Source organism: Phyllostomus discolor, chromosome X, assembly GCF_004126475.2.
Source record: "Phyllostomus discolor isolate MPI-MPIP mPhyDis1 chromosome X, mPhyDis1.pri.v3, whole genome shotgun sequence".
NCBI classification, from domain to species: Eukaryota; Metazoa; Chordata; class Mammalia; order Chiroptera; family Phyllostomidae; genus Phyllostomus; species Phyllostomus discolor.
In genome coordinates this window covers 77,135,361-77,279,539 of record NC_050198.1, presented here as the reverse complement: position 1 = coordinate 77,279,539, position 144,179 = coordinate 77,135,361, and the positions used below count along the sequence as shown (strand labels likewise).

Here is a 144,179-nt window from a genome sequence, read left to right as displayed (position 1 = left end):
AATTTCTAAACTCCCCCTCATGAGATAGCATGAGACTCAGAAATATGTTAGTAATGAGAAAATATATAATAACAATTTACAAATAGAATACATTTTAGTTCTCAAGCATAAATTGATAATAATTTCAAAATTATTGAAATCTATTCTAAATTTGAATTATTTGCAGTCTCTTTTTCCCCTACATATACTGTTACTCTTAAATAGATAACTTTCCCTTTTAATTCTACATCTTTAATAACTTTCCTTGTTATTCTACTTAATGCAATATAGAGTGTTCCTAACATTTTTAGAGACACCAGTTTACCTTGCACTCTGTGTTATAGTTTCAATGTGATTTAGTTTTAACAAAAAATGTGAAAATAAACCTTCATTATTTAATAATCTGGAATACTAATTAGGCCAACATTTATTTGTTCAGTTTGCCAAGTATAAATGCTATGATACATGGCATCAAGATATGTTGTTATTTCAAATGATACAATAATATTAACTTTTACAATATTGAAAATAATATTTAAAACTTGCCCAGCTTTTTAGTGGACTAACATATATTTTTAATCAGTTTTTATATCCTATGCAGACAATCAGATATTTCAAGCTTTATTTTAATTTTGTATTCATTAGGTCTCCTTAATATATGTAAATTGGAAAAAATAATAAGTCAACATTCTACCAAATCATCTCTGCAAAAATCTGTGTGTATATATATATATATATAATTTATTCTTATAAAGGTTTTTAAAAATGCTAATACTTATGTAATAAAACTATAGTAATAAGCATGGTAAAATTATTAATACTTAGAATTTTTTTATTTACCAGGTACTCTATTATGTCAAATTATGACATGCATTTAGACAGACTTAGTTTTAGTCTGTTTGTTCCCTTTAGAATTTTATCAGTGTCTCTAAGCCTCAGTATCCTTATCTGTAAAATAGGCATAATGACAACTGCCTCAAAAGATGGTGATAAATAAATGTAGAAATGAATGCAAAGTGCATGTAGTAAAATTTCAGGTCAAGATGGAGGCATAGGTAAACATACTTCACCTTCTCATGCAACCACAAAAAGAATTACAACTAAATCTCAAAACAAATAACACCCATAACTGTCAGAAAATTTAACTGTATGGAAGTCCAACAATCAAGGATTTAAAGAAACCACATTCATCCAGACAGGTAGGTGGGACAGAGAAACAGAGACATGGCAGAGAGGTGAGGAGACACAGTGTGGCATAGAGTAGTGATAGTGACAGAATGGGCACAAGCAGTCCCACATTCATGTATGGTAGATGAAAATCAGGAGGGACACCTTGGAAGCGAGCAATCCTAGCACCAGGCCAGATAGCACAACCCAGGTTTCCAGAGCTGGGAATATAAATCCCCATAACTTCTGGCTGTAAAAACCAGTGGGGGTTGCAGTGGCAAAAGAAACTCCTGGATTTTCAGGAAACTCAGTTTAGCTCCACATCATCTTAAAACATACACAAAGTCACCCACTCTGGAATTCACCACCAGGGCAACAACTGGAAGGGCACCAGTCACATATGGGGGATGGGTGAAGTGGCTGAAAACAGAAAGAGTGTCGAGCAAAACCCCAGAAGCCTGGCAGCAGCACAGTCCCCTCTCCAAGACCTCCCTTACACAGAGCCAAAAAGCAGTGAAGCAGGTTGCCCTACCCTAGCAATTACCTAAGGCTCTGCCCTACACAATTTACAGGTACATTTTACAAGGATTCAAAGCAACTCTACCTAATACATAGAAACAAACACAGGGAGGCTGCCAAATGGAGAAAACAAAGAAATATGGCCAAATGAAAGAACAGAACAAAAACCCAGAAAAAGAAATAAATGAAATGGAGATAGCTAATCTGTGAGATGCAAAGTTCAAAACACTATTCATCAGGATGCTCAAAGAATTCATTGAGTATGGCAACAACATAAAGGAGGAAATGAAGTTTACACTAAATGAAATAAAGAAAAATCTACAGGGAACCAGCAGTAAAGAATAGAAAGCCAGGATTCAAATCAATGATTTGAAACATAAGAAAGAAGAAAAAAAATACATTGAACCAGAACAGAAAGAAGAAACAAGAATTTTTTAAAAATTGGGATAGTATAAGACTCTGGTACATCTCCAAACGTGCAAACATCTAAATCATAGGGTTGCCTGAAAGAGAAGAGGGAGAGTAAGAAATGGAAAATTTATTTGAAAAAATAATAAAAGCTTCCCTAATTTGGAGAAGGAAATAGACATACAAGTCCAGAAAGCACTGAGAATTCCACACAAGTTGGACACACAGAGGATCACACCAAGACACAACATAATTAAAATGCCAAAAGTAAAAGACAAAGAGAAGATTTTAAAAGCAGCAAGAAAAAAGCAGAGAGTTATCTACAAAGGAGTTCCCATAAGACTATCAAGCTGATTTCTCAAAAGAACCCTTGCAGGCAAGAAGGGGCTGGCAAGAAGTATTCAAGTGATGAAAAGCAAGGACCTACAACCTATATTCCTCTATCCAGCAAAGCTATCATTTAGAATGGAAGAACAGATAAAGTGCTTCCCAGACAAGGTAAAGTGAAAGGAGTTCATCATTGCCAAGCCCTTATTATATGAAATGTAAAGGGACTTATCTAAGACAAAGATGACGACTACATAGATCAAAACTATGAACAGTAAAATGACAACAAACTCACAACTATCAACAACCAAACCTAAAAAAGAAAAAGAAAAAAGAAACTAAGCAAACAGCTAGAACAGGAACAGATTCACAGAAATAGAGATCACATGGAGGGTTATCAGAGGGCAGGAGGGGGGAGGAGAATGGGGGAAAAGGTACAGGAAATAATAAGCATATGGTAGGTATAAAATACATAGGGGGATGTTAAGAATAGTATAGGAAGTGGAGAAGTCAAAGAACTTATATGTATGACCCATGGGCATGAACTAAGGGAGGATTGCTGAAATGAAGGGGGTATTGGATAGAGGGGGACAAACTGGGAAAAATTGGGACAAGTGTAATACCATAATCAATAAAATAGACTTCCAAAAAGTTAATGTACTAGAAGCTCATTATATGACAGATCATACCATTTTCAAAGTGATAGTGGTAATCAGCCAACTCTTCTTCCTTCTCTTTAATATTTTACCGTTTAATTAATCTTTCTGTCTTTTTTATCTAACACTCAACATGTAATCTTTATAATTATTCAAAAACATTATTAAAATAAACAGATATTATATCAACATATGATCAGAGTGGCTGTGAATAGATTTTTCCATTTAATAAGAAGCCAATGAGAACATGGTGGTAAAGTAGGTGAAAGTTACACTCCCTTCCAAGACCAAACTGGAATTACAACTAAAATATTTTTAAAAATCAACCTGAATAACCAACTGAAGACTAGCTGAACAGAAGTCTTGTAACCAAGGATTAACAAAAGAAGCTACATCAAGACAGACAGGAAGGAAGGAAATGCAAAAAGAGCAGGCCCCTACCCCCACAGACAGCATCTGAGATTCCAGAGAGGCATCTCAGCTGCAAAGTTTTCCCCTGAAGAGTGTGGAGTCTCAACCCCACATTGGGACCCCAGCCAGGAGCACCCAAGCTGAGAAGAAGCACCCAAAATAACATCTGCTTGTAAAAATCAATGGGGGTTCTCTATACTAAGGAGAGATGGGAGTCTGCTAGAAACCCAAGCAAACTCTTAAAAGGTTAACACACAAAATCCCATTTGTAGCCTATTACCTTGAGCTCTGGTAGAAGGAAGGCAGAACAGATAAAGGTGGTGTGAGGGAAGACTGAGTTTTGTGGTTCAGTGGAGAGAGTTTAAGGAAGAGCTGCTAGGATCCCTGTGTTGAGTCCTATCCCACATCACAGACACCATCTTTCTTTAAAGAAGCAATTCCTCCAGAGAGCATCAGCCTGAGAGAATTCAATACCTCCACCCTGCTGACTTTCTATCCCTCATTGTGCTGAGCTCATGCCCTGTGGAGGAGTCAGCTGTCTGGGCCCAAGGTGTAAAAGTCTGGGCAGGCTCAGAGGATGTCAGTGACTGAGTTGTGTAGCTCTGGGGCAGTGTCATTTTCCCCAACTTCTTGCTAGCTTGAGCAGAGCCTTGTCCTCATGGGAGATCCACTAGCCCCACACTCCTAACTCAAAGAAGCCCACCCTGCCAAGCCTGAACTCTCCACAAAATCCAGGAAGAATCCAAGACAGACTGAACTATGTGGCTCAGGGAGAGAGGACATCTTCCCCTTGCATGCCCAATCAGTGCAAAACCTTCTCTTCACATAGACAAATCTTGGTCCATTTGGGCCTGATAACTGTGCTAGCCTTACCCTGATGTCTCTCTAAGACCCTGCCACACCACAAAGGTCTGAAGGCATCCTGCAGTTGGCAGCTCACCTTGGTGTACCATTGGACTTTTGCTGAGTGCCCTAAGACCCAGCACCAATACTAGCTTGAATCTGTATCTACTTGTGAACAACACTTGCCCGTCTCTGATGACTCACTGAGAACCTACCCTACACAACTTGCCCACCAATAGAGGCTCTTTTAGTGACTGAGTCTAAGAGGTAGCTAGCAGACAAAGGCAGGAGAAAGTAAATCCCAGTGAACTTGGCAACTTTGCTGACTTGTCCCCTGGCTTGGGGCTGGTGGAGGCCAGCCTTAGTGTGTACTTGGTCCTTCCAAGCACACGCAAGTAGAGCAGAGGGAACCACAAACTGTGGATCACTTTGTGCCTCCAAACAAGTTCCCTAGGGGCAATCACAGGCAGCATCTGACATTGACCTGTAACAGGGGACCTGCCTAAAGGCCCCAGAACCAGCATACCCAGTGGCAAGCTTCAGACAACATCAGAGCAGGATCCAATAAGATCCACAAGCAACACATCAATAGTCAATAATATTGTAATAACTATATATGGTATCAGTTGGGTACTGGAAATATGAGAAAGAACACTTTGAAATCTATGGTTGTCTAACAATTATGCTGTATACTTCAAACCAATACAAAACAATATTAAATATAAATTATACTTAAAATAATAAATTAATTAATAATTAAATACAAAGCCAATGAGTCTGGAGCCACAAAGTTACATATAGACACCCAAATAAAAACTTGCCACATTTCTGTTTTCTAATAATTATTCCATATCTTAATTTATTTTTTGCCAATTTAGGTGTTAACTTCTTTGATTTTTGCTTTATTGTACCAGCCCTCTATACCATACTTTTTACTGTTTTAATACTTATTTTAATTAATCTGTGAAATACATTAATACTCATTTTTGTACACTTTCAACACGTTTCCCCCTTATAATTGATTTTATTGACAGAAGGATTGTAAATATATAATATATTCAAATGAAGCATATACTCTATTAATGAATAGTGGAAACATAGTAACACAAATAAAAAATTTTATTTTGTGTGTATATGTATGTTTTGATGCTTATTGGAGGAGTCGTCAAGAGCATATGACCACTGGTTGACCCATACAAGGACCAAGGCCATGGGAAACTCCCCATCACTCTCCCTATCTTTTGAATGCACATCTCGCCCGCCATTCTCATAGCTGGAGCTGTTTCAAGGACATAGCCTTGGTAGATAAAGATTTTGTTGAGATCATCAAAAGAGTATATGTGACTGAATCCAGTTAAGGCTCCTATTGAAATTTAAGATTCTGACTGGTCAGTGTGGAGATTAACTCATCTTGTGGCCACTCAAGATTAGCCTCATACATAAGTTCTCCTGCTTATTAAAACTGACACTTACCAATCTGGAGTGGTCTTGCCTCTTTTTTTTTTTTTTTGGTCTCTTTTTTCTCTTCAAATACAGGGTCCAGTTTCAGATTTCACCAAGGAACTCCTAAGGGTGTGAACCAACAATGTTATAGTTTGTTATTATTTTAGGATATATTGGAAAATAATACCATTCAAAGAAGATTAAATGCTAGGTGGTAATTGGTGTAATAGAGCAAAGGTTTTGTTTTGAAATCTGAAGTTAGGTAAGATTCTAACAGTTCTTTTATAATAAAAATTTGATATTGTCTTGAGAGAGAGAGAAGAAACTGATAAATCTGGGTGGAAAGATGGCATAAAGTATGGACCAATGTTAAAGCTAGAAGAGAAATCAGAGTTTGATGCTCTGTACACTTACCATTTAGGTTTAGATTATTGAAATTACATAATTAAGACAGAATTTTCTTTCTGTCTTAAAACAGTTAATACTAAATGGAGAGTAATGTAAATACTAAGGCTAAATAAACAAAAATACTTTTTAAAGGCAGTGTAGATAGCTGGTGGGAATTGTAATTTATCATAAGTTATTTTGAATGTAACAGTAAGTCATGGTATTGTAGAAAGGTTAAAACTATATGATGATAAGTTATAAATAGAATCACTGCTATTCTTAGTAGATACATATCTAAAGTTATTATTATTTATGCCATAGGCTAACAAGCACGGTGTGAGATTCATATCAAATCTTGTTCATTTCTTAAAGGCTTGATAGTAATAATCATTTGGAAGCCTATAAGGTTTCTTTTCTTTTTTAGAAAATAGTTTTCTTTTTCCTATTCATTTTGTTTTCTGTCTCCTGGTTTAAATAATCAAACAAGTCACTTAAAGGTAGGGGATGTTTTGGGAACCCTAGCATGCTCAGGCAACTTGAAAAAATTAATGTAAACCTAACTGAAATCCCAAGGCATCACACTATCCCTTTAAAAAAATTTCAGGGGACAGGAGCTCCATATCATGGGCTCGCTATATAAACAAACTCAATAAAGGGAATAAAAAAGTGTCTGGTGGGAAAAAATTAAATGAAAGAAGAGTAAACCTATCAAAACAAATTTATTTTCTCTAAATTGACATGGAAATGTTGTTTCTTCCTCCGTTCTAGCCCACGAGGATCAGGTATTCAGATCAATGTCTATTTATTAGAATATTAAGGATTTGGGGCTATAGAATGTCTTGAGAATTTGTCTGGTCAATCCATTGTCTTTGGGTGAGACTATCTCTAAACAAGTTTAGACAGATGAATATTGTAATTTTAATGACTTCTAGTGAAAGCAATCCTATGACCTTCCTTTATTTCTTTATTGAACTCTCATTATTTGTATATTTATTTACAGTTAAACATTAATATGAGCACTTCGGCCCAGATATTGCAGAGTACCTAGACATAGTGCAACCAGTTAGGAAGAGTTAAATACTTAAAGTGGGTGAGAAGCCTTGTGACTTTTTGTCATAGTTTCCTAGTCTTTTAGTCCTCTATTTTCAAAGTATGAAAAAATAATAGAACTTCAGATGTCCCCACAATTCTCTTGAAGTTCTCAAACTAAACTGCAAACTTTAATAATACACTAAAGGACAATAGCAGCAACAGCAAAAACACATCAGCTTATGGAAAGTGTGATAGAACAAGGAAAATGTATGGAAAGGAAAAGAATACCAAATGAGGGTGAAATGGGAGTATCACTTACAAATATAAATGTCCTTTACAAACAATAATTTCTACTTGGTTTTCAGAGCTTCTCCCAGGTCTGCTCCTCCTTAAAATTAACTAGCCTTAAAAAATCAATATCCCAAAGAGGCATATTTTGGGGTGGCAAAAACTCTGCTCCTCTTCACCTGTACTGAAATTGCCAAGAACAAGAATAGTGTTAGAGAACATGTCGATAAGCCCCGGAAGCTAAACCCTTCAAAATAACACACAGAAAAGAGGGAGTAGTGGCAAGTGATTCAATTATCTGTAGCTGATGAGGACACGAAGTTCACAAACTGAGTCATTTTAGGAATAAAGAGAGAAGAATGGTCTGAAACTAGCAATGAAGAGTGAGTATGGCATTTACCTTACTCTCAATCCTCAATAATATTAGTGACATGGGCAGGTGGGGGTGAGGGCAGCCAGCACTTGAATGGGCTGCCTGCGGGAGAGACAAAGTGCTGAAAGGGGAGTCAGGATTAAATCCCAGCAAAAATTAGAGGTTGGTCAGGGTTTCTCAGTCTCAGCACTATGGACATTTTGGGCTGTATGCTTTTTTTTTTTTTCTTGTGGGGAGGTCTGCCCCAAACTTTGACCTCTATCAACTAAATCCTTGAAGCTGTACCCTCACCTCTCCTGTTGTGATAACCAAAATTTGGGTAGATCATGGAAAAGTTAATGATATTGGGGACTTCCTCCCAGAATTCACCTACTTTAGTCCTCACAGTGTTACAGGATCACTTACCCACTGGGGGCTGACTCTGCCCCAGCATGTTTCTAGAATTTTTGCATGTCAGTTGACTTTCAGGCCCTTGCTCACCCAGGAAAAATTTCAAGGACAAACCAGAGTGAGAACAAAGCAAGTTTTATTCAAGGAAAACTGAACAATAAAGAGGCCAGGGCATGGGATAAGAGGCCACTGTGAAAGAAGTAAAAAGCATGTCTCTGAGTGGATGGGACCAGGGATCTAGAGAGTGACTTATGCACATTTCAGTTAGTTCTTGGGATTTGGTGGGTACCAGTTTCTGAATGTTGTGATGCTAAGTCTGTCTCTGCTTACTGTTTGGGATGGGGCCTTGTTCCTAGTATGGTTCATTCCAGAAATGTCACAGTGTTGGGCCCCCACTACCCCTTCTACTTATGGTGTCAGTTTTCATTATAATGATGGTATGATAAGCTTTGGGCCTGGTCTCTGGTCATTTTTTCCTCCATCTCAGAATCTAGGAATGCTCTGGTTCTAGCCAGTCCTTGTAATTATTGATCTCTATGAATGCTTACAGTGGTCTGTAGGCACTACATGATTTGACCCTGCCTGTCCCACACATCTGAGACCACTCTCTTATCCTTGAGCCAGAAACTCCAACCATAATCTCTATTTTATTCACAAACATCTCACTAGTGCATTGTCTGTTCTTTCTGTCAGGAATGCTCTTCCCTCACAGTGACTCCCATTATGAAGATCATAGTCAAGCATCACCACCTCAGAGAGTCCTTCCCACATCACTCAATGTGAAGTAGACACCACCACAACCTGAGCAAGTGACTGCCAGTCACTATCACATCACCCTGTTTTAATTCCTTTATTACATTTGCCACTACCTGAAGTTATATTATGGCTTCATTTATGTATTTACTTGTATAAAATGCACAAACTCTATGAGATCAGCAAACATATCTACCTTGTTTACCAGTATATTCCCAACATGCTTCACAGTAGGTACTTTGTAAATACTTGATAAATGAATGAATAAATAAAGGAATTTCTAAAGTGCAGTTTGTAATGTTTCCCCTGTCTCTTCTTTGTTGAATTCACATTGTAACTTAAGTTTGGTTTAATTTTTCAGCTTTAATCTCACTATTAATTTACACATAGAAATCCATTTTGGGGGTAATTCCAAATGTAATTTTGTGAAAAATTGTGCTAAGTCGAGAGAGAAAACTATTCTAATTTAATCCACTTTGAAATCATTTTGTTTACCTGTTGCGTAAAGAGAATCAAGAGGATTAAATTGGCTCTGAACAAATACCAAATTAATTAGAGGTGATAGAAAAAATGTAAGCTATCCTTTTATAGTGATACTTTTAAGACATTGTATTATACACAAACTCGACTAACATGGCAATGTATGTTTTGGTACTGTGATAATAACATGAAATTTGAGCATTACTTTCCTTAAATTCTTTTTTAATTTATTACTTAATCTGAAGGGATTGGAATGGCTTTTACATGATGTTGACTTTTATTTCCTTATTTACACAGAAGAGTTGGGGCATACACAGCAATTAAGTTTAATTTATTCTCTGCTTTCATCTCATTAAGTGATGTTTCCCAGGCCTAAGTCAAATTATTGTTGCAAGATAAGCAGGTTGAGGTTCAGTAACAGCAAGTCAGACAAGTTTCCCCTCTCCCTTCCTACCTCCTCCAATTCTAAAAACACAGTCAATAAATTTTCTTTATTTTACAAATTATTTTCAGAAGGAAGCATTGTCTCAGGCTCATGTGAGTGCAAATATTATGCCAATATATGTTAGTAGGCCTACTTATAACTATTATTTTTGTAGTCTATAAACTTGCTAAAAAATAAGCTCTCTACAGATCTTTTCTGTCAGGTATCCAAGTATTAGGATTATCCATGACTGTTATAACTTTTTGTGTTTTCCAGTAGTGGATGTCATATTCATAATCATTATGTTTGAGAAATACAGGCTTTTGTGTTTTTTTTTTCTTTTATGTCTATTCCTTTGATCCATTTCTGTGCCCCAATAAAGTAAACAGGATTTGTCTATGAAAACTAACCTAAATTTGACAAATCCCAGTCTACAGCTAGTTCCCAGTTAACTTTAATCAAAGAACTTCATGAAAGTAACTGAAATCTATTTTTATATTTAATTGTCCCTAGATCCCACAACTGGCATTACAGTCTTGTTTGGCATCTTTTCACTGCAAACAAATGTCAAAAACAATAGCCACTTTTCAGTATTTGACACAGAATTCAATGAAAAGAAACAGGTAAAACCAAGAACTCATCTTTTCATTGAGTAAGTATATTTATTTTCTACTATGAACAAGAAACTCTGCTCAGTACTGGAGATTCAGTGGTAGACAAGATAGACATAGTTCATGCACATTCAGTTCTTTCAAAGCCACCTGTGTAAGAGATTAACTATTTAAGGTAAAGTTACATTACTACTTATGCTAACTTTCATGTGACAACAAAATTGGAAAAAATATTTGCTTACCAAAAAATTAGTTGTGTACTTAATGGTGTATATTCTATCCTCTCTATAAAGGCTTGCACTTAGGTTAAGTAGTGATTACATCTGCTTATTTATTTGAAAAATTCTCTAATGATGCCTTCTAATACAACCACTTCAATAGGATCTCTCAAAATGTGTATTTGTGCTTATAACTACTGTGTACTCATGCATCATTTTAAGATATGGAATTCATCCACTCTCAACATTTTCCTCAGTATACAACATCTTTCTACAGAGTTTGTGACTCCATATAAATGTTTTATCATATTTTGTTTGCCTTTTGACCTACATAATATGGCATAATATACTGATAGAAAACCTGAAAATCCTATGTATTTTTAAGGTATCTAGTTGTTATAGAAGGATTGAAAAATATAATTTGTCAGGTAAAGTACAAAAAATGTACAAAATGAATGGATAGAAACACAGCAGTTGCAATGAAAACTGGAGGAAAAAAAAGATACCTTCTGTATATAGATGTATTGCAAAATATTCCTGTTCTACCTGAAATGCACATTATTGACTAAATAAACAATAATTTGTGTTTTGAATCATAAGCCTGGAAAACAAATATCCTAATACAGAATAAACTAAAATAATTGGAATTTAAACATCCTGAACTCTCAGTTAACCATCCCCCCAAGTCTTCATATTTTTTTTCAGAAATTGACAACTTTTAAAATATGTTGATTACAGAAGCTTATCCAGCAAACATTTCCAAAAGAATGGTATGGAATAATAGTGATGTGTATGCTCTGTAGCCCAATCAATAGTTTACACTAAGATAATTTACATTTGCATGGCTTCTCAGGGATATTCAATCACATCATTACAAGTGCCCCCCCTGGGGAAAATTAAAGGTAATAATTTTGATGGCCAGCTTTATGTAAAAGTAAATTAGGTAAGTAGTGTTATTTATCATACCAACATTTATTTTATTATTGAAGTTTTAATTTTCCACTTTTAGCTTCATCTTTACTTAAAACGCAATTAAGAGTTAGGGTAGTTAACAATTTAAAAAACATATTGCTTGGTGTGAGCTTCCTAAAGATAGCTTTTAATAATCAGAGATAAGGTTGAAGAACTATAAGCAGTTAAAGAATAAAAAAAAAAAGCATGCTCCATCAAGGAGAGCTCAGAGCTCAGATTTTAAAAGCACTATATTGGGATCTGAGGCCTGAATCCCAGCTAAGTATTTTAATATATATCATAAGAATAATACAACTACTCAATTATCTACATAAGGCCTTTAAATAACATTAAGAATCAATAATATTTATGCAAGGCTACTACTAAGATTCTTTCTAGCTATCCATGTAGTTTAAATAGTGTTTTATATTATAAAAGAAATACATGTTTACTTTTTTCTTTGTTTTATTGTTGTTCAAGTAAAATTGCCTCCATTTCCCCCATTCTACTCCCCCCTACCCCAGCCATACCCACCTCCTACTGTCGATCCTACCACTTTTGGCTTTGTACATGTGTCCTTTATACATTTTCCTGATATCCCTTCCCCCATAAATTAAATACATGCTTATTATTAAAATATTTGCAACAACAGAAAAAATAAAGCAATCACCTACCATTCCATCATCCAAATTAGTTACCTTCTGTATATTCTTCATATAATTCATTTAATATTTTCTAAGTATATTTTTGTTTACAAGCAACAAAAACTGACTCTAAACAACATGAGTAAAAAATTAATGTATGAAAACATGTTGTGTACCTGAAAAAATTCATTGGAAAGCCAGAGACTCTGATTCAGAAGATAGGCAGAAACCAGTCTCCATTTTCCATTAATGATAATCTACATATATTATACCAATTTACTCACTGAGGCTGAAATACACATGCTTCTTAAAACATTTTAGAGTTAACAAGATAGTGAGGGGTTACTGAGAAAAGAGACAAAATAAAAGATTCTAGAAGTGTACATGGGAAAGAAGGAGAGGGGTCATCAAGAAACATGTATAAAGGACACATGGACAAAACCAGTCAGGTAGGATTAAGGGTGGGAAGTGGGGATAGGCAGGGAGGGTGACAGTGGTGGTGGGGAAATGGAGACAACTGTACTTGAACAATCATAAAAAAAGTTCAAAATAAAAAAGATTCCAGAAGTGTAAACATAAGTAAAGTACTAAGTGCTGCTTTTATTTAGGGATGCTTGCAGGTCTGAAAGAAACAGTTTGAGGTGAGTTGAAGTGCATTGAAAGTGGCCTCAAAGGACTTGAGAGAAAACTACGACCATAAAAAAGTCAAAAACCCCATTGTGTTACTTTTGTGTTGGTACACATCAAATTACCACAAACATAGCTGCTTACAATAATCCACATTTATTATCACATAGTTTCTATAGGTCAGAATCCTGTGCATAGCTTAGATGAGTATCCCTTCTCAGGATTTCTAAAGGCTGAAATTGAGGTGTTACCTGAGCTACATCCTAATTTGGAGGCTCAACTAGGGAAGGAACAACTTTCAGACTCCATTGGATTGTTGACTGAATTTGTTTCCTTCCACCTGTAGAATTCATGTAAGTTCATTTCTTCAAAGCCAGCAATGGAGTGACTCTCTGGTACTTTGAGTCTCTGATTTCAAAAGGAAAAGGCACAAAATGATATGTAGATTCTAGTATCATATTTTAAAGTTTCTAAACAATTTAAGCAATACTGTTAAGGATTTATATACAATGATAACACCATTGTAGAGTAAAGCAAGTTAACTGCTTATGATAAAAGACAGAATAGTCTTATTTCTTCAGAGTGTAGGATATTTAAAGGAATGTGAAAAGGGATACATTGGCAGCTTCTGGGTTGCTGTCAATATTTTATTCATTGATTTATGTGGCTTTTATATTGGTGCTTGCTTTATAATCAGTCACTGTATTGTACAGTTGTGTTTTATGCACTTTATCATGTTATATCTTACAATAAAAGTAAAAAAGAGAGAGTGAAAAACATAGAAAATAAATGTATAGGAACCAAAGGAGGCTACTCAATAAGTAACATAACCAAGTTCTCTGCATCAGTGCTTTTTGAAAAGCTATGTAGTTGATTTTATCATACATCCAAAGTTGAGAATCCATGTTGAGAAAAAAAATACCTGAACACAGTGCCCGACATATAAATGAAAATGTCAATTAACATCTGTCCTCCCCTGAAGATGATTAACAATAATTTTAGTTCAGCTCTGCACATGTAGGCCTTTGAAAAAATTAACAAAAAAATGCCCTGGCTGGTGTGGCTCAGTGGATTGAGCACGGGCCTGTGAACCAAAGGGTCACTGGTTTGATTCCTAGTCAGGGCACATGCCTGGGTTGTGGGCCAGGTCTCCAGTAGAGGGTGTACGAGAAGGAATCACATATTGATGTTTCTCTTTCTCTCTTTTTCCCTTCCCTTCTGTCTAAAACTAAAATAAATAAAATAAAAATTGTTATAATTAGTCTGTGTCTGTACTTAAATTTAATAGAGAATTAGATATATTTATACTTTCTCTTTTTTTATCCTCACCTGAGAGCATGCTTATTGATTTTTTACAGAGAGTGGAAAGTAGGGAGGAAGAGAGAGGGAGAGAAACATCAATGTGAGAGAGAAACATTGACCAGTTGCCTCTCTTATGCACCCAAAACAGGGACTGAACCCACAATTTAGGTATGTGCCCTGAAAGGGAATCAAACCCATGACCTTTTGGTTTATAAGACAATACTATAACCAACTGAGCCCCACCAGCCAGGGTAAAAGATGTATTTAAATATGTTGTAGATGAGATATGGTTATAGGAAATGAAATATTATTTTCTAATATGTGTATTTTATAAAGGCTGCAGCAATAAATAAAAATAAATGGATATATTCTAACACAAAAATTTGCACTTTGTGGTATGACTTGAGATTTTTTGACTTGTTACAAATTATGATTCCTAAGGCAAATACAAGTTTGTAAATTAATCTTTGAAATACAGGCTGAAATGGTACTAAACTTTTAAAAAGTGTGGAAGTTTTTTTGTCATGGTGAAGCATATTCCATAATTAACATGTGATTATTTTCCTTAGAAAACTATTTTATACTGTTATTTTTTAAGAAAACAAAAAAAAATGACAAAGATAAAAAATGAAAATAGGAATAAAAGCCACAGAGAGGCTGTTAGAACTATGAGGACTTCTCCCCTTCAATTTGATTTCAATAATTGTTTAAATATAGGAAGGTATGCCCAACTGTGGCAAAGTTGAAAAAAAAAGATACAGAGGAAAATAAAAGACTTCTAGAGAGCTTCATGAAGGAAAGCAAGTGGTTGAATCATGGGAGGTGTTGATTCAGTGCCACACGATTTTTCTCAGGCTAAAATGACTTTTATTCAATGAGGCCAGTAGCTTCCAACTAATTGGGCTGATGAGGCAGGTGTGGAAGATGTGGACCCAGAGAGAGAAGGACTGGCAATGACTGGAGGATCAGTGGTGGTATTTCTGCAACCAGTACAGGAGCTGGGTCATGCAGTGAATATTGCAGTGTAAATTGCTCCCCAGAGAGAAAAATAGCTATTGAAAATGATACCTCTGTTGCAGCTGTCACAGAGACTGACACCTTAGTAACACATGCTTTACTTAAAGGGTGTTTGTATGCAGACAAAAGAAAACAAAAAGAAAGCCATTTTTAGGGGGGAACTCTACAGTTTGTATACACACAGTGGGAAACTCACTATAGGGAATTTTAGGACATTTGTATTGCAATATAAATATTCATTTTGTGGGTATAATCATCTTAATTTTTTCAAAATACAAAATTTCCATCAATTTTTTATTATTAAACATATTTCTCTTATATAATGATAAATTGCTTTCTGTCTCCTTTTATAGATTAAAATTATTTACTAATATATCATTTTTATCTGAACAAAGCTGGCTGTACTATTGAAAACATCTACATATAAATATTTCTTATCAAGTCTACAATATAAATCTGAGAAATGTCTATTATATTTGCTATGCTACAAATTCTAAACAATTAAAATAATACTTTAATGCTTAAAGACTCCTTAAGAAATACAATAATTTGCTGTCCAAGCAACTGTGCACAAAAATTTACACTGCAGTATTTTTTATTCTAAAAAAATGACTAAAACTACAAATTAATAAATAAATTGATACAGTCATACTGTGGAATCTTATGCTATTTAATATTGTGAAAAATGAATGAACTACAGTTAGTTTCATTTGTGAACATGATTCAGCTGATAAAAGAAAACATTGTGTGAGACAAATAAGTTCAAGAATTCACAGACTATATTTTTCTAGTTTTTATCAAGTACCACTGTATACCTGAGACTATGTTAAGGACTTTTAAATATAATATTTCACTTGATTATCAGTTCTATTATCCCCATTTACAAATGATGAAACTGAGGTTCAGCAACTTGCCCAAGGTTACACAGCTACTAAGTTGTGGAGACAGAACATCAACCCAGATCAGCATGATTCCAAAATCTGAACATTTAATCACAATAAAAACAAAGCAGTAACTAAAAACTATTGCTCCTAGCATTCATGACAAACTTTCTTGTCTGGGCCACCTGAGGTGTCTTCTGGAGTTGAATAGATCCAGTAACTATATTCACATTGATGTGATACATACAAATTAAACTTACAAAAGTTAGCCACAGACAACTTCTAAACTAGCTATTCTAGGTTCAGGAATAAATGGTTATGGCACCTGTAGTCCACCCATACCTGCAAAACAACCAAATGTGATGCACTACTCCAGGATGAACGATTGTCACAGAATGTAGTGTGAATGGTGGCAATGGTGTGGGACACTGCAGAGGTCCTTCTTGCACACAATCTTTAGTTAGTACTGAATCAAGCACACCAGCATCGGGATACACAGTCTACAGAATACCACATGTAACATCTTCTTTGGCTCTCAATCCAAGATGGCAGAGGAGTAAGTAGAGGCTACATTAACCTCTTCCCAGAACCAATCTGGAATTACAACTAAATTGCAGAGAAATCATACAGAATAACTAACTGAACACTAGTTGTAAAGAAGCCTTATAACCAAGGGTGTGGAAGGCCATTCTGCATGGTGTGGGCCCAGCCCCCACTCATAGATACACAGGGCCCACGCCCATGGATAGGTTCTGCTGTGGGGAATCAGGCCTGCAATGTACCTAGTCCACTATGAGTCTTGCTTTTTGCTAAAACTCCCTCACCCTGAATTGAGGACATTTACTGAAAAGCAACTTCCTAAAAACCATGTTAAACCTTCCAAGGATAAGTTTAACCAGTTCAACTACTTTTGCCTTTTATTTGCAAATACCCATCTTCTGTGATGTGATTAGCAGCATTGGCTCCTTTGTTTTCTATAAAAGGTAACCACCTAAAGTGAGCCTGTGCATAGTTAATGAGGACCTTCTTGTAATGTGCCCAGTAAGTCAATAAAAGCTCAATGGAGCAAGGGCTGAGGATTTTGCTCCCCTGGAGAGAAGAAAAGTTATGCTGTCCCTTTTCCTCCACTGGAGGAAAACAAAGTAATTGGTGTGAATTTGGTAATCCATGTGAATGTCGCATTTCATCCATAATGGCACGGACACTGCAAGCCGATGTCTGCATCAAAGGGCAGATAGGACAAATAGTTTCAACACAATGTGATTGGTATGGAGTGCAGAGGAGACTCAAGAGGGGTGGATAGGCTCCTGAAGGTGGCAGCTGAGGTGCCAAAGGGAAATCTTGGTTATTGGAGGAGTTCCCCTGATAAGTGTGAGGTCTAAACCCCAAGTTGCGCTCCCCAGCCTATAGCACCAGAGCCAGAAATAGCCCCAGATAATATCTAGCTGTGAAAAGCAGCGGGGTTTCTCTCTGCTAGGGAGAGACTGCTGGAGCAACAAAAAACCTCTTAAAGGGCCAATGCATAAAATTTTATTTATAGCCACTTACCCTGGACTCTGGCAAAGGAGAAGCAGAGTAGAATAGAGACACTTGAGGAGAGTCTGTGGCTGGTGGCTCTGGTGAAAGAACTGAGGAATAGCAGCCAGGATCCCTATGTTAAGTCATTTCTCATATTGAAAATCCATCTCTCCCAGGGAGAGCACGGCCCTTCAAGTACATCAGCCTGATGGGAAGCAATAGCACCACCCACAGGAATTACTCTGCCCCACCCCACAGTGCTTGAGCCTGACTGCTGATTACAGGTCGACTAGATTAATAATTTGCAGGAGAGAGCCACGTACTGGGGATCACTATAATCTCAAACAGATTGCCTGGGGCCAGCCTGGGATGCCATCTGATATCACCAGGGACAGATCCAGAAAGAGTAGACAGTGGTAAATAGTAGACACTACCAAGATGAAAACCACCAAGGTCTTATTCATGATTTGCTTTATCTTTTCTCTTGCATAGCTGTTTAATGTTCATATCTTGTCCTTAAAGTCTGTGCATCTTAAGTCACTAGTTTTTATATTGCTTATTTCAAATCTCACATTTTGTTCCTCCCTTCTCTTACTCCATTTTACCTTCTCCTTTCCTCTTCCTATTTTCATTTTAAATTTTATTTTCTCTCTTGCTAAGACTTGCTTACATTTCATATTCTTACAATTTCAACCCCTCCAGCCTCTCAAAACCATTTTTCTTTTTCTTTAAAAACATTCTTCTTGTCATTAGTCATCTCATATTCTTTTTCTTATTCTTAAAATACCCTTATCCCTCCCCAACTTTTATCAATTTTCTTGTTGGCTGTGGATATGGTAGTTGTTGCATTTCTTTAATTTTATTTCTAGATCCTCACTATTTTTGTAATATCAAATTTTACCATTCCCCTCCTCTACTCCATTTTGCCTTTCTCCTGACCTTTTTTTCTCATTTAAATTTTTTTCCTATCTTAGACTGGTTTTCATTCCTTATTCTCAGTATTCCTTCTCCATTGTCTCAAAATCACTTCTCTTTCTTCTAGAATATCTTAAGCTATTTTTTTTGCTTCTTATTCCCATTCCACTTATATTAATCTTTGTTCATTTGTTGTTGATAGTGCCATGGTGGATCTTTTTCTCTAATTGGGTTCCTATTTTTCTTTTTCTTTCTCTCTCTTTTTTTTCTCTCACACTATATTTGTCTTTTTTAAAAAAAATCTGTTTGAACCTAATATAATATGCTTCCTTTCTCTTACTCCATTCTGCCTTCTTCATTTCCTTTTTTATTTACAATGTAAATTTTACTGTATTTCTCTCTTTGCCTTGTCCTTATTTCCTATGTTATTACTTCCTCCCCCTACCCTCTCAAAATTATTTTTCTTAAAATTATTTCTTATATTTGATTTTCCTTTCTTATAATAGTCTTGATCTCTTTACACCTTTAATACTGGATCACTTGTTGTTGATAGTGTGATTGTGAGTGGATGTTATATTTGTGGGTATGAGTTTGTTTCCATGCTCTTTGGTTTTGTTCTGGAAGCACCCATACAACAGCATACAAGATGTGGTGGGAAGAGTGAAGCTCAGTCATCCAGCCAGAGGGAAGGACTCACGAAAGAATGACCAGGCAACAATTAAAACACAATTACAACCAGAGAGCCTACACAATCACCCTAAAGGGTGCTCCAAGAACATCAAGTTAAGAAAATCAAAGAAACTGCAGCACTCAAGCCCAAAGCTCCCCTAAAACAGAAGGTCAAGCCACAAAGACCAGGATTCAAACCAGAGCAATCTAAGAAGCAAAACCAAACAAGAAGAGTCACCTAAAATGAGGAAACAAAGAAACAACTCCCAATTGAATGGAAAGGAGGAATCCCCAGAAAGAATACTAAGTGAATTAGAGGCAAGCAAACTATCAGATATTGAATTTAAAATAAGGATTATAAGGAAGCACAATGAGCTCAGTGAGAACTACAAAGAACTCCAGGAGAGCTATAAGAAACTTACTGTGAACTGCACCAGCATGAAAAAAAGACATACAAACTATCAATAAGAGCAAAGAGGAAATGGAGAATACAGCATCTGAAATGAAGAACACAGTAGAAGGAATTAAAAGTGGGCTACATGAAGCAGAAGATCAAATCAATGGCCTGGAGGACAAGGCAGAAAAAATCCCAGACAGCAACAAAACAAAACAATCTCTAAAAGAATGAAGATGGCTTAAGGGAGCTTCAGGACAACAAGAAATGTAAAAATTTCCATATCATAAGGATATGAGCAGCAGAAGAGGAGCAAATGCTAGAAAACCTGTTTGAACAAGTAATGACAGAAACCTTCCCTAACTTGATGACAAAAAAATATCATGCAAGTCCAAAAAGAACAGAGGGTCCCAAACAAGGTGACTCCAAAGAGGCCCACTCTAAGATACATAATAATTGAAGTGAAAAAAAAACCAAAAACTTAAAGACAAAGAGAGAATCTTAAAGCCAGCAAGGGAGAAACAGCTAGTAATATACAAGAGAGATCTAATAAGTCTGTCAACTGATTTCTCAACAGAAACACTACAAGCCAGAAAGGAATAGCAAGAAATATTCCAAGTAGTGAAAAGCAAAGGCCTGAAACCAAGACTACTCTATCTAACAAAGCTCCCATTTAAAAATAGAAGACAAAATAAGGAGCTTCCAAGAAAAAAAAAAGCCTAAACGAATACATCTCCATCAAACCATCTCTTACAAGAGATGCTAAAGGGGCTTCTTTAAGAAGATGAAGAAAAAAGATAGAGAGGAACACAGGTACAAAGGGAAAAATGGCAATGAATAAGTACTTCTCAGTAATAACCTTAAATGTAAATGGATTAAATGCTCCAATCAAAAGACATAGATTAGCTGAAAGAATAAGAAAACATGACCCAAATATATTCTGTCTACAAGAGACCCACATCAGAACAAAAGATCTATACAGACTGACTGAAAGTGAAAGAATGCAAAAAATTATTCCAAGCAAACAGACATGAAAAAAGGAGAGATAGTAATACTTATATCAGACAAAATGGATTTCTAAACAAAGGCCATAAAAAGAGACAATGAACACTACATAAAACAAGGTCTGGCACAAATAACACCCCTTTTTATTACAGAAACTTTTATAATAAAATCATAAGCATGTAATTCTGTACCATAACAATATCATACTCAAACACACCATAAGATATTTTAGGTGAAATGTTCAAACTAAAACTAAATTATTACACCCGTATTATAACCCTGCTAACCACACTCATGCAGACCTAATTTCTACTGGACCCTGTACTTAGGGGAACAATCCATCAAGAAGATATAACCCTTGAAAACATATATGCACCCAAAATAGGACAACCAAAATATATAAGAAAATCTTGGAAGGCTTCGAGAAAGATATGAACATCAACACATTCATAATAGGAGATTTAACACCACAGTGTTAACAATGAATAGATTTTCCAAGCAAAGAGTCAATAAGGATATTGTGACATTGAACAATACTGTATCAAGTGAAGTTAATTAATATATACAGAAACATTCACACCACAGAAGCAAAATGTACATTCTGCTCATATGTAATATTATCAAAGATATACTACACTGTAGGACACAATAGAAGGCTCAACAAATTCAAGAAAATTGAAATTATATCAAGCATCTTCTTAGATCACAGTGGCTTGAAACTAGAAACCAACTTCAAGGAAAAAACCCAAAACATTCAAATTCATGCAGACTGAATGAAATTCTATTAAGTACAGAATGGGTTAACAATGAGATCAAGAAAGAAATCAAAAAGTTTCTGGAAACAAAAGATAATAAATACGAAACAGCCCAAAAACCTATGGGACACAGTGAAGGCAATCCTGAGAAGGAAGTTCAAAGCAATACATCCCTACCTAAAGAAGAAAAAAAATCTCAGATAAACAACCTAACCCTACATCTACAAGAAATAGAAGAACAACAACAATCAAAGCCTAATCAAGTACAAGGGAAGAAATAAGAGATCAGAGTATAATTAAATGACACAGAGACTAAAAGAACAATTCAAAGAATCAATAAATCCAGGAGCTAGTTATTTGAAAAGATAAACAAAATTAACAAGCCTTTAACCAGATTCATCAAAAAAGGAGAAGTCCCAAGTAAATAAAATCAGAAATGAAAGAGAAGAAGGTACAACTGATATCAAAAAATGCAAAGGATTGTAAGAAATAAGAAATTGGACAACCTGGGTGAAATGGACAAATGACTAGAAACATATAATCTAAAACTGAAGTAGAAAGCCTCAATATGTCAATATCAGCTAGTGAAATTGAAGTAATGATCAAAAAACTCCTGGGACACAACAGTCATGGACCAGACTGCTTCACAGGCAAATTTCACCAAACATTTAGGGAAGAGCTAATCCTTATCCCTCTCAAACTATTCAAGAAAAATCAAGCCCTGGCTGGCGTAGCTCAGTGGATTGAGCACGGGCTGCGAACCAAAGTGTTGCAAGTTCGATTCCCAGCCAGGGTACATGCCTGGGTTGCAGGCCATGACCCCAAACAACCGCACATTGATGTTTCTCTCTCTCTTTCTATCTTCCTCCCTTCCCTCTCTGAAAATAAATAAATAAATAATTTTTTTAAAAAGAAAAATCAAGTAGAAGCAAGACTCCAAAATTCTTTTTATAAGGCCAGTATTATCCTAATTCTAAAACCAGGTAAAGACACAAGAATGAAAGAAAACTACAAGCCAATTTAGTCAATGAACATGTATGATAAAATCCTCAACAAAATATTAGCAACTGGGTCTAGCAATACATTAAAAAGATCATACCACATGACCAAGTGGGATTCATCCCAGGGATGCTAGGATGATATGATAGCCACAAATCAATAATCATAATACACCATATAAATAAAATGAAAGACAAAAATCACATGATCATATTAATTGATGCTGAAAAAGCATTTGATAAAGTAGAGCACCCATTTATGCTAACAGTGCTCATCAAATTGGGAATAGATGGAGCAAACCTCAACATAATAAATGCCACATACAAGAAACCTACATTCAACATCATACCCAAAGGGCAAAAGCTAAAACTTTTCCACTTAAGATCAGGAACAAGACAAGGATGTCTGCTTTTGCCACTTTTATTCAACATAGTATTGGAAGTCCTAACCACAGTGATCAGACAAGAAAAAGAAATAAAAGGCATTAAAGTATGAAGTAAAATTGTTATTATCTGCAGATGGTATGATAGTGTACATAGGAAACTCTATAGGCACCACTAAAAAACAACTTGACCTCAGAAATGATTTGGCTAAATAGTGCATTACAAAGTCAATATGAAAGAAATTGAGGGCTTTTTTGTGTACCAACAATGAAAAAGCAAAAGAGAAGCTGGGAAAAAAATACCATTTTCCATAAGAACAATAAAAAGAAATTATCTAGGAATAAATTTAATCAAGAAGGTAAAAGGTCTATACTCAGAAAACTACGAACACTTAAGAAAGAAATTAAGGAAGATACAAATAAATGGAAGCATGAACCATGTTCATAGACTGGAAGAATTAACATCATTAAAATGTTCATACTACCCAAATGCAATAGATTCAGTGCAATCGCATTAAAATACAAATGAGCCCTGACTGGAGTAGCTCAGTGGATTGAGCGCAGGCTGCAAACCAGGCATCACAGGTTCGATTCCCAGTCAGGGCACATGCCTAGTTTGCAGGTCATGGCTCCCACCAACCACACATTGATGTTTCTCTCTCTCTCTCTGTCTCCCTCTCTCTCTCTCCTTTCCCTCTCTAAAAATAAATAAATGAAATCTTTAAAAAAATATAAATGGCATATTTCATAGACTTAAAACAAATATTTCAAAAATTTATATGAAACCAAAACTGACTATGAATATCTGCACAACTCTTGAGAAAGAAGAACAAAGTAGGAGAGATCACAATTCCTGATATCAAACTATATTACAAGGTCACTGTAATCAAAACAGTCTGATAGTGGCATAAGAACAGACACATAGATCAATGGAACAGAATGGAGAGCCCAGAAATAAGCCCATGTGTCTATGGCAAAGGAGGTGGAGCATAAAATAGAGTAAAAAAGGTCTCTTCAACAAATGGCTTTGGAAGAACTGGACAGGTACATGAAAAAAATGAAACTAGACCACCAACTTACACCATACACAAAAATAAATTCAAGGTAGATAAAAGACTTAAATATAAGTTGTGACAGCCTGAAAGTCCTAGAGAACATATGCAGGAAAATTTCAGATATTCCATGCAGCAATATTTTCATCAATATGTCCCCTACACCAAGGGATATAAAGGAAGGAATAAACAAATGGGAATAGACCAAATTAAAAAGCTTTTGCACAGCTAAAGAACACATCAACGAAATGAAAAGGGAACTAATCCTATGGCAGAACATATTTGCCTCTGGTACCTTGGACAAAGGTTTCATCACCAAAATGCATAAAGTACTCACACGACTCCACACAAGGAAGACAATCCAATAAAAAAAAAAAAAAAAACTGGGCAAAGGACCTGAGCAGACATTTCTCCAAGGAGGATATACAGATGACCCACAGACATATGGAGGCATGCTCAACATCACTAGCCATCAGAGAAATGCAAATTAAAACCACAATGAGATACCACTTCACACCAGTAAGAATGGCCATCATAACCAAATCAACAAACAACAAGTGCTGGTGAAGATGTAGAGAAAAGGAACCCTGGCACACTGTTGGTGGGGGGCAATGCAGAGTGGTGCAGCCACTGTGGAAAACAGTATGGAATTTCCTGAAAATCTGAAAATGGAATTTCCTTTCGATCCAGCAATTCCATGACTGGGATTACACCCAAAGAATCCTGAGACACAAATTTAAAAGAATGTATACACCCCTATGTTCAAAGCTGTGTTGTTTATAATAGGCATGCACTGGAAACAGCCTAAGTGCCCATCAGTAGATGAACAGATCAAACAACAGTGGTCCATTTACCCAATGTAATACTACACAGTAGAAAGAAAGAAGGAACTCCTACCTTTCCCAACAGCATGGATGCAACTGGAGAGCATTATGCTAAATGAAATAAGCCAAGTGGTGAAAGACAAACATTATATGATCTCCCCTATAAGTGGAGTAAATAAACAAAGGAGCAAAATAGAACCAGAGACATGGATACAAGGAACAGACTGTCAGCAGGCAGACTGGAAGGGTGAAGGAGATAAGTCAGGAAAGGAGGAGGAGGAGGTTCTCATCAAGGAGCAGGTACAAATGCCCACAAACATGGACTACAGAATTGGGTTTGACTGTGGGAGCCAGATTTGGGAAAGAAAATGAAGAGTAATGAGGAAAAATTGGGACAGCTCTTGTAGAACAACAATAAAAGTATCTTTTTTGTATAAAATATGATTTTTTTCTGTGATGTACTTTGGTATAATGCCACTGGCATGAATTGAGATAGTTTATAAGAAATATTTATATCAGATTGATAACATGACACTTTAATTAAGTAATCGTTAATTCACTGAATTGTAGATGTTAAGTGAATTGACTCTGGAGTTAACTGTGTAAGAATCTAGCTGAATTCTCATTCGTTAAGTTATTTAACCTTTTCTTGATTTAGTTTTTTCATCTGTAAAATGGAATCTTTCTCATAACGGTTTTGTAAGAACCAAGTGAGTTAGTAAATGTAAAGTGCCTAGACCAGCACAGAGCAAGTGGGAAGAATTATCTAATAGACAGCCACTGTTAATTGAAGTTGTTAGTATTGTTATAATAGTATTCTAAGTTCCCTCTTTATATAGGTTCCATTATTAACTGTCTTTAGGACAAAGAATAGCACTACATGTCCTGAATATTTTTGGTTGATATAAGAACTAAAAATCAAAATATTTAATAACAAGTCTGAAATGGGCCCTCAACCAATCAGAGGGGAGACCAGGTATAAACATCCTGTATGCCTATCCTTGTGACAACCGGTTGAATATCAATCCTGTCTTATAGTCTATGGATGCTATACAACAGATGATTTTTTCAGTTAGAAAACTCTTAACCATTTGTGCTTAACCATAGCAGGTATCTAGCACTACAGAGTAGGCATTTTTCTTATTTGTTCATACTTGTATATACCTCTCTTTTTTATTCTGTGTCTTTGCAAGCTTTTTTAGCCATTCTGGGAAAGGTTCTCCTATAGTATTTCAGATATATATAAAACTATGGTGAAATAGATATCTGGTATCCCAAACCTTTATATTTAGAGAGGAAAGATGAGATAGTTAAGCTATATATTAAAAACTCACATTAAATTCTTCAGTTCAAATTGCATATAGAAAAATCATGTGTATGTGTAGTTTAAAAAGAAAGACAAAATGAGGCAAACCAAAATTCATGGAAAGAGACAAACAAACACATACACAAAAACAGAGGAAAGCCCCAATGTTGAGATTCTCTTAGACCAGAGAAACAGGGAATATAGTAAAATTATTTACGTTTTATTTAAAGGCGACAAAATTTCATACAATGTAAAACAATAAAGAAATGGTACATATGGCCCTTTAAAATGAAATGTCTTTTGGTCTGGACTATGGCATTTCTGTGAATATCCTTTTTATGGAATGTTCTCTACAGCAAACATAGCTCGATCACCAAATAAATGAATAAACAGTTCCATTATAGTGACTGTACAAACATGAATTTAAATACAATAAAGAAAAATTCAAGAATATAGAGCTAATTTTATTGTAAAAAGAGAAAGAAAAAGTAAAATATTTCAATAAAGTATTATTTTATTGAACAAGCCACATCTATGATTTTTGGTTTATATAATGCATAGGGCAATTTGAAACTTAAGATGCCAACTTCTGGTGTATGGAAAAGAGTGAAGAATCAGTCCAAGTTTCAATATCAGTTCTGCCACCAACTTAGCTGTAAGATTTTGGATTATTCACTTCCTTTCTCCAAATATCAGTCTTATTACTTGATTTAGATCAGTGATATTCTGAATTATTTGGGTTGATACCCAGAGTAGTAACATATTTAACAATATATATATTGTATGAGACCCTGCACAGTTTGAAGACACTCTACTAGATGATCATCTGCATGATCCGTGCAGAGCTGATACTCTGTGACTCAGGTTAGTTAGACTGGTCTTGACGCTGCAGGTATCTTTCATTATCTGAACCTGACCTCCTCTAAAGACAAAGTGGAGAGTAAATTTTTTAAAAAGCACAAATGCTATATTTCACTATTTTATGAGAAAAATAATAATGTGTTCCCAACTCATCTAGCAATACAAATACTTTCCTTGAAATATTCCTAAGCTTCTGTTGAATACCTATGTAATAACCCATCAAAGATTTTGGCATAATATAAAATATTTAAAGACAAGTTTTCCAATTAACTGACCATGAAGCTGTTAGTGGTTTTGTGCACTATGAGTGTTATGCTGGAGCAGTTTACAATGGCTTTGCTCAAAAGAGTTGATTTTTTAGTGGAGTTCCAGCCATGATGGAGGTGTAGGTAGAAACCCTTTGCTTCTTCTCACAACCAAAAGGAGGCTAACAACCAATCTAAAATCAATAAACAACCAGAAGCACCAGAAAATCAAACTGCATGGAACTCCAACAACCAAGGAATTAAAGAAAAAATCAACCAGAACAACCAGACTGATAAGGTGGACCCCATGGAGTGGGTGACTTAGAAAAACCACTGCGAGGTGGCTGAGGGGTGGGGCTGGCTGCCTAGCTCGGAGGAGCTGAGTGGGAGAGACTGCCTTAAGGGGAAAACTGAGACTCAGAGATGATCATGGGCTACGACTGGGGTTGCTGAGGTGGGAGATACTTCCAGTCTGACAGGAGAGTCTGTTGGAAAGTGTGCTAGAGACAGCAGGCAAGCTGCATTGCCCCTTCTCTGGCCCCTCCCCCACAGGCAGCACAGCAAGAAAGGTTGCCACACCCAGGTGAATACCTAAGGCCCTGCCCCTTACAACTTATCAGGTGTGCCAAGACAAAGAAATATGGCTCAAATGAAAGAACACAGCAAAACTTCAGAACTAAGTGATGAGGACATTGCCAACTTATCTGATGGAGAATTTAAAGCCCTGGCAATCAAAATGCTCACAGAACTGAATGAGCTTGGTCAAAAAATGAAAGAACAAATTAAAGATACCAAAAATGAAATAAAGCAAAATATTCAGGGAACCAACAGTGACAAGAAGGAAACCAGGATTCAAAGCAATGATTTGGAACAACAGTAAGAAATAAACATCCAAATAGATCAGAATGTAGAAACAAGAATACAAAAAAATGAAGAGAGGCTGAGGACTCTCTAGGACAACCTGAAACATTCCAATATCCAAATTATAGGGGTGCCAGAAGGAGAAGAGAAAGAGCAAGAAATTGAAAACTTATTTGAACAAATAATGAAGGAAAATTTTCCCAATCTGGCAAAGAAAATAGACTTCCAGGAAGTCCAGGAAGCCCAGGAAATCCCAGAGATATTGGACCCAAAGAGGAACACACCAAGGCACATCATCATTAAGTTATCCAACATGAAAGATAAAGAGAAAATCCTAAGAGTAGCAAGAGAAAAGGAGACAGTTATCTACAAAGGAGTTCCCATAAGGCTGTCAGCTGATTTCTCAAAATAAACCTTACAGGCAAGAAGGGCTTGAAAAGTAGTATTTGAAGTCATGAAAGGCAAGGACCTACATCCAAGATTACTCCATCCAGCAAAGCTCTCATTTAGAATGGAAGGAGAGATAAAGTGCTTCCCAGATAAGGTCAAGTTAAAGGAGCTCATCATCACAAAGCCATTAGTATAAGAAATGTTAAAGGGACTTATCTAAGAAAAAGAAGATAAAAACTATGAACAGTAAAATGACAACAAACACAACTACCAACAAATGAACCTAAAAGAAAAGATAAAGAATGAAAAAAAAAATAAGCAAACAACTAGAACAGGAATAGAATCAGAGAAATGGACATCACACAGAGGGAGTTCAGTAGGGGGAAAGGGTGGAATGTGGGGGAGAGGTACAGGGAAGAAGAAGCATAATTAGTAGACATAAACTAGATGGGGAAAGATAAAAATGATAAAGGAAACAGAGGACTCAAAGAACATATATGTATAACCTGTGGGCATGAATTAAGGGGGTTGGGAGGGACAAGGTGGAGGGGGGATAAAGGGGGAAAAAGTGGGAAAACTGTAATAGCATAATCAATAAAAATACTTTAAAAAATAAATACAACCATAACTTTAAAAAATAGTTGATTTTTTAATTACAAGGAATGTGTGAACCACTTTTAAAACAATAACTTGAAATAAAATATGGTAGGAGTAGTTAGAACACATGAATAACCAAATGGTGTACATCAAAGCTTTCTTCCTCCCACCGCTCAACCCAGACCCACTTCTTAAACATTTACCAGACTACACAGTAGAGCTATAGAGAGGAAACCATGACTCAGTCAGTGAGGTGGTGATGTGTTTATCCTATTTTTATGTATAACATAAAAACAGGGTCATGTTTTCCTTCCAATAAAATCAATATGAACAGTTGCTGTTAGCTACTATTATACATACAACACTTCTTGTTAACTACCACTACAGGCACAACTATGTATACCAAAAGTCATACTAAGCACTTTATTTTAAACTTTCTATAACTTCTACAACTTTATAATGTAGTCATATACTCATTTTTATCAAGTAAAAGGGCCTGAGACATTAAGTAAGTTGTGCAATGTAACATAGTTAGTAAGTGTGGGAACTGGAATTTGAACTCAGAAATGTCTGATTGTAAATACCATATACATTTCACTTTAGCAACCCTATCTCTAAACAATGAAATTTCAGTACTTCAATATCCTATCTGAGCAGGCCATTTCCAAGAATTCTTCTTTGATTACATACAAACAGGGGGGACAAAATTAAGTTTACAGTGATAAAACAAATAAATTATACAATAATTAATAAACAATAATACAAGAATAGATGTGTCTCATGCAATCACAATTGTAAATCTACTTTGGCCCACACCCATATATTTGGATTGACTTGTCATCCTTTTAACTCAGCACTGTCTGATTCTCACATCAGTTAACAAATACTTCCATATATCCTAGTTATTTCCACTTCTTTCCCCCTCTTCTGTGCTTAAGAATGTTTCATAAATAAATGCAAGGATGAATGAAACTGCAAAGTGACTGCTTTGGGCATGAGGTTTCTTTTGGAGGGCAATGAAAATGTTCTGTTATTAGATAGTGATGACAGTTACTTTTTAATTCACAGTCTTGTAGATTAAAAATCACTGAATGGAACAGGTTAAAATAGTTAATTTTATGTTGTATAAATTCTATCTCAATTTAGAATGTAAGATATAAAAGAAAAAAATAATAGGTTCAGCCATATAAAAATTGCCAGTGTTGTATATCAAATGAATGAATCAGCAATTTCACAGCTTATCCTAATTTAGAATAAGTTCTTCACAATAATGTGATAACAACAGGTATTTTTGTAAATGACACTAATAATTCTAACTACAATTATTTCTCAATTCTAAAATCCTATTGAAGAGAATGAAAGCAAATAATCTCCTTTGCATCATCCACCTATCAGTTAAAACCCTCACTTATTTAAGTTGGCAGATCTCTGCTTAGTAGTTTGTTATTGATGATTGGAAAAATGAATTCTGATAATTTCCACACCCAGGTGGATGAAAGTTGTAAAATATTAAACATGTAATTTTCTCAGAAGTTCTGGGGTGAGTTGTTCGGCTACTGATAAAAAATAGGAAACTCACAAACTCTGGGTAGCAATGCTCATGAGCTCTGATGCAGCCCTAAGAGCAATGTGGAGGCTGTTAGCACATTTAGAAAATTGCAACAAAACCTTTATGCATTCAGCAAAGAAGCTGTCCTGGGTAATCATAAATAATGAACATATTGCACAAAGAAAGACTATAAAAGCTTAAATAACAAGAAATGAGGAAACAAAAGCAGAGGAAAGAAAATACCATAAGCTGATTTGGGACAGTGGACAGTCATTAACTGAGGGCACGTTTAGCTTGGGAATCATTCTGTTTCCATAGAGGAAATTGCTTTAAGAAATATTTATTTCATTTGTTATCATAATGAGATAAAGTTAAGGTGCAAATATGTCATTTCAACTTCTACCTATATCTCATGAATAGAGTGGTCCTATTCATTCATTGACAGAGTATCAAACATGAATATTTAAGGAAGAATAGATAGGAGAAACACTGACTGACAGAAGAGACATTGTATTTTAATCAAGCATTTAGTATAAACAACAGAAAAAAATATTTGACTTGTAAAAGAACCAGAGGTGAAAGAAGGTCAAAGAAGGTGCACTTAATCTTTGTCTTGGTGCTATTTCATTCTCCCTTACTCGAATTAAGATTTTCTTTAGAATGTTCACTAAATTCATAGAGTAGAACAAGAGGCATTATCTTCTGAATCCAATATGTGTACATACTGGATAGTTGCCTAAACTCTAGTATCAGTTGACTTACTCCTATGGAAATTGAAGTGTAACTTTTATTTATTTATTTATTTATTTATATTTAATTTTCCAATTACCATTGACCTACAGTATTATAATAGTTTCAGGTGTACAGCATAGGGATTAGACATCTATACACCTTATGAAATGATCATCAGCTGTGACGTTTTAAAACCTGCACCTTCCCCAAGCAAGCATAACATTTAAAATCCAAAAATGAACGATGCAAATATTAGCCCTACTTTTTAGATAGAACATTATCATTGCTTTCTGCTATGTAATAATACCACTGTAGTTTTCATGAAAAATATGAAGTTGTTCTTTCTTTTATTTAAATTTTTATTGTGTTTTTCCATTTCCAATTAGTCCCCTTATACTCACTCCTCCACAATAACCACACTGTTGTCCATGTCCAGGAGTCCATTTTCCTTTCACTCAATCCCTCCACTCCCTAACCTTCCTGCACTAGCTGTCATCCTGCTCTCTATATGTGAGTTGCAAGGTAATAGAGCCCTGGCATATGAGTTAGGAAGTTTGAGCAATCTGTGTGAACATTATATTACTGGAAAATCAAATAAGATATTTGGTCTACTTCATTTCTAGGTGTCTCATACATTATATGTATGCCTATTTTCTGCTCAACTTAAAGCTTATTAATTAATATTGTACTTTCAACATATGTACTTTTCTGTCCCCTATAATGTTCAGAAATGTATGTAGCTTAAGAAAATATTTGCATAAAAATAAAGGTTTTTGTTTCCACTCTAGATGATATTAATCATTATTCTGAGTAAAAATTTAAATGTGATCTATTTAAAGGGGAAGTGTCATATGCATAGTATGCACTGATTAGTAAAAGTCTTTGAAAAAATATTTCATTACACTCTTCTGGGGGAAATAGAATAACATATTGTGCAGATAAATGCATTCATATATGGTTAAATGGCCAGATACTCACAATATTGATTAATTGAGGAAGGTCTCTAATAGAATACCTCAGGACTGTGTATTAAACCAATACACATTTCCTGTTCTCAAGGATTGTCATGAAAATACCTCAAAACTACATGCCATTACTTGACATGTGGGTTAAAAAATGTTACTATCTTGAAATAAACTTTTTTAAAATAGCATAAACTTTTCCAAAGGCTTAAATCAACAAAAGGAAATTTAATGAGAGAAATGTTAGACAAATCCCTGTGTGTAATGTTGAAGAATCAAATACATTAATTAGAACAAAGAAAATTTAGCTTTACAGCATCTTCAAATTAAATAAGACCCAGGTGTTTCTGTTTGCAATGACCTCAACAAAAATCAAGACTGTATTAGTAAATGTAGTGAAGATGGCCACCAGGTAGGTGGAGGTTAAACCTACTTGTTTGTACCCCCAGCATGGATTTTCTTCTGATTTTCTGACAAGTGACCTTAACAATCAATGTAATCTCAGCTGAAATGAATTTCAAAGCCAAGGAGTACAGAGAATGCTTTACACTGTCTGGCACCACCCATACAACAGCATACAAGACATGGTAGATGGTGTGATTCTCAGTCAGCAAGCCAGAGGGAAGAACCTACCAAAGAATGACCCCAAAACAACAAAAACCCAATTACAACAAGAGAGCCCAAATAAATTGCATAAAGGGCATCCCCATACTATCCAAATCAAGAGATCAAGGAGACTGCACCACTGAGTTCCACAGGACTCCTACACAGAAGGCCACCCCATGAAGACAGAAAGTCAAAGCAGATCAATATCATATGCAGACACAAACAAAAATGATCACCTAAATTGGGGAGACAAAGAAACAAGCCCCAATCAAAAGGAAAGGAGGTATTCCCAGGAAGAGTGCTAAATGAAACTGATGCAAGCAATCTATCATACATAAAGTTTAAAATAATGGTTATAAGGATGCTCAAAGAACTCAGTAAGAACTACAAGGAACTCTACAGAAGCTACAAGGAACTTACTGTGAACTACATCACCATGGAAACAGACATATAAACTATGAAAAAGAGCCTGTTGGAAACAAAAATACAATATCTGAAATGAAGAATACAGTAGAAGCAATTAAAAACAGGCTAGATGAAGAAGGTTCAAATCAGTGAGCTGGAAGACAAGGTAGAAAAAAAAACAGCCAGTCAGAGCAACAAATGAAAAAAAAGACTGTAAAAGAAAGAAAGCAGTTTAAGGGAGCTGCAGGACAACATGAAACATAAAAATACCATAGGGATACCAGGAGAAGAAAAGGAACAAGGGATATAAAACCTGCTTGAAAAGTAACTACAGAAAATTTCCCTAACTTGGTAAGGCAAAAAGACACGCAAGTCCAGGAAGCTCAGAGGGTCCCAGTGAACATAAACCCAAAGAGGGCTAATTCTTTGTATTGACACATCATAATTAAAATGGCAAAATTTAAAGACAGTGAGAGAATCTTAAAGGCATCAAGGTAGAAACAGGTAGTAACATACAAGGGAACTTCGATAAGATTAGCAGCGGATTTCTGAACAGAAACCCTATAAACCAGAGGGGATTAGCACAAAATATTCCAGGCAATGAAAAGCAAGGATCTACAACCAAGACTACTCTCTTCAGCAAGGCTCTCATTTAAAATGGAAGGGGGAAATAAGGAGTTTCCAGACCAAAAAAAAAAAAAAAAAAAAAAAAAAAAGGCTAAAAGAGTAAGTCACCAACAAACCAGCATCTAAGAAGATGAAGAAAAAGAGACAGAGAGACACAGGTACTAAAGAGAAAAATGGCAATGAATAAGTACTTATTAAAAATAACCCTATATGTAAATGGATTAAATGTTCCAATCAAAACACATAAAGTAGCTGAATGGATAAGAAAACACAACCAACATATATGCTGTCTAGAAGAAATCCAGCTCAGAACAAAATATCTACACAGGCTGAAAGTGAAGGGAAGGAAAACATTCCAAGCAAATGGACACCAGAAAGAAAGCTGGTGTAGCAGTATTTCTATCAGACAAAATAGACTTCAAAATAAAGGCTATAAAAGAGACAAAGTCAATACATAATGCTTAAGGGAATACTCCAGCAAGAGGACATAACCCTTAAAAACATATCTGCATCTAATATAGGAACACATAAATATATGAGGAAATGCTGAAGGACTTCAAGAAAGATATCAACAGCAACATAGTCATCATAGCAGGGGTATCAAACTCACTTTCACCGGGGGCCATATCAGCCTTGCAGTTGCCTACAAAGGGCCAAATGTGACTTTAGGACTGTATAAATGTAACTACACCTTAACTAGGGGCAAGGAGCTCAGTGCTGCTGCCGGGTAGAAACAAGATGCCGAGCCGGATAAAACAAGGTGGAGGGCCAGATTCAGCCCACGGGCCTTGTGTTTGCCACCTATGTCATAGGGGGTTTTAATACCCCATTATCCACAATAGATAGATCTTCCACACAAAGAATCAACAAGAAAATTGTGGCAGTCAGTGAAACTCTAGATAAACTGGATTTAATTGATATATACAGAACATTTCACCACAAAGAAAGAAAATATATATTCTTTTCATACCCATGGAATATTTTTAATGAACGACCACATGGTAGGACACAAAACAATCCTTAACAAAAGTTCAAGAAAATTAAAATCAGCCTTCAGCCAAGATGAAGGCATAAGTAGATATACTTTGCCTCCTCACACAACCAAAAGAAGAACAAGAAATTTAAAAACAAAAATTAACCAGAACTGCCAGAAAATCAAACTGTATGGAAGTCCAACAACCAAGGAGTTAAAGAAAAAATATTTATTCAGACCAGTAGGAGGGACGGAGATAGGCAGCCAGGGTGGAGAGGATTCATGCCAAGAGGGCAGCTGGGAGACCAGGTGATCTCACATCTGCGTGTGGATAAACTAGGAGAATTAACTGGGGAGTGAGACAACCTGTGCCACCCACAGTTGCAGTGTGGGAACAGAAAGCCTCAAAACCCCTGGCTGTAAAATGCTGTGGAGTCGCAGTAGATGGAGGAGCTCCCGGCCTCATAGGAGAGTTTGTTGGAGAGACCCACAGGGTCCTAGAACGTACACAAACTGACCCACCCAGAAATGAGCACCAGAAGGGCCCAATTTGCTTGTGGGTGGCAGGGAAGTGACTGAAAGCAGGCAAGAGCCGAGCAAGTGGCATTGTTCCCTCTCTGACCCTGCCCCCGCATAGAGTGCCACAACACAGTGATGTGGGTTGCCCAACCCTGGCGAATACTTAAGGGTCTACCTCTTAAAACATAACAGGTGTGCTGAGTCAAAGAAATATAGCCCAAATGAAAGAACAGATCAAACCTCCGAAAACAGAAGTAAGTGATGAAGAGACAGCCAACCTATCAGATGCAGAGTTCAAAACACTGGTAATCAGGATGCTTACAGAAATGCTTACAATGAATAGTGTTGGGAAAACTGAACTGGTATATACAAAAAAAAAAATGAAACTAGACCACCAACTTATACCATACAACAGAATAAACACAAAACAGATAAAAGACTTAAATATAAGTCATGACATCATAGAAGTCCTAGAGGAAAACATAGGAACTAAAATTTCAGATATCCCACATAGCAATATTTTCACCGATATATCCCCTACAGAAAGGAAAATAAGGAAAAAATCAACAAATGGAACTTCATCAAATTAAACAGTTTCTGCATGGCCAAAGCAACCATCATCAAAATGAAAAGGAAAGCAACCGTAAGGAGAACATATTTGCCAATGATACATCAGAAAAGGATTTAATCTCCAAAATATGTAAAGTATTCATGTGACTCAACAACAGGACAACAAACAATCCAATTAAAAAATGGACAAAGGACCTGAACAGATAGTTCTCCAAGTAAGACATACAGAGGGCCCAGAGACATATGAAAATCTGCTCAACATCACTAGTCATCAGAGAGTTGCAAATTAAAACCACAATAGATATCACCCCACACTAGTCAGACTGGCCATCTTTAATAAATCAACAAACAAGTGCTGGTGAGGGTGTGGAGAAAAGGAAATCTAGTACACTGTTGGTGGGAATGCAGACTGGTACAGCCACTATGGACAACAGTGTGGAATTTCCTCAAAAATCTGAAAATGGAACTGCCTTTTGACTTGGCAATTCCACCTCTGGGAATATACCCTAAGAATCCTGAAACACCAATTCAAAAAAACCTATACACCTCAATGTTCATAACAGCGCTATTTACAATAGCCAAGTGCTAGAAACAGCCTAAAGTGTTCAACTGCAGATTAGTGATTTAAACAACTGTGGTACATTTACACAATGTAATACTATGCAGCAAAAAGAAAGAAGGAGCTTCTACCTTTGGTAACAGCATGGATGGATTTGGAGAGCATTATGCTAAGTGAAATAAGCCAGTCAGTGAAAGACAAATACTATATGATCTCACCTATAATAGGAATCTAATAAACAAAATAAATGAATGAGCCAAACAGAACCAGAAGCATGGAAACATGGACCAAACAGACAGTGCGCAGAGGGGAGATAGGAAGGTGATAATGGTGGAAAGGAGGGAAAGGGGCTAGACAATGAACATGTATGAATGACCCATGCATATGGACAACATTGTGGGAATTGACCGTGGGAACAGAGTGAGGGCTTGGCAGAGGAGAGCAAAGGGGAAAAAATGGGACAACTGTAATAGAATAACAATTTTTTTAAAAAAGAATTTTATGTAAGAAATACACTTTTGGATATTAGGAAAATAAATTTCACAACCCCTAACAACAATGAAAAAGATTGTGCTAGTAGCCCAACAATCTAATAAAGAATGGGTAAATATCTACTGCCTGAACAGTAGATATCTCTGATTCTGGATCCAGAGAATCTCCCTTGGTTTCAGTATTCAGTCACAATTTAAAGGAAAAGGGTCTTGTATTTTTAGTGTCCAATTTCAGAGGGAAAATAAGTGAGATTTTCAAAAGACTTTTCCCTTAATGTTTGTAGTGGTACAAAGAACAGTAGTGGTATATCTAATTTCAGAAATATATGTATTTGATGATATATTTCAAATAAAAATAATTGAATACTTTAGTATTTAGGTACAGGGAGCAGGATCTAATGCAGCACTGTACAGTATTTTTCCTGTAGGTTGTATATGGGGGCCTGGAAGAAGGTTTATATCATCAAATGACTTCACTCTGCACTCACAGAGACATTACTCATGCCTGGTTCTAAGTAGTCAAGTAAGCAGTGCTGTTCCTCCATGTATGCCTTTGCAATTGTCCCCAGGATAAAATCCAAGCCCTAAAAGCCCACAAGCCTCTGCATTGTCTGGACCCACTTACCTTTTCTACTTCATTTTGTTCTGTTCTTGCTCTTTTCACAACCCTTTAGTCCCAGCAATCTTCAGATGCATCCATGAGTATGACCAGGTTCCTCTAATATACCTAAAGCAGACTGAAAATGCCTGTAATATGTAACAAGTGGGTGTGGAAAATGCAACTCAAGTAGTATCAGTCTAGCTTTGATTCAGAAAGATTAAGAAATTTTATAGCCAGATCTAAGATGGTGTCAGAGTAGGGAGGAGCAGATCCGGCTTCCCTCTGCTCAGGGGAGAAAATCCTGACCGACCTATGGAGTAGAGAAGCAAGCAACCAACATACTCTGGCATATGTGAAAATAAGGGACCAAGGAATGTGGCGGAACTGAAAAACCGGACCCTAAGAAGAGTGCTGCAACAAGGTAGGGTCCCAGGGACCAGCATGTGATCCAGGGGCTGCAGCCCCAGGCCCAGGGCCCGCTGCTGGGTTTGCCACAGAGTCCCTGGGAGAGAGCCGGGACAACTGCTCCCTCCCCAGCCAAACAGGGTCTGAGCAGCACTGGGAGGAATCCAGGTGCTAGCAAACACACAAGGGCTGTGAGCATCTTTGGAGGCTGTGGACATCGGAGGGGCTGGGTTGCTCAGCGGGCCCTGATCCCCACAGTCACTGGTCTGGCTGGAGAGTTTGGCTGCTGGAGAAGCCAGGCCACTGTGTGGGGCAGCAGGCTTGAACAGGAGGAATTTCTCAAGAGGAAGGAGTGAATAGACAGACACTGTTTGGGGAATTCTCCTAAAGTGATCAATTACTCCAGCCTCCCTGCCACCCAGCCAAGGGCACACAGGCACGGGTGCACGGAGAGAGCAGCCCCACACCCCAGTTCACAGCAGTAACCCTGGGGAAAGGCCTGATTCCCACACCCAGGGCACAAGGCTGAGGAGCCAGTGTGAGCTCCACTGACAGAGGAAGAAAAGCCATACCAATCACCCCTCATCCTGCCGCAGCCAGCAAGAGCAGAAAACCGGTTTGGCCACTTTGAAACCAAGAGACTTTTTAAATTGATTCTATTTTTTTTAACAATTCTTAATTTTTTAATTTGTATTATTTGTATTCTCTCTTAATTTCTTTTTCCATTCAAAATTTCCTGCTTTCTTGTTTCATTCCTTCCTCCTTTCTTTCCTCCAATTTTATCTCTTCTTTCTTCCTTTGTCTGTCTTTTTTATTTTTATTATTTTTAAAATACATAAAGTGAGACAAAACCCTGGATCTGTGAAAAGACCAAAGTTGAACCCAAAGAAGGGGCATGACAACAGCTGGGACAGTGAGACAAATTTCACTCTGCTATTACAGAGAACCTGCAAGTTATTGCATATTTGTATTATTATTATTTTTCCAGTATTCTTACATCTTTTTTAACAGTATTTTTGTATCCCTCTTCTTTTTGTATAGTCTGCTTTGCTAGGCTGGTTATTTTGTATGACCTGACAGCTTTCCCCTGATATCTTTCATAGTGTATTGCTAATCTACTGTCCTTTAACTCACCTGTGTCCCATTAGCACCCTACTCGAGGTTCTATATTCTCTATTCTTGTTACCTAGATCTCATAGATTCTGTCATATGATTGTTGCCCTAATATTATTGTAAATAACTGCTGTTCCATGCAATTGTAATTACCTCACAACACCCCTCCCAGAACTGAGCCCAATTCAAAGTTTCCTGAACTCTAATACTGTAGTGGTTAACTATATTCTCTCACACACTGCACCTATCTACTATCTTTTACTCTCACCTTACCTTAGAATCTGACCTCCCACAACCTCACTGCTTTCAAGATCCAACTCACAATCCTTCCTTCCCCAAGCAGAGTCTTATCTTCTTTCCATCCTTTCTAAAAATCAGCTAGCTGGGTGGAAGATCGTGGTTAACACTATACATAGTCAAAGCATCTCCTATCTCTTCTTTACCAGCTGCTACTGTAAATATCAAAGAATACTATCTTGCTGTCTTAAACCATTTTGCCTCCCCCTCCAACTGATCACAAAAAAGAGTAGGTGGAAGCGGTGAACACCAGTATACCCACTGGAAGAGGAAACCCAACAACAAAGTAACCATTATCAGATAACAAGAGAAGAAGGTGAAGGAGGGGGTGGTAACCACACAAACCTCAATCGAGGACCTATCTGGAAATACAACTAAACAGTAGAGACAGTACCCAATAGAAACAACTGAACAAGAGCAAGAGAGAATCCTTAAAACCTTATACACACAGAATAACCAGCTTCAACACAACCTACCCTCACCAGCACAACAAAATACAAGAGGTGGTGGACAGAGTGACCCTCATTTAACCAGCTGGTGGGAAGGAACCACCAAAGAAAGATGTGACAACAATCAAAACCCAAAGGCAAACACAAAGCCAACTTAAATGACAGCCCAAGACCGGTGAGCTTGGGAAATTAAGGAAACTGCACCACTGAAACTCACTGCTATTCTACTACAGAAGTTCACACCACAAACCCAAGGAGCCAGAACAGATCAATTTAAGAAACTGAGACTAACAAGAAAAGTCTCACAAACAATGGGAAGACAAAGAAACAATCCCCAAATGAAAGGAAATGAGGAAGCCTCAGAAAGAATGCTAAATGAAATAGAGGCAATTGAACTATCAGATACTGAGTTCAAAGCAATGATCATCAGGAAGCTCAATGAACTCACAATGAGCTTCCAGAAACTACAGGGAAGCTACAATGAACTCACTGAAATCTACATCAACATGAAAAAGGAAATAGAAACTCTCAAGAAGGGCCAAGGGGAAATGAAGAATACAATTTCTAAACGGAAGAACACAGTAGAAGGAATGAAAAGCAGGATCAATGAAGCAGAACATCAGATCAGCGAGCTAGAGGACAAAGTAGAAGAAAACACCCAGAAAGAGCAAGAAAAGGAAAAGAAGCTCAGAAAGAATGAAGAGGGATTAAGAGAAATGCAAGACAATATGAAACGTAATAATATCCATATAATAGGGATACCAGAAGGAGAAGAAGAAGAGCAAGGGATACAAAACCCATCTGAAAAAGTAATGATGGAAAACTTCCCTAATTTGATGAGAGAAAAAGTCACACAAATCCAGGAAACACAGAGAGTCCCAATCAAGAGGAACCCAAAGAGGCCCACCTCAAGATACATCATAATTAAAAGGGCAAAATTTCAAGACAAAGAGAGAATCTTAAAGGCAGCAAGGGAGAAACAGGAAGTAACATACAAGGGAGCCCCAATAAGGCTAACAGCTGAATTCTCAATGAAAACACTCCAAGCCAGAAGAGAATGGCAAGAAATATTCCAAGTAATGAGAACCAGAGGTCTGCAACCAAGGCTACTTTACCCAGCAAGGTTCTCAATCAAGATAGAAGGCCAAATAAGAAGCTTTTCAGACAAAAGAAGTCTAAAAGAACATACCTCCACCAAACCAGCTCTGCAAGAGATGCTAAAGGGACTGCTTTAAGGAAAGGAAGGAAAAGAGAGAGAGAGAGAGGGGAACACAAGTACTTAAAAGGCAATGAATAATCACCTATCGATAATATTCTTAAACGTAAGTGGATTAAATGCTCCAATCAAAAGACACAGAATAGCTGATTGGATAAGAAAACATGACCTACACATATGCTGCCTACAAGAGACCCACCTCAGGATAAAATACCTGCACAGGCTGAAAGTGAAGGACTGGAAACAAATTTTCCAAGCAAATGGACAGGAAAAAAAAAGCTGGGGTAGCAATTCTCATATCAGACAAAACAGACTTCCAAAAAAGGGCTATAAAGAGAGACCCAGAAGGACATTTCATAATACTCAAGGGAAGAATCCACCCAGAAGACATAAATATTGTAAATATATGTGCACCCAACATAGGAGTACCCAAATACATAAAGAAAATCTTAGAGGACTTCAACAAAGATATGGACAGCAACACAATTATTGTGGGGGATTTTAACACCCCACTATCAAGAATGGACAGATCTTCCAAACAAAATATCAACAAAGATATTGTGGCACTGAAAAATACCCTAGATGAAATGGGTTTTACTGATATATACAGAGACCTCCATCCCAAAGAAATTAAATACACATTCTTTTCAAATGTACACGGAACATTTTCAAAGATAGACCACATGATAGGACACAAAGCAAGTCAATAATTTCAAAAAAATTGAAATCATACCAAGCATTTTCTTAGATCATAAGGGATTGAAGCTAGAAACCAACCCCAAGGAAAAAAAAAAACTCAAAACACTCCAAATCACGGAGATTAAATGGCATGCTATTAAACAATGAATGGGTCAAGAACGATATTAGGGAAGAAATCAAACGGTTTCTGGAAACAAATGAAAACGAACTCACAACAACCCAAAACTTATGGGACACAGTGAAGGCAGTCCTGAGAGGGAAGTTAATAGCGATACAAGCCCACCTAAAAAAGACAGAAAACTTTCAAACAAACAACCTAACCCTATGTCTACAAGAACTCGAGGAACAACAACAAAGACAGCCCAGAGCAAGCAGGAGGAAGGAAATAACCAAGATCAGAGCAGAATTAAATGACATAGAGACTAAAAGCACAATTCTAAGGATCAATGAATCTAAGAGCTGGTTCTTTGAAAAGATAAACAAACTCGACAAGCCTTTAAGCAGACTCATCAAGAAAAAAAGAGAGAAGACCCAAATAAACACAATCAGAAATGAAAGAGGAGAGATTACAACAGATACCACAGAAATACAAAGGATTGTAAGAAATTACTACAAAGAACTGTATGCCAAGAAATTTGAAAACCTAGTGAAATGGACAAATTTCTAGAAAAATATAATCTTCCAAAACTCAGTGGAAAAGAAGCAGAAAGCCTGAACAAACCAATAACAGCAAAAGAAATTGAAGCAGTAATCAAAAAACTCCCCACACACAAAAGCCCTGGACCAGATGGTTTCACAGGAGAATTCTACAAAGCATTTAAGGAAGAGCTAACCCCTATCCTTCACAGACTATTTCAAAAAATCCAAAAAGATGGAAGACTCCCAAACTCTTTTTATGAGGCCAACATCATACTAATTCCAAAGCCAGATAAAGACACAACAAAGAAAGAAATCTTCAGGCCAGTATCGCTGATGAACATTGATGCTAAAATCCTCAACACAATACTGCAAACCGCATCCAACAGTACATTAAAAAGATCATACACCATGACCAAGTGGGATTCATCCCAGGGATGCAAGGATGATACAATATTCGCAAATCAGTAAATGTAATAAATCACATAAACAAAAGCAAAGAGAAGAACCACATGATCATATCAATAGATGCAGAAAAAGCATTTGATAAGGTATAGCACCCATTTATGATAAAAATACTCAGCAAAGTGGGAGTACAGGGCGCATTCCTCAGCATAATAAAGGCCATATATGAGAGACCTACAGCCAACATCATACTCAATGGGCAAAAATTAAAATCTTTTCCACTAAGATCAGAAACAAGACAAGGGTGTCCACTTTCACCACTTCTATTCAATATAGTACTGGAAGTTTTAGCCACAGCGAGCAGAAAAGAAAAAGAATTAAAAGGCATCCAAATCGGAAAGGAGGAAATAAAACTGTCACTGTTTGCAGATGACATGATACTGTACGTAGAAAATCCTATAGACTCCACCAAAAAACTGCTTGACCTAATAAATGAATTTGGCAAAACAGCAGGATACAAAGTCAATATCCAGAAATGAAAGCCATTTCTGTACACCAACAATGAAACAGCAGAAGCAGAAATCAAGAAAAAAATCCCATTCGAAATAGCAAAAAGAGAAATAAAATACTTAGAAATAAATGTAACCAAAGAGGTAAAAGACCTGTATTCAGAAAAGTACATAACACTGACGAAAAAAATCAAGGAAGACACAAACAAATGGAAACATATACCATGTTCATGGATTGGAAGAATTAATATCATCAAAATGTCCATACTACCCAAAGCAATTTACACATTCAATGCAATTCCTATTAATGTACCAATGGCTTATTTCACAGACATAGAACAAACACTTCAAAAATTTATGAACCATAAATATGGAACCATTATATGGAACCATAAATGACCCCGAATAGCTGCTGCAATTTTGAGAAAGAAGAGTAAAGTAGGAGGGATCACAATACCTGACACTAAACTATACTACAAGGCCACTGTAATCAAAACAGCCTGGTACTGGCAAAAAACAGGCACATGGACCAATGGAACAGAACAGAGAGCCCAGAAATAAACCGAAGTCTCTACAGTCAATTAATATTTGACAAAGGAAGCAGCAACATAAAATGGAATAAAAATAGCCCCTTCAACAAATGGTGTTGGGAGAACTGGACAGCTACATGCAAAAAAAAATGAAACTCGAGCACCAACTTGCACCTTATACAAAAATAAATTCAAGGTGGATAAAAGACTTAAATATAAACCATGACACCATTAGAGTCCTAGAAGAGAACGTAGGTAGGAAAATCTCAGATATTCCATGCAGAAACTTTTTTACTGACATGTCTCCTAGAGCAAGGGACATAAAGGAAAGAATAAACAAATGGGACCTCATCAAAATAAAAAGCTTTTGCAAAGCTAAAGAAAACAGTATCAAAATAAAAAGAGACCCAACTGTATGGGAAAACATATTTGCCAATGATACCTCGGACAGGGGTTTAATCTCCAAAATATATAAATTAAAGAATGGGCAAAGGACGTGAACAGACACTTCTCCAAGGAGAACATACAGAAGATCCAAAAACACATGAAATGATGTTCAATATTGCTAGCTATCAGAGAGATGCAAATTAAAACCACAATGAGATACCAGTTCACACCAGTCAGAATGGCCATCATAAACAAAGCAACAAACAACAAGTGTTAAAGAGGTTGTGGAGAAAAGGGGACCCTAGTGCACTGTTGGTGGGACCACAGGCTCATACAACCATTATGGAAAGCAGTATGGAACTTCCTCAGAAAACTAAAAATGGATCTGCCTTTTGACCCAGCAATTCCATTGCTGGGACTATATCCTAAGAACACTAAAACACCAATACAAAAGAACCTTTGCACCCCGATGTTCATAGCAGCACAATTTACAATAGCTAGGTGCTGGAAACAACCTAGATGCCCATCAGTAAATGAATGGATCAAAAAACTATGGTACATTTACAGAGTGGAATTCTATGCAGTAGAAAGAAAGAAGGAGCTCCTGCCCTTTGCAACAGCTTGGATGTAGCTGGAAAGCATTGTGCTAAGCGAAATAAGCCAGGCAGTGAAAGACAAATACCACATGAACTCACCTTTAACAGAACCTAAACAACAAAACAAAGAAAAAGCAAAATATAAACAAAGTCACTGAAATAGAGGACAGACTGACAGTGACCAGAGCAGAGAGAAGAGGGAATTTCAGGGGACAATGGGTAGTGTTTACAGGAACAAATTTAAAGGACACATGGACAAAACCTAGGGGGAGGGTGGTAATGGGAGGGAAGTGTGGAGACTTGGGTAGGTGGGCTGGAATGGGAGTAAAAGGGAGAAAACTGTACTTGAACAAAGATTAAAATAAAAAAAATTTTAAAAAGAAATTTTATAAATACAATATTTAATATTATTTTGCAGCTATTCCCCATAGTTGTAATCATCATTTTTCACCATGAGTTCCTCAAAGCCAGGACTTCTAAATGAAACAAATGTTACTTTAATATGTATTAACCATAACATCCTTCCATTGAAAATTTAAGAAATCACAGATATTTTTCATGTGGATCAGTTACAAGACAAAATATTAATTTAGGTTGCATTTTATTAGTGAGCATGATAGAACAAATTCAAATGTCTATTTCATTTAAAATAATATTTTTCAAAACCTGTGTTTTTGAAGGTCTGAGTAGACTGAAAAGGAATGTAGAGAGAAAAGAAATAGATTATATAGTATTGTGGCATGGTTTTGATTAAAGGGAACATTTTCTGAGCTTTGAAGTTAACGAATCTTGCATATGGAAATTGTAGTTGCTCTTAATCTGCTTTCAGAAGACTGATGAAAATATTAAAAAGTAATGAACTAACAAGATTGTTTGTTAATGCCACATAAAAGCACTAATTATACATCATTTCCTGCCTACAGATGAACCCAAGAGACATCTTCTAAGAAATTGTTAAATAAGCTTCTTCACTAGAAATGTGAATACAGCTGAATGGCATGGTGAATTTCTATGTAAGGGCCTCAGTACTATGTCACCCTTTAAAAAAGAGAATATAAATACAGGGAAAAATATATATCATATTAAATGCATGCAGTCAGCAAAATTATTTTTTTCATGAAAAGTGACTAATATATTTACAACTAATATTTAACATATGCTTTAAATGGTATGTTTTGTATTGAACTATATTTAGTCTATATTTGGGCATATTACATTTGATGGCTGTGAATTTCACTGTTATTACTTTTACTACTTTAATAATATAAACCATAGCATAAACTTTTCAAAATATATTTGAAACATTTACTTGATGTTTAGGTTTTAGAATTCTAGCTATAGGTTTTAGAGTTCTAGCTATATTTCTACATTATATCCATTAAAATATACTTTATACAAGTGCAAGAGAGATACTTCATGAGATTTTTCCTTTGTAGAAATACCATTAAAGCAACTGGCTTCTGACAATTTTTTGAAGATTTTATTTATTTATTTTTAGAGAGAGGGGAAGTAAGGGAGATAAACATGATGTAAGGGAAATACATCGGTTGCCTCTAACACACCCCCAACTGGGGACCTGGTCTACAACCCAGCCATGTGCCTTGACTGGGAATTGAACCAGCAACCTTTCAGTTTGCAGGGCAGACTGCAGGGCAGACTGCAGGGCAGGGCAGGGCAGACTGATGTGGCTCAATCCACTGAGCCACATCAGCAAGGGCAATTTTTCTTTTTAATTTACTTTTTCATATGAATCCATATTCCATTTCTAACAGTAGCTTTTTAGCAGATAATTTGCAGTTGAGAGCTTGCTGCTCTTTGATCATTTGCTGGACATGTTGAATAGTGATTTTTATTATTTATTGATTTGAGAGAGACAGAGAAAGAGATTTGCTGTTCCACTTATTTATGCATTCATTTGTTGCTTCTTGTATGTGCTCTGACCAGAGACTGAACACATAAACTTGACATATTGGGAGGACACTCTAACCAAGTGAACTACCTTACCAGAGCCACGTTATTTTTGTTAATTCTATCAACATTGAAATTGTGGTTTATTTAATATAAAATGGTACTTTTTACAATGTTCCTTTCTTATCAGATCTGAAAGCAGTTGGACCCACCCAATAGTTATTAACCTGAACCACGTCGTCTAGTATCTACTGTTTCTGTAGACAAATTAGAAAAAGGAATCCATTCTGAGTGGGGAAATTTTAAAGTTTCTCTCCTCAGGTACAATGTTTAACAAACAGAATACATACAGTAGGTCCACACTTAGTGTTGTTGATAGGTTCTGCAACTTTAAGTGAAACAAAAGAGAAAGGAATCAACTTTACCATAAGCTAATTAATATAAACAAGAGTTAATTTCCTATGACATTTCATCCATGTTATAGCAACGTGACATTGAATGAAATGATGTTATTCAAGGACATGCTGTACAAATTGAATTTCAATCCCCACTTGTACCTCTTTGGCTAGACATTCTTGTGCAGGTTTCACACTGTACAACCCTTCTCTTGGTAAGCTTGCTCTTAATAGTAATTTTAAAGTGTGAGTATTATAAGTTACAAGAAATAATTTGTGCTTAGTACTGTAAAGTCTTGGTTAGGCTATATGCACTTTTGTTTTTTTATTTTGGAAAATTTTATTTTGTTAAGTATATTTTATTGATTATTCTATTATAGTTGTTTTAAAACACTTAAGTCAACCATGCTTCTCTTAACCTCCTGTTTTTAAATTGCTCACATTCAATAAGAAATACTATAGAGGGGGAAGGTACTGAGCCAAACATCATGATAATCCTAGTACCTTTGTTCCTGCCTAGATCAGAAACTTGATTCACCTATATGCCTCTGATATTTTTCTGGCTGCATATGCTGGTCAAGTGTGCTAGAATTAAAACAAGGATCATTGTAGTTCAATGAGAAATCAAGAACACTGAAGTTAAAAAGCATGGATATATGAAAGGATAGCTAAACTGAACTTATACCTACCTGCACTTAGCTGTGCCAGCTGATCTGTCTGGATTTGAACCGTTGACTTGCCTACACCTGTGGTATAGGCCAGATCTCACTTTCTGCTCAGCCCCTTGATTCCTAGCCTCTCTTGGTCAGCCCTAATCTTCTGACATTCAATGTCGTGTGTAAACTAGTACACAGCCAAATATCAAGTCTTGGCTAACACCACTGATACAGGGCTTCCTTTCACTAAGGATTAAGAATCAAATTTTGCAAATGTCCAGTGCTCCTGAGTCTGTCTTTCTTAAACTCCTTCACATAACCACTCCTGTCACACTTGACTTTTATTCACTTTAATTTTCTGAGTACTCATATATTTAAAATTATGGTTACAAAATATGTATAGCATTCTGTTTTCTATTTATTATATAATTGTTTCATTGAAGTGTAGAGCTTAAAGAGACCTTATAAATCATATAAGATCCTCTTTTTATCATAACTATTAATTTTCATTACAAAACTTAAAATGTTTATTATAAAAATTCAAGAACAATCCAAAAGGAAATTTGGACCATATTCTCACATACTTTTAAATTTTTTTTATTGAATTTGTTGAGTGACATTGGTTAACAAAATTATTTAGGTTTCAAATGTACAACTCCATAATATGTCACCTGTATATTGTATCGTGTGTTCACCACACCAAGTGAAGCTTCCTTCCATTACCATTTATCCCTTTACCCTCTTCTACCTCTCCTACCATCCTTTCCCTCTGGTAATCACCATACTGCTGTCTGTGTCTATGAGGTTTTGTGGTTTTTTTTTTTTTTTTTGCTTAATACCTTCACCGTTTTCACCCACCACTCAACACTCATCTCATCTGACAGCTGTCAGTCTATTCTCTATATCTCTGAGTATATTTCTATTTCTTGTTAGGTTATTTTGCCTTTTAGATTCCACTTGTAAATGAGATCATGTAGTATTTGTCTTTCTCTGACTGGCTATTTCACTTAGTATAATAATCTCCAGGTCCATCCAGGCTGTCGCAAAAGGTAAACTTTTCTTCTTTTTTATGGCAGAGTAGTATTCCATTGTGTAAATGTACCACAGTTGTTTTTATCCACTCATCTACAATTATATCAAAAGAAAGCAACATTTTAACCTGTGGTGGAGGGTCCTGTTCTCCTAACTAGGCTTTTTCATTCAAATTTGCCTTACTCATAAGTCTTTTTCCCCTTTCTCTGACCACTCCATTTACATCTCTACCACTCCCTTGTCTATCAACCCAACAGCCTTCTAATCCCCTGGAACCATGACTTTGATCACTACTTCCCAACAGGAAGTGACACTATTCCTTACCTGCCTAACCCAAGCTTTGCATTCAAAGTCAGCTTCAAATTGGGCTTGGCCCCACTATGCCCAGTTAACTAGGAACAAGGGTACAAAGAGAGAAAATCTTACTCCTTCTAGACTGTGGAACTCAGGAAAAATAAAGAGATAAATCTTTGAAACTGTAACTTCTAGGCGGAAGAGCTATTACATCCTGGGAACAATAGGGTAATTAACTCACTATTCAGAAACAGCAGGATGCCTGCCTCCAACTGCGGAGGAAAAAGTGACTCTTAAACTCAGGTGTTTTTTTTTTTTTAAGATTCTATTTATTTATTTATTTTCAGAGAGGGAAGGGAGGGAGAAAGAGGGAAAGAGAGAAACATCAATGTGCGGTTGCTGGGGGTCATGGCCTGCAACCCAGGAATGTACCCTGACTGGGAATTGAACCTGCAACACCTTGGTTCACAGCTCATGCTCAATCCACTGAGCTACACCAGCCAGGTCTACTCAGGCGTTTTTTTAGCTGTGCCTGAAGCCTGGGCCTGTGTTCTCAGCCTACTTTCCAGCTCACCCTGCCACCAGGTATTTTTATAGAGATGGGCTTGCCTTTCCTCCTTAAGCATCTTCTGCATTTTAATCCAATAGACCCTTGAGATAGGAGCAAACTAGGGCCCCATTGGTGGCAAAATTGCCACTGTAGGCACCTCTCTTACTAGATTGAACAGTACTATATCAGCCTCCAGTACTTGCAGGAAATATGCCAAATGACTAGTGCTATCCTCTCTCTCTCTGGCTCCTCACAGGTAAGGAGCCAAACTTATAAAAACCTTGAGATGTGCAGAAAGGGTTCAGTTTAATCAAAGCTGTCGACTTTACCAGTAGCGAAGGGGATATGAGTAGTCCCTGGCAAGCTTAGCTCTTAGTCTTTTGCTGGCCAGCTCATCGTGCTTTGTGTTGTCAGAGACATCTGGTAGCTTTGTGGTGGAGAGACGGGGTTCACCCTATAACCCACTAGTAGGGTCCTTGGGTAATCAAGGAGTATACCTCCTGGGAGCCCAAGAGTTCTACTCTGTTCTATTGTGTCACCAGAGATGTCTGGTAACTTTGTGGTGGGCAAATGGGGTACACCCTACATCTTACTAGTTGGCTCCAAGAGCAAAGACAAAGGATACCTCTGCAAGCCCAATAGTTTTTTATTTTCTTTTCCCAGTTGCACCATGGAGCAAATGTGAAATATTCCTTCTATTCCCCCTAGGATCCATGTTGGGATGCATTCCTAGAAACTGGGATAAATTCAACCTTGAGTGTCTCAAGAAAAAGAGACTGATTTACTTGTGTAATACAGCTTGGCCTCAGTATAACTTGGGAGAAAGGGCCACAGGACCAGAAAATGGGAGTAGCAATTACAACACCATACTCCAATTACATCTATTCTGTGGAGGCTAGGCAAGTGGTTGGAGCTTTACGATGTACAGGCTTTTTTGTGTTATCTCACACCCCATCTTTTTGTTCTGGTTTGAAAGAAATATCTACTTCAGGGTCCACCGATGACCCCCTTCAATGTTCCCCACCTGTGGCTCAGGGTAAGGAAGAGGAGGCTAGCACACCTGTCTCTCAGGGAGAATCTAGCAGGCCTCAGAGACTTGAGACCTCAACCCCTGAGTTGACAACCACGATATCTCCTCCCTGCTACTCTCCCATATACCCAGAGTTACCAGAGAAAGAGAAAACATAAGGAATGGAAATACAATTTTAGTAAATATCCAAAAGACAAGGATTTTCCTTCATGCTTTATATTTTTCTCCCTACCTGATCCCTGCAGAAACTGGCATTCTGAAGGAGTGAATAAAGACATAAGGTTCCTTTGCACAAAACCAATAAGACCAGTTGCTAATGGTGGTTTTGTCAATGGAGATTGACTGTAATGTCATACCTGTAGGAGGCATGACTGGACTTCGGTTGTCACTAAAACGCCTTGAGGAACAGGATTGATTTTCAAAGATAGTAAAAGCCCACCAGAGGAAAAGCCTGGTACCTTGTTTTGTTGTGTGGTTCATGGCAGTCTTTCCAAGGAAGGAATGAAGGTTGCTTTCCTAAAAGATGGCTAGGAGGAACCTGAAGGCACAATGGAAAACCTCAGGGACTTGAAAGAAGTAGGTGTGGGGCTCAGCTTCTGTGCCCTGAAGGGTGGATTGAAGAGTCAATCTACAGGTTCATTGTGTGAGTTCCAGCAAAGCAGACTTAAAGATCATATATGATCAATCGCTGTTCTGGTTGTATTCATGCAAACACACAAGCAAAATTAAAACTGTACTCAGTGCAACCCTTTTAATGACAATGAGGGTGATCTTAAGGAGAAATACTATGATTTAAGGACAATCACAATTCTCAGTAGTAAGACATTAGACTTGTACAGCTAACTACCTTCTTTTCATTTGGAAGTCAAAGCTGAGTTTGTCCCATCATCAAAGATGCTCAATTTACAGGCACGGAGGATCTGTCAAATTCCCACAGTTAAATGTCATACCAACAAAGGCCTTGAAACTGTATGTCTTCCCAAAAGATGGCCTTGCATACTCAGAGACTAGTTTGTGGGTTGTTCTGTAAATTAACCATTCTGCACAAGTTTGTTCATTGCAGGTTTGTCTGTCCACCTCATCAGGTGGACAGACAAACCTGCACCCATTTCCTGCACTCATTCCAGACAAGGGATCAAGTCTTACTGAAGGTCTGGAAGACTCAAGGCCCAGAATAGCAGCTGGCCAAACAATGGACTCCTCCCTATGACATCCTGTTGACAACTCATTTTTCCCTAAAGCTGATGGGAATCAAGTCTTAAATCCACCACACAGACTATTTGACAGCTCACTAACTTCTAAAATAGAGGCTATAAAGCTGCAAATGATCATCACAAACAACTATTGACCTCTGGGACCGGAGGCTCCATGCATCTATCACAGGCCAATGGAAGGACACTTTCCTCCACCTCCTCTGACCAAGATACAACATCCTTGGAAGTCTCAGAAATTCTTCACCAACTCCCAGATAGAATAGAGAGAGAGTTTTGTGGTTCTCAATAAACAGGGTCTACTGTCTTATCCAAGCCTGAAGTAGCTACAGAAGATGAACCTTCACCTCTCAGCAGCCCAAAAAGGAATTTCTGAGAACCATGTCTCTCAGGGGGAATTGAGTCAGGAGACAGCATAGGAAACACTCTGAGACTGTGTTGCTGCACTCTGAGACTGTGTTCCAGTAGCTAGCATCCTGGTTGCCAGGAAACGCCTTTTAGCACTTAGGTAGAATGAATAGCAAAACAAGTCAGGGAGGAGGAGGGAGACATGTCTTACCGACTGACTCAGCAGTCCTGAACCTGGTCAGATAATAGTGCCAGGTGTTCCAACATCACAGGAAACACCATGCTTACATGAGAGGAGAGCAATCCTTGAAATTCTTATAGCATTTCCACTATCTGGGAAAGAAAGCCTTCAAACTGAGCTTCCATCCCAAGGCCTGAAGTGCAGAAGAGGGTCCACATTGCCCAAAGCAGCAGCCCATAAATAACTTTGGATATTGCCCCAACTTTAATTAACTGCCTCCTGTCACATATCTGTTTCACAACAAGATGAACAAATGGAGTCTGGAACAAGATAAGGATTCAGGCTGACAGACCCCCACACATACCTAAGTTAGGGTAGTCACATCCTCCCAGGAAAGCTGGCACTACATTTACCCATTAATCAATATGTAATTCTTTTACTCCCATCCTGCCAACTATATAAGTCCTCAGAACAAAGGACTCTGCCTCTTGACTCTCTGGCCACCCAGGCTCAGGCCACCCAGCTTCTGGCTACCCAGGGCCTTGCCACCCCAGCATTATGCCACCCTTACTTTTGCCTCCCTGCTTTGCCCTTAACCTATGCCTTTCATCCCCTTCCCCTCCCCCTACCTTAGATAAGTCCATTCTTTTCCATGGGGATGGATAATTAATAAACTCTGATCGCATGCTTAAATAAATAAATAAATAAAATAGCTAGGGATAAATTAAACCAGGCATGTGAAACACCTGTATTCAGACTGTTATAAGACACCAAAGAAAGAAATTGAAGAAGATGCATATAAGTGGAAGGATATATATCATATTCATGTACAGAAAGAATTAACAACATGAAAATGCCCATACTACCCAAAGCAATCTATAGATTCAATGCAATTTCTATCAAGATACCAATGGTATATTTCACAGAACTAGAACAAATATTCCAAAAACTTAAAGGAAACCACAAAAGACCCCAAATAGCCACTGAAATCTTGAGAGAGAACAAATTTGGTGGAATTACACTACTTGATGCCAGACTATGCTACAATGTTATAGTAATCAAAACAGCATGGTATCAGCATAAAAAAAAAAAAAAAACATATAGAGCAATGTGACATGCTTTTGAAACTTTTTTGTACTTAAAATACATGTAAAAGTTCATTTTGAAAAGTATAACTGTTATTTTTCTGATGGTGGAATTTTGGAACATTTCATTTACTTCTTATTTTTGGCTATTAAATGCTAAGATGAGCCTAATTATAGCTAAAGATTTATCCATATCTATGATTAATTCCTTAGGCTAAACTTTAATAAATTGGATTCTTGGATAAAATCACAGCACAATTTTAAGGAATTTTTTAAATATTGCAAACTACTCCCAATATACATGTTGCCATTTATACTTCCACAGGTAGTGTATGAGAGCACCTATATGCCCAAGCTCTCTGACAATGGATAAAATTATATAAAAGAAACATTGCCTATCTGACAGGTAACAAATTGTATTTCTCCTTTTAACTTACACTTATAAACTAATCATTTTATGTTTATTAGCCATTTTATTTTTTCATTTGTAAATTACCTGTTAAAGTCATTCATCCATTTTTAAGAGGACATGCACTTTTTCTATTGGCTTACAAATGTTATATTTATTAATAACATTTAAAGTTATTTCTATATATGCTCTATAATTTCCCAAGTGATTAATTTGCTTTTGAATTCTGTTTATGAGAATTTTCACAAATGTAATTTTAATATTTTGTGCAGTATTCTGTGGTTTATGATTTTTTGTCACAAGAAAAATCAAAATTGCATAAATATTCATGTATTTTACTTATATTTTGTCTACCATTCACATATATTTTTCTTATATTCTTTACATTTATATCTTCAATATGTTTGAAACACATTTTGAAACATTGTGTCTCAAGAGGATTCTAACTATGTCACATTTTGTTCTTGGTCAAATCACAAAATTTCTAAAGTCTCATTTTCTCCATCTGCAAATTGAAGACCTATCAGTCCAATAGAAGAAGTAGAAATTGTAAATACAAACTAGGGAGCATAGAAGAACTCAGTCTATAAAGGGTATATATCTTCTATCACTGAAGGAAAATTAATGTTCCCTTAGTAATCAGTCATTTCCACAAGTGTCTACTCAGTTTTTATTTTCAATAACAACCAATGTACAACTATTCTTACAATATATGAGAGCTGCCTGGAGAAAGTCCAGCCATTGTTAATATAACAATAACAGTTTACGTGACATCAATGTAACCTGACAGCTAAGGAGAGTGGACTGGAATGCATATGTGTGAACAATGACAACTTCACTGCACTAGTCAGTGGGGGTGGTAGATGCTGTTGAGTGAGCATGAGTACTGTGTGGCCATCCCATTCAAAACGACTGAGCAAGTAGAGCAAGGACTCAGCATCAATTTTTGCATTAGGCTTGAACATTCCTCCACAGAAACTATTTCAATGATTCAGAAGGCTCTCAGGGATGATGAAATGAGAGCAGTGCAAATAAAAGTGTGGCACAAATACTTTAAAGATGGTCGAGAATCTGTTGAAAGTTTTCTACATTCTGGAAGGCCTGCAATAAGCAGGACACTTGAGAATGTGAACATGTACCAGCTGCAATCAGTAAAGATTGGTGGCTGACAGTATGAGAACTTCAAGCTGATCTTGGGACTCCGCATTCCATTGTGTCTGAGATTTTGATGCAGGATCTTGGCATTAAATGTGCCATGGCAAAATTCATTCTGCAGCTTCTGCTACCAGAGCAGGACCATTGTATTTCAGTTGCTAATGACTTGATTCAAACTACTATCAAAGAACCAAATGTGGTGCCCTGTGACCTCTGGCTTTTCCCCAAACTAAAATCACCTTTGAAGGGGAAGAGATTTCAGACCATCGATGAGATTCAGGAAAATACAATAGAGCAGTTGATGGTAATTCCAATAAAGGATTTTGCAGAGTATTTTGAACAACAGAAGAGACACTAGAACTGTGTGAGATCCCAAGGTGCCTACTTTGAAGGGGACTGAGGCATCAATGTTCTCTACAACATTTGTTGCATCTTGTATCTTCTTCAATAAATGTCTCTATTTTTTCATATTACATGGCTGGATACTTTCTGAACAGAACTTGCATGTTCAATAAATAGACATTGAGTATCTTTAATCTTTAAGCCCATGGATTCCTTGTCTTATACTCTGTTATAGTTGCTTTTTGTTTTGGGTAGATGAGCCTAAGACCCAAAATTGAAGGTTATCTTACCAGTTTTCAAATGAAGGGTTGATTGCTCCTGAAACATCAAGTCTTATAGAGAGGGTGAGATTTAGACGTTGAAATGGACATTTTCCTTATATAATTTCACTTTGTAGCAAATGCCTGAAGGATAAATGAGCTTTTGCTCTGTTTTCAAGTGATATGTACATGGATTCATTTGACTGGCAAGGTTAAAATTGTTAAGTAATTATAAACTTTGACAATGTGGGATGCATTATGTTTGCAATTAGTTTGTGAAAATACCTAGCACTGAAGCAATAAAGTTTATATAAACTCTAAAGATATGTTTTTAAAAGCCATGTCATTCTGTTAAATTTGGGATTGTCCATGGTTTTACTGATCATTATTACAATATGACCTAATAAGTTTTTAAACTATACATCATTATTTATATTTGACTATTTTTCACCAGATGTGACTTATTACTAACACACAATTTTTAAAAAATGTTCTTATTATAGATAATCCACTTTTTAGTTAAGGCATTAAACATTGTCTTCAATACATTTATTGTAAAGTATATTACTAATAGTATTGAGCACCAATGAGGATTAACACAATGTATAAGAATTTTACTCCTAAAAAGGGTATAAATATGGCCTCTGGGGAAAAGAATAGATTACTTGGTTTCTGAATGAAGTGTGGTTAATAAAGCCAATAGCTCCACCTAGAAAATTATTATTTAGTGGGAAGAGTAAAAAGGCAAAATTAGAAAATCATCAGTGTACCTCACTAGCAGAAAAAATGATTGGAGTTTAAATTTTTAAAAAGTTCAGGGTCTGGTATACTTGAGAACTTGAAGAGAAAAATGTTCTTTTGTGAGCTTAATTCAATGCATACCCACTTCACTAATAAAGTGAAACTTGATGATGGTGTATCTGCTTGTCAAGGCCAATTTGAGGGAATGATGGACCCTAAATCAGAAAGGGCTTTCAGTTTCATGGACTGAATATGAGATCAGCTGCTCTCTAATGAGAGACGATACTTATGGGAAGGAATGAAGCAGCAGAGATAGATTCATTTTTAGGAATTGTGAATAGTCTTTCTCTAATCACCTCATCTCCACTCTTTCATTGGGAGGCTCCTACATAGAGCCCTTTCTGTCATGAAACACTTAATTCACAACCCTTCTTTCTTTTCAAACTGCTCCTTCTATCTTTTCTGGATCATGGTCCCCCATATCCAAATTTGTTACTTTTCCCGAAGTACTTCCAATTAACATTTGCTTCTTCTTGTAAGTACATCTCTCTTCTAAACTGACAGTAGCCCTGCCCCTCTCTGTTTTTAATCCTGCTTTTCTCCATCTGTTTCGCTCTGTCTCTTATGCACAAACACTATCCATCAACCCTCATACTCCCTGTGTCACTCTGCCCTTGAGCCAGAGCTTTTACAATCAGGGTGTTGTTTGAAGTAAGTTATAAATGTGTATTTTCCAATAAATTATATGATTAAACACTGTTAGATGGACACAGTCCTTTCTGGTAAGATTGATGGATTTGTGTGCTTTATATTATTTTATTTTACTTAGGACAATACATTTTTTGAGTTCAGAAAAAGAATAATTTTGTCCCCACAAAGCAATATAGGATACTGGTTTATTATCAAAAAACAATGGTGGTATCACTTCATAAAAATGAGTATTACAGATCATTTCTTTGAGGAATTGAGATATTGAGAAAGTCTTCCTGAGTGGCAGCAAAAAGTCCCCAAAGATGGGTTAGAAAACATATATACTTAATCAATATTTACCAAAAGTAACACCCTCTTTTTTATTTTAAATTATTTTATTGTTGCTCAATTACAATTGTCTTTTTTTTCTCCCCACCCCTCCCCCCATCCCCTCCAAGCCCACCTCCCTCCCTTGCTTCCACCCTCCCCCTTGGTTTTGTCCATGTGTCCTTTATAGTAGTTCCTGAAAAAACAAAAAATGTTTTAAAAAGAAATAAACATATAATAAATTAGTGCATTAAATTACTTATTTTATGCTATTTCAGCTATACAATTAAAGCTTTAAACTTCTTGAGAAAAGTAACACCCTCTCAAACACTTAAGAAAAAGATTTCATGATAAGATTGCATGATAAAGCACAATTTCTCTGACTTCTCGAATTTAGAGACTTGATTTGATGCATACTATACATTTTATTATTATAAAGAAAAAATAAATATCACCACAGAGAAATAGATTTTTTTTTACTTCATTTAGTCTCATCACTTCCTTATTCTGTGGGAGTATCACTCAATCAGGCTCATTATAAAGAAGACATACAAGGACTTGTGATAGCTATGGAGTTAACCTATGACATGACTTAGTGTTTTTAATTTACCTAAAATGCCATTCTTCTCTGGCTTTGACCCATTTGATCTTGAAATAGTCATTTTATATAATTCTATATTTAAGTCCTTTAAAAATCAACATCTCTTAATAACACTTGATAATCTAAAACCATTGTTACAGTACAATGTAATAATTATGGAAGGATATCTTTCTCCCTGCCTGTATATATGCTACCCCGTTATTAAGTGACTTGACGGTCACACAGTAAACCTCTTGTTCCATGGTAGATGAAGATAGCACTATGTCTCAACCTTAAGACTCCAGTGGAAATAAATTATTTGGTCTTGTTTCATGTTTTTGTCATAACAATTCTAAGAAGAATGAGGCATAATTTTAATGTCACTCTGGTTTATGAAAGACTATAAACTTTAACAATTTCATCTCTTTGAACTTTAACCTTTTCAATCTTCTATAGTTTGATTGGCTGCATGTGTACTTTTTCTACCAGGCTACAGAAGTTGTAAAAGTGGAAAATAAAAATGGCAAATGAGTCATACTTTGAGACATGACAGAGGTCAAAGTTGTACAAGTTTATTATTATCTTCTAGAGAATATAGGACATTTAAATTTCTATGCTACAGTCTCGTGACAAAGAATATAATGGGAAATATAAATAATAAACAGTACAACATGAACCTTCTTGTGACAATGATTAAAACTTAGAATAGGAAATACTTAACCCATCCTCATTACCATCAAAAGAAAGGGCTACTTTGTAAATGTTTGTCTTTCCCTTTCTTCTTTAAGAGCTATTTAAGCCACAGAAAAGTAATGGAAAACATACTTGTTCAAGAGTGTTGAATATATTTTGTTATAAGCACTTCCCCAAATAAATATGATGTTGTGGTATACAATTCCTATTGACCCATACTGCACCAGAATAATTTTTAAATAACAATTTTAAGGCAAATCATCTGCTTAAAAATTGATGTTTTGCTATAGTGGAGGACATGCAATAACAAAATTACATAGTATTTCTATACAGAAGCCATGAATAAACAAAATGTTTGCATTCCACTTGCACTTAACAATAAAATCCCAGGCTCACTTGATCTTTGCATTCATTGTTACCTGTTATATAGGTACACAGCTTTATAGAAATTAAAAAAAAGATATATCCTATACCACAGAGGTATAAAGAAAACAATGCCTCAATTTGCTAACAGCCTTTGTTGCTTACTTTAAGTGTTCAGTGTTTAGAAATGGCATAGAAAATAAACATGTATAGGGTGTTAAGAAAGAGAACAGGGGGGTGAAAATGAGTAGATTGTGTTGGTGGCACTTTCTTGTTAGAGTGAATTTGTCATGGATTGCAGTAATTGTGAGTAAAGTCTTTGTGAGCATTTATCAGAGCACTTTCTTCAAGAAGGAAAAATTATTCTTGTTCTGTTGCTACTTACCACACCGTTTGGCAACTCTCCAGAGATGCAGCACTGCCATTGATACAACAACTTGATTCCTTGTCAAAATATTTTTTAACATCTGGCTCAAAAGATATGTTCGATGACTATAAGCATGCTTAACTTCTCTGTTCATTAAGGCTGAAAATTCAGTAAGTGTTTGGTGTGCTGGGACTAAGCTACCTCATAGTGAGCAGCTGTCAAATGATTTGCTGAAAACTTCTGCTCAGCCCACCACAGTGAACTGATGGAAAATTGCCAGCTTTGGGACATGCGCAGAGGGGAATTTTAGCAATCTCCTTCTAAGCCTTGCACTACCACCTGTAAATTCAGAACAACCTATTAAGAAACAAAAAGAAAAAGAAACCTGGATCCATGTGGCCTTTTTACCAAGGCAGCAAAGAACCTATTATTCGTACTGAAAGCACATTAATGGTTTTGCTTGTAGGCTAGGTGTCTTTTGCATCTGCAGGATCCATCAGCCTCTAACCAAGTGTTTACACCACCTACATCATTTGGCCTGGGCATCAAAAATGCTCATTTGAGCAATCGTCCTCTAAAGTCATTTCTAATCTAGTGATTGTTCATATACAGTGGCATTGTGTGTAAAGGTAACTATGTGAATTAAGTTGTACAGTGATCAGAATTACCATCCTTCTGCCCTATATGCTGTGCCCATATCTTTGTCACTTAAATTTGAAAAAGCTCCTATTTGGGCATTTTGATAATCTCTCAAAACCATCAATATAATGGAGTGTTGCAACATATTATGAAAAGTGCAAAGAGTAGCACTGGAGAAAATAATTTCACATGAACAAAATACTTTCATTTGCATTTAAAAGTTCTGAGGATACAATAGCCCTTTGCTTAGAGAATGGGTGAAGGGATCAGCCATTTATTGGACTTTTTAAGCCAGTTTTGTATATACCATGTACTTCACATTCTTGAGAGGGAAACACTAGTTCAAGTTTCAAGTTATGGTCTAGAACTCTCCCATCCCTCTTGCCCCTTTTCTCTTGTGCTCTCTCAGCCTGGTTCAGCCTCTAACTGTGAAAAGTTGGCTCTGTTACTCTCATTTCATCTCATCTAGTTACTTTTCTGTTGGTGCATTTTTCTCTATTATCTTGACTTTGGTCTACCTTTATGGACCTTATTTTAATCAACCCATCCTGTTTCAAGCAACCCCCATAATCTTAGGCAGGTAGAAATTCCCTACTCTAGATTTGGGCAAGTCTAGAAATATCCCAGTGGCCCCCCAACACAGTCATATGGCTGTAAGCCAGTGATGGGGATCCAACTAAGCTACTTAGAAAATATTGGTACATTACTGATTTCATGTCCTTAAAAGAGAAAGCAAAATCCAAGGTCTAGGCTCCCAGAGTGGTGTTTAAAAAATGATTCACAATACTTTCAACTTTAGGATCTTTATTGAATTTCCACACATGTAAGGCACACTAGTGCTAAACAAAGAGAAAGAAGGTAGGGGGGTTCGAATATAAAAACATAAATGGATTATTTTCACCTTTTTCCCCTACACTTTCTAAATTTTCCCCTTCTTGTTTTGCTTTCATTTGTTCTCTCTGATAAAGGATGCAGGAGGTAGCATGCTCCTGGGAGGGAAATTGGCAAAAGTGGGAAAAGGTGGAGGACCATTTATTGGGGCAGGAGCAAAATGCATAGACGTATTGAGAAATGGATTGAAACCCCAAAATTGAGGGCATGTGAAGCCAGGAGCACAAGGCCAGGAAGGTAAAGGAGCAATACCAGGAGGAATGATTACAGGCCTTGGCCAATTCTCCATGGGGAGCCATGGCCTTCCCATTGGGAAAGGAACATGAGCCATCCTTTCATTGCTGGCCATTCTCACATACCCTGGAGGCACCTCTGTCATTATCTCAGATCTAATGGTGGGGATAGGTGGAGGACCTCCTACTTGTGGGCCCCTGGGTAGAAAGAACCCTTGACCTTGTGGTGAAGCCACATGGAAATTTGCATTATTGACACCTCTCTCTGTGCCCTCATTGCTGACCCCTGCTCCCCCTACCATCGGTGAGGGAGGATCACTAGAGAATTTTGGGAACACATTAATAGAATTTTGTCCCATTTGCTTCCAGACTACCAGCCCCTCAGAGCTATTTACTTCTGCAATTGCTAGGGACTTTTTCACAACAGTAGGTGGTGGCCGCTCTGGGTGTTTGAGAGCCCTTGAACTGTCCACAGGACTGTTGGATCCTCTTCTCTCCCAGAGGTTCTCCAGTTGCTCTCTTGCAAGCTCAGGTGGCAAACTGAAGGGAAGTCTCAAAGGCAAACGAGGTTGGCCCCAGGATCTCACTTCATCCATTAGCATGGTACTGGGATGCTGCAGAGACACATTGGGTGGTAGACTCTCATTCTTATTTTCATCTGCGTTTACAGCTACAGGTGAAGAGGAGTGCCCCTCAAGGCTTACAAAAATAGAAATAAATAAGTTAATAAACATGGAAACACAGCAACAGGAAATATTGAAAATATGTGATTTATTGAACTCTCTGAAATACACCAGGGGAAAGGAGAGGGTCTTATCTCTTCCTACTTGTCAGCAAACACTTCTTCAACCCACTTGACCCTTATCAGGCAACCTCTTTGGCACCAAGCTCTGTATTCACGACTGACCTGTGGCTCCACCCCACTCCTCATCTCCCCACCTCCTCAAGACAGCATCCTCCAAGGCCTCAGTGTGCAAGCTAGCCATAGCAAACAGGAGCTTTTTCAGTAGGATCAGTGATCCACTAAGCCCAGCATTCACATTTTGGCAGGCATATTCTGGAGAATCTTTTGAGGGAAAACATTTTTTTCTCTCCACAGAAGTTGAAGAAATGTTAGTTATGTTAAACACTTCACATTGTTTCTCTTTATGAAGCATCATTCAACATTAAAGTAGAATTTTGTTAAATTTTCCTTGATTCAATCCACACCACACCTTGGAGTACCAATTTCCTCATGTTTAAACCCCACTGTTTAGACCAAGAATTTTAGAAAACTAATAATAGTTGATTGAACTTCATACATACTTCTGTTTTAAAATTACATTTAAAAATCACCACCCTAAACCCAGCTGATATTCTTAGTATCTGAGTGTATACCCTTCAAGTATTTATCCGGGATCCCCTCCCATGCCCCCTTGAACCCACTTGTCCTTGTCCCACTTACTCAGGAAAAGTTGTACTCAGTTTTGTACTTACACATTCCCAGTACAAGCCATAGAGAAATTTGATACAGAAACCCTTCTAAGTCGTTGGAGAAAATCGGCTGAATGCCCTTACGGGTTGATGCCGTGGGGAGCAATAACTGGTGCTTCCGCCTTACAGCAGCTGGCAGCTCGAATGAAGCCAGAGACCAACTGTTTTGTTCTAGACAGCACGTTCTTTTGCTAAGGTGACCAGTTGCTAGGTAACAAGGGAGAAAAAAAAAAAAAAAAACGACCGGGGAGGGGGAGGGGAAGAATCCATGACACTCTTTTGAAGCTAAATGTAAAATTCCTTTTAGCACATAGTAGATGGATGGTAAAGAGACATTCAGTCCCTTAACCTGGTTATGGGCCAGTTGGAAAGACAATTTAAAGATTTTAGAAGAATCATGGAAACATGGTTCAATGTTAAAAGTTATTTCTGAAATTTTACTTAGGAGAGGTAGTTGTCATATCTCTTCTTCAAGTTTGGAAATACAAACATTGAACAGAAAGTTCCATACCTAATCTTCTCATTTAAACTTTTACTTTGGAAGATGCATATTATTAACTTGGTGGGGAACAGAGATTTGGGGGGTTAAGTTAGTTTTTAATGTGAGTCTCTCATGTGAAGATGAAACAAAATATCACTATAAAAATACATCTAAGAATCATATAGCTTTTTATTTTTTAGCCCCTTGATTTGCAGTTCTTTCCTTCATCCTACCTTGGAGTTTATGAACTGTGTGTGTATTATTTACACATACATAAATATGTATCAGTATATAGTTATATGAATGTAATTTTATATATAATTTTATATATTTATAAAATATAAATATAGCTATATATCTATATAATTTATTATATTTCTATAATTTATATATTATATGATTGATTTATTATATATTAATCACTATGCATTATATAATACATATGGATAATGAATATATAATGTATACATTGAATGTTATATTTACGTATGTGTGTAATTTATATATTATATGATATATGTTATAGTGTACATATATTTATGTTTATATAATATATTATAATATATATTTATATTATGTATAAACTTGTGTTGTATATATAAATATTATATATACTATATAGTATACATATAATATATACTATATTTATATATCTATATAATGTATTGTATTTATATATTTTTATATTTTATATATAAAATTGTAGATATAATCTCCTGTAATAGACCTCTGGATACTTCTCTGTATGTGGAAGGAAGGAATAAAAGGTATAACAGGTATCAAACTTTACAAATATTAGTTCATGTATTGCCTTGTAACTTTTTTGCATAAGGGGCTTTCTGTTTTTTCAGCCTAAATTCTATCCCCCTCTCCCACTTTAAGCAAGAATACTTCCCCCAACTTTTATTTTCTGCCATTGGTCTACAGATTAATTGCTCTGAAATTACAAAGGCCATCCCCTCATCTAAGAATACTAATACATTGCATGCCTGCTTGTTTGCTTGCTTGCTTGTTTGTTTGTTTGTTTGTTTGTTTAAGGGACCACTTTCAGGAGGGAAAAACATGTAATGGAAGTTGAGGATTTATTGAAAAGTTGCAAAGTTGTGAAAGCAGCTTAACTATAAATGCCTTTCATTACTCATAGTCTCTTATTTCATGACACAGTTCCAGACATTACTCACAGATTTGTCAAAAGGTTTTGAGAACCTTATTGAAATGCTAAGTGAGGGCCATAAAAATGTTTACTTTTGCACAATTATAAGGTCATGAAAGATGTGGTTGTATGGCTAAAATCAAATTTATTTTTTTCAAAGAAATTTTGCAGATGTGTAACTGTGGGTAAAGTGTCATTTAAAATATATCTTTTCACCCTGGTTGGTGTGGCTCAGTGGCTTGAGTAGCAGCCTGGTAACCAAAGGGTCACGAGTTTAATTACAGTCAGGGCACATGCCTGGGTTTCGCTTTGGGTCAGGTCCCCAGCAGAGGACATGCAAGAGAACCACATATTGATGTTCCTTGCTCTCTTTCTCCCTTACTTCTCCCTCTCTAAAAATAAATGAATAAAATCTTTTAAAAAGTAAATAAAAAACATCTTTTCAGGAAGATTTGACTGGGTGGTAGGCACACAATGCAATATAGTGATCATGTATCATGGAATTGTGCCCTCAAAACCTATATAATCATTAACTTTTGTTACACCAATAAATTTATTTTGTAATATACATACTAAAATAAGTGCAGATAGTTTAAAAAAAGAATCCAGGAGATAGAGACATAAACGTGAGTTTCTCTGTTGTGATCAGACTAATAAGGAAGTGATGAGGAGATTGCCAGGTTGATCTCTGAGAGACAATTATCAAAGATCTCATCTGTTAACTCACTTTCAGATGTAATGTAGCTATGCCCCTGGAAAGCTCTGCAAGTTAAGGATGCCTAAAAAGTACTTCTAGAAGACATACCAGGTATTTTTAGATATCAGTTGCTATTTAATTCAGTCTATTAAAAAGCATGAGATTAATGAAAGCATGATATTATCCCACAGTGGCCCACACAACATTATTTAGTTGCACAACTATAGGCAGTACTGTCCTCTCTGCCACCAGCTGTCCTGTAAACTCTATATGGTAACTGATGAAGATGAACAGGTGAGAGTGTGATCATTTCACCACCAGAAGTGGAAAAAGCAAATGACAATATATGCCTCACTGTTGGACTTACTTGTGGGAAGTTCAATCAACTATTATTACTCTTCTCAAGTTTTTGCTCTAGATTTTTTTTAAAAAATTGTTTTAACTCAGTAATTTATGCAATTACTCCAAAAAGAGTTATATTTCCTTGTATGCATTAGAAGTTCCTTTAATGTATATGCGTACTTAATTTCTTGAACTTGGTTTGAAAAACAAAAACTATTATGGATTAGTTCCTTCTTGCTTATAATGAAGGCATTATAAATTTATGTTGAATACATTATATCAAATATTATTAAAAATGAATCATATGTGCCAAGTTCAGAGCTTTGATTCTGGAGTCATAGGAACACAGATGTGGTTTCAAATCTCAACCTTTCTGCTTACTGCCTTTGTGACTTTGGGAAGGTTTCTTTTCTGAACCTCATTCTCCGCATTTGTAGAGTGGAATTATAGAGAGAGTTATGTATGAAAAGTGACTGTTATATGCTAGGTGATTAAAATATAAGCTCTTTCCTTATAGACATTAGACTCAGTTTTCTTATATGTAAATGGAGGTGAGGATAATCTCTTAGCTATTTGAGGGTTGTTAAAAAATTTAATATGTTAATTACATTAAAGTGCTTTACAACCTGTGAATCACTTTACATATGTTAGGCTAATATAACTCTGGGTGATATTTCAAGGGCAAGAAGAGTTTGGGGCACATTTAGATTACATTGTGTAGGTGGCCCCCTATTTCGCCTACAAGGCTGTTTTTCATTTCCTGAATCAGGAAGATGAGGAGGATTAACCACAGTATTTAAAAACCCCATGGTGTAAAATACTTTAAACCTTTCGATTGACACTATATAAATCTCACCTATTGTATTTAATGCCATAGCTGTGTTAGAATAAAGAGTGTGCATTTTTGCATTTGGATATCTATTTAACTGGGCTTTAGAATCTTGTGTTGCACAGCAGGGATCACTGAAAACCCCTGTGATGATTAGAATGGAAAGCTTGAAAAAAAAAGTTACTTGGTTCTGAGATAGTGAAGATTTGATTGATTCTCTGAACGATTTAGAGAAAAAAATATTTTTTCCTACTCTAGTCACCCCACCCCCTCCTATACACATAATCCTCTTAAGTAATCAAATAAATAGCTTACTGGAGAAAATGTAACACTTTTATTGGCTGGCTATAATTCAGCATTCAGGAAAAATTTGCTGATTTTACTCAAAATTAAAATAATAATAAAGCTCATCCAGAGAGACCATAACTGTTTAAAAACGTAACTGTTTGTTCAAATATGTAAGTGTTCAAAGGTCCTGGATAATCGCAAGTGCTGTGGATTCAGCTATTTGTCTGCCTTTATTTTTGAAGTATTTCAGATGTTCTGTAACTGACCAAACCAAGGTGTGGACATGTGGCACCTTGATACATGAGGATTTTATTTACAGGATTCCAACCTCAAGGGCAGGTGGGGGCTGAGTGCGCTCCTGCTCAGAGCTCTGATTTCCCATGACACCCAGCACTTCCCTTACTCCCCAAAAGGCAATAAGTCACAACCATTCCCAGAAATTCCCCATGTCCTTATCCATTCTTAAGCCTGCTGGGCAACACAGGTCTCCATCTCCTCTGTAAAGTGCTGTTATGGGTTTCAGAGTCACCATCCTCTTGCAGCAGCTCTCTTCTTCAGGATCTGAGGTATGTTGTTCTCAGCCTCCATGTAATGGTTCAGTGAAACATGTGCCATGTTACTATGGATAGGGTGGAGTCCAGGGAGGCACATGGTCCAAGAGGGTGGCTTCTCTGTACACCCTTCAGAGAAGCAGAAGTCTGCATTCCCAGTCATAGTTCAATTCCATTCCAGGCATCTCCCACAAATCCATGCTTAGTTTGGCCTGCACAGCTCCATCAGCTTTCTCTTTATACCCTTTCCTCCTGCTTCTTCTTCTCTTTCAGACCTCCTGATGGAACCCCTTTCTCTTTCAGCCTGTGCTTATTTTAAATGCTCAGCCTAGAACTTCCTATGTGGTCTCTTAACTGGCCCCTCCTATGATGTGCTACTTTTGCCAGCTGCCCTGTATCTTTTATCTTCTTTTGGCTGCCATCTTTAGTAAGACCAAGAGTTCCTTATGACACTGGAACACCCACCTCCCCACCTATGTCATGAGTCTCGATATACCCTTAAAGTCACATACACATTTTACCCAGGGTAGCAGCACAGCTATTAACTTGCAATTGTTATGCAAAGTAGCTTAACTGCTGTACCATCCACTTCCCTTTTTTCCCAATCCAGGTTTGTGTGGGTTTTCAGGGGACCCCCACTCTGCTCACTGTTATATTCCCACTTCTGGTTTTTACAATAATAAATTGATATATGTGTTTATTGAACAGAGTTCAGAAGAAAAGAGCAGACTATGGAGGGCCAGGAAATGGGAAAGCACATCTTAGAAGGTTACTAAAATAATAGAGAAATCTCATTCAGTTACCAAAGTCTCAACAGTCCTATGGTAATATCTGAATCCAAGTAGTCAACCTTTCTGTAGGCACTGGGTCATTCTGCAAATTGTCAAACCAGAGCAAGTGGTGGTATGTGCTTATTGTACTATTTCAAGTGCCTTATGCACTTATTTATGTCTGTGGTTCATAAATTTTATTGAGTAACAGATTTACCTGGGAACCTTATTAAAATAGCAGATTCCTGGCTCTATCTCCAAGATTCTGATTTAGTTGATCTGTAGTGGGGCCCAATTACCTGAAGTTTAAATACTTCTTGATTCTGAAGGGGTGGTTTTTGAATCACAAAAGAGAAATACTGACTATATGATTTTATAGTCCTGAAGCTTAGCCTTTGGGAGATGAACAGTTACTTTCTAGATTTAACTCACTGACTAGATACAGGAGCACTAGAACATAAAGTCCTTTGATTTTTTTCACTGTTCAAGGTTTATTTGGTGTTTTAATTGGTTGACACTTCGACAGTTGGCTACATTATTTATATGTAGACTTTCTTTTTACATTATATGGCCATGTACGCTAATCTGATTCATACAGTATACAAAATAAGATCCTTAAGAACCATTATGCATAAGACATGCAATACTGGATTTATACATTGGATCCTAGGATGTGATTGACTGGAGAGAAAAAAGTTGGACTAGCCACATTGAGTAAAGGAACCACAAGTTATATAACACACAGTGAACACACATCTAGTTTGAAGGGCAACTGTAGTGTGTGCAACACTGGTAGTGGTGCCTTTGAGGAGGTGGAACTCTTTCACACTAACCAGGTTAGGACTACACAAGGTAAGTGCCATCCAGCATCAGGATAGAGATGAAGGGTTTTATGAAACATTACTATTTCTATCTTTAAGAAATTGATGTTTTTAGTCATAGATCAGATAAAAGGGACAATATGCACAATCTCCAACTAAAATCCTATTGTAGCCTAGACAGTGAGGTAGCTCTTTCTGAAGCTACACTCAAGTGTATCTGCACTATTCTTCAAACGGGCTCTCCCTCAGGTGTCAGAGTCACCTTCACAACATCTGAGATTCCATTCTGCCCCAAGATGCAGGGAACACTAAGGACCATGTCTTCTTTTATTCCATAGAGATTCTTGATCATGGTGGAAACTGGATGCACCCACCTAAGATTCTTCATTATACTTTCTGCTAAATCTGCCACAGATAATCCAATGGCCTAGGATGTGTAGCCTTTCAGTTTGATCACCTCATAAGCACTGTCAACCACCTGTTTGTAAACTTGTTTCCACTGTTCCTTATCTGCCTCAGTGCCTAAATTAGGGTGCAGAGTCTTTAGGGAGACACCAGCAACATTCACTCCCCTCCACACAGGCACACTCAAGTCTTCATGTTACCCAAGAACCCACCAATGACAGCTTAATGGTTGAACTGGCAGCCTTTCCCCTATTAGGCAGCAGAACCGGTCTGAATCCAGACTGCAGCCACTTCCAATGACAGAGTTTTGGGGAAAGCTGCTTATCTTCCAAACCACGTGGGTCAAGACATCCACTGGATTGGAAACAATAAGCAATTTGCAGTTGGGAATGTATTTTACAACGTTAGGAATGATGAATTTAAAGATGTTCATATTATGATGGACCAAATTAAGACGCCTTTCTCCCTTTTGTTGATGTGCCCCAGCTGTGATAATAACCAGCTTGAAGTTTAGTCATATTACAGTCTTTGTCAGAGACAATTTTTGGTGTTCTAAGGAAAAGGATGCCATGATGGAGATCTATCATCTCTCCCTTTAATTTGTCTTCCATAACATCAACAAGAGCAAGTTCATCGGCAAAGTCCTTCATTAAGATACTGATGGCACAGGCCATGCCAACTATTTATGGATACTTGTTGGATTTAAAATCCAGCAGTACCAACTCCAATGACTGTAATCTTATTCTGGGTGGTTTGTTCTTCCTTAAGAAGATTCACAATCAGCTTATCCTTAAGAGTTGCTATATTGGACTTAGAACCAAAAGGAATTGGGTGTCCACAGCTGGATCTGGACTTGGTGGCAGCTGCCCCGGTACCTAAACTCCTGTGATTTTACTGATGCTTCCAGTTCCTTTTTGTTCCATAAACCTCCAACTATCATGATTAGTTTTGAATAAAGGTGTTGATTTTAGTTCATCTAGAGCAGCATTTTTGAAAGTGTGGTGTTGAGAAAGCTGAGTCCCCAAAGATCATTTTGGAGAGACTACAAGTTCAAAATATTTTCACCATTATATAAAGATATTATTTGCTATTTTTACTCTCTTCTCTCATGAGTGTACAACAGAGTTTTCCAGAGTCTAAATAATATATGATGTCATCATTTTGATGATTAATGGAATATGTGTGTGTATATTCCTGTGTTTTCAAAATTTTTTGTTTTAATTTATAACATGGTAAATGGTGACAGATATAACCCACCCAAACAAAAAAAAAACTTTTTGGAGTCCTGATAATTTTTAAAAGTGTAAAGTGGTCCTGGACTAAAAAGTTTTAGAAGTTATGTTACATTTAACAACAGTTTTAAATGTACATCAGTTAATGTAAATTGAGGAATCTCAAGGAAATCTCAAACCTGGTTAAAATATTTAGATTTTTATTTTTTTGCCTCCTCTTATAAATTCATAAGGTGGAAATGAATAGTGCAAGTCTACAATTATTGACTTTTTGACTATCACCTGCATTATCAATATTCTATAAGCTATTATCAATGAGATAAAAATATATACTGACTTAAGGGGCTTACATTCACTTAGGGGAAATAAAAATAAATCATATCAAATGTTTAATTGTGAAATGTTTACAATTATTTTTCTTAAAACTTAACCAAAAGTAAAGACGGTCAGCAATCTAATGACAGGGGGTTTCTTGAAAGAGGTAGAGATGGCTCTACTTTGAAGGATGAACAGGATTTGAATAGGAAAAAAAAGTGCTTTCAAATGAAGTCTATTCCTGAAAATGATTACAGATAGAATCTCCAGGGATTTGTATTCTCTTCCTTGTATATTTCTGTATTGTTTGATTTTTTGATTAAACATCATTTTACTAATCAATAACATTATTTTAAGACAAAAATATATTACCTCAAAGTTTTAAAGTAATATATCCAAACTATGAAGGTCTACCACAAACTGAAACACTAGCCACATGGTCTTAGAAATTAAGTTAAGATTGTTTTTCCAGTAGAATCACCTCAGATAATTATGCTAGAACCTTTTTTTCATCTTTATCATTTGGCTGGAGCTATATAAAAATTGTTGCCAAAGGCTGGTTTCAAAATCAGATTTTCCCTTTGTTTTTGTTCTGTGTAGCCACCTCATTTTTATACTCCTCTGGGTATATTTGTTTGGTGGTTGTGGTTTATTTTTATTTTTATTTTTGTTCTGTTTTATGTATTTTTAACTGGAAGATTATTTTGGACCAAAGGCCATGTGCTGAGACTCAAGTGCTCTCTAGGGAGCTTCTGCTAACATTACATATGGAATGTCCAGTTGCTGGATTGCTTGTGCCCACAGCTCTTTATGACTATTGGGAGCTTTCCAACTGCAGCAGACAAGGAACCAATGTCTTTTCTCTATTCAAAGCTGACAATTGCAATTCATTTTAAATTCTCCTCATGATGACCTTTGATATTATATGAACAGTAAATGAAAGCAGCAATTCCTGTTTTTGCTAAATTCATCAGACTTTATTTTTATACTGGAGAAAAATTACTTTCATTACTATATTTGGTTCCTTTCTGCTCTATTGTGAAGGTCCCTGAAAGACTCCCTAGAGTCTCTGGCTACCCAGCTAAAAGAATACCATGTCTGTGCATTTGCTGTGTGTCATATTGCACAATGTTTGGTTTCCATAAGATTAAAATGACAACAATTTTATTTTCTGCCATCTCCAGCTTGTATTTCCAAGAAATTTTTGACATGGTTTTACTGGACTTGGAAACAGCAGGAGAAATAAATTTTAACTGTATAAATATAAAAATCATCAAAAGTGGGTGAATATCAGATAGATTTGATGAAAGCTCGGGCTGTTTTTCAATATTTACTTCTTGTCACCAAATTAAATTTCAGATTATGTTCAATAAGAGGATTACAACATTTAAACAAATAATAACTTTACACAGCAAAACCTAATTATATTTGTTGAGTCTTGTGCTTTGGATCACTCACAGGGAAGAGATTTGGAATCACCAATAAAAAGCTCTCAGTATTCATTATATCACCCATCCTATTATTATTTCCTAACAGAATCTGCATTTTAGACCCCATTACTTTCTAAATCTAAAATAAGATGTGATATATCTGTAAAATTATTTTTACCTCTGACTTAGGTGAATTCATAAGTGATCTTATTTTTTATATAAAAAATTACATTACAAAATTTTGGGGACTAGAATGTGGTTTTAATATGAATTTATTTCTTAGCAATCACCAGACAACCTAATGGAATATACCATCAAAATAGTCAATACATTACAATAAAATGGAAACTAATGTTATAAGTTATTTAAAATTTAACAATGTAAAGGGAACTTATTAAGTAAATGTGTCATTATATGTCATCCCTGTATGCTTAATATGTACATTAATATAAATAAAACATTCCATATATGTGTCAAATATTTAAAAGGTACAAATCTTAAGTAACTTACTATTGGTTGGTTGTTGTTAGGTGTACAAAAATATTTTATACACATGTTTAATCTAAATTTTAGAACCCAGAAGCACTAATATGAAAAAATTTTATAAGCATCTAGTGTCTAGAAAGTTAAACTTATTAAAAGAGATTATGTCAAGATTACTATTGAAGTAAACACTAAGCATCTTAAGAATTCTTTCAAGAATGTGAAATGATCTAAGGTATAGTATTACTAGGGTTATAATGAAATTCTTTTTATCTTCAGTGTATTTTTCTATTACCATTAAGTCCCCTTATACTCCCCTTCCCCCTAGCAATCACCACACTGTTGTCCATGTCCATTAGTCTTTTTTGCTCAATCCCCCCACCTATTAACCTCACCCACTAGTTGCCACCTATTCATCTATAAGTCTGTCCCTATTTTCCTTGTTAGTTTAGTTTGTTCATTAGATTCCACATATGAGTGAAATCATATAGTATTTGTCTTTCTCTGACTGGCTTATTTCACTTAGCATACTTTTCTGGAGGTCCATGCAAATTGTGCTGATAAAGACCCTTCATGCCTGCAAATCAAGGGATAAAAAGTATTGCCATTTCTATGGAAAACTTTTATGTTTTTATTTTTCTTATTTTTTTATTGCTGTTCAAGTATAGTTGTCTCCATTTTCCCACCGCTATTTTCCCCCACCCCACCCACCCCCACCTACCACCCCCCAGCCTTCCCCTTTTTGGGTTTGTCCATGAGTCCTTTATACATGTTCCTTGATGACCTTTTCTCTTCTTTCCCCCACTATGCCCCTCTCTCTTCCCTCTGGTTCCTGTCAGTTTGTTCTTTAATTCAACGTCTCTGATTATATTTTGCTTTCTTGTTTGTTTTGTTGATGAGGTTCCACTTACAGGTTAGATCATATGGTATTTGTGTTTCACTGCCTGGCTTACATCACTTAGCATGATACTTTCCAGTTCCACTCATGCTGTTGTGAAGGGTAGGAGCTCCTTCTTTCTTTTTGCTGTGTAGTATTCCATTGTGTAAATGTAACATAGTTATTTGATCCACTCATGTATTGATGGGCACCTAGGTTGCTTCCAGCACTTGGATATTGTAAATTGTGCTGTTATGAAAATTGGGGTGCATAGGTTCTTTTGAATTAATGTTTCAGGATTCTTAGGTTATAATCTCAGAAGTGGAATTAAGGAGAACATAGGCAGGAAAATCTCAGATATTCTACTCAGCAATATTTTCATTGATATGTCCCCTAGAGCAAGGTACATAAAGGAAAGAATTAACAAATGGGACTAAATAAAAATAAAAAGCTTCTGCATGGCTAAAGAAAACATCAGGAAAATAAAAAGGGAACCAACTGTATGGGAAAATATATTTGCTAATGAGATCTCAAATAAGGGTTTGATCTCCAAAATATATAAAAGAGCTCATAGGACTCCAGTCCAGGAAGACAAACAACCCAATTAAAAAATGGGCAAAGCACCTGAACAGACACTTCTCCAAGGAGAAAATACAGAGGGGCCAGAGATATATGAAAGAATGCTCAACATCACTGGCCATCAGAGAGGTGCAAATTAAATCCACAATGAGATACCACTTCACACTTGTCAGAATGACCATCATTGAGAAATCAACAAACAAGTGCCTGCAAGGTTATGGAGAAAAGGGAACCCTCGTGCACTGTTGGTGGGAATGCAGACCAGTACAGCCACTGTGGAAAACAGTATGGAATTTCCTGAAAAAAACTAAAAATGGAAAACTTATTTTTCATCCAACTCTCTGAAATTACCTTCCCTCCTGCCACCACACACACACCTATTGAAAATTATTTTGAAAATTGTGTCACTAGCCTGTTGAACAGCTCATAAGTATAAGTGCAAAACATGAAAGTGAACTACTGAGATCAAAGGTGACATTCAGTGTAAATTTTTGCCTTTTTCAACACTTCTTTTTAAGGTATGTACCCAGGTTCTGGCCAAATTGGAGGTATAGGCAGACACATTTTTGCTTCTTTGCAGAACCAAAAGAAGGATAACAACCAATTTAAAAACAAAGAACAACTAAAACTGCCAGAAAATCATTTGCATGGAAGTCAAACAACCAAGTAGTTAAAGAAACATTCACCCAAATAGGTAAGAGAGGTGGAAACGGGAAGCCAGGGCAGAGAGAATGCACAGCAAGGCAATAGACTGTGAGGGTGTTCCCACATTCATGGGCAGATAAGCCAGGAGGAACAGTGGGAGAGCAAGACAGACCTCACAACCCAGGGTTTCAGAGTGGAAAACTAATGACTCAAAACCCTTGGCTGTAAAAACTCTGTGGGGGCTGCGGTGGTGCAAGAAACTCCCAGCCTCATAAGAGTGTTCATTGGAGAGGCCCACAAGGCCTTAAAATGTACACAAACCCACCCACTTGTGAATCAGCACCTGAAAGGGCACAAACTGTTTATGGGAAGTGAGGGAAGTGATGGAAAGGGAGTGATAACCTAGCAAATATTACTGTTCCCTCTCTGACCCCAGATAGAGCCACAAAACAGCAATCAGGGTGGTCCAGACCTGGAGAATACCTAAGGCTCCACCCCTTACCATATAACATGTGCACTGAGACAAAGAAATATGACCCAATGAAAGAACAGAACAAAACTCCAGAAAAAAAAAAAAAAAGGACTAAGCAATGAAGAGATAGCCAACCTATCTGATGCAGGTTGTTCAAAACATGGTTAATCAGGATACTCAGAATTTATTGAATTCATTCTCAAAATGAAAAAAAAAAAGTGAAGGCTACACAAAGTGAAATAAAGGAAAATGTACAAGAAACCAAAAGAGAGGGGAAGGAAAGTGGGACTTAAATAAATGGTTTGGAACAAAAAAGAAGAAATAAGCATCCAACCAGAAGAGAATGAAGAAACAAGAATGCAAAAAAATAAGGAGAGGTTGGGGAACCTCTGGGACAATTTTAAGTGTTCCAACATCCGAATCATGGGGGATCTGTACTGAAAAGAGGAAGAGCATGATATTGAAAAACTTAGTTCAACAAATAATGAAGGAAAACTTCTCCAGTCTGGTGAAGGAAATAGACTTCCAAGAAGTCCAGGAAACCCAGAGAGTCCCAAAGAGATTGGACCTAAGGTGGAACACACCAAGGAACATAATAATTAAGTTATCACAGATTAAAGATTAGGAGAGAATCTTAAAAGCAGAAAGAAGAAAGGAAAGAGTTACCTACAAAGGATTTCCCATAAGACTATCAGCTGATTTCTCAAAAGGAACCTTGCAGACAAGAAGGGGCTGGAAAGAAGTATTCCAAGTCATGAAAGGCAAGGACCTACATCCAAGGGTACTCAATCCAGCAGAGCTATCATTTAGAACGGTAGGGCAGATAACGTGCTTCCCAGACAAGGTCATGTTAAAGGAGTTCATCATCACCAAGCCCTTAGTATATGAAATGTTAAAGGGACTTATTTAAGATATAGAAGAAAACCGAAACTATGAATATTAAAATGACAACAAACTGACAACTGTCAACAACTGAACCTAAAAAACAAAAACAAAAACTAAGCAAACAACTAGAACAGGAACAGAATCATAGAAATGGAGATTACATAGAGGTTTAACAGTGGGGAGACGGAGGGAAAAATGTGGGAGGAAAGGTGCAGGAAATAAGCAGCATAAATGGTAGGTACAAAATAGACAGGGGGAAGTTAAGTATATTACAGGAAATGGAGAAGCCAAAGGGCTTTTTTGTATGACCTATGGACATGAACTAAGTGGGGGAATGCTGAAGAGTAGAGGTGTGGTGCAGGGTGGAGGGGGATAAAGGGGAGGAAAAAATGGGACAACTGTAATAGCATAATCAATAAAATATATTTAAAAATAATATATGCACCAAAAAATATACATGCCAAAGTATGCTCTTTGATATGTGTAAGTTCAAGTAGGATTTAGAAGGTAATGAGAGAAGATAGTAAGAAAACGCACAAAGAAAAGCAGGCCCTACTCAAAGAGAAAATGTCAAATGCTTAATTCTTCTGAAAACTCTGGAAGAGGCAAAAAATAAAAATAAATGTGTGGTCAGAAGTATAGGCCAAGTTCCACAGATATACATTCTGTTGTTCTTATGTTTTATTTTACTCTGCAATTTAAAGTAACTTTGAAAGCCACTGAATCAAAAAAGGAGTCCTGGCAACTACTAGAGGTCAAAATTGATGACAAATACTATAAATAAATTAATTTTTAACTAGTTTTTTTTTTCCCACTTTCCTACCTACTAACATTTTGTTTATGGTGGAACTCTACTTGATACTATGGAGTTTAGTTTTACTAATTGTAAATTCTAGATGTGACTTTAAATAAAATTTAGTGTTTTCAAAGCCATGTTTAATGTTACTTATAGAGTCTTCTTTTAAAGAGACAAGTAGAAAACAAAAACTCACATAACTAAATAACTAGAGTCATGGGAAGTGGCAGTTGTAATTACTATTTTGGTGAGCTAAGGATAACAGTAGAAATGTTCTAAGTTATCTAAGTAGAAAGTTACTGAAATTGTCACATAGCATGTGTTTGAACATTGTGGTTAAGAGTAATGGCTCAGAAATTACCAGTGTGACCATGAATAGGTTATTGACTTTCCCTGAACTTCAGTTTCTTTATCTGTAAAATAAGGATAATAATATTGCTCATCTTATATGGTCATTAGGGAAATTATATAAAATAATGCATTTAAAATGCTTATCACTGTGCTTGGTAAACAGTAATTATTCAATATAATTGCTATATAATTTAGGCAGTGCTTTCTCTGATTCATAATATAGCTTTTGGAAGAGTATTTGTTTTAAAGAAAATGATAGTCCTATTTTTCCTTATTCTTACTTAAGTTTGATTATAAAATACTTACTCTTGTCATTACTGCACTGTACTTCCAAATATGGGCATCCCTCTGTATTTGATTTCTAGTTATATGTGCCCACCCGATTCAAACCCCAAAACACAAATATTTGGAGAGGTAGGCACACCCAAAATTGAATATTCTATTACCTTGAGTAATAAAGGTCCTTTCATTGGCATAGAAATGCTTATGTTGTCAGAAGGGGGGTATGTCATGATCATTCATGAGGTTATCTACAGTTGCCAGACTTGAAGAACTGGGGTAAAAAGAATTGCTTGGTTGGAGACATGCTTAAATATGGCTTTTTTACAGATTTACTTATATTAATCAAATATGTATTGAAGACAGCCTATGAGCCAGGCATGTTTCCTAACACTGATAAAGTCCTTGTTCTTGTGAAGCTGATATGGATATGATTATGCATAGGAAGCAAGGCCACTGTAGGTTCTCTCCCATTACCTAAGCTGTGCTGAGCAGGAGCCAGCTTGTTGGAAATTTGGGGCTTCCACAGTGAGTGTAGTTCTCAAGCTGTGGGCTTCAAACTCAGATTTATTGTTGGTGTTGGGAGAGAGGGTGTTATTGTAGAGCCTGGGAAACTGTATGCTCACCAATCTTTGTGAACAGAATGAATAAATAGCATGCCTTGCAAATATATATATATATATATATATATATATATATATACAACTTTTAAAAAATACATGAATGATGTGATTAAAATAATACAAATTCATTTAAAAGCGTTAGTGACTATATCTTGGAGTTTATATACCCTATGCTTCAACAACTACTAAGATGTAACTATTATGTGGCATCCTTACAATTTTTAGACATTTAAAAGTTGTCTCCATTATTGTAAATTTGGGAGTGAATGCTATCAATATGTATGGATATTATGAAAACTCTTAGAGCATTGAGGTACATGAAGAAATGATACATATGTCACATCTGTAAGTCTACAATCCTAAAGAAATGAATTCTGTGGGATAGAAAACATAAATGTAAAAAAATCCAAGAAAATTTTCCACCAAAAAAGATGTTTAACAGAGTACAAAGTTCATAAATCCCAGGAAGGTATTTATAAGGGATGGAAAACAACAAAAGCTCTCATTCATTGCTAGTAGGAATATAAATGCTACAGCCACTTTGGAGATAGTTTACAGTTTTTTTACAAAGCTGAATATAATCTTAGCAATTCTATTCAGAGTTGTTTTCCCAACTGACTTTAAAACTTATGTCCACACAAAAAACTTGCTAATAAATGTTTATAAAGCTTGATTTATAATAACCAAAAATTGAAAGTAACCAAGATGTTCTTCAATAAGTGAATGGATAAACTGTGGTACACCCAGACATTGGAATACTGTTCAGCAATATGAAGAAATAAGCTATTAAGCCATAAAAGGACATGAATAAACTTTCAATACATATTTCTAAGGTAAAAAAAACCAGCCTGAGAAGGCTACATGCTGTATGATTCCAATTATATGACATTCTGTAAGAGGTAAAACTAGAGACAGTAAATATCAGTGGTTACCGGAAGATTGCAGGGAGTGGGGGAGTTTGAATAGGTGAAGCACAGGGAGTTGTTGAGGGTAGTGAAACTATTGCATATGATACTGTAAGTGTGGATTCATGACACTATTCTATCAAAACCCACAGAAATTTGAAGCACAAGGAGTTAATCTTAATGTATGCAAATTTAAAATTATCCTTGATGAGGTCACGAGAATCCCAGGATGGAATGCAGAATGTGACAAAACCAGCTAACTATATTACAAATATATAGAAAAAGCTCTCGGAAGCAGGTAGGAGAATAAGTTGCAGACCTTAGTAACTTGGAAAATAAATGGAGTTTAAGACTACAAATAAAAAGGGCTGCACAGAAAAACTAAGCTCTAGTTTGCTAAAGTTCTTTCCATTGGTGCTAGGGGTTAACTATTTGATATTTTTATACACATGAACAAGAATTGAAAAATTAAGTAAACAGATGGCAAATGGTGAGAGCCAGACTTGTCATTATTGAAGTGGGAATTTATAGTTAAGCAAGGGGAGGTAGCAAGAACAATGCATATGTTACAGTTCGAATTATTTTTAGATATGTGTTTAAAAATTGGTTATTATATACACATATATTCCCCTGCTATGTCAGTGATGAGGGCCAAGAAACAAAACTACCCTAGTAGCAATGTTCACAATAATATCAAGAACTTGTTTTCTAATACCATCCTTTAGTAAGTGAACCAGGGCTCCTTTGAGATGTAGCTGAGTCAAGACTTGGGACAGGAAATATACAAGTTGAAACTGAGCATCTTATACTGCCAAAAAGAAATAAAATGCCAAACAGAAAAATAAAAACCCACAATTATGGGACTATGCCAAAGGGACATAATAATCCACTGAAAGAGTTACCAATGGCCAAAGTTGGAAGATTTGAACAACCCATTAATTATAGTATCAGAGTATAACCCAAAATGTAAATTAAATACCCATGAGTTTATGATGATGTAAATAAATAAAAGATTAAATAAAATAATAAAAGAAGGACTAAAGACAAATCTCCCTTGCACAAGAATTTCAAATATTTTATAAAGCTATTCTACCCTCAGGGAGGGGATCTCACCATTCAGTAAGTCTGGATAAAGCATAGAGTGACTTCCTTTCTAAAGAGTACTATGTGAAAATGGGGGGGAGGAAGAGTACTTATATAGTGGAGAAACCTGGACAGCACTACCTCAGCCTGAAAATCAATACAGATGTCATGCTAATGGTTATGTGCTCCTGATATGATGAAAAAGGTGCTTTACTTCTGTGCTTTTCCTGAACAAGAAATGTAGATATTTCTTTTGACTTCCTCAAACTATTTCTGATAATCATTACAGAATTACACTATTGCTATACTATTATTTTATGACCTAAAACATTGAAAAATGCCATTATGATGGCTTGCATTTTCCCCATCATGGTAATAATAGTAAGATCACTACTTCAGTCTTAATTTGCAACATTTAGTTTGGTATTATTTTGCTGAGCACTTCTCCATTGCATAAAAAGAACATTAAGAAAGAAGTGTGCTGTAACCTTCTACTATAAAAGCAAACCTAACATTTCCCTAAGAATATGTGGGTCAGTGATTTTGTTAATTAATATTGAGTGCTCAATATCATGTCAATTATAATTGCATTGTTTTCACTTTCACACCTGTGAACAAATATAAATATTTTAGTTTAGAATGTGAAACATCTTCACTATGAAGAGAATATTGGAGAAAAGGAAAATGCCAAAAACATATTCAAATGTAATGCCTTAAGAATACAAATAATTTCTTCCATTGTACTGTTGGTCCCAAAGGAACAGCAAAAGTTGGTAAAAAATGACAAGTCTTGAAGCATGAGCTGCCCAAGAAGGTGGCAATTAGGAAATAGTCCTATGTCAAGAAGCTGAAAGGAGATAGGAAAGGTGATTAGATATTTAGGATTGACTGTGATACTTGCTGGAGAAAAACTGTGCCTTACTCAGTAAAAGTTCTTTGAAACACTTTAAAGTTTCCATAAGAAATCAGCTTTTCTTGTTTTCAAAAGTGTAGTTTTAAACATGCAAGTGCTGTTATAGACATGCTGACACTTTCAAAGACAGAGCCTGGATAAGGGTGATTTGAGGCAACTTTGGTGCAAACTTTAAGGAGGTGTTTGCTTTCAGGGTCACAAAATTGCCAAACCTTCACTAAGAATGAGTGTCTTCTTGAGTTTTCACCCTACATACCTCATTTGCCTCACTGTAGTCTGGGTCTGGTTTAAAGAATGGACCTTTATATGCTAGAAATTATCTGACTACTTAAGAGAAGAAATAAAACATAATATGATATTTTTAAGTCAGTATTTGGTCAATCTTTGTGCTTTTTTTTTTGTTAAACAGTCCATGGAATATTTTTGGAATGTTATAAAAGAAGGAAAAGATTATATACATAGTTCACCTCCAAAACATAAAGGTAGCATGTAGGAAGAAAAATCTATTATAACATGAAACAGACCAACAGCAAATTTATGTCTGCATAGGGCAAGTTAAAATTATACACAACATTATTTAATTATAGAGAATCACTGAGTTAATGGGTATTTTAAATTTGTTTATCAGCTTACAATTGCATATTTTTCTATATCAGGTCATGAATGTGCATAGAACTTCAAGTGAATTTCTTGATTTAAGACAGCTATAGGTTTATTTTTTTAATTCCAACTTAAAAGTAATACATATATGGATTTGATTTGCTGTAGATTAAGACTGAATTGTTTAACTATGCCCCCATGAAAAACAGTAATACTACACAGAGCCTGGAGAAATATTCGTGTTAGTTTTATTTGAGATGATACTCGTTTACTTGGTAGGCAAAACCTTGAATCCATGTCTTTTTTGGATGTGCTTACTGAGGATTTCAGTCTCCCCATCTTATAATTATAAATCTGAGCTTTTGCGGGGAGGACTGGGTTACAAAACAAAGGGATTAATTAATACAAATTGATAGCATGAAATAGTTATGGGGATGTAAATTACACATAAGGAATATAGCCAATCATATTGTAATAATAGTGCATTGTGTTAGATGGGCACTAGACTTATTGTACAATCACTTTGTAAGTTATATAAATGTCTGACTACTATGCTGTGTGACTGAAATTAATATTATATGTATGTCAACTATAATTAAAAAAACATAATTATTTTTAACAGATTTTATTTAGTTATTTTTAGAGCTAGGGGAAGGGAAGGAAAAAGAGAGGGAGAGAAACATCAATATTTGATTGCCTCTTGTGCCCCCTCCTGGGGACCTAGCCTGCAACCCAGGCATGTGCCCTGACTGGGAATCAAACCAGTGACCATTTGGTTCGCAGGCCAGAGCTCAATCCACTGAGCTACACCTGCCAGGACGAAACACAGTTCTTTTAAAAGAAAAAAAATTAAATTGTTAAAATTTCAAAACAATAATAGCAATAGACATATTTCTAGTAGAATAAATTTAGAAAAGCAAGTATCATATTAAAGAAATGATGAGCAGTCACAATAAGGGGAACAGAGAAATTAAAACCATATGGGTTTGCAAGAGAGAGGCAGATAGCCAGAGACATAGACAGAAAACAACAGAGAGGGAATGAATTTAATATAAATACATTGGTCTCCTTTCCCCTGAAGTCAGAAACCTCTTGTGTCATAACTTCTTTGAAAACCCAGGTTTATAAGTGCTCCTTCCTTTTTTTGTATCCTTTATTTGTGGATAATCTCCAGCAATATTTAGCCTTTTGAGATTTTGAATGTTCATATTTATGGATTTGTTATCACTCTGCTGAAAATCTCTTTCATTACTCTCCTCTAGTTCTTTCAATGCCAAATTTTCAATTAGGTGCTAACCTTAATAGTACAGCTAACCCTCTTATCTGGAAGTACATTATGCTTGTTAGGTCAAGGCTTTGCAATCTATTTTATTTACTGAAGTGTCCCTTTCAGGTATGGTTAACAGTTCAGATACAGGACACCCAGTTAGTTCTGTTTGATTTTCAGGTAAATTGACCTCCTTTTGCCCCAAATATTGCAGGGGACAAATTATTCTTATACTTACCTGGAAGAGGAGATACCATGATCATGAAGGTGGTTTTCCCAGGGCAAGGCTTATCCATTGCACTCCGATGTGCTGATCCCTACAATTTCCCCTATTGTGGGAAACTCAACTTCATAATTTGTGGTAGTGGGGGACTGTGTTTGCACTCTCCTCCAAAAGAAAAAAGAATATCCTTTTGTCTAAAATTCTAATTACACTTGGTGTTAATTTTTTATTTTTGCTAGTTCTAGCAATCTTACTTCCAGGTAAAGTATGACAGCATTATGCAGCCCTTATGTCCTCATTCCACTTTCACAAATTTTATTCTACTTAATCCTCATAGTAACTCTGTGATGTCTGAATAATCATCCCCATTTTATTAATGGAGAAATAATCTCAGAGATTTGCACAAGGCCATAAAGCTAATGGCTAGCACATTCAGGATTCAACTGCTTCAGTGACATGAAACACAATAGGCCTTTCCCTCCACAATGCTGTCTCCCCCTCAGTCTTTCCTGTTTTTCTTTTTTTTTTTATTTCAATCATTGTTCAAGTACAGTTTTCTACCCCCTACTCCCATTCCAGCCCCTCCACCCAACCCTCCCCCCTTCCCCCCATTACCCCCCACCCCTAGTTTTTGTCCATGTGTCCTCCAAATTTGTTCCTGTAATCCCTACCCATTCCCCCCTGAAATTCCCTCTTCTCTCCCCTCTGGCCACTGTGAGACTATCCCCTATTTCAGTGTCTTTGGTTATATTTTGCTAGTTTTTGTTTTGTTTTGTTTTGTTGTTTAGATTCCTGTTAAAGGTGATATCATGTGGTATTTGTCTTTCTTACATAATAGAAAATACACAAAAAGGAAGTTAGTTCTTCTTACTCAGTGTGTTTTAAAATACATTTTCCCTGCTTAAAATGTAAATTATGGAAACTTTTAGGCATTCATATAGGTATAGAGAATAGTATTGAGAACTCCCAGGTACTCACCACCCATCCTCAACAATTAGCAACATTTTTACCTAATCACATTGCATCTGTTCATTGCCCCCCCTACTTTTTTTCCTAGAGTATTTTCAAGACACAATACCATTTAAGTTCTTGTTATTGTCACAAACTTGGTCCATAATTACATCATAGTTAAATACTAACCAACCATTCTTACTCATCTTGTAATGCTCAGTTATAACTGTGGCCCATGCCCATAGCACCTTAATGCATAACCCAACATTTAGTGTTGGAAGAAACAGGTTTTTATTTACAGGATTCCAACCTTGGTTGGGGGGCTGGGAGCGCTTCTGCTCAGAGCCCTTTTCTCCCAAGAGACCCAGCAATTCCCTTTCTCCCCATCTAGCTACCAGCAAAAACCATGTCCAGAAGTTCCCCACATCTTTATTCATTCCAAAGCCAACTGTAGAAACAGTTCTCCATCTCTTATGTAAAGTACACTTGTGGGTTTCAAAATCACTATCCTCTCACAGCAGCTCTACCCTTCAGGATCTGGGTTGCACTGTTCTCAGCCCCCATGTACTGGTTCAAGGAAACATTTGCCATGTTATACTGGATCATGGTGGAGTCCAGGGAGACACACTTCCCAAGAGAGTGGTTTCTCTATACATCCTCTAGAGAAGCTAAAGTCAGCATTCCTCTATCACAGTTCAGCATTCCAGGCATCTCCCACTAATATGTGCTTAGTTCAGCAGGTTCTCACAATTCCCAGCTCCATCTGCTTTGCCACGTATCCTTCAGGCAGGTTTCCCACACAGTCTCTTCTTTCCTACTCTAGCTTCTTTCTCACCACAGACCAGCATGGCTGCTCCCTACACTACAGCCTACATAACTGCATCCCCTCATGGCTACTTCCCTTTCAAACCACATGGCTGCATCTTTCTCTTTCCCATGGTAGACAAGCTCCCCTTGTCTTTCAGACTGTCCTTACTTTAAATGCCTACCCGGAACTACCTATGTGACCTCACATCCAGCCCCTTCTACAATGGGGACCTTTGTCAGTTGCCCTGAATCTTTACTTTCATTCTGCTGCCATCTTTAGTCAGGGTAAGAGTACCCACTGACATGGAGCCTCCACCTCCCTGCCTCTCATGTAGGCATGGTATAAGTTCCTTGACTATGTCAGGAGTTGCTATACATTCTAAAAGTCACATACTCCTTTTGCCATGGACAGTAGCACAGCTATTATCTTGTCTTTTGTTATGCAAAGTATCTTAAATTCTGTTTCATTCCCTTCCCTCAAACCCCAGCCATAGGCTGTGGGGACTTTTGGGACCCCTCACTCTGCATCCATTACAATCTTATGCTAGCAATGTCTTTACACCTAATTACCCTGCATTTTTTTGTGTGTGTCAGCCTGATTAATTAATTTAAGATTAGGTCTCCATTCTCAAACTGGTTCTCTTTAGCAAAAAGTTTACTAAAAATAGATTTACCCTCTTAGAATTTTAAAAATATTTTAAAATATGTAAAAACATAAAAATAATACCAGAGTTATTAAATAATTGTTTTTAGCAAATCATGACGAGTAAATAAATGTTGATTTGGGGTTACCTAAGCACTTGCAAAACCTATTGAGCACTCTAAGTTGAGGGGGGAGAGAGGAATGGGGGGAAAAGTACAGGGAAGAAGAAACATAATTGGTAGGCATTAAATAGATGGGAAGTCAAAAATGGTATAGGAAACAGAGAAGTCAAAGAACTTGCATGTGCAACCCATGGACATGACCTAAGGGGAGAGTGCTGGAGGGTTGAGGGCTACAGGGTGGAGTGGGGATAAAGGGGAAAATGGGGAAAACTGTAATATCATAATCAATAAAATATACTTAAAAAAGAAAATAAGTTTCTATTTTGCAAAAAGTGGTGAGGCGAATTCCTTCCTTTACCTTTATGGAAATGAACTCATCAGGGAACTGAATGGTATATGCAATTTTGGCCTTAAATGTAATATGGAAGAATTCTACCAACCATAAATAGTTAGAAGCAATATCCAGAAAAAAAATGTACACCATCCTTAGTAGAGCATAATTAGAATGATGTTAAAGTGGAATGAAGTTAGCCATCCTATAACTCTTATACTATATAAGCTGCCACTGTGCTTAATCAGAAAAAAAGAAGGGGGAGGGGGTAAAGTGTACATTTTGCAAAATGCTTGGATATTCCTTAATAAATAAAGTTAACGCTGTCATTAGTGGCAGCTCTAAGCAAAATTTTTACCTTTTTTTTCCTATGGATAAGCACTCTTTGGGGAGATGAATATTGCTACAGTCATATTGTGCTTTCAGTTAATGAGATGTGGGTTCTATTTGTTAGAGTTTTATGGTAATGAACCTTATAATTTACTGACAAACTGGCTTGCTTTCAAAACATTCTCTTATTGCACTGACTTTTTTTTTCATCAGAAACATTGATGTGCTAATTTGTGTGTTTCTGGCAGCAGATGTGCACCTTCACTGAAAGGCTGCCAGAGTGAGGGGAAAGGACAGGAGAGAAAAGGAAGAAAAAAGGTTTCAGAATTTTCAATTGGTAATAAAATCCACACACAAATGAAACATTGCTGTTTACATGAAATATCCATGAGATCAGTAAGTGTGTTATCTGAAATATCAAATATTTATCACTAAACTTTGGTTGAGTTACAGATATCTTAAGTGCCAAATCCCTTTATCCAAAGTGAAAACTGAATGGCAGGATTTGTCATTTAAAATTCAATAGCTGTAACTAGATGTCATTAAGTTAAAACTAGGTGAAAAACACTTTCCTTCCCTAAAAGGGTGAAAGATATTATCTTTCTAAGTAATGTGCATTACAGTTATTAACAGTGATTTTTCAGTACAGACCTTCTAGATTCTGTTTGTTTCTCCAGCCCTGAAATTGCATGACTCATAAGGATAAAAACTGTGTTCTCAAATTCCAACCCCAGTGTAGTTACTTACTGCCAGCTAAGCGTGGTGTGTAACAGAAACCATGCCATCCTTAGTAGGAAATTGAAATATTCTAATCATAGGTATATCATCACTAATAAAGGACATATAACCATGATGAATTTTTCAAACACCTCATTAAACAGAAAACAGAGCACAAATCTTTTTGTAACACTTGTATTGAGAAAAAATGAAGGGACAGTAAACTGTTTGTGGTGCCTTCCATCTTAGTGGGAGTTAGGAAACAGGGAGGAGACTGAACTTGAAAGCAGAGATTCATTCACTGGTGGCTAAAAACTCCATGTTGAGAGGTAGTTGTACATAATCCCAGTCAGTGGAAACATAGCTCTCAGAAGGTGCACCATAGTGAAAAGGACCGAAACCCTAAAACAGCCTTTTGGCATATTGATTTTAATCTGGTTATTAAAAATCAAAAGACTCAGAAAGAGCCTTTGACCATCCCTAGTTTCTTGCCTAAGGGATTCAGATGGAAAAGCTTAGTCCATTAAGGAAATTTCAGGAGTTAACCTTAACCTAATTTAAATTAAGGGGTAAATTAGATTACCCCTTGTGTTTCATTCATTCTGGGTTGTCTAGCCAAAATTTGCCTGCCAACTTACAAGGGTTGCTCTTTTTCAACTACCTGTATATTGTCTACTTCCTTTGAAATCCTATCACTGATCTACCCTACCTTTCTATTTTGTCCAAAATAATGATATATATACCCAATTTTACCTCTTTGTCTTTGGAATTTTTATGCTTATGTTAATTCCCTTTGGGTATGTATTAAAATTTGATTTTCTTCCCTGGCTGGTACAGCTCAGTGGATTGAGTGCCAGCCTGTGAACCAAAGGGTCACTGGTTCAATTCCCAGTCAGTGCACATGCCTGGGATGCAGGCTAGGTCCCTAAGTAGGGGATGTGTAAGAGGCAACCACACATTGGCATTTGTCTCCCTCTCTTTCTCCATCCCTTCCCCTCTCTCTGAAAGTAAATAAAATATTTAATTTTTTTATTTTTTTCATTTTATTCTGTCTTTGATAATTTTTAAAAGATTTTAGTTATTTATTTTTAGAGAATGGAGAAGGGAGGGAGAAAGAGAGAGAGAAACATTGATGTGTGAGAGATACACTGACTGCTTGATTCTCACATGCCCCATACTGGGGACCTGACCCATAGCCCAGGCATGTGCTGTGACTGGGAATCAAACCTGCAACCTTTCAGTTAGTGCTCAATTCACTGAGCCACATTATCCAGGGCTGTCTTTGTTAATTTGATTCTTAGCTCACCTAGAATACCTCAGAATATGTGAGGAAAGGGTTTTTTTTTTTTTTTTTTTTTTTTTTTGCCTTCATAGTAGTCGCTTAAGGAAATTAAACACAAGTGTCTCAGAAGAAAGACTCTATTCTACTTTTATGTTAAGATGCTTCTGGGTACATATGCAACCAAATAAATACTAAACTCTTATTTTCAGTGAACTATTGGATGTTTCAAATCCACAGAAAAGAGTGACTAAAAAGTTTCACAACATTTGTAACAAGTATAGTCCTTGCCTTCAAAGACCTTACAGTCTACCTGAGAGATACCATAATTGTATAAGTGCACATAAGTGTAGCAATAAGTGGCAAAAATTTGAACAAAGAATTGTTTAAATCAGAATATAATTTAGGCAAGGTAGTGTTATAGAATGGACCTGTGGTGGGGGTGTCTCTCTGTACTAGGTTCTCCTTGCCTGTTGCCCTTAGGAATTGTGGCTCTCAATGCTAGAGTTTGGTAAAAAGGAAAGGAACTATTTATTCAAAAGTTATACAGGTTTGGGATAATGACAGGATGTCTCCATTAAAAAGCCCAAAGTCCCTTAAAACATGCACAAACACACACATTCCTTCCTTCCCCCTTTACCCCTGGTAGGCCAGTCTCAGAACATGCCAATCAGAAGTACTGTCCTCCAGAAGAAAAAGAAGTCCACAGTTCACTTCTCCTGGTTCTTCTCAGTCATCAATGCTCAGTTGGAGACTGTGGAAAACCTGCCCAGCTGAGGTCTCCCACAGTCCCTAGCACCACCAGCTGTGTCACAGCTGTCCCCAGTTCTTAATCCAAAACCACGTGGCACCTTCTCATGCCCTACCAGCGAGAGTCCTTTTACCCCTTTCCTTACCTGCAAGGTCTCGCATTGTCCTCTGTCATTGTCCTGCACTGTCCTTGATCTCTAGTTCTGCATTGTCTCTCCCCCCACAACGCCCTCATTGTGGAAGCCTGCCTTTAGTTTAAAGTCTGACCTGGAACCTCCTCCTAACCACATTTCTGACTCCTCCCATAACTGGCTACTGCCGGCCCTCCCACAGTTTTCAACCTCTTTGGGCTGCCATAGTTAGTCTAGGCAGGTGTGGACCTTTGGCATAGAGCAAACCATCTTCAATCCTCATGCAGGTGCTGTAACCAGGGGGAGCTTCCCCCCAGTTATGGCAAGGATCAAAGTCATTTCCACCTCCCTGGCTCAAAGCTTGTCCACAGCTATTTAACATATCTATGAAACTAACCAGCTGTTACAGGTATGTAAAATAACTGTTTCTGCATATAAAGTATGAAGTATGAAGCTGGCCAACAGTTGATATGCAAAATAACTCTCAATGGATCTGCTCTATGTGTCCCATCCCCCAGTCCAGACTTATGGGAGTAAGGATATCCTATATCTTTATATTTCCTGGATACCCCGAGTTCTGGACCCTATTTCAAATCCTCTGTTTGGGGGCCTCTGGCTGCACCCCATTACAGTAGGGCATTTGATGATATAAACAGCCTTTTTTGTTTGTTTTTCAACATTGACTTCTTATTTCAACCCCATCTAAACATATACATTGATTGTATAAGTAATATTTTTTTGAGATCCTGTTTTACATAGTGTCTGGTAGAGAGTAGGCATTCAACATGCATTTATTAAATGAATAAATAGCATTATCCTAGAATTTTGGAGATGTTCAAAAGAGAAAGCACCATTCCAAAAATTAATGTACCTTAGCTCTATACAAGCACAGAAGAAGAGAATGTTTCTGCCCTTACAAACCCTAGGTAGTTGAAACCCTTTGTATGGAATGCCTCTTTGCTGCTTTGTTGTGAAAATTTTCCTCAACCTTTTCATTCTAAAACTCTTAAAGGTTCCTGTTAGCTATCTGAGACTGCTTGAGGTCCCCCTGTGTCCTTTCAGGGATAGCCAGAAAGCCAATGCTCCTTATTTGTGGATAAGGGAGCACTCCCCTGGACAGTACTGGAAGTGCACAGGGCTCTATGATGCTCAAGCAAGAGAAAAGATGGGACAGGACAGGTGGGGACAGATTGTGGAGGCATTTGATTTTAAGTATTACAGAGCAATTAAAAGTAGTATGTTGACAACTGGAATCTGGATAGATTAATTTGACAACTGAATTCAGAATTAGGATGAGAGAAATGACAGACAGTGAGATTGGTTACAAAAACCCTTACAATTAAAATAAGAAAAAATACATGAAAGAGGAATAAGAACAAGAGCTTCAGAAACATTTGTAATATTATCTAGACATCATATCTCATGCTAAGTGTCTGAAAACCCAATGTCTGTGTTTTGTAGCTCATGGTCAAATGCAAGGTACAGGCACCAATTACTCATTTGTTCTTTTTACTATATTGTGTCCTACCACATAAAATGTTTTTATGAGATGCCGGGTAAGTTACTTTTTTTTTGATTCATAACATACAGTGGGAGTGCCATAAGAAAACATGAAGGTGTACAATACAATCAGATGGTAGGGGTCTTCATTTAGAGCTGAATATGTCATCTAAAAAAAGTAATAGTCTTAAATATTAAGCTTATTGGTTATGTGTACATAATATTTTTATTCAGGTAATTATTGAGAGACAGCTTATATTAATGTGTTTTGATAATCACAAATACATTAAATGAAAACCTGAGACTTTGATATTAAAAACATTAACCAGAGAATGATACAGAAAGAAAACATAATAGTGTAATTGGTGAGAGCAATAATGCTATTTTTACTGGAAAAAAATTAAAAATTCATATTATTAAACATAAGTTTTAAAAAATAATTTATTTGGGTACTGAATTTTATGCAACTTTTATTACTCCAACATTACAAATTAATGTATAGTTTATTTAAACCTACATTTTGCAGTAAAGTGAGGAAAAACATACAAGGTCAGATGGAAAGAGATTTAAATGGCACACAAGCAAGTAGAATTATATTATCAACTGTACCACTAGCTGTGAGACCTTGCTCAAGTCACAGCTCCTCTGGACTTCATCGTCTTTATTTGTAAAAAAAAAAAAAAGGGGAGTTGAAGCAGACACTGTTGAAGTTTCCTTTAGACCCTAATATTAGATAAACATCTTGAAACTCTGTCTGGATTCATTATATTTTTTAATTCTACAGATTTACCTTAAAATAGTAATATTTAAATGACATTGAAGCATTGAAACAAATGAATTTTTCAATGTTGGTTGATGTCTTATGAAACTTCTAAGGGTTCCTAGTCTTGTCTGAGCGTTGAGCCTTAAAATAGTTATTTTTTCACCAATACATATTTGGCCATGATATAAAGCATCTAAAAACAATTGTTAAGGACTTGTTGACAAATAGGAGGATATGTCCTGGCAGCAATATGCAAATTATAAATATTTAAGTTAAAATTAGCTTTTTGTATGATCTGTACAGACCAGTCATTCAGCTGGGCGTTCTGGCATGCATCATTAGGATTGTGAAACTTATGAAAGAAATAAGGCTCATAAATACAACCATGACTGATCTACAAAACAGAATGGGCTCTAATGTCATGGTTTTGATCATTCTATACCTTCTTTGGTTCTTTATATTATTACTTCTTGTTATTGTAGAAGAAAATAAGCACTAGTCTTTGAGTCAGACACACTGAATTCAAATTCTCTTTCTGCTACCTACTGAATAATCCCCAGTTTTCTCCATGATATGTTGGCAATGGACGTGAGAAAACCAGCTTTAACTAATTCACAAGATTATTGTAAGGAAAAAGAGTGTTTTCATACAGTCTCGATAAATATTATAATAATTAGTAGTTCCTTTATTGTTATGTGTTAAGGGTTCATGCCTTGACTATATGACAGGACACAAAGAGTTATCAATAAAATGCTTTGATTTGTTTTGAAAGAAAAAAAGTTGAGGGAGTCTAATAACCACTTGATATAAACCATCTGTGAAAAATTCTTTATCTGCCCATGAATTTTCTAACATCCTAATGTAGAGACATTCACTTGGAATTTCAGACTTTATAAAACATAATTCTGAAGCAAGGCAGATTTAGAGCTTGGAATAAACTATTAAAATTATTTTTTCAAGAGCCACTATACATGTACTCAAGAAATGCTTCACTTCTCTAATTAAGGAGCTATCTTTGAATGACCATATGCAATACCACTCACATTAAGAAAAAATATCTGCTATCAAACTATACTGCAAGGTAACTGTAATCAAAACAGGCTGGTACTGGCATAAGAATAGACACATAGATCAATGGAACAGAACAGAGAGCCCAGAAATAAACCATGTGTCCATGGTCCATTAAAATGTAACAAAGAGAGCAGGAGCATAAAATGGAGCAAAAATAGCCTCTTCAACAAATGATATTAAGAGATCTGGACAGCTACATGCAAAAAAATCAAACTCATCCACCAACTTACACCATACACCAAAATAAATTAAAGGTAGATAAAACACATAAATATAAGTCCTGACACCATAAAAGTCCTAGAGGAGAAAATAGGCAGGAAAATTTCAGATATCCTATGCAGCAATATTTTTCACCGATATATCCCCTAGGGCAAGGCATATAAGGGAGAGAATAAACAAATATGACTATATTGAATTAAAAAGCTTCTATACAGCTAAAGAAAACATCATCAAAATGAAAACAGAACCAACCATATGGGAAAACATATCTGCCAATGACACCTCAGACAAAGGTTTGATCTCCAAAGTATATAAAAAGCTCACAGGACTCCACACCAGGAAGACAAACAACCCAGTTAAAAAATGGGCAAAGGGCCTGAACAGACAGTTCTCCAAGGAGGACATACAGAGGGCCCAGAGACATATGAAAGGATGCTCAACATCACTAGCCAACAGATAGATGCAAATTAAAACCACAATGAGATACCACTTCACACCAGTCAGAATGGCCATCATAAACAAATCAACAAACAACAAGTGCTGGAGAGGATATGGAGAAAAGAGAACCCTAGTGCACTGTTGGTAGGAAGGTAGAGTGGTGTAGCCACTGAGGAAAACAGTATAGAATTTCCTCAAAAACTAAAAATGAAGCTTCCTTTTGACTCAGCAATTCCACTGCTGGGATTATACTCTAAGAATCCTGAAACACCAATCCAAAAGAACCTATGCACCCCAATGTTCATAACAGCACAATTTATAATACCCAAGTGCTGGAAGTAACCTAGGTGCCCATCAGTAAATGAGTGGGAATCAAAAACTATGGTGCACTTACACAATGGAATACTACGCAGCAGAAAGAAAGAAGGAGCTCTTACCCTTCACAACAGCATGGATGGAACTGGAGAGCATTGTACTAAGTGAAATAAGCCAGGTGGTGAAAGACAAATACCATATGATCTCACTTTTAACAGGAACCTAATCAACAAAACAAACAAGCAAGCAAAATATAACCAGAGACATGAAAATACAAAACAAACTGACAGTAACCACAAGGGAAGGGGATAATGAGGGAAAGAAGGGGAAGAGTTGTTAAGGAACATGTATAAAGGACCTATGGACAAAGCCAAAGCAGGTAGGATTGGGGGTGGGAGGTAGGGGTATGTAGGGGCAGGAGAGAGTGGTAAACACTAATCTTCAGTTGCAATTCAGAATCTATTTTCCACTGATCCTGAAGACCCATATTTTATATACTGGTAATTTTAACATGGAAACAATCTGGTCATTCTGAATTGTGAATTTAAACACAGTTCAGCCCTGACCAGTGTGACTCAATGGGTTGGGCATCATTCCACAGGGTGAGGGAGTTCCCAGTTGGACACATGCCTGCATTATGGGCCCCTGTGTGAAAGGCAAGGAATCAATGGTGTTTCTCTCACACATCAATGTTTCTCTTCCCCCTTCTCTATCCCTTCCCCTCTCCCTAAAAATAAATAAATATTTTTTAAAGAAAGTAAATTAAGATAGTTCACCAACATCAAAAAGAAAAGAAACATACGAATAATTGACATGGCATAATTTACAGTCTTTTCTTAGTTTTCTAACTACCGGCCAGGTCACAGATGAACAGAACATAATCGGTTTGTAAAAACATATATTGATGCAGTCAAGTAAAGACAGAGTGCATGTCTTTACAAAGGATAGTATTAGGATATAAGACAACTTTTTAATTGTAATTACCAACTTAGCACCCTCCAGGACAAACATCACCCAATTATTTCATTTTGTGCTTCATCCATTATGCAACTCTGTCAAAAGAACTCTCTGTTCCTCCAAGGCAATTGATTAACATTGACCAGTTTTTCCTCACTTTCAGTTGAAAGTAATGTAGTGAGATTAACAACACAATTATTCAGTAGGTTCAGTCTGTTACTTAATTAAAATAAAAGTTTTTCACAAAAAGCTACTAGTTTGCACAAGCACAGCAAAGTAGAACCGATTCTTGAATTTTAGGTTTTGGAAAAGTGATTTTTATTCCTTTTTATACAAGATAAAAGAATGTTTCCTTTTCCATAGATGTGTTGTATATGTATGTGTATGTTTGTGTGGTAAAATCGAGAAGATAGGGTAATGTTACTTCACAAACTTTTTTTTGTAAATGGAATTTCTTAATTTGCCATAGTGGAAGAAGCTTGAAATTGTCCTAAACTATTGTGATGTGTGCCTATGGTGCCTAATTATTTCTTTAATCTTTATGCTACTGATTGCATTCTGCATTTCTGGAGCAAAAAGAAAGGGCAAGGGCAGAATAAAATAAAGGGGAAATCACTTAAATATCTTTAACTACAATTTCAATTGCCATTCTCGGTTTTTTTAAGAAAATTTTAAAAAATGTTATTGTATTTTTTCCATTGCCATTTATTCCTCTTACACACTTCTCCCCAGTCCACTCCTCGCCCCTCCCCACACCCTACCTTCCCACTCCCCACCCAATCACCACAATGTTATTTAAGTTAACTTAGCATTTCTGGAGTCTTTTCACCCCTTCCCTTCTCTCAAGTCACCATTAAAAATATGTATACTCCTTTGCAACAGCATGGATGGAGCTGGAAAGCATTATGCTAAGTGAAACAAGCCAGGCAGTGAAAGACAAATACCACATGATATCACCTTTAACAGGAATCTAAACAACAAAACAAAACAAAAAACTAGCAAAATATAACCAAAGACACTGAAATAGGGGATAGTCTGACAGTGGCCAGAGGGGAGAGAAGAGGGAATTTCAGGGGGGAATGGGTAGGGATTACAGGAACAAATTTGGAGGACACATGGACAAAAACTAAGGGTGGGGGGTAATGGGGGGAAGGGGGAGGGTTTGGTGGAGGGGCTGGAACGGGAGTAGGGGGCAGAAAACTGTACTTGAACAATGATTGAAATAAAAAAATATGTATACTAATTTTATTTGCACATGTTTATCTATAACTGTGAATAGAAAGTTAATATGTACAGTTTACCAGAAAGTGGACAGATTCCAGAAGGTTTTTGAGATGCTTTGATGAGGTTTTATTCCCTGAAGTTAAATTTACACTTTAATTATGTTTTTTCTATAAGTGCAATCACACATGAGCAATGAGAGTCTAGCTATTTGAGGAGTAATAATGCTTTACAATAACTGCCTTTAGTTGACAAGGTAAGCAATTGATATATTTTTAATTATAATACCTTGGAGCTTTTAGAGTATTGTAGCTTTAAACAATGAGAACCTGTGAAGCAAGGCTTTCTATTGCTTTTTGTCAGGTTGATATAAATTTGCCTCAGGCAGTGCTACTGGCCAAAAACAATTAGAGTAAATTAAAAACCAAGGCAGATGGGCTCCTATAAATTGAGAGTGATCAATTTATAGATACTTTCCATTGTTACTAGTTTTGACCATTATTTAAAGTGTAATGTGTTATTTAACTAAGCTCTTTTATTAAGGACTCATTTTTATAAATTCCTTATTAATGACTTAGGAAGAACTGGATCATCTTATGGAAAACCTACAATGAACAAGTGAAAGTAAATCCTAAGGTTTGCTTGCTAAATCTCTCTCTCTCTCTCACTCTCTCTCTCTATTATATATATTTTATATTTGTGTGTATCTATGTATATTTAACAATATTTATCAGGTGTGCATATAGCACACATCTATTTTTCCACTGGGCAAGTGCCACTTATGGCACAATCCTGGTTCAACCCATAAACTTTCATTTAAAAAAATACTGTAATTATTTTAATGTATTTTCTACCAAGATTTTTTCTACATAAACTTTCTTTAAAGTTTCTTTCTTTAAAAACCTGAGGACTGTGAAACAATATAAAGAAAAGGAAGAAATAATCCAGTACAGTAATAAGGAAGACGTCACATCTCAGTGATTTCCTTTAAGTGTTAGAAATTATAAGAGAAAGAAAGCTGTGTAACAAGGAAGGGAATTATCATTAAAATACCATTTTTAAGGTGGAAAATAAAAACATACAGAAGTCTTCTCAGTAGGTATCCAGCCAGGTAATATGAAAAATAGAGACACTTACTGAAGAAGATACAAAAGATAAAAAACATTGTATGTTGGATAATGACACCTCAGCCCCCTTCAAAGTAGGCTCCTTGGGACCTCACACAGTTCTCCCAGTCACAATCAGCTGCTCCATCCTATTTTCCTGAATCACACTGACAATCTAAATCTCTTTCCACTTGAAGGTGATTTTAGTTTTGGGAAAAGCCAGAAGTTTCAGGGTGTCAAATCTGGGCTATAGGGGGGGCTGAGTCATCTGGGTGACTTGATGTTTCACCAAAAAATTTCTGCATGAGCCATGATGCATGAACAGGTGCATTGTTTTGTTGAACTTGGTGCTTCATGATGAAGTACCAGGTTCCCATTGTTGTGGCCTTCTGAATCATTTGACTAGTTTCCACAGAGGAATGTTCAAGCTTAACACAAAATTTGATATAGATTCGTTGCTCTACTCACTTAGTTATTTTGAATGTGACAACCACACAGTCCACATGCTCACTCAATGGCATCTACTGCCCCCACTGACTACTAAGTACACTGAAGTCATTGTTGTTCACACATGCGCATTCCAGTCCACTCTTCTTGGTTGCCAAGTTACATTAATGTCACTCAGCCTGTTCTCGTTATATTAACAATGACTGGCCAAATTTAGTATCCCAACACTAGGAAAAATTATGAAGTAAGTAAAATTTATCTCTAGGGCCTATAACATCCTCTTCTAGTATCTCTCTTATACTCTTCAGAACCGTTCTAATACCATATCCTCAATGAACATCCAACACCTTTATACCTTTGTACTAAGCCCAACCCTTATTAAAATTTGCTATGAAGAAAAAACTGATACAGCTTTTTATTTTAAGGTATTTAAGGTATTTATTCATTAAATTTTGTTTTTCATTCAGCCCCATATGGTGTGGCTCAGTTGGTTGGACATCATCCCACAAACCAAAAGGTCACCAGTTCAATTCTCAGTCAGGGCACTTGCTTGGGTTACAGGTTCAGTCCCCAGTCAGGGCACATACAAAAGGCAGCCAATTGATGTTTCTCTCTCACATTGGTGTTTCTCTCTCTCTTTCATCTCCCTCCCTCCCCCTTTCTTTAAAATCAAAAATAAAAATTAAAAAAATTAACCATTTTCACTCAATTTTTTATTGGGGGCTTATGAAGTTCTAGGCACTAGATGCTAAGCAGGGGGTTAGCTGGATATAAAGCTTACACAATGTTGATGAGCCCACTTTGCAAAGGAGACTGCAAAATTATAAATACAAAATTAAATGCAGGGCTTTGAAATGGGCTTATGCAAATGAGAGACCCTGAAGTTTAAGTTTCATTAGCTTTATAGTAATGATTTTAACTCTGGTGCTAGTGATACAACAGTAACGCAATAGACAGAAAGTTCTGCCTTTTTTGGAACTAATGTTATAATGGGGGAGGTATAACACAAAAATTAAATCTATTAAAGAATGTCATCAAAAAGAGAAAATGCTAAGGATTTGAGAGTGATTGGTTGCTGTTTCAGATAAGGTTCTCAGAGAAGACAGCTCTGAGAAGTTGATATTTGAGCAGAGAGGTCTTAATAAACTAAGGAAAGTAGCAAAAGTCCAGAGAAGATAGTGAGTTGTGCATGTTCCAAGGAATATCAAAAAGATGGCATACGGTGGAAAAAGTCAAGATAAGCCTGGATGACCTTGTAAACCATCGTAAATAGTTTAGATTTTATTCTCAGTATGGCAAAAAACCATGGAAGTATTGAGCAAAAAATGCCCGGATTTACATTTAGAAGAGTCACTCTGGGTTCTTTTTGGTATGAGGCATAAGTTCTGATGGGTCTTCAGCCAGTACTTTTGAAGTAGTGATATGATCCCAATATTACCTGGAGCTGAAGCACTTTAATCTTTGCAATCAGAGTCCCTTTCTGACCTAAGAATATATACTCTTTCCAGACTTGAGACTACCCCTGTTGTCCTATTTTCTTCCACTTACTTCTGTGCATTAATTATGGATTTTGTTATAGACTCAGATTTGTAGCCGCATTTCTGGCTGCCATATTTCATTGTCTACCTATGTGTCAATATCTTTCAACACTAACAGTCCTCATTCTGATTCCTGATGCTTGGATCTCCCACAGTTGTCTGTCTAAGTATGTAAATCCCTGCCACTGCCCCTCACTGTCTTTAATTCACTGTCTTTAATTCACTGTCTATGACATTCATATGCTGATAGAATTTCTTGAAAAATCCAGGAGATATAAAAGTGAGACAAGAAATGTGTGTGTGTGTGTGTGTGTGTGAGGGGGGGGAGAAAGAGAGGAGAGAGAGAGAGAGAGAAGGAGAAGAAAAGAGAACAGAAGGGGGAAAGGGAAAAGAGAAGAGGAGTAGGATATATCTATGTAAAGGTAATACATATCAATTAGCATTACTTATGTTAACTACTTGCAACTTATGCCTATTTCCAGCAAAAAAAAGTTTTCTGAATGTTATTAAATATATATCGGACTAAGTTGGTTTTAAGTATTTACTATTTGATTAAAATAGTAAGTGGTATATATGCATGACCAGACTTTCTAGATTCTTATTTAGGTACTGAAATTGTTTTTTCCATAAATTAAATGAAATAAATAAATTAATGTTCCAAAATAGTATCAATATAACTGAAGGACAGCACATTATCTTTTAAGAACCCAAACTGGATTATATCAATTCTTTCTGTGAATAGAATGAGTTCCTTGATTTGATTTGTGGTAGTCTATCTTTAGTTATTACAAAGTCTCAAAAAACAGGTGATATAAAAGATATACCATTTTGTTTTAATGGGGATTGGTTGTCTGGAAACTGTTTTATAACTTTGTTTCAAGAGTACCAATTTCTGCTGTCATCAATGGAGTAAAATCTAAATTATAAAAAAAGGTGAATGTTCCCATGGAGCTAGGATAGTCTCTTCAACAAACAGTGCTGAAACAACTGGACAACCACATGCAAAAAAAAAAAAATGAGTCCAGACACAGACCTTAAAATTGTCACAAAAAAAAGTCAAAATGAATTATAGACTTTAATGTAAAACACAAATCTATAAAACTTCATGATAACACAGGATAAAACCTAATAGAATACCTTGGTTATGGTGATGCCTCTTTAAATATAACATCAAAGAATAAATACATCAAATAAATAATTGGTAAGCTTCATTTCATTAAAATTAAAAACTTTTGTTCTGTGAAAGACAAAAGAATTAGAAGAGAAGCCAAAAACTATAAAAAAACTTTATAACTTAACAACAAGAAAACAAAACACCTAATTTAAAATGATCCAAAGACTTTGATACCTAATCAGAGAGGATATTCAGATGGAAAAGAAGCATACATCAATAGGGAAATATGAAATATCACTATACACTTATTAGAATGGTCAAATACAGAACAATGACAATACTAAATTCTGGCAACTATGTGGAACTACAGGAACTCTTCTACATTGGTGCTGGATGTGCTAAGTTGTATAGCCACTTTGGAAGATGGTTTGGTGGTTTTTTTTTAAAAAATATTATACTATGAGGACTTACTCCCAAAATTATGCCATTCACTTCATCACATATACCTTTGCTGCTATTGATTTCTGTGCCCAGAATTTCTTGTTCTTTGGCTGTTTAATTGACTCTTATTCATCCTTAAAACTTAACTACAAATCTCATTGTACATCTACTTTAAAGAGATAATGTGGATACAAGATGGCAGTGGAGAAGGTGGAAGCTACACTAACCTCCTCCCAAGATCAAACTGGAATTAAAACTAAATTGTCCCCCTGGCTGGTGTAGCTCAGTGGATTGAGCGCGGGCTGGGAACCAAAGTGTCCCAGGTTCGATTCCCAGCCAGGGTGCATTCCTGGGTTGCAGGCCAGAACCCCCAGCAACCGCACATTGATGTCTCTCTCTCTCTCTCTCTCTCTCTCTCTCTCTCTCTCTCTCTCTCTCTCCCCCTCCCTAAAAATTAAATAAATAAATAAATAAATATAAAAAAAAAACTAAATTGTAGAAAAATAATCCTAGCCCTGGCTGGCGTAGCTCAGTGGATTGAGCGCAGGCTGTGAACCAAAGTGTCGCAGGTTCGATTCCCAGTCAGGGTACATACCTGGATTGCACGCCATGACGCCCAGCAACCGCACATTGATGTTTCTCTCCCTTTCTATCTCCCTCCCTTCCCTCTCTAAAAATAAATAAGTAAAATTAAAAAATAATAATAATCCTGAATAAACAGTTGAACACTAGCTGGAGAGAAGCTTTATTATAACCAAGGACTTATGGAATAAACCACATCATCACATTAAGGCTGGTAGGAAAGGTGAAGACATAAGAAGGCTTACTGGGATCCCATGAGTGTGTGCTGAGATTCCAGAGGAAATTTTCTTATGGGGGATCCCCCTAAGAAATGTGGGATATAAACCCCAACCTAGGCTCCCCAGCCTGGAGCAACAGAACCTGGAAGGGAACCCAAGTAATATGCAGCTGTGAAAAGTGGTGGGGTTTCTGTATCCAGGGACAGATGGCTAAAGATGCCAAGAGTACCTTAAAGGGCCAGCAAACAAAATTTCATTTGCAGCCACTTACCCCTGGGCTCTAGCAGAGGGAGGACAGGAGGACAGTCTAGGGTTGGTGACTCTGGGGAGAGAGCTAAAGGGTTAGCATCCAGGATCCCTGTGCTCAGTCATTTCCCATGCTGCAGAAACCATCTTTCTCTGGCAGAGCACTCCCCTCCATGTAGCATCAGCCTGGGGTAAGCAATAGCTACCCCCCAGGAATGCCTTTCAACCCAATCTGTGGAACTTAACCCCTGACTGCTGCAGAGTACAATTGGAGGTTATTTCATTGATTAAGCCTAACAGAAAGCCTGCAGTTGAAGGTGCATATCTGGGAGATCTGAGACTTTAGCTGACACTCCCCTGGGCCTGGTGCTAGTAAAAGCTAGTGTTTATGTTCAGGCTGGTTCCTTCTTCACACACCCATGCCCAGCAGAGGGAGCCACAAGATGTGGATTTTGGATAGCTCCAAACAGGTTGCCTGTTCACAGGCAGCGTCTGAAAAAGGTCTACAGCAGAGGTGGTGCAAATTTATCTAATACATAGAAATAAATGCAAAGAGGTAGTCAAAATGGGAAGGTAGAGAAACAGGACCCAAATGAGTGAACAAGAGAATTCTCCAGAAGAAAAACTAAATGAAATGGAGACAAACGATTTATTAGATATAGAGTTTAGAGTAATGGTTATAATACTCAACAGGATGAAAAATGCATAGACCATAAAAAAGAACCAACCCAGTCAGAAATAAAGAATGCAATATTGGAAATAAACAATATACTGGAAGGAATAAACAGTAAGATGACACAGGGGATCAAATCAATGATTTGGAAGACAAGGTAGAAAAAACACTCAAGCAGAGCAGCAAAAATGAAAATTAATATAAAAAATCAAGAATGTTTAAGAGGTTTTTAGGACAACATGAAGTGTAACAACATGCACATCATGGGGATAGCAGTAGAAGAACAGAGCGAGGAAGGGATCAAGAACCTATCTAAAGAAATAATTACTGAAAACTTCCCTAACCTTGTGAATGAAAAAGACACAAGTTCAGGAAGGGCAGATAGTCCCAAACAAGATGGACCCAAAAAGGCCTACACAGAGACACATCATAATTAAAAAGGCAAAATTTAAAAACAAGGAAAGAATCTTAAAAGCCACAAGAGATAAGCAATAAGTTATCTACAAGGAAGGTCCCATTAAACTACCTTCTGATTTCTCAACAGAAACATTTCAGGCCAGGAAGAATTGGCAGCAAATATTCAAAGTGATAAAAATGAAGGACCTGCAACCAAGACTACTTTACCCAGCAAGGGCATTTAAAATTAAGGGATAAATAAAAAGCTTCTCAGACAAGAAAATCTAAAGGAAGTTGTTATCCCCAAGCCAGTATTTCAACTAATGATAAAGGGCTTGCTTTATGAAGATGAAGCAGAAAAGAATAAAAACAGAGGAGAATAGCTAAAAACATAAAATGGAAGTAAATAGAAATTCGTCAATAATCACTTTAAATGTAAATGGCTTAAATGCTCTAATCAAAAGACAGGATAGCTTGCCCTGGCTGGTGTGGCTCAGTGGATTGAGCTCCAGCCTGCAAACCAAAGAGTCACCAGTTCAATTCCCAGTCAGGGCACATGCCCAGGCTGCAGGCCACATACCCAGTAGGGGGCGCTTGAGAAGCAACCACACATTGATATTTCTCTCCCTCTCTTTCTCCATCACTCCCCCCTCTCTAAAAATAAATAAATAATTTTTAAAAAGACATAGGGTAGCTGAATGGATAAGAAAATAAGTTCCTTATACATGCTCTTTAAATAGGCCCATTTCAGAATTATAAAAAATTTAAAAAAGTACAGAGACTAAAATTAAAGGGATGGAAAAACATGCTTCATGCTAATGGAAAGGGAAAAAAAAGCTGGGGTAGCAATATTTATACCCAGCAAAATAGACTTTAAAACCAAGGCTACAGTAAGAAACAAAAAAGGACACTACACAATGCTAAAGGGAACAATCCAACAAGAGGATTTAACCTTAGTAATTATGTATACACCCAACATAAGAACACTTATTTATGCAAAGCAAATCTTGATGGACATAAAGGGAGAAATCAATAGAAATAATCATAGTAAGGAATTTTAATGTCTTCCAGTCAGAAAATCAACAAGGAGTCAGCAGCATTATATGATGCACTAGATCAAATACATTTAATTGATATCTATGGAGCATTTCACCCAAAAGCAGAAGGATGTACATTCTTTTCAAGAGCACAGGGATTTTTTTCTAGGGTAGACCACATATTAGGACTCAAGTCTCAATAAATTTAAGTTTGAAATCATACCAAGCATCTTCTGAGCACAATGCTATGAAACTAAATATCAATCATAATAAAGAAAAAAACTGAAAAGTACATGAAGACATGGAAGCTAAATAATATTGTTAAACAATGAATAAGTCAACAAAGAAATCAAGGGAGAATTCAAAAGATACTTTGAAAAACTGAAAATGAGAACACAACACAAAATCTGTGGGACACAGAGAAAGCAGTCCTAAGAAGGAAATTCACAGAATAACAGGCTTATCCTAAGAAATAAGAAAAAGCTCAAATAAACAATCTAACATTACACTTAGTAAAACTTGAAAAAGAACAACAAACAAAGTCCAAAGTGAGTAGAAAGAAGGAAATAATAAATATCAGATCAGAAGTAAATGAAATATAGTATAAAAAACAATACGAAAAATCAGTGCATCTGAGAGCTGATTCTTTGAAAGGATAAACAAGTTTGACAAACCATTAATCAGAGTCAGTAAGGAAGAACCCAAATAAATAAAATCAGAAGTTAAATAGGAGAATAATAATTGTCACCAAAGAAATGTAAAGTATTATAAAAAAATATTATGAACCACTACATGCCTACAAATTGGACAACCTGGACATCCTAGATAAATTCCTAGAAGTACATAATCTTCTAAAACTAAATCAGGAAGAATTAGATAATCTAACAGATGGATTATACCTAGTGATACTGAAGCAGTAATTTTAAAAAGTTGCAACAACAAAAACCCTAAACCAGATGGCTTCACAGGTAAAATTTACCAAACATTTCAAGAAGAACTGATATATTTCTTTCTCAAACTACTTCTTAAAGTTCAAAAATAAAGAAGACTAACAAACTCATTTTATGAAGTTGGCATTATCCTGATTCCAACTAAAAACACTACAAAATGAAAATGAGACTACAAAAACACAAAATCTGACAAAGATAAAGACACTACAAAAAAGAAAGTAATAGGCCAATATTCCTGATGAACATAGATATTAAAATCCTCAACAAAATATTAGCAAACAAAATTCAGCAATACATCACAAAGATCATATACCATAATCAAGTGAAATTTATTCTAGAAATGCAAAATTGGTACAACATTTGCAAATTCATAAATGAAAGATAAAAAGCACTTGGTTGTATAAATAGATGCAGAAAAAGCATTTGATAAAATCCAGCTCCCATTTATGATAAAACTCTTAGCAAATGGAAATATAGAAAACATACCTAAACATAATAAAGGCCACATGTGACAAACCCACTGTCAGCAACATACACACAGGAAAAAACTACAAGTGTTCCCTTTAAGGTTGGAAACATAAGAGGGATGTTCACTTTCACCTCTTATTCAACATAGTACTGGATATGTTAGCCATAGAAACAAGACAATAAAAAAATTAAAGCCATTGAAATTGGAAAGGAAGTAAAACTATTTTTACTTGCAGGTGACATCATACTGTAAATAGGGAACCAGGAAAATTCCACCAAGAAACTACTAGAAGTGATAAATGAATTCATTAATGTAGCAGAAATTCAAGGTAGGTACAACATTAGCAAATCAATGTGATTCACCACATAAGCAAAATGAAGGATAAAAATCACATGATCATATCAATGAATGCAGAAAAGTCATTTGATAAAATCTAGCACCTGTTTATGATAAAAACTCTCAGCAAAGTGGGATTAGAGGGAACATACCTAAACATAATAAAGGCCACATATGACAAACCCACTGCCACATCATACTCAATGAGCAAAAACTACAAGCGTTCCCCTTAAGATCGGGAACAAGACAGAGATGTCTATTTGCACCTCTCTTATTCTATATAGAACTGAAGTCCTAGTCACAACAAAGAGACATGAAGAAGAAATAAAAGCATTGGAAAGAAAGAAGTAAAACTGACATTATTTTCAAATGACATGATAGTGTATATAGTGAACCCCAAAGATTCCACCAAGAAATTATTAGAACTGACAAATGAATTCAGCAAAGTAACAGGATACAAAATCAATACCCAGAAATCGGTTGCATTTTTATGTTTCAATAACAAACTAAGCAAAAAGACATTAAGGAAACAACCCCATTCACAAATGCTACAAAAAGAATAAAATACATAGGGATAAACCTAACCAAGGATATAAAAGACCTATATTCAGAAAATTGTAACATATGAAGAAAGAAATTGAAGAAGATAAAATTAGTTGCACATACCATGTTCATGGATAGGAAGAAATAACATCATTAAAATGTTCATACTATCCATAGCAATCTATTAATTCAACACCATTTTTATCATGATTCCAATGAGATATTTCACAGGACCAGAACAAATAATTTAAAAATTTGTTTGGAATCACAAAAGGCCCCATACTGCAACAGCAATTCTGAGAAAGAAGAACAAAGTTGGAGGAATCATGCTTACTAACATCAAAATGCACTATTAGTCCATAGTAAAAAACAGCATGGCACTGGCATAGAAACAGACACAAAGACCGATGAAACATAATAGACAGCAGAGAAATAAACCCACAACTTTACAGTCAATTAATATTTGACATAGGAAACAAGCACATACAATGGGTTAAAGATAGTTTATTTGGTAAATGGTGTTGGGAAAATTGGACAGATATGTGCAGAAAAATGAAACTAGACCACTTTCTTAAACCACACACAAGAATAAATTCAAAATTGATCAAAGACTTAAATGTTAGACCCAAAACCATAAAAATCATAAAAGAAAAACAGGTACCAAAATCTTGGACATTGCTCATAGCAATATTTTATTGGATGTATCTCCCAAGGCAAAGGAAACAAAAGAAAAAATAAACAAATGGGACTACACCAAAATAAAAAAGTTTTTGTACAGCAAAGGTAATTGTCAATGAAATAAAAAGACAACCCACAGAATGGGAGAATATATTTACCTACATATCTGACAAGGGGTTAATATTCAAAATTCATAAAGAACTTGCAAAACTAAACACCAAAACCACAAAAAAATCCAGTTAAAAATGAGCAAAGGATGAGAATAGACACTTCTCTAAGGAGGACATATAGGTGGCCAATAGACATATGAAAAGATGTTTAACATCACTAATCATCAGAGAAATGCAAATTAAAACCACAATGAGATAGCATCTCATACATGTCAGAATGTCTATCACCAATAAATCAACAAACAACAAGTGCTGGTAAGGGTGTGGAGAAAGGGGAACTCTTTTGCACTATTGGTGGGAATGCAGATTTGTACAGCCACTGTGGAAATCAGTATGAAGATACCTCAAAAAAATGAAAATGGAACTGGCTTATGTTCCAGCAACTCAACTTGGGAATTTATCCAAAGAAATTTGAAACACTAATTCAAAAGAACAGAAACATCCCTATGTTTATTGCGGTGTTATTCATAAACACTATGATATGAAAGCAGCCAAAGTGCCCATCAGTAGATGAGGGGATAAAACAACTATGGGACATTTACACAATGGAATACTGCTCAGCCCTAAAAAAAAGAAAATTTTACCTTTTGCAATGGCATGGATGAACTTGGAAAACATTATACTAAGTGAAGTAAGCCAGTCAGAGAAAGACAAATACCATATAATTTCACTCATGTGTGGAATTAAACAAAAAGGGAAAAGGACTCATGAACAAAGAAAACAGTGTGGTGATTGCAGGATGAGAGAGGCTAAATGGTAGTGGGAAAATATAATAAAGGTTAAAGGGTTATCTCTTTTAAAGATCAAAAGAGATAACATAGAAGCCAGATGTATCTTAATTTGCAAAGTGGATTTTCTATTTACTGGCTGTGTTATTTTAGGCAAAGTTTTAATTCTCAGGTTCTTCATTTTATTTATTTATTTACTTACTTACTTATTTCTTCTGTTTAAGTATGGTTGGTTGAAATATATTAATTTAAGGTATACAAAATAACTCACATTCTTAATTTTAAAGTTGGCACATCAATACCAGACATCTATAGTTATTTATTTGATTAAATGAGGTAACAAAGCAACTAGAACTTGCACACACTCACAAAAGTTCTATCAGGCTTTCAGTCAAGATGTCAGTGTAGGTAAATACTATACTCACATCCTCCCAGCACATCAAAATTGCAACTGAACTAAAGAACAACCATCATTCTGAACCACCTGAAATCTAGGTGAATGTATCTTCTGTAACTAAAGATATATAAAAGAAGCCACATCAAGACATGTAGAGGGGACTGAGAGGCAAACCGGCTGGTACCACACACATGTGTAGCAATTAAAAACTGGAAGGAATATCTCTGTTGCAGTGGTCCCTCCCAAGAAGTGAAGGGATGCAGCCTCATACCAGGCCTTCAGCCCAGGGTTCAAGTGCTGGGAAGAAAAGTCCCTATAACTTCTGATTGTGAAAACCATCAGGGACTATGGAATGAGTGAAGTGGAGCAATTGGTGCTTTCTTACAAAAGGAAACATACTCTTACCATAAGATCTAGCAACTATGCTCCTTAGTATTCATCCAAAGGAGTCGAAAACTTATATTCACACAAAAGCTTACACACGAATGTTTATAGTAGCTTTACTTATACTTTCCAAAGTTTGGAAAGAACTAGTATGTCCTTCAGTAAGTGAAGGGATAAATAAACTGTGGTACATGTAGACAATGGAATATTCTCCAACACTAAAAAGAAATAAGCTATCAAGCCATAAAAAGTCATGGAGGAACCTTAAATTGCATTATTAGTAAGCTATAAAAGAAGCCAATCTGGAAAGGCTATATGCTCTATGATTTCAACAATGTGACATTCTAAAAAAAAAGACAAAACTGTGGAGATAGTACAAAGATCAATGGTTTCCAGGGGTTGGGGGTTGGGGGAAAATAGAACAGAGGATGTTGGGGGCAGTGAAATACTCTGTAAGATAATATAACGATGGATATATGTCATTATACTTTTGCCCAAACTCATAGAATGTAAAATGCCAAGAATGAACCCTAAGATAAATTATGGACATTGAGTGATTAAGAAGTGTCATCCTTAGTAAAAAATGTATTATTTCAGTGAGTGATTTTGATAATAAAGGAAACTATGCATATATGGGTGTAGAGAGTATATAAGAAATTTCTGTACCTTCCTCTCCATTTTGTTGTAAGCCTAAAACTACTCTAAAAATAGTGTTTTTATAAACATGATTATGTTGATTGAAAAAATGTGAAATAAAGGTAATAATATTCTACTTTCATGAATTATATATATACATATAAATCTTATGAAACTCATTCAGAAAAAACTGTTTGTCTAATTCTAGCCCTAAATTATTAAATCCGATGATTTTCTTTACATTTTTGTCTGAATTTGTGGAACAAGCCCATCCAGTGTATTAGTTTCCTATAGACACAGCCATTGATTCAGTATGGACCAGGAAGTACATACTTGGATATATCAGGCTTTTCTAAGTCTGACAAGGTAACAAGGGATTGCTTTTCAGATCTCAACTGCCATAAACTTTAATTAAGAATGGAACCAGTTCCCTGGCTCATGTAGCTCAGTGAATTGAGTGTGGGCCTGTGAAGCAAAGGGTTGCCGGTTCAATTCCAGTCAGGGCACATGCCTGGGTTGCAGGTCAGCTCACCAGTAGTGGGCATGTGAGAGGCAACCACACAATGATCTTTCTCTCCCTCTCTTTCTCCTTTCTTTCCCCTCTCTCTAAAAATAAATAAATAAATAATTTGAAAATAAGAAAAAAAGAATGGAACCCATTATATCAAGGTAAGAGCTATAAGTGCGGCCATGTAAGCTATTTAAAATTCAAATATTTAAAATAGGATTAGGCAAAACAAGTAAAAACATTGTGCTAGTAAAACACAATATCATGGTCTTAAAATAGGTCTGATTTCTAACTCTGAGTTGGCATGAGTTATCCTATTTATTAGCATCCAGATTTAAAAAGCAGTAGGTGGGAGGAAATGGACACAACTGTACTTGAACAATTTTTAAAAATGTGAAAAAAATTTTAAAAATAAAGAAGCAGTAGGAATGCAAAACTGAGAATCTCTTTCCCTACCAGTACCTCTAGCCCTATATATTAGGAATGTGCATGATATCGCTAAAGAGAGAACAAATTATAACATCCAAGATTTTTTAACTATTTTGATGTCAATAATTATTTAATGCTATATTATCTTAACATTCAGATCATCTACACAGCTCATTTTAATGTACTGTTCACTTTCTTATGTCCTCCAAATTTTTTTTCAATTAAAACATTTGTAAAAACTGTTGGAAGGAAAAATGTCACTTGATTTCATAACTTAGTAAAAAGTTATCAATTTTGTAGCTCAATATAGACAGCTTAAAAGTGATATTTAATAAAATACTCCCCACTTTTCTACATCAAGCATTTTTAGTGTATTCAGCTGTAGATAGATATTCTCAACTTTTTTTTCCTCCAAAATCTTTCGGAATAGAAGAGGAGGATTTATATATTTATTGACCTGGCAGCACAACTAGAACCATCTCTATGGCAAGTGTCTATGGATGGATTTTGGACAGAATGTCTATTTTCAATCAGTAAACATCATGTAAACATGGACCTTTCAGTGTATGAAACCCTATTCATAACTACATTAATGTTACACTTTGGGACTCGAAATTTGAAGTCTGGTCAGCTAAGCACCCTGTGTGTTTGCCTGTCTAACTTTACTATCATATTGCAAACAGCAACAAAATTGATCATATGCTAATATAAGATGTGACTTTTTAAGAGAAACGTGACAAGCAATTTTTCAGCAGAAATATGAGATTTGGTTTTCCAAGGTAAACTAAAAGAGGAATGGTTAAATGATTATAAAGATCACTTATTCTTCTGCATGTTTGAATCACAGCTGAGCCCAGTTTTATTCAAATTTTTGTTTTAAGATAGTTCCATAGCTGCCACTGTTTGGTTCTGCTTCTTGTTAAGTCCAGTCTATGGAGCAGTTTCAGAGAAACTAAAATATGAAGGAGTTTCAACCTGGCAATAAAAGCACAAGTATCATAGCTCATTTATTTTTGAGTATATTTTATGGATTATACTATTACAATTTTCCCAGTTTTCCCCCTTTATCCCCCCTCCACCCTGCACCCCCCAACCCTCTAGCATTCCCTCCCCTTATATCATGTCCATGAGTTGTACGTATAAGTTCTTTGAGTTCTCATAGCTCTTTTATAGAAAAACCTATTTGCCCATAGACTTGCCCATCATTCTGGTCTAGATGAAGAGAGGGTTCTAGGGTTATTTTAAACCATGCACTTCAAATGAGCAGGGAAAACAAATCCTACATCCAGGTGGAAATTAGTTTTATACTCTTCCTAAGCCTTTTCAGATAATCAAAACCAAGGTCTCAAAGCCTGAGTGTTTCACAAGTACTTTCTAATGTTTTTCAAGACTTTGTTTTCTTCATTGGAAGCATAGCTTGATGTTTGTGAGACAGTGTACTAGCAACTCAGATGGCTTTGAAATGAGAATTTGCCTATGAGATATTTTATTGCCCCCAACCCCGTCAATACATGTTCAGATTACCCACCTGGCTTAGGCATGCTAGCTTCAGTATAGTCACCCTAAAATGTGCAATAGTAGTCTCAGGCACTGGCTTTTCCATATGTAAATTGTCTAAAAGATTCTTGGCAAGATGTGTGACTTTTGCAAATGTACATCATACCAACATATTTCATTGAGCCAGGATAGAATGTCCTTCTGCCTGTAATACTATTTTTCCCTACTTCCACTTCTCTTCTAATCTTACCAACTCCCATCAACATTGTACAGGTGGAGGAACAAAATTAAGGGTCATTTATGAAAATGTGGGAATAGCCATGGAAGATATTTGAGGAGTGCCTCTGGAGTTGCTAAAATGACATTATAGCCTTCCAAAAATCCATTCTGTTTCATCTTACGTCATGTCTTGAATAATTATGCTGTTATGCACATAATTACATAATTTTTATTTCATGGATGTCACAAATAATCATTGTCATGTCAGTTTTTACCAAAAGTTAAAGTGATTACATTCATTTTTGGTAGTTTTATTGCTTTTGAACCCCAAAGGATGCATGTTTCAGTGGAAAAGGAATAGGGTAAGGAGAACACTGCATACAAATCTAAACTTTCTTAACCAAGAATTTTCTTTTTTTCACATTTTTTATTGTTGTTCAAGTACACTTGTCTGCATTCCTCCCACCACTCCCCCCACCCCAGCCATCTAATGCACCTGTATAATAAGAAATAGGAAATAGAATATGAGCACACTACACAATTGGATCTTAAAATAACAAGCCCTCATAGTATTTTTCTAGAGAATGAAATATTTAATACATGTTCAGAATTATAATTAGGTGCTTGGGTTTCACAAGAGCAGACTGGCTTTAATCTAGTGGCTCCTTGGGTTCTTCCCAAATGCAGAGTTTCTCAGAGCATTACTATTGAATTGAAAGAGATATGCAAGGCAGCCAAGTTGATATGGAAAGGACTTTGCCATCATTTAAGAAAGGAAGTAAAAATGATGTATCATGGCTGGCTTTCCAAGTTTAAAACTTCAAGCAGTAAGACAGTTAATTTTACAGTTTCTTTCTCTACTGTGGATACCACAAAAATATGGATATTTCCAAGTTGTTATTCTAACCTTTTATAATCAATGTTTACACATCTTTTTTTTAATTTTATTTTAATCATTGTTCAAATACAGTTTTCTCCTTTTTACTCGCAATCCAGTCCCCCCTCCCACCCTCCCCACTTCCCTCCCATTACCACCCTCCCCTTAGTTTATGACCATGTGTCCTTTAAGTTTGTTCCTGTGAACCCTTCCCACTGTCCCCTTAAATTCCCTCTTCTCTCCCCTCTGGTCACCATCAGCCTGTCCTCTATTTCAGTGTCTTTGGTAATATTTTGCTTGTTTCTTTGTTTTGTTATTTAGGTTCCTGTTAAAGGTGAGATCATACGGTATTTGTCTTTCACTGACTGGCTTGTTTCGCTAAGCATAATGTTTTCCAGCTCCATCCACGCTGTTGCAAAGGGTAGGAGCTCCTTCTTTCTTTCTGCTGAATAGAATTCCATTGTGTAAATGTACCATAGATTTTGATCCATTCATTTACTGATGGGCATCTTGGTTGCTTCCAGCATCTAGCTATTGTAATATGTGCTGCTATGAACATTGGGATACATAGGTTTTTTTGAATTGGTGTTTCAATGTTCTTAGGATAGAGTCCCAGCAGTGGAAGTGCAGGGTCAAAAGGCAGATCCATTTTTAGTTTTCTGAGGAAGTTCCATGCTGCTTTCCATAGTGGTTGTACCAGTCTGCAGTCCCACCAGCAGTGCACTAAGGTCCCCTTTTCTCCACAACCTCTCCAACACTTGTTGTTTGTTGCTTTGTTTATGATGGCCATTCTGACTGGTGTGAAGTGGTATCTCATTGTGGTTTTAATTTGCATCTCTCTGATAGCTAGTGATATTGAACATGGTATCATGTGTCTTTGGATTTTCTGTATGTCCTCCTTGGAGAAGTGTCTGTTCAAGTCCTTTGCCCACTTTTTAATTGGATTCCTTGTCTTCTTAGAGTGCAGTCGTGTAAGTTCTTTATATATTTTGGAGATCAAACCCTTGTCTGAGGTATCATTGGCAAATATGTTTTCCCATACAGTTGGTTCTCTTTTAATTTTGATACTGTTTTCTTTAGCTGTGCAGAAGCTTTTAATTTTGATGAGGTCCCATTTGTTTATTCTTTCCTTTATGTCCCTTGCTCTAGGGGACACATCAGTAAAAAAGTTTCTTCGTGAAATATCTGAGATTTTCCTACCTACGTTCTCCTCTAGGACTTTAATGGTGTCACGCTTTATATTTAAGTCTTTTATCCACCTTGAATCTATTTTTGTATAAGGTGTAAGTTGGTGCTCAAGTTTCATTTTTTTGCACGTGGCTGTCCAGTTCTCCCAACACCATTTGTTTAAGAGGCTATTTGTATTCCATTTAATGTTGCTGCCTCCTTTGTCCAATATTAATTGACCATAGAGACTTGGGGTTATTTCTGGGCTCTCTGTTCTGTTCCATTGGTCTATTTGCCTGTTTTTATGCCAGTACCAGGCTGTTCTGATTACAGTGGCCTTGTAGTATAGTTTAGTGTCAGGTATTGTGATCCCTCCTACTTTACTCTTCTTTCTCAAAATTGCAGCAGCTATTCGGGATCGTTTATAACTCCATATAAATTTTTGAAGTGTTTGTTCTATGTCTGTGAAATAAGCCATTGGTACTTGAATAGGTATTGCATTGAATGTGTGCATTGCTTTGGGTAGTATGGACATTTTGATGATATTAATTCTTCCAATCCATGAACACGGTATATGTTTCCAGTTGTTTGTGTCTTCCTTGATTTCTTTCTTCAGTGTTGTGTAGTTTTCTGAATACAGGTCTTTTACCTCTTTGGTTAGGTTTATTCCTAGATATTTTATTTTTCTTTTTGCTATTTCAAATGGGATTTTTTCCTTGATCTCTGTTTCTGCTGTTTCATTGTTGATGTACAGAAATGCCTTTGATTTCTGGATATTGACTTTGTATCCCGCTGTTTTGCCAAATTCATTTATTAGGTCAAGCAGTTTTTTGGTGGAGTCTATAGGATTTTCTACGTACAGTATCATGTCATCTGCAAACAGTGACAGTTTTGTTTCCTCCTTTCCGATTTGAATGCCTTTTATTTCTTTTTCTTTTCTGCTTGCTGTGGCTAAAACTTCCAGTACTATATTGAATAGAAGTGGTGAAAGTGGACAGCCTTGTCTTGTTCCCGATCTTAGTGGAAAAGATTTTAATTTTTGCCCATTGAGTATGATGTCGGCTGAAGGTCTCTCATATATGGCCTTTATTATGTTGAGGAATGCTTCCTCTATTCCCACTTTGCCAAGTGCTTTTATCATGAATGGGTGCTGTACCTTATCAAATGCTTTTTCTGCATCTATTGATATGATCATGTGGTTTTTGTCTTTGCTTTTGTTTATGTGATGTATTACATTTACTGCCTTGTGAATATTGAACCATCCTTGCATCCCTGGAATGAGTCCCACTTGGTCATGTTGTATGATCTTTTTAATGTATTGTTGGATGCAGTTTGCCAGTATTTTGTTGAGGATTTTAGTGTCAATGTTCATCAGTGATATTGGCCTGCAGTTTTCTTTCTTTGTTGTGTCTTTATTTGGTTTTGGAATTAGGATGATGTTGGCCTCATAAAAAGAGTTTGGGAGACTCCCATCTTTTTGGATTTTTTGGAATAGTCTGTGAAGGATAGGGGTTAGTTCTTCCTTAAATGCTTTGTAGAATTCTCCTGTGAAACCATCTGGTCCAGGGTTTTTGTGTGTGGGGAGTTTTTTGATTACTGATTCAATTTCTTTTGTTGTTATTGGTCTGTTCAGGCTTTCTGCTTCTTTTTCATTGAGTTTTGGAAGATCATATTTTTCTAGAAATTTGTCCATTTCACCTAGGTTTTCAAATTTCTTGGCATACAGTTCTTTGTAGTAATTTCTTACAATCCTTTGTATTTCTGTGGTATCTGTTGTAATCTCTCCTCTTTCATTTCTGATTGTGTTTATTTGGGTCTTCTCTCTTCTTTTCTTGATGAGTCTGCTTAAAGGCTTGTCGATTTTGTTTATCTTTTCAAAGAACCAGCTCTTGGATTCATTGATCCTTAGAATTGTGCTTTTAGTCTCTGTCATTTAATTCTGCTCTGATCTTGGTTATTTCCGTCCTTCTGCTTGCTCTGGGCTGCCTTTGTTGTTGTTCCTGAAGTTCTTGTAGACATAGGGTTAGGTTGTTTGTTTGGAATGTTTCTAACCTTTTTAGGTGGGCCTGTATCGCTATGAACTTCCCTTTCAGGACTGCCTTGGCTGTGTCCCATAAGTTTTGGGTTGTTGTGAGTTCGTTTTCATTTGTTTCCAGAAACCGTTTGATTTCTTCCCTAATATCGTTCTTGACCCATTCATTGTTTAATAGCATGCCATTTAATCTCCATGATTTCAAGTGTTTTTGGTTTTTTTCCTTGGGGTTGGTTTCTAGCTTCAGTCCCTTGTGGTCTGAGAAAATGCTTGGTATGGTTTCAATTTTCTTGAAATTGTTGAGGCTTGTTTTGTGTCCTATCATGTCGTCTATCTTTGAGAATATTCCATGTACATTTCAAAAGAATGTATATTTAGCTTCTTTTGGGTGGAGAGCTCTGTATATATCAGTAAAGTCCATTTCATCAAGGGTATTGTTCAATGCCACAATATCTTTGTTGATATTTTGTTTAGAAGATCTGTCCATTTTTGGTAGTGGGGTGTTAAAATCTCCCACTATAATTGTGTTGCTGTCCATATCTTTCTTGAAGTCCTCTAAGATTTTCTTTATGTATTTCGGCGCTCCTATGTTGGGTCCATATATATTTACAATATTTATGTCTTCTTGATGTATTCTTCCCTTGAGTATTATGAAGTGACCTTCTGGGTCTCTCCTTATGGACCCTTTTTGGAAGTCTATTTTGTCTGATATGAGTATTCCTACCCTGGCTTTTTTTTTTCCTCTCCATTTGATTGGAAGATTTGTTTCCAGCCCTTCAGTTTCAGCCTGTGTAGGTCTTTTATCCTGAGGTGGGTCTCTTGTAGACAGCAGATATGTGGGTCATTCTTTCTTATCCAATCAGCTATTCTATGTCTTTTGATTGGAACATTTAATCCATTTACATTTAAGGTTATTATTGATAGGTACTTATTCATTGTCTTTTATGTACTTGTGTTCCTCTCTCTCTCTCTCTCTCTTTTCCTTCCCTTCCTTAAAGCAGTCCTTTTAGAATCTCTTGCAGAGCTGGTTTGGTCGAGGTGTATTCTTTTAGACTTCTTTTGTCTGGGAAGCTTCTTATTTGGCCTTCTATCTTGATTGAGAGCCTTGCTGGATATAGTAGCCTTGGTTGCAGCCCTCTGGTTCTCATTACCTGGAGTATTTCTTGCCATACTCTTCTTGCTTGAAGTGTTTCCATTGATAATTCAGCTGTTAGCCTTATTGGGGCTCCCTTGTATGTTACTTCCTTTTTCTCCCTTGCTGCCTTTAAGATTCTCTCTTTGTCTTGAAATTTTGTCATTTTAATTATGATGTGCCTTGGGGTGGGTCTCTTTGGGTTCCTCTTGATTGGGGCTCTCTGTGTTTCCTGGATTTGTGTGACTTTTTCTCTCATCAAATTAGGGAAGTTCTCCTTCATTACTTGTTCAACTAGGTTTCCGATCCCTTGCTTTTCTTCTTCTCTTTCTTGTATCCCTATTATACGGATATTATTATGTTTCATATTGTCTTGCATTTCTCTTAATCCCTCTTCATTCTTTCTGAGCCTCTTTTCCTTTTCTTGCTCTTTCTGGATGCTGTTTTCTACTTTGTCCTCCAGCTCACTAATCCGATCTTCTGCTTCAGCAATCCTGCTTTTCATTCCTTCTACTGTGTTCTTCAGTTCAGAAATTGTATTCTTCATTTCCTCTTGACCTTTGTTGAGAGTTTCTATTTCCTTTTTCATGTTTATATAGTTTGCAGTGAGATTGATGTAGTTTCCCTCTAATTTCTGAAAGCTCATTGTGAGTTCATTAAACTTCCTGGTAATCATTGTTTTGAACTCACTATCTGATAGTTGAGTTGCCTCTATTTCATTTAGCATTTTTCCTGAGGCTTCCTCATTCCCTTCAATTGGGGGTTGTTTCTTTGTTTTCTCATTGTTCGTGGGTTTCTTCTGTTTTCTTCTTGTTTGTTAATTTGATCTGTTCTAATTCCCTTTAATTATGGTGTGAACTTCTGTGGTAGAATATTTGTGAGATTCAGTGGTGCAATCTCCTTCGTGTGTCCTGGTGCTCACAGCTTCCCCCTATTCTTTTTTGTGATCAGTTGGAGGAGTAAGGCAAAATGGTTTAAAACAGCAAGACAGTTTACTATGATATTTACTTTAGCAGCCAGTAGAGAAGAGATGGGTTATCCTTTGGCTCCTCATAGTGTTAACCGTGATCCTCCACCTCACTATCTACGTTTTAGAAAGGATGGAAATAAGGTAAGACTCTTATTGGGGATGAGAGGATTGTTAGTTGGATCTAGAAAGCTGTGAGTCTGTGGGAGGTCAGATTCTAAGGTAGGGTTGGACTAAAGATTAGTATATAGGAGTAGTGAGTAAAAGAATAGAGACAACCCCCACAATAGTATAGTTCAGAAAATTGCAAAGTGGGCTGAGATCAGGTAGGGGTATTGAGAAGCATTTACAATTGTATAGACTAGGTCTTACTAGCAGTAATAGTAAAGTTACAGTCTTGTGGCAGAGTCGATGAGGTCTAGATAACAAGAATAAAGAGTATAGAACCTTGAGAGATGTATTAATGAAACACAGATGAGGGATAGTAACTTATCAACACTTTGTTACTGATATACCAGGGAGAACCTATCAAATGACAGTATAACCAGCCAAGCAAAGAAGATTATACAGAAAGAAAAAGAATACCAAAATATTATTAAAATAACAAATGTCAGAAGAGTGAGAAAAAGATAATACAAATTTACAGTAACTTGCAAGATTAAAAAAAAGGAAAGAAAAGCAGAAGATGTAGTGCAGGAGAGATAAATTTGGAGTGGAAAGAATAATATTAGTATGAATGGAAGAGAAACATAAGGGATTGCGAGATAAAAATAATAAGAATTGAAAAATAAAATGTCACGTAAAACACAAGATAAAATCAATCAACCAACAACAGCCAGAGAAACCAAACAAAGCCAAAAAAATAAACTGCACACACAAAAAGCAAAAACAAACAATCAAACAAAAAAACCTCTTGTTGGTTTCTAACTGGCCAGACCAGTTTTTCTGATCTTGCTGGCTTCAGCTGGCTGAGGGACCTTTGAAATGCTTCTCTCTCTCCCAGCCAGACCTCAGCTGGTTTGTCAGGTAGCCTGGGCGCTCCGGAACACTGGCTCTTTGTATCTCACTTCCTCGTTCTTCTGGACTCTGGGGTCCTGCAGGTTCCATCTCTATGATCTCAGGAGGCACCCGCGACGTTTTGGGATTCATCGCGCCCTCCCTGGGGATCGTAAAAGGGTGTGCCCCTCCCCCAGACTTTTGAGATTGGGGTCTAGGATCGCCCTAAGTGCTTCGCCTAGACCCTTCCGGCATCAAAGCGCGCAAGAGTAAGTCATCCTGACGGGGTGCGGGCCAAGCTGTTTCCAGCTCCGCGTTCCCCGCCGAACCGCACTCCGACTGGGTGTGGGTGCCTTTCCTGGCTCCCCCTGGTCGGGCTGGCTGGAAATTTCTGAGCCTCTACTATAGGAATGCACCAAGCGCCACGTCCCTCCTGGGATCCCGGTGCACAGTTCAGGCCTCCCTATGGGGCGAGAACCTAGCGCTTCCCAACTCTGTGCTCTCCACCGATCTGCACTTCTTCTGGGCTAGGGATGCAGGTGCCCTTCCAGGCTGCCCCTGGTCCTGTCGGCTAGAGTCCCTCACTCCTCCCAGGCCTCTGGGCGGGTGTTCATAGTCCCTGGGTGATTTTTTCCCAGTCCAACTGGCCAATCTGTTCCTTACACGCTCTCCCCTGGAGTTGCTCACCCCACCCCCCGTATTCGGGGGAGGGAGCAGCAACTTCCCTCTCCCGGGAGCCCTGGGTCAGACCCCGGAGCACCGGGCGGGCCTGGGGTCTGCACACCCCTAGACCCCGCATTGATCCCTGGGCCCCTTTTGTCCTGTAGCCAACTCCTTACTGTCTGGTTTTCCAGTGAGTGCAATAATTTTTGATGTCCTGCTTTCCAAAGTGATTCAGTAACCTAGCCCACTTGCTCTGTTTCTCCACCGATCCGCGAGTTTCCCCCCTCTTCAGAGAAGCCGAGAAAAATGCTGCCTAGAGTAAAGCCACCATATTCCCTCCAGACTCAATGTTTACACATCTTAACTATAGCTTTTATTTACACTGTGTTTTAGGTCACATTTGCATGTATCATTAATAGATATATATATTTCCTTTGGAAGAGGTTTGACTTTTGAAATCTTTATAATTACCATTATAATTTACATCAATATCATCTTATTATCACTATTTATAATTGTTGAGAACAACACCATGCATTATCAACTAATGCCAGGGAAGAACATTAACTATATGAAAGATTAGCAAATATCATAATACCAGCCACCAGGTACAGAAGTCCAAATGCTTCTGCTCACTGCATCTTGGTAACAGAGTTGCCAAGAAAAATGCAACACAATCAAGCACTGGAAGGAAAAAGCTTTTACTCACCTAGACAAAGACAAAACAAGATCAGCTCCAATAGTGGGTATCAGTCTCTCATGGCTAGCCCTTGGCACTGTGCAGCCAAAGCAAAGCAATTGGCCTATGCAGACCCTTGTCATGCCTCAGCTGAAGGACCCCTGTCCCTCCTTGTGCAGTCTGAAACACTGGAAGCTTGGAATGTGTCTGAAAGCCTTCGAAGTACTTGCTTAAGCAGAATAGAGGGATAATCAGAGTCTTAATCAGGGAAGGGTATTCCCACACAAAGTGATAAGCCCAGCAGATAATGTGTATGCCTATCTTTAAGTGGAAGTTGAAATACTGTATACATGAGATTGCTTTTACCAACACTGGTAAACCTTTCCTCAGCATGAAAGATTTGGTACCAGATATTATAGAATTTCCCAAATTTAAATACCTCTAATATAAGTTATTAATAACTCACACATAGATTATATAGAGTATTTTTAAACTACCTGTGTTGAACAAATATTTTCTAAGCAAATTAACTATATAAACTGGATTTATTTGAATATATTAAAAATAGCCGAGAAACCTTCCAAAACTTCTTAGGTATGTCAATGACCTTATTACAAACAGTTCTTATATATTCACTAAAACTCAGCTCAGCATGTAATACTCAAATTTTTTACTTGCTTTGAAACCTGAAAATGCAAGCAGTATTTTTATTAATTATTGATTAACAGGACAGCTTTAGTGCCTATAGTTTATGAGACTATGTTAGATACTCTGTAAGAGACTGTGGGCTGATAGAAAGGCAAATAAGATACAGCCTCTAGTCTCAAAGAACTTGCAGCCCAAAACTTAGGTAATGGCAATAAATACGCAGACCAGTCTTCTTTCAACACAGAGTTCATATGCAATCTTCCTCTGTTTACAGACACTACATGACTCAGTTGTTCTAAAGCTAAAGACTAAAAACAAATAATATGTACACTGATGAAAAAACAAAGACAAGTCCAGGGTTTTTTCTAGATTTTTTTTAAATTTATGTTTTTTTCAATTACAGTTGTTACAATTTTTCCCTGTTGCTTTCCCCTGGCCTGCCCTCCCACCCCACTCTCCCACAGTTAATCTCCACCCTGTTGTCCATGTCCATGGGTCATTTATTCTTGTTCTTTAACTAGACCCTTATCCTTCTTTCATTCCTTATTCCCTTCCTTCCTCCCTTCTGGTCCCTGTCAGTTTGTTGCTTGTTTCCATGCCTCTGGTTTTATTTTGCTCATTTGTTTGTTTTGTTCATTAGGTTCCACTTATAGGTGAGATTATATGGTATTTGCCTTTTGCCACCAGGCTTATTTCACCTAATGTCATTTGAGTGGATCCAAAAACTGTGGTACATTTACACAATGGAATTTGATGCAGCAGAAATAAAAAAAGGAGCTCCTACCCTTCATGGACAGAACTGGAGAGTAAATTTCTGTTTTTAAACTCTACTCGATCCAATGAGACCTGCTCTGACTGAGCCCATCAGTGCCTGCAATGAGTATATATATATTTTATTTTAACTTTTAATTATCACCTGAGGATATGTTTTATTGATTTTTAGAGAGAGACAAAAGGAAAAGGGGGAAGGGGGGAGAGAGAGAGAGAGAGAGAGAGAGAGAGAGAAAGAGAGAGAGAGATTAAAGAGAAACATCAATTTGTTGCCTCCAGTACTCACCCAGACTAGAGATGGAACCAGCAACCACCTGCCTGACTGAAAATCAAACCCAAGACCTTTTGGTGCATAGAACAATATTTCAACCAACTGAACCACCTAGCCAAGGCAATGAGTATATATGTTTTTAAATGTTTGCCCTAAAAGTCTTTTCTGTTTAGGGCCATAGTGTCAAGTTCAGCAAACACACAGCCTTAGTAAGGCAGAAACCCTTAAATAGCCAACTATTTTTTCTATTAAGTACATCTTCTGTTTGTGTGCATGACCTTCCAATCCTCATCTTGCTTCACTGAACTGTTGAATCTTTTCCTATTAGTTATGATTACCAGTTATCAACTGACCACAAGAAAGCAATCTGTACTACCTCTCAGTGCATGTAACAACAGAGGGTTACTTTTTCAATATTAGCAGTACATGATTACTTATTCTATTCCTTTTAATGAGCTAATTTTGCCATTAAAAAGTCATTTTATTGTGGTTCCTTATCAATGTACACTTTTTGTTGTTTGTTTTACTTTTAATATGTGTTACTTTTTCTGGCTGTGGCTTGTACAGCAGCCTGCCCTTTTGTATTTTTTAATAGAGCAATACGATCATAAAACTTTACATCTGGAAGGGACTTTAAAGGACATCTAATTGATTCTCTTTATTTTACAGAAGGTGAAACTGAGGCCAAAAGGGAGGGATCAGGGAGAGAGAAAGAAAGTTATGTAAAACACTTGCTCAAAGCAGAACAAAGGCCAGAACAGAAGTCTCTTGAAGATAGTCCAGTGCACTTTCCTCCAGTACATGGCTGGCTTCCAACTTGCCATGAGATTTAGTCATGATAAACAAGCCTCAGCTTCTCAAACACATTAAATATAACAATTGGCGTTTGAGTTACAGTTCCTCTTTGAATACACAAAATAGTGGGAGAATGGATCAAAGGGCATTTTAAACAGGCATTAGAAAAAAAAGGTCAAGATCTTAACAGGAATCTAACCATAAGGTAGATGGTATATAAATTTTCTTTTTTTGGGCCCTTTCATTTGCATATCATAAAAATTAGGGTGTGGTTAGTTCTGCAATCCTATGATGCAAAAGGAAGTTTCACTTTTTTGTTTATTGCTACCCTCGATGTTGCAATTTCTCATTTCCATAGTGTCTTTCATTGTCCTATAAATTGCTACTAATATTATTATACAACTCTAGCTGTGCAGTGGGATCCTTGGAAACCTGTTCAATTAACTATTTTCAAATGCAAGTCCAGGGACCAACCTCCCCTCCCAACAGAAATTCTAATAAGCTACAGCTAATCTTTGAACCACTTAAATTAAAATAGGGTCTTCAAGGCAAAGGTACAATTTTTACATGGGGTATTTGAGGTCCCATTATGATTATAAGGCTTTCTTAGATATATTATACTAAAATAAAGCCTGCCACTTCACCATTAGAACAGGACAATTCTTTTCTCCAATTACCATCTATTTCACCTTTCCCTTCCCCACTCTTAGCACTTTCAAATTGTATGTCTCCTGCTAAAATAACCTAATTCCACTTAGGATCTCTTCCTTAGATAGCTTTGGGCTGTACTAATATGCATTTTCTAAGAAGCTGTCATCTTGCTGTCTTTACTGATATTCTGTTCTCAGAGAAAAGTACTATGAAGTGTTTGATTTGGTAATTTTAAAAGTCTTAGCTGCTTTTAAGCTCTATAAAAAGAAAAATACCCCAGTGACTTGTTTAGGGCCAACCAAGGGAATGACTGACCAATTTTCACACATCTCTATAGAAGACATAGCTGGACAATATTCCTTTCTGTTGTACAGATTGAAAGAATGAAACTATCAACATTACTATGAATTATTCTAGTGTCCCAGAGAACACTAGAGGCCTGTGGAGGAAATGAAAATTTCTAATTAACCCCCTATTCAAATGAGCTTTGTGTGCATTTTACCTAAATTAGATATTTCTTGGGGCTGTCTTTTTACTGTGATGTATCCTTAATACAAAAAAAAAAAAAACAAGCTAAGGCTTTTCTATTGCCCTTTATTGGTTTGAAATGGAAAATGGAGTATAAAGATTTCAGTCCTCGAGATCTATGTTGGGAGCTGCCCTGCTTGGTTTCAGAAGCTGTAAACCCCCGCCCCCAAGCTAAGGCTGAGTGAGCGACCTTTGGACCATAAGCCACTAAGGAGAAAAAGCTTATCTCCCTGGCAGGAACACTGCTTCTGCTCCTTTTTCCATAACTGGCCCCTAATGCTTGATCGGTTAACCAATGACAGGTAAGATTCCCCAAGGGGGGAATGACCTAAGACAGGCACCATCATGGGGAGGCCCCAGGGAAGGACTTGGGGGGCTATAGCAAAAGTGGGTGATGGACCTTCACCCCTTGGCTTTGACATAGCCTGAGTCCTCATTCTGCCTTCAAGAAGTCTCCTAATTTCTTGGCTATCTTGCCTCCTTTGCCTGACTTAATCCTGAAACAATGACCAAGGGTGGTGCAGCATTGTGCTAGAAATGACAGGTTCCCCGGGTGATCAGGCCTGAAAAAGAATACATAAACTCCTGTGAAATCTGCTTTGCTAAGAATTCTCTTAATTAAATGATAAAGCTCCCAGCAGGAAATGAATTTGTTTCCCAAAGTTTTCTAGCCCTTTAGCTAACAGACCCTGACTCAGAATAAGCCCTTGTAGTTCTTTGTATGCTATCCATTGTTTGATCCTTACTGCCTGACAATGATTAATGAGCTTTACCTGTATTCCTGTGCAAACGAACCCAATAAAAACCTATCAAGGCAAGGATCGGGGCACTCTCCTCTAGAGAAACTGTCCAGGCCACTCCGAGGCACCCTCCTCTTAAGAAGGTAGCTGTGCCATCCCTTTTCCTCCACAGGACCCAGTAGTCCATGTGAATTCATCTCATATCTCATCCATAATGCCACAGACACTGCCGCCTGGTGTCTGGGTCAGATCTGGTCATTTCCACCTTCTCTGTTCCCCTTCCTGACCTTTATATTTTAACCTTTGGGGATAAAAGATGGAATATGCAGTTGTGCAAACAAGGTAGCCTGAAAAATGAAAGAAAGAATGGAATTAGGAGGACGTGGTAAAAAATGACATCACATCCAGAATAAAAGTATAAAAATGGAAAAGCTCATTGCAGTCACCAAGGAAGTGGGCTCAATGTAGTAATAATCTAACTGCCCTAGTCTTGACATTGACATTAATGTGAAGAAGAGTGAAGGAAGACAGAGGTGCTATTCCTTTACATATGAATTCATTACACATTTATGCTCAAGGTTCTGGTCTATACTTAAACTCTCTAACATGAACCAAGGATGGAGCTCCCTAAGCTAGCTGGAAATTTTGCAGAAAAACAGAAACCCAAGTATTTTATAAGATTTGGTATATAGTAAGTCCTCACTTAATGTCATCAATAGGTTCTGTGACTTGAAGTGAAATGACACATAATGAACCCAATTTTACCATAGGTTAATTGATATAAACAAAAGTTAAGTTCCTATAACATCTCATCATTGTTATGACAAAATGATGTTGAATGAGGCAACATTATTTGAGAACCTTATGTATAGTTCTTATGTGCAGTCACCATATCTATTATTTTTCATTTCAGAAGGAAATTTAAGAAATACATCATTTTTTCTTTTGAGTAATATATGTATTTTTATAATTGCATTCTAAGATCAAGAAAACTGCTTGGGGTTTAGAGCTTTAATCCCAGCTTCAACATTTACTAACTGAATGATCCTGAACAAGTCATTTGAGTTTCTGAACTTCACTATTCTTATTTGTCAAAGCAGAATGTGTTTGTGGTAATCAATGTAAATAATGGGCATGGTATTGATATGTGAACAAAAAATGCTAGGAAAATAAGAGGAATAAAATATGAGAGACATCTTTCTAAGACCATGAAATGTTCTACATATATGGTCACTTATTCTTCTAGCTACAGCAACACTCAGATGGAACAAAAAATAGCAAAGGAAGAGAGTCAGGATATAAATATACCATAGGCAGAGAGAGATGCTTAAAAATTCCTTCACAATAACCCAAACAAACATTGCTTGAGAACTTAATATGGAAAGATCACTATATGTAGGGTTCTGCAGAGTTTATTAGAATGTGTTCCTTTGGAGGTTGTGATCCTAACACACTTAAAGGGTGATGAAAACAGTAATAAAAATGAGGGGGGAAACTCTAAATTTAAATAGTAGATAATAGTAAGTAGAGTAGAAAATATATGAGTCATTATACTTGAAGGGAATAACAGTGAAAATGTATTGAGCACATAGTATAGGCTAGAAACTCAGCTACATTGTTATCTTCCTGGTCTCTCTTATATACTTATGTGTGTACCTATAGACAAAATTTTTCTAGGATTCAACCAATAGCAGTGTATCTAAGCCATCTCTTCCTTTATTTAATGTTTATGTCTTTTAAGGACTTTTTTCTTTGTCATCTAATCTGGGTTTGTGGTAGGCAGTTACACATGATCAGAACAAGGACTATGAGCCAGGTACAGAAAGTCACCAGGGCAGAAAGCCCCAGGTGCCTAGCAACTTGTAAAACTGGGAAAACAAGGACATTGACCCAGGGTGACCTTTCCTCCCCTAGCATGTTCCTGGTCATTCGGTTCTCATCCTCCCCTGACCTTTATCCCCTGGCTTCTTGCTAGTCGTGTGGGTTAAACCCAATTAACAGAAGAATGAATAGGGGGCAAGAAAATAGTCCTTAAGCATTATGCCCCCAAGACAATGAGGTTCTGGCCCACATAGAATACACGGAGATCTCAGTTGTGTTTCTGCTCCAGGCATAGAAAAGCAGTAAAACCAGACAAGTGATACCATGACTGACATCAGGAACAGCTTCATTGACTAATGAACCCCTGCCCTGGCACTGACCAATCAGTGGAGACCAAGACCTTGACTGGACAACCTGGAAATCTGATGAATATTGTATTGGGATCCTCCTCAAGACCTCTGAATAAATACTCTCAAGATGGAAGGCCCAGTGCAGCTCACTCCATGGAGTGCTCCCCCTTTTCCCCACCCCTTTCCTCCAACAGATTTCCCTGGGAGAGTTTTCTTTGCCTATCTCCTCCTAAGCTCCAAGAGCCCTTCTTTTGCCTCTGTAACATGTTTCCTGAGCCTATTTCTTCTACTTCTATGACTTTATAAATAATTTTTCTCTTAAAAATTATTAAGAGAGTTTGAGTCTTGGCTCTAAAATTTTTAAGAGTTTGAGTGTTGGCTCTAAATCCTTTCTTAGCCAGATCTCAAACATAAGGTTGCTGAACCAAGATCCAGTCTGACTCTACTGGTGTAACAACTGGGGCCATTTCACCAAAAACAGATCCAGATATCAAGTACAGGACCACTAAATAGATAACAAATTGGGTTATCAGAGACCTTGTCAACTGAAAGTGAATGGAGAAAATTAAAAGCATCAAAAAATGTCATAAAACAGATGTAAGTAAGCATCCAAGTGTCATTGTTTATGTAGAGAAGTAATGTAATATTGTAGGTGGATGAAAGGAAGATTTTACAGATGCATGGTTAGGATCTCACATCTATCCTTTTCTTCAAAAATATTTAAAGAAGGCATAACAACACTAGACACAATGATTTTAAAATGATTTATAGTTGTAAAATGAGATTGGAGGGACTTGATGGGAGGCCTCTCACTTGGAGGGTTTCAGATACTAAGACTCACTTAAAAATGTAGACCAAACTTCGTTCTAAGAGCTCTGGCCCAAGAAAATACTCCTAAAAATTGCATGCTGGATACATGTCAAGATGTGTTGAACATCTGTTACTATGTATTTTATTTTATTTTACTTTATTTTCTTTATTTTTAAAGATTTTTTTAAAGATTCTATTCGTTTATTTTTAGAAAGGGAAAAGGAAGGAGAAAGAGGAGAGAAACATCAATGTGTGGTTGCCTCTCGAGCGCCCCCTACTGGGGACCTGGCCTGCAACCCAGGCATGTGCCCTGACTGGAAATCAAACCAGCAACCTTTTGGTTCGCACACAGGCCAGCTCTCAATCCATTAAGCCACACCAGCCAGGGCTGTTGTTATATATTTTAAAATATTATCCTATATGGTCTTTGGTAATATTGAAAACTTGAGAATTTTTGTAACTGTATTGTCTTCCTATATCCTCCTTGGGAAAGGAGCTATTTAACTGCAAGTAGTATCAGCAGCATTTTTCTGAAAATTTTAAAGAGGAGAAATAAAGAATTTGGAAATAGCTTCCCTGTGCTGACTAGAAGCTAAATAAATCATAGTAAGTAGATAACCATCGAATAAATTTCAAGTTGGAGTGATTTTAAAAAGGAACTAGGACACAAAATTGAGTGGATTCTAGTATGTCATATAGTACATTGAGTATTTTACCTATATTATATCATTGATCCTTAGAGTAACTCTGTACATATATACTATTCCACCATCCATTATACAGATGAAACTGAAGCTTGGGTTAAGTCACTTATCCAAGAACATAGGTTTTTTTTAGTGAATAGACTGGGATTTGTACCAGGGTCTAGTATGATGTTAATGACTATGTTTTATCTACTAAATTTCCTGCTGAAACTCTACAAAAGCAGTGTTGTTACAATGGATATGGGAGTGCTACATTCACCTCAAAAGGATGCCAACATTCCCTCTCTCCAGGCTGTTTTTTTATGATACCTTCCCACAAAGCTATATAGGAAGAGCAAGCAAATTATCATACATAAGAAATCCAAACTCCACTCTCTGTGTAAGGTTTTAATCAGAGTCAGCTTATGGTTTTTACTGGGATGGTGTCTTTCCTGGGAACAGTAATAAGAAATTTTCAGTGATAGAGGGATCACCCATCCATTTGGGCCAACTAAAAGCAGAGAGTTTTATGGGAAGCACAATAGAAAGATTTCTCAAAGGAACATTTCTGAAGCTAAAAGTCCAGTGCTTACTTTTGCAACTCAAAATTGTTTAGGAGCTTTCTATATCACTGATATTCAACTAGCTTAAAAATCTCACTTTAGTGAGTAAAGCATTAAAAAACCTGTTGGATTATTCTGGAAAGCTTTATATTAACAAATGGTGGCTAGGTTCTTCATATCAATCATATAGTTACCTTAAGACCAGGATGCATTCATGTCGAGCTCAAAAATAAATCCACTTTGATGTTGTCCTATTTCTTTTTTATGTAGTTTCAATTTTTATAAATAATACATGACCATGGCTTTAAAAGTCAAAGAAAGAAAAACAGCAGTCAACCTCCTCACCCCATCTCTAACCTCAAGCACCATTCTCCAGGCTAATAGATTTCAACTCTTTTAGATGTTGCTTTTGATATTTATCTTACTACTTCTAAATAGCATGCTTATACTTGCATTTCTTAATTTTTAGTTTTAGATATTATCTCTTGATTTCTTAGTTTGGCATATGAGGAATTTTCTTAACCATCAACTTGCAATCATCTTAAGCATCAACATTACACTTGTTTGATGCTTTACCTAGATGTGATTTTTAAGTTGGAAATGATTTTTCCCTTTGCATTTTGAAAATATTTCTCCAATTGTATCCACCTTTCAGTGTTCCTGTTGAGAACATTTATTCTTCTTTCAAACCATTTGTATGTCTCTTTCCTTCTTTATTTTTCTGTTTGTTCCTTTGTTTTTCTTTCCCCTCTAGGGAAGCTTTTAGGATTTTCTCCTTGTTTTATTTTTCTGAAAATTTCACAATAATATGCCTTGGTGTAAGTTTTCTTTCTTTTTTTAATATTTTATTTATTTATTTTTAGAGAGGGAAGGGAGGGAGATAGAGAGAGAAACATCATTGTGCAGTTGCTGGGGGCCATGGCCTGCAACCCAGGCATGTACCCTGGCTGGGAATCGAACCTGCGACACTTTGGTTCACAGCCCGCGCTCAATCCACTGAGCTATGCCAGCCAGGGCAGTTTTCTTTCATTCATTATATTTGGTTGGCACTTTCATGTGGAACTTCATGTCCTACACCTACAAGTTCCATTTTAATATTTCATTGATAACTTCCACCCCTGTGATTACTTTTCAAGCATTTATGGAAATTCAATTATGATAAAGTAGGACCTCCTGAACTGAACTGTTTTGCTATCCCTTCTGTTGTTTCCAGGGTCTGATATATTCTATACTTTCTGTGAAGTTCTTTCAACTTTTTCTTCCAACAATTCTTTTGATTTTTTGTTGTTGTTGTTCTATGCATCATGATGGTGATGATGATGACATCCTGCTCTGATGACTGTACTGACTCTGTTTCCTCCTTTGTTTATTTGGTCCATTATTTTTTATTTTAGAAGTTTTTATTTTAGAAATTTGTTTTATATTTAGAATTGAGGCACTGAAAAGCTGATTGCTATTTCTGCATTTGCATTATCTTTCCTGAGTCAGTGAAACAGCCCAGACAGAAATCTATCCACTAATTCCTTTCCTGGGATTTTAATATCAGTTGCCGGTGCTCAAAAAGTTGAGAGAGAGAATGGGCTGAGTAGATCCCCAGATAATATCCTGGTTTCCATTGTGGCACCCTCACTTTAAGCTGTGCTAATGACCCACAAGTCTAGATCTAGAGATCTAAGTGTTCTTTACACAGACTATCACATACTTTTTTTTGTTTTTTTTTTGTTTGTTTCTGGTGATTTTATTGTATTTTTTTCCATTACCATTTATCACCCTTATATCTTCTTCCACCTCCTTCCCACCCACCTTCCCCCAGCAATCTACACACTGTTGTTCATGTCCATGAGTCCTTTCCCTTTTTGCTCAATCTCTCCATCCCCTAACCTCTCTCCCCACTAGCTGTCATCCTGCTCTCCATCTACAAGTCTGCCTATATTTTCCTTATAGTTCAGTTTGTTCATTAGACTCCACAAAGGAGTGTAATCATACAGTGCTTATCTTTCTCTGACTGGATGTTTAACTTAGCATAATGCTCTCCAGGTCCATCCATGCTGCCACAAAAGGTAAAATTTTCTTCTTTTTTTACAGCCAAGTAGTATTCCATTGTGTAAATATACCATACTGTTTTATCCATGCTTCTCAGCCCTTTGGCTAAGATCAAGTGTTCTGTTTTCTTTTTAACACTACCCACATCCAGATTTTCACAGTTGTTATTGGTAGTTGTAATTCCTGACCCTTTTTAGCCTCTGAGCACAAAAATTTACGTGTTTCATTGTTATCCTCTATTATATTCCTTCACTCTTCTCAGGCATTTAAGGTTCAGCTTTCTAAGGTCTATCTGTTACTACTCTCTCATGTTATTTTCATCTCTCCTCTATGTTTTTCTTTACCATTTTCTTTAATCTTATGATTTTTATCTCATTTTCATTTACTTAATAGATTGAATCAGCCATGCTTAACCAAAAGTCAGTCTTTATTCTCCCATTGGGCAGAGCAAGTATTGTCCCTTAGTTTATATGTTTTTAAAAAATAAATGTAAATCTTAGAAAATATAAAAATATATTGGAATGACTTCATTTCTGCCAGACCTTTTTATTGTATAAATTACAAATTTTTTATTCTTAATTTTTTAATTGCTTGGTTATTTGACATTGAATATTATTTTACATTTGTTTCTGTTATACAGCTGGGTGATTAAACAATCATATACTTTACAAAGTGTTCCCTCTGGTAATTTCAGTACCCACCTGGCACCATACATAGTTATTACAATATTATTGACTATATTCCCTATGCTGTACTTTACAACCCTATGACTATTCTGTAACTAGCAATCTGTACTTTCCAATCCCTTCACTTGTTTCACCCAGTTCTCCAATCTGCTTCGTGTCTGGCAATCATCATTCTGTTCTCTATGTCTATGAGTCTATTTTTGTCTTTTGTTTGCTTATTTATTTTGTCCTTTACAGTCCACATATAGGTGAAATCATATGATATTTTTCTTTTCTCTATGTGAATAATTTTACTTAGCACAATACCCCCTAGTTCCATATGTGTTGTCACAAATAGTAAGATTTATTTTTTATGGCCAAGCAATATTCCACTGTATATATATTTACTGCCTCTTTTTTAATCTACTTGTCTATTGATGGGCACTTTGCTTGCTTCCATATCTTGGCTATTGTAAACAATGTTGCAATGAACATAAGTGGTGCACATATCTTTTTGAATTGGTGTTTGAATGTCTTTGAATAAGTACCCAGAAGTAGAACTACTGGGTTATAAGGTAGTTCCATTTTATTTTTTATTCTTGAGGAAACTCCATACTATTTTTTATAGTGGCTGCACTAATTTGCCATCCCACCAACAGTGCATAAATATTCCTTTTCTCCACAGCTTCGCCAGTACTTTTTGCTTGTTGATTTATTAATGTTTGCCATTCTGACAGGTGTGAAGTGGTATTTCATTGTGGCTTTAATTTACATATCCCTGATGAATAGTGATGTTGAACATCTTTTCATATTCCAGACTTTTAATGTTTTTTTTTTTTTTGTCTAAACTAAAAGGATCTATGTCCCTGTAATGTTAGGCTTGGGTGCATTTTCTCTCCACATTTCCCAAGAATAAGACTACCAGAGAAAGTCTTGCTGGCTCATCTGATGTGGTTCTAGAACCTGTAAGAAGCAGGTGCCATGCAGAACAACACATGTTCTGTTTTTAACATCTTTCACAGTTATAGAATAAGACTGGATATGCTTGACTGAAGTACCCTGACCTAAAGAGTTTCATGTATTAAGGCTCAGTTGGTAATTTCACTATGATAATTTATGTCTTAGGATGAAGGAATTTAGGAATCATTATGCACTGACATTTATTCCAAGCACTATTCTGTACAAAAGATTTCAAATCTTTCCTCTAGAAATAAAGGAGCACACAAGTGGCAATGGAGGCTCCTGTCTCTGTCAAATTGTAAATCTTTTTTCTGTAAGACATTTACCCTATACCTCAGCAAAAACTATCTGTACCCAATCCTGTTAGAAGCCTGCATACATAACTGGAAAGGAAACCATAAATGCATTTGGCATTCTTGTTGAGAAGATTGCACATTCAGGATCTACTTTTTGAGGCAGAAAATACTTGCCTTTCATCAGTAGCACAGAGATTCTATTATACAGCTATGTGAAAGATAAGGAAATCACAAAGGCATTAATAAAACCCATGGACTTTACTGTAGCATAAGCAGGGAAGCAATGCAGAGAGATTTTTCAGAATAGGATATTTTATGCCTGAGGCCATTCTCTTAGGTTCAAACAGGAAAATGCTTCCAGAGTATGTCAAAAGTTTCAAATGGCAGTTACCAAATACACACACACACATAAGTATATACACATACACACACACACACACACACACACACATATATATATATATAAAATGCATATATATGTATATATGTTAAATAGCACAAGTGAATGAATACATACAAGGAAAGCCCATCAACTGCTAAAAAGGGTTCTTTGGGGTTGTTTGTTTGTTTGTTTGTTTGTTTTAGTTTGGTGTAAGTATTGAACTATTTCTGTCCCTGCCCTACCCATGTCTGTGAACATATTTGGCCTAAAATGAGAGGACAGATGAATAGATAAATTCCTTTTTGAAAATTGACAGTAGGTCAGAGAAAGCTTTGGTTGGAATAAATATTGACATCTACAGAGGGAACGAACTGCAGGGCATTGTTTAATATATCTCAGCTTTTCTTGTTTAACATTTATTGAGATTGGGCAATGTGCTGGCAGCTGTGCAGAATGTGAGCACAACACGGTTTCTTTCTTCAAGAGTGCAGCAAAAACCTATTCCTGGTTAGTTAAGGAGAACTTGATGTGAACATTGTTTGTATGCCTTTGCTTGCTGAACTCAAGGAGCCTGTACTTAAAAGGTAACAGGTAGATGAGCACCTATGGTGTTTTTATTGTGATCGTGGGATGCAAGAAAAGAAAAACTTAGTCTTATTAAGGAAATGGTACTGGTTCATATGAAACAATAAGAGACCAATGTATTAAATAAAATATAGTAGAAAATCAATTGCTAGATTGTAGGAGGATTATATTATAAAACAATTTTTAAAGGAAGTTTCAGAAGGGAGGGGTTACTGTGAGCTGTAATATTTAAGACAGAAGACTCATTGTGGAAATAAAAATAGATTGATCTTCTCAAATATAACCAATCACAAACACTGTTAAATTTCAGAATTTAGAGAATGATACTATACCTAAAATATATTAAGTAAAAAAATAAGGTTTTCAAAGAGTAAATTTACTATGCTTTCATTTCTATAGAAGTAAACAAATAATATCTGGGAAGAATATATTCCAAAGTGTTAATGGTTATTATACCTAGAGGAAAGGTAATAAGAAACTGTAACTTTTCAAATCATATTATTTTCTTATTATTTATTTTTTAGACATCCAGGTCTTAATTTTGGAATTATATGAGAAAGGAGGTCATATTAGAACTGGTAACTACTCTTCCTTAATGTCAAGCATATATAGTCTAGTATATAGTTTTGCTTGGCTACATGCTGAAAAGCAGAATTTCTGGATTAGGCTTATATCATTAAAAAATAGAAAAAGAGAGACTTCTGGCCAAGATGGCAGTGTCAGTGGATACGCTTTGCCTCTTCACACAACCAAAAGAAGGACAACAAAATTTTTTTTAGAAAGTTAACCAGGATTGCCAGAAAATAGAACTGTATGGAATTCCAACAACCAAGGAATTAAAGAAGAAACGTTCATCCAGACCAGTAGGAGGGACAGAGATGGGTGGCAGGGGTGGAGAGGGCGCACGGCAAAGTGGCAGCTGGCAAGGACAGGGGAAGGTGGGCTGACAGCTGGGGGAGTGGGTGGTCCCACATTTGTTTATGGATAAACCAGGAGGCAAAACTGGGGAGCAAGGCAGACCACACAACCCAGGGTTCCAGTGTGGGGAAATAAAGTCTCACCTCTGACTGAAAAGTCCTATGGGGGTTGTGGCAGTGGGAGAAACTCCCAGCTTCACAGGAAAGTTCATTAGAGAAACCCACTGGGTCCTAGAATGTACACAAAACCACCTGCCCAGGAATCAGCACCAGAAGGGCCCAATTTGCTTTTGGGTAGCGGGGAAAGTGACTGAAAGATGGCTGGGAATTGAGCAAAATGCATTGTTCCCTCTTGGACCCTTCCCCCACATACAGTGCCATAACACAGAGACATGAGTTGCAGCACCCTGGCAAATACTTAAGGCTCCACCCCTTACAATGTAACAGGTGCACCAAGACAAAAAAAAATATGGCCCAAATGAAAGAACAGATCAAAGGTTCAGAAGAAATACAACTAAGCAATGAAGAGATAGCCAACTTATCAGATGCAGAGTTCAAAACACTGGTAATCAGGATACTCACAGAAATGGTTCAGTATGGTCACCAAAAAGAGGAAAAAGTGAAGGCTATGAAAAGTGAAATAAAGAAAAATGTACAGGGAACCAACAATGAAGGGAAGGAAACTGGGACTCAAATCAACTGTTTGGAGCAGAAGAAAGAAATAAACATTCAACCAGAACAGAATGAAGGCATAAGAATTTAAAAAAAAAAATAGGAGAGGCTTAGGAACCTCCCGGACACATTAAATGTTCCAATATCCAAATCATAGGGGTGCCAGAGGAAGGCAAAGAGGAAGAGCAAGGAGAAAAGGAAGAGCAAGAAACTGAAAACTTATTTCAAAACATAATGAAGAACTTCCCCAATCTGGCAAAGGAAATAGACTTCCAGGAAGTCCAGGGAGCTCAGAGAGTCCCAAAGAAGTTGGAACTAAGGAAGCACACACCAAGGCACACCATAATTAAGTTACTCAAGATTAAAGATAAGGAGAGACTCTTAAAAGCAGCAAGAGGAAAGGAGAGAGTTACCTACAAAAGAGTTCCCATAAGACTATCAGCTGATTTCTCAAAAAAAAAAAAAAAAAACCTTGCAGGTAAGAAGGGTCTACAAAGAAGTACAGTCATCTCTCACTATATCACGGCTCACTTAAACCCATGATTCAGTAAAGCTGCAATAAGTGAGCCGTGACATAGCAAGGGACAGCTGTACACTTCACTGGTGAGTACCCATACAGAATTTTATATGTTGTTAAAATTACAAAGGTTTAAGAGGGTAGAAAGTGTTTAAGAGCATATGAAGTGTTTATAAAAGTATGGGAAAGGTTAATAAGAGAGTGGGGAAGGTTTATAGGAGCGTGGGAAGGGTTTATAAAGCCTTAAATATATATAAATAATAAAATAAATATAATACCACTATTTCATGGATTTTCACCTATCATGAGGGTCTCTGGAACATAACTCCCATGATAGGTGAGGGATCATTGTATTCCAAGTCATGAAAGGCAAGGACCCACATCCAAGGTTACTCAATCCAGCAAAACTATCATTTAGAACAGAAGGGCAGATAAAGTGCTTCCCAGATAAGGTCAAGTTAAAGGAGTTCATCATTGCCAAGCCCTTAGTATATGAAATGTTAAAGGGACTTATCTAAGATATAGAAGAAGACCAAAACTATGAATATTAAAATGACAACTGTCAACAACTGAATCTAAAAAACAAAAACAAAAACTAAGCAAACAACTAAAACAGGAACAGAATCACAGAAATGGAGATCACATGGAGGGTTATCAGTAGGGAGGGGGAGGGAGAAAATAGGAGAGGAAAAGTACAGGAAATAAGAAGCATAAATGGTAGGTACAAAATAGACAGGGGGAGGTTAAGTATAGTATAGGAAATGGAGAAGCCAAGGAACTTATACATATGATCCATGGATATGAACTAAGGTGGGGGAATGATGGTGGGAGGGGTGGTTACAGGGCAGAGTGGAATAAATGGGAGAAAAAAATAGTACAACTGTAATAGCATAATAAAAATGTGTTTTTTTAAAATTGAGGTTAAATTAAATCATTAAAACAATAATAAATAGGAATTTTAAAACTGAAGAATGTAGAAAAAGATGTAACTATGAATGAAGCAGATATTGAAAAATAGAGAATTTGCCCTAATAATTAAAAAAATAGGTGAAATAGAAGAAATAAAATTACTAAAAGTGATGGAAGAAATAAATGAAACATTTTAATTGTCTTATACAATTATTCATGGAGTGGATTCAACGTTTTAAAGTCTTAACACACCAACAGTAGTGAACCCAGGCTAGGAGTATCTTCTATCAAACATTCAAGAAATTGAATATTCTAATCTGAAAGGAATAAAAAGGGGAACTACTACAAAACAATTTTATAAATGCATTATAACTTTTATACTAAAACAAGAAAAGAAAATGAGGAAAGAAAGAGTATAGGACTCTTATTCATTATCATTAAAGCAAAAATTCTAACAAAGTTATTAATGCATGAATTTCAGACATGTATAAATAAGTCAAACCATTATAGCCTAGTTGGGTTTATTTCAAGAATTATAGCTTTTAAAAAAGATATTATTCATTTATTTTTAGGGAGAGGGGAAAGGAGGGACAGAGAGAGAGAGAGACAGACATCAATGCACGAGAGAAGCATCAATGTGTGGCTGCCTCTTACACACCCCCCAACTGGGGACCTGGCCTGCAACCCAGGCATGTGCCCTGACCAGGAATCAAACTGGCAACCCTTTGGTTTTCAGGCCAGTGCTCAATCCACTGAGCCACACCAATCAGAGCTGATTTTTCTTTTTCAATACAAAGATTTTAAAATGACAACACTGTACTCTTTAAGAATAAAAAACCCTACTTTTTATTTTTTTATTTTTTTAAATTATGTAAAACCCTACTTTTTGTACAACGATTTTTAAAATGACAACACTGGTACCCTATAAGAATTTAAAAAATAAAACGTACTTTTTAAGTTCATTGAATACCCTCTAGTTTACCTGTTCATATGCCAGCTTTTCTTACTTGACTGTGAGCAACTTAAGGATAGAACTTGTCTTATTCATGTTCATATACCCAGTGCCTAACACAGTGCCTAATGGTAATAGGCACTCAAGCAACTGTATGAAAAGGAAAAAAAAATATTTATTGATGCAATGGATGGAAGAAGGAATGAATGTGTGAATAAGTAAATGAATGAATGGTATGTAGTAAGGTTAAGTTCATTAAAGGATAGCATTTACAGTAGCTCTTCAGACACTCCTCTATTGTCCCTCATGTATGATTTGAGGATCCATTTCAAGAGAAAATTGAGAAAAAATACAATTGCTTTATACTCAGAGATGACCTATCTGATGAAGACTATAGAATGATATTAATTATGCATGGGAGCAATGAAGTACATTTCATCCTAGACTGCATCAAAAACAAGTCACTGTGAAATGAACTGAATGATTTAACAACATCCAATGCATAAAAGGTCTTCCTCACCTTAAAGGTCTTCAGGATGGCCTCATAATTTGATTTCTGTTTTGTTGTGCTATCTTCATGTTATGGTCTTTAGTTCTCCTTATTACAAATGTAATTTTAAGGGTCAAATTAATTTAATTTCACTTTGGCTTTGGGATGCTAAAATGCAAGGTTGCGAAAACCACTAGCTTAAAACAGGTACTCTGCAAAACTTTCTGCCAAGCCTTCCTAAGTCACCAGGACATCAACAGGAAACCAGTGTAAGCAGGAGAGTTCACAGCTATGCTGGAATAGTAAAGAGGAATTATGGATGTTTCACATACTGTATCAAAATCGGAGGGTGATACTCTATGCTCACACCACTTTCCCCAACTCTGCAGCCTGCAAGGCATGCTTTACCTTCTTTTAGCTCTCAAAATCTTGCCCAAATTGTAAGATACAACTCAAATCCACTTTGCCTGTGAAGTCTTTCCTTATTGCCTCTGCCGAAATTATCTCTCTCTCTTCTAAGCCACTTGTTTAGAAGTTAACATATCTTGCTTAATATCCTATACCATATTTACCTCTTAACCATCTTAGCTTTTCAGGTAAATAATGAGCTCCTGGAGTGCAGGAAACGTGCTACACAACTATATATCCCAATCCTCCTCCACATCCCATTCTAATAAGTGTCCTTTTACTTTTTGGAGTCATAAGCAACTTTGAAATTTGATTAGAGAAAAATTCAGGGGAAAATATGCATATGCAGGAAGTAAAACTTTCAGTACAATTTTAATCACCAGGAATATCTGATCTGGAATGTGTTCATTTAATGTTGTAATCAATTAAGGAGGCACCATAAGCTACACTGATGAGCTTGGAATTAACCACACTGGGTTTGTATCTCAGTTCTGCTGTTTACTATCTGAGTGTCCTTGGACAGATTACTTCACTTTTCTGTGTCTTGATATTGGAATAATAATAGCACTTTTCTAAGTTACCAATACATCTGTAGGAAACAGTATGAATAAGAGTGTTCACAGCTATGATAGAGTAGTAAGGAGAAATTATATGAGTAAAATTGAATGAACAAATAAGAGACTAACAATGAAAGCCACGCTGAGGATTTGAAAATAAGTGGGCAACAGTTTCTACTGAATGTATGTGGATGTATTGAAAAGACCAATGCGAATTAGAATAGGAATGAAAATGAGAATAGGAATTTAGCATAGTGCTTGGCTTACAGTATGCACTGAATTAATAAATTTATGGTTTTTGCACATTCATACAAATAAATACATAGTGGAACCAGGAGTTCTAATCTGGATTTGTGTGACTTCAGAACGAAGTAGTCAGGCAGACTAGGGTACAAATACAGGCACCACCATTTACTAGTCATTTAACCTTGGCCACCTGAGTTGTGTGGTCTCTAACACGATATACATTTCTTCATCTAGCACATACAGTATTTACTACCTTTGTTTTGTATAGATAGAATCAGGAAAAATACCTGAGACAACAAAGAGAGTAAAAGGAAGGTATAGTTTCTGTTCTCAAGGACTTTACAATCTCCTTGAGGAAAGAAGATACCAGAGTGATAAATAATAAGTAAGGCTTAATAAGTGAAGTGTAAATGATCTGTGAAGGCTGTAGCATTTGAACTAAAGGAAGCAGGCAAGGTCACCTGGAAAGGCTAGCTGGACTGATAGGGGCAGACAAGGATTTCTTGCATCAGTCTTTACACTACATCTTTATACATTTAGTAGAGATTGTTACCCACTTATTTTCAGATCGTGATTGAAGCTTTCATTGTTAGTCTCATCTTTTTTTTTCATTTGATTTTCCTCATCTTTTGAGACTTGCTGCATAGGCTCAAAGCTGAGTAAACTGCTACCTCTGTGTGTTATCACAAAACATAGAAATATGTATTGACTCTGTCAAACATCAAACTGATTGTTTAAATTGGTTTGATGACATATAAAGCTGTGTTTAGTGTAAGTTTTGTTGTATGAAGACTACCTCTTATTGCTTAGAAAAGATTGTACAGTCTTTCTAGAATAAGCTGAAACATTTCACCAGTTTCAAAGAATCTGATGCCCACTTTTCACATCTGTTTTGATTAGATAAAAAATACCTTTCACTCACCAGTAGACAAAGACAATGCCAAGTGGCAGAATAAATTAAGGTAATGTGGCTAAACCCCCATTTTCTATTCTCATTGTGCAATTGAATTAAAGATGACTCTTGGGACAGTGGGATTAATGATTCAAATGGGTTAATTGGAAGTATAGCACTTCAGGAAAAGGGGTTGTTATAGAGTGAACATTGTGCATAAGAAGATTGGGAGAATCTACATTAAATCCTCTGATCTTTACTCAAATAAAGGCTAATTTTTCCTTACTGAATTTGCTATTCCATTGGTTTCTCAACCCAGGCAAAAAACCATTAATCCAATCTACAAAAGTGTCCTCCTGTATTATCATCATACATATTGCTCTTTCTGCCTGGAATATGTACCCTAAACTTTTTGCCTATTTAACTGCTTATTATTCTTCAGCTCTTGGTCTACTAGATATCACCTCAAAGAAAGTTCCCTGAATACCATGACTATGTCAATGACTATTATAAACTCAAATAACACATATAACTTTTTTTCACAGCACTTGGGACAGTTACAATGTTTGTGCAATTATTGTCTGTCTTCTCCCATGAGGGCAGAGAGGTGAGCACATGGCATAGTTCTTGACTCATAGTTGGTACTTAAAAATCATTTAGTAAATGAATGAGTGGATTTGAGTTTTCCCTAACTAGGCTGTGTTAATAACTTTCTTAGTAAGATGAGACATATGCTTTGCTTTAAGAAAACTCAGTATAAACATATTGAAAATTTCACAAGTGAAACTAAGGAAAAGTTTGGGATGCATGATTGTTTACTTGGTGGCAAAGCAAAATTAATCAGATTCCTATGTGACTTACCATTCTAGACTTGGCTATATGTGACATCTGTCAAATGAGTATCTGATCTTGTAAACCCAAGAGCTCAGTAACTCTAGAAACATAGCTCTCTACTTTTAGTAATTTTCTGTCAGTGATTGAGATCTTAGTTATTGGACAAAAAACACTACCAAGAATTAGAATGGATAATGAAACATTTTCACTAGCTCTAGAAATAAGTTGGCATCATAGCTGCAATTAATGCCTATATTCAAATACTCAAATCAGAGACAGTATTTCCTCATATGTTAGTCAATAGAAGGCTTGAGATTTAAACTGTTGCTTGAATTTAAAGTGCTTTTTTGCACTACGTCTTGAAAGCAGTGGCTGATTTGTTCTTTAAAGTAACTAAAGAACCTTGCACAATCCTTGCCATATGGTGTCTATCATCTATCTATCATCTATCTATCTATCTTTCATCTATCTATCATCATCTCCATCTTTACCTCTACCCTTATCTCTATATGCAATTTATATATCCAAGCATATAGTCAGTATACATACTGAAAAGTTCATAGAATGGAAATTAAGCAACTTAAACTGCAGTATTCTAGTATCAACTCTGCCAGTAATTTACTATGTAATCTTATACAAGTTGTTTAGTCTCCCCATGCCTTATTTTCCTTGTATGTCATAATCAGGTTAACCATACCTTACTTGCATACCCAACCATTACACAAAGAAGAAAAAAGTGAAATAATAAATGTGATGGGATGTCTGTGCTTTGAGTAGCAGAGTACATGTTAATTTGCAACAAAATGAAGAGACCGAAGTCCATTCTCTGAAATCTGAGTGCACATAGGCTAAATTGCCTAATTGTCCTCTTACTCGTCGGCAGGGCTCCTTCCAGAATTAAAAGGACCCTATAAATCTCTCAATTCCTCTCTTACTCCACTTGCTGAATCAGCCTTTGTGAAAACATTCCCTCCAGTGTGTAATATTTTGAAGAAAACTCTGTACCCAGAGAGTGCTGATTCAGCACAGCAAATGAGGTGACAGTGATATATTTGGAACATTTCATTGGCAGGAACCTGGTCTGAACAAGCCTACACAAATAAGGAGGTACCTGTTTGGCCAAACAAAGCACATTGCTTACAAATCACTCTATGTTTCTGAATTTGGAGGCACATGGTATGTGGAATAAAAAGGCATTGCCATGTTTTCAAAGTACCACCCTATGCATTCAAATAGCCCATATTTAATTTATGGCACAAAGTAATCCCTTTTTCTTCTTATGCCTCCATACATAATATAACAGCTTCTAGAAAATGTACCCTACAATGTTATATGTCACCATGCCACAGGACATGAAGTAAGAAGGTACCCTTTTCTATAATGCATAAAAAATAAATCAAAATTATTCATAAGCATGATTGAAGACAATTCTCTCTGGCTTAAAAATGTCGTTATGCTACAACAGCTTTACTCACACACCTGGAGTTTTGACTCAAACAGGCTTACATTTGGTGATAATAATCTGTAACACAATGCTTTCCTGAATCTTGTTCACACTTATTAGCTGCCAGACACAGAAGGTATTTTAAAGCATTTCAAAGCTGTCATGATGTGACAGGAAAACACTTGTGCCAGTAATAGGTGGTAGATTGGGGATGGTGGTGTTGGGATGCAATCCGAATGACCCTTCTTCAAACAACCTTGCAAAAGAAAGTCACTTAAACTAATTACACAACATACGTGGATCACTTGCATTCTTCCTGCATATCATAGATATTTATCTTTTTCAAAGCAAATGAATAAAATGCAGTCCAGTTTAACATTAAAATGAAGTAACTGATCAGTTATCTATCAGCATTATCTTTGAACTTTTCCACTGGTAGCTGGTTAAAGAGATTTTTTTTTGTTTACCTTAAAATAATATTTCTATGTCTTTCCTTTTAAATGATTTATCTTTCATGGCATAAAGAAAACAGACATCGTGGAAGTAATTTAGGAAAATGAGGAAAAGTTTGAGGAGAATAAAATTAAATACTTTTGCCAAATATATGTTAACATTCATTAAATGTGTGTAACATTTCTATCAGGTTGATTTTCATGCAAGCTTAGAAAGTCAGCCAAAATTTTGACTCTGCCAGAGCTAATAGCCCATTTGATTGTCCATCATTCCATCTCTCTTCCCATCTGTCTGAAGTCTAATGATTGTTGTGAAAGAGATCACAGCTGTTTTTCATCTTCATTTTCAGGCATACATTTTTATTCAGACTTACTATTATGCATTTTCATTTCCTGGAGTTATAGAAACAACTTAGATGGAGTCATTTCCAGCTGCAAATGAAGCTCTTCTTTCTTCTGAGGCACAGTGGGATCCTGTGATGACTATTCCTAAGGTCATACTTTGATAACTGGCACATAGATGGACTGTTTCTGACCACCTACCTTATTTTTCAGTATTCGTGTTCTCACCCACCTCTACCCTCAATCCTAGCCTTCTCAATTAAGCAACTTTCTCAGATCTATACCCTGTTGCTGCTGTAATCTCCTTTCAGAATCTTCTAATCCTGTAAACCTCCCCCTTCTCCCTCCACCTGCAATAAGGCATAGGCTCTGGGAAATAGTTGATTAGAAATCCCCCTAGAAATTGTGTGAAGTTTACTCATACAAGCAATGGGTTCATGTGTTAATTATCCCAGGCATATTGCATTCAAACAAACAAACAAACAAAAAAGAATTCAGCCCTGGCTGGCGTAGCTCAGTGGATTGAGCACAGGCTGTGAACCAAAGCATCACAGGTTCGATAACCAGTCAGGGCACATGCCTGGGTTGCAGGCCAGTGGGGGCCACGTGAGAGACAACCACATGTTGATGTTTCTCTCCCTCCCTTTCTCCCTCTCTTCCCCTCTCTAAAAAAATTAATATTTTTTTAAAAAAGAATTCTCCAGTAAAGTTATTCTGTAGTCACAGAATCTTAGGACTCATGGTTAAATGTGGAAGATTATACCACTCAAGAAGTAAAAAACCCCTAAGAGATTAATATTAGTTGGATGAATATCCCTCCTTATTGCCAAGAGAAATAGTTTTTCATAAAGGTTTACTGCATGCTAAGGATTTGTGACTTCAAAATCAAAAAGTAAAAATGAATTTAGAGCAAGTAGCCTTATTTTTTCTTTAAATTATTTTATTGTTGTTCAATTACAGTTCTCTGAAGTAGCCTTATTGAACAAATTAACAAATTTTCTAATGGAGACTGACTCAGTATTATACCAAATAAAATTATAGCACAATAGTTCTAACAGAATTAAAAATGTGACAGCCTCAAAGAGTACTTACTGATCTCTTCTGTTTAGCTATACCTTAACCTAACTACAAAAATGTGTTTTATTTTTAACTAGCAGCATAAAGAATAAAATTTTAATCTAACAAGAAACCTCTTGATGTACACTGTTTTTTCCCACTTTTATAAATGAGTCCTATAATGTACTAGATATTTTTTGGTTTGTTTGTTTTATTTTTTAAGGTGGGATAAGGACTATAG

The 144,179-nt window shown here is 36.5% G+C and overlaps 1 protein-coding gene, 1 long non-coding RNA gene, 1 other non-coding gene and 1 pseudogene across 3 annotated transcripts; 1 reads left to right on the top strand and 3 right to left on the bottom strand.

The window, feature by feature from the left end:
* Positions 1 to 60,942: 60,942 nt before the first annotated feature.
* On the bottom strand, positions 60,943 to 62,616 carry PRR32 (proline rich 32). The gene is made up of 2 exons (XM_028523386.1): positions 62,597 to 62,616; positions 60,943 to 61,819 (listed from the first exon to the last, which is right to left on the bottom strand). Exons 1-2 carry the CDS (start codon positions 62,614 to 62,616, stop codon positions 60,943 to 60,945), a joined length of 897 nt encoding a protein of 298 aa, XP_028379187.1.
* A 6,082-nt stretch (positions 62,617 to 68,698) lies between these two features.
* Positions 68,699 to 118,457, bottom strand: LOC114505510 (annotated as a pseudogene).
* Positions 82,896 to 83,058, top strand: LOC114505888. The gene has a single exon (XR_003685338.1). It is a non-coding gene; the product is annotated as a U1 spliceosomal RNA (small nuclear RNA).
* Positions 118,458 to 120,963: 2,506 nt separating the features above from the next.
* Positions 120,964 to 130,370, bottom strand: LOC118498526. Its single transcript, XR_004901010.1, has 2 exons — positions 130,338 to 130,370; positions 120,964 to 121,034 (listed from the first exon to the last, which is right to left on the bottom strand). It is a non-coding gene; the product is annotated as an uncharacterized LOC118498526 (long non-coding RNA).
* Positions 130,371 to 144,179: the final 13,809 nt, after the last annotated feature.

Coding starts and splice junctions, on each gene's coding strand:
- PRR32 (XM_028523386.1), bottom strand. CDS start 62,616: ATGGCTTGTACTGGGAATGT. Junction 61,820..62,596: donor ATGGCTTGTACTGGGAATGT/GTAAGTACAAAA, acceptor TATTTTTGTAAG/CCTTGAGGGGCACTCCTCTT.